General features: G+C 42.3%; 3 protein-coding genes across 16 annotated transcripts; 1 reads left to right on the plus strand and 2 right to left on the minus strand.

The window, feature by feature from the left end:
• Positions 1–3,921: 3,921 nt before the first annotated feature.
• ALKBH8 (alkB homolog 8, tRNA methyltransferase) lies at positions 3,922–53,871 on the minus strand. Of its 7 annotated transcripts, none has more exons than XM_055701563.1 (12): positions 53,618–53,871; positions 48,833–48,973; positions 45,836–46,076; positions 44,665–44,724; positions 43,155–43,250; positions 41,689–41,793; positions 38,573–38,643; positions 19,199–19,305; positions 14,924–15,078; positions 13,879–14,144; positions 5,843–5,992; positions 3,922–4,620 (listed from the first exon to the last, which is right to left on the minus strand). In XM_055701563.1, exons 1-12 carry the CDS (start codon positions 53,765–53,767, stop codon positions 4,051–4,053), a joined length of 2,112 nt encoding a protein of 703 aa, XP_055557538.1. In that variant the 5' UTR covers positions 53,768–53,871; the 3' UTR covers positions 3,922–4,050. The 7 variants fall into 7 exon arrangements, with proteins under 7 accessions (XP_055557538.1, XP_055557537.1, XP_055557539.1 ...); XM_055701562.1 differs by having other exon boundaries at positions 44,665–44,796; XM_055701564.1 differs by lacking the exon at positions 53,618–53,871 and adding an exon at positions 53,222–53,436 and having other exon boundaries at positions 44,665–44,796.
• A 215-nt stretch (positions 53,872–54,086) lies between these two features.
• ELMOD1 (ELMO domain containing 1) lies at positions 54,087–118,596 on the plus strand. 8 transcript variants are annotated; one of them, XM_055701570.1, is made up of 14 exons: positions 54,087–54,206; positions 56,245–56,292; positions 81,298–81,392; positions 92,813–92,949; positions 96,487–96,632; positions 96,785–96,813; positions 98,008–98,105; positions 102,350–102,479; positions 105,520–105,653; positions 107,451–107,519; positions 107,803–107,826; positions 109,942–109,992; positions 111,492–111,625; positions 117,215–118,596. In XM_055701570.1, the coding sequence occupies exons 5-14, from the start codon at positions 96,488–96,490 to the stop codon at positions 117,385–117,387; spliced, it is 987 nt and encodes a 328-aa protein (XP_055557545.1). In that variant the 5' UTR covers positions 54,087–54,206; positions 56,245–56,292; positions 81,298–81,392; positions 92,813–92,949; position 96,487; the 3' UTR covers positions 117,388–118,596. The 8 variants fall into 8 exon arrangements, with proteins under 8 accessions (XP_055557545.1, XP_055557542.1, XP_055557544.1 ...); XM_055701567.1 differs by lacking the exon at positions 92,813–92,949; XM_055701571.1 differs by lacking the exons at positions 54,087–54,206; positions 56,245–56,292 and adding an exon at positions 65,354–65,524.
• A 22,946-nt stretch (positions 118,597–141,542) lies between these two features.
• SLN (sarcolipin) lies at positions 141,543–143,425 on the minus strand. Its single transcript, XM_014278640.3, has 2 exons — positions 143,292–143,425; positions 141,543–142,223 (listed from the first exon to the last, which is right to left on the minus strand). Exon 2 carries the CDS (start codon positions 142,114–142,116, stop codon positions 142,021–142,023), a length of 96 nt encoding a protein of 31 aa, XP_014134115.1. The 5' UTR covers positions 142,117–142,223; positions 143,292–143,425; the 3' UTR covers positions 141,543–142,020.
• Between the last annotated feature and the right edge of the window lie 754 nt (positions 143,426–144,179).

Genomic DNA, 144,179 nt, shown 5'->3' on the forward strand with positions numbered 1-144,179 from the left:
CATCTGAAGAGACTGCCTGACTTTAATCAGAGAAATACTTCATAACATTTCCAGGCCTCAGAGGATGTCAAGGTCTGGAAATGTTATGAAATATTTCCCTGATTAAAGTCAGGCAGTCTCTTCTAATGTCTTTGAAGAGCTGATGTGCTCCTGGGACTGGCCTCCGGCTCACAGCCCTCGGGAATGCCAGGAAAACCTCTCTGGTAATGAGTTATGTACTGCATGTTCAACCCATACATCAGCGCTGTCCAAGCTGGCATTCCTCATGCCAGAACCTCCTTGCAGAACCAGGACCAGCTGAGACCCATCATCACCAGGCTGCCTGGGACAGGGAAAACAACACTTTCTGCTCTGGGTCAGGGTGAAACAGATGGGGAATGCTGCTGTGACCTAGCTAAAAGCAGTCGTCTGAAAGAAATACCTTGCAGCAGAATTACTGGTGGTATCTGAAGGCTGACAGCAAAGTCTGACTCTTCTCCCAGACAGCCCACGTGGTTCATCGTAGAAGTGGTGGAAGAGAGAATCTGACCTCAAGAAATTATGTTACGCAGCCTTGGCAGCCAAGAAATGCCTAATGCTGCTTCTGCTGGGGAAGCAAAGCGAAGCAGCAGGGCTCTGGGGGAGCCACAGGGCCTGAGAAAAACAGAACACTTCGTTAAATGATGTCCACGTTTGACTGTTCAGGTTTTAAGTCTACTTGGTGCATTCGAGCCCTAGGTTAGAACAATGCTTAACTCCATGCCCAGCTCAAAGCCAGTGGTTCATTTGAAGACAGCACCTCTGAGCTCTCTCCAGTTAGAGCAAGAGCACATCGACTAATCAAGTACTACTGCAGACCTGATTCCTAATTTGTCTCAAAATCAAGATATAGCAACACTTCAGAGTGTTTCAAGAGGGCTAGTGTTTCTTGCCAGCACATGGCATATCCTTACAGAAAATGCACCTAGGGGCAAATGTAACAGCAGCTGCTGGGTGCTCAGCAGGAATCCAGGCACCAACACACACATGGCCATGCAGATAAAGAGCATTAAGAGATGCAGCCCTCCCAACTTCTTCTACATGAATGTAATCCACAGTAATCAGAAATAATAGGCAGGCCAGTTTAGTCACTGCACAGACACACAGCAAAAGCTGTCCCTGCCCTGTGTCACCAGTGACACGATGACACTGTGTGGCACAGTGCCAGGGAGCCATCTGGGCTAGCTCCGGTCCCACAGCCCACCTGGGAACTGGGTGCACTGCTGCACCCAAACACTGCGTCCCAGTACTGAAGCCAGCTTGGGGGCCTGGATGCAAAACAGTGTCATGCATGGCCCTTCCAAACACCAGTCCCCAGGAAGAAATGCCACTTTCTAGGAAGCGTCCCAGAGGGGAACGCACGTGCCGAGGTACCCCTGCAAAACACCATGCACTCTTAACTGGTAGGCAGGTTTCTCAGCAGTACATAATAACAAGTAAAATAACAACCCAAGTCTCACAGCTGATTTGCTTCCTTGAGTTTTCTTATCTTGAAAATATATTACTCAGTGTCACCATTTACTCATAATAAATATCAGCATACACCCTCCAGCACATCTTCCCAGAGCCACCCTCCATGCTGCAGCTGTGAGCAGAAGCAAGGCCAAGCACAAGCAAGTTGCTGTCTAGGCCAAAGGAAGAGGAAGAAAATCGGAAACAGCAAGAACTATCAGTAAGAGACAAACAACGAGCAAAGGAAGAGCAAAAAGCAGAGCCAGAGAGCAGGTACCAGCCCTACCGAATATCAAACACGCGATCGCTGCCTGTGAGCTACACTTTAGTCTATGGGAACTTCCATACTGACTGCAAGACCCATGATGAGCCCCTCACCCTGACAGCATGGGGAAGCCCCATGCTGGGCAAGGGCAGGGAGAAGGCAGTTGTCTGGAGGTGGAAAATGACCGGTTTTCTACATAAATGCTTTCAGATTAGGGAGGCAGCCTGGTTCTGTAACACAGCCAGGGAATGGATGACATTTCCATCTCTGCCTATGGCATCAAGCACTTCACTCTTTGGACTCTGTTTCTGCTTCCCATCTTGGACTTCCTTGCCTAAATCAAGGCTTGGATTGACAACTGCCTTCCCCTGTGTGCCTGCACACCCAGAGCACTGTTCACTGAGCTGCTCTCCTGATAGAAACTGCACAATTCAGAACCAGTGTCAGTACTTCACTTTCCAGCACTGTCTCCCCTGACACGAGGGCCTGCTCACATCACTAGCTCTGGACAGCCATGCCTGACCAGAGATGTTATCAAGAAGGGAAGGATCCTCCTGCATAAATTCACCAGCTGCCACAAAACCAAAGAGCCAAACCACCTAAGTATGGCAAGTCCAACACTTCCCAGCTATACAGTATTTACTGAGTGTGTGCAAACCAACTCCTGAACACGCCCCAGAAGGCTCATCTGCCGTGGATATGCCTCCTTGTGGCCCAAAGAAAATAAATCAGGTAGGACAGGGCTGTCCCTACACAGACAACATGTGCAGCTGAGGAATGAGATCTTCTTCCCCCAGGGCTCTTTGGAAGCAAGTGGCAAGCAAGGCACAGGTGAACCGTGGTGGCAGTAAGCTCCTCTCTTTACCACTGTCATTCCCCTCAGATTTTCTCCAGTATATGCTGGGGAGAAAATGGCAGAGCCTAGGAGAAATGGTGATTGGGAGCAGGCTGCTGGCACAGCAGCCTTTAACCTGCAAATCTGAAGCAGGCAGGAGTAGGCCAAGGGCACACAGCTGTCTTCAAAGTCCCCACATGATTCAGGACAGGCACTTCTGTTCAGACGGCATTAGTTACAGCAGCTATCACCTGCCTATACCACAGATCTTGCTACAGCTACAGGCAGTGAGTCAATGAAAAGGGGCAACGAGGGCACAGCCTAGCAGTACCTGTTTCCAGAGGCACCAAAAGCCACTCACCCTGTAAAAGCCAGTCCATTATATTTTAATTCTGGAAACGCACTGCAGGTGGCATGCCCCTTTGATAGTACAAGAGCAGTGTTAAATAAATTGTGCTAGTCATTGGAGGCAATAGCAGCAATGGCTGCTGTGAGTCAGCCAGCCCAGCATCAGTACCCCTCCCCTCCAGTTCTTTGTTCTTCTGTAATACAATAAACAGAACCTGTTCCACCAACAACTAGGGGTTGAAACTACCCTGCAGAAAATTTGCACCACTATTGCCTTCACTTCAGTCTTTTTTTCTGTCTTTTTTCCCCAAGGGCATCTGAGCTGCTACCCCGTGCCATGAGCGCTGGTCCTACAGGCACAGAGCCCTGCGCTCACAGTAAGGCAGGCGTTTAGCACAGCTTGTCAGGGTATTCCAACTGGGCAACCTCGCACCTCAGAGGAGCTTTCTAACAACGCTACAATGAAGAGCTAAAGAAATCTGGGGAGTAACAGCACGAATTGTGGGTTCTTGAGTGTCAAGGAAGAGCAAAAGGTTGTGATATCTGTACTGGCTTTCCAGTTCACCTTGAGGAAATCATTATTACCACAACCAAGAGTGTAAATTCCAAACTGAAATATCTGTGACTGCTGACAGACACTGAAATAGGCAGGACCATACTTCTAGCAACATTTCAACTCTTCAGCTAAACTGCTTCACATACCATTGGTCCCTGCTCCCTGACCCACAGTTTTACAGAAAAACTCTGTCCTTTACAGCTCTATCCTTCCTGCCCAGAGCTCAACTACAATTGGCTGTAGAGAGGCATGAACTGGTGTAAGAGAAGGGAGAACCAGGCCCTTCGTCTTTAAAATATGAACAATGGCCTTACAGATTTCCATGGCCAGCATTTTCCCCACCGAATTCTCTACACTGTAATTCACAAAACTAAAATAAACATTCTGCAGAGGTAGTATCTGAGTTTGGCCATTATTTTGTTAACATACACACAAAGTGCTAATTACTGTTATTAACTCAATAAACAATCTTTATTCTGCTATTTTAAAAGAGGTAATAGCTGCAGCCTGCATTAAAAATACCTTTCACGCTGTAAAAAAACAAAACACCACAGATGGTGGAGGAAACATCACAAGCTACAACTTTTCTAGAACCACACACCAGTTTCCCTGATCATAGTAACTCTTTTGAACCCTCACGCAATCCAGGGTTCTGCACACTGCTTCCAGCTCCCCTTCACAGAACACATGGTAATAGCGGTGGAAAACAGGGCTGAGTTCTTGTGATTCCTTGGAGCCAGCTGGTAACAGCACTGTATCAACGCCTTCCCCTTTCTTTTTAGTGCCACCTTTCAAGTGCCAGGGAACCAGCAAATCTTGAGAGTGAAAGGAGGTTCGGTTAGTGTGAACAGGCAGTCTGGAATCCGCTACTGGCTTTGCATCACAGCCTTCATCCTTGGAGTCATTAAGGGGTTGGTCAGAACGTGCCAAGACTTGGCTGCTGCTATCAGGCATTGGATCACAAAGTGGTCTCTGGGCTGTGCCACTATCAATTTCCTCCTCTTTGTCTTCACTACCATTCTTTTCCTTAAGGTATTTAGACTTCTGGTTTTTGTATTCTTGTTCCATTGCCCAGACATAAATGAGTGCTGTTCCACCAGGTCTTAGAAGCCGCACTAGTTCACGGATAGTAGCCAGTCTCCGCTCCTGTAAAGAAAAGGCAAAAGTGGGAAGCGCTTATACATAACCAAAAAGACAGGACAATGGAATGGCAGCAATTCATCCTGTTCTTCCTGTTCTCCCCAAGATACAATAAACATCAGAGGAATTGTTTTCCACTATTCATTTTCATTTATAATATAGACCATCACTATGACAAGACATTTTCCTAAACACAATTCTCACTGAAACATGATTTTTTTCACCAAAAGGGTTGTCAAGCATTGGAACAGGTTGCCCAGGGAGGTGATCAAGCCACCACCCCTGAAGATATTTAAAAGACACGTAGCTGTGGTGCTTAGGAACATGGTTTAGTGGTGGACTTGGCAGTGCTAGATTAGTGGTCAGACTCAATCATAAAATTCTTTTCTAACATGAATGATTCTCTTTCCATTTGAAAGCAGTGCTGTGCGGTATGAGCCCAGCTGGAAATGACAAATGCCTCTTCAAGAAGGTTGTTCAGTATCTATAATCCCAAATTCAAATCTACCATACCTGATGATACACACCCTAAGTCTGAGCTGAAGGAGTCAGATTTACGGCTTAAAAACAGGTCTTCCGACACACAAACAAAGATATGTCAGCCTTCTCCAAAACAGACTTCTTCCTACTTTTTTATATTGGGTTTGGAAACATTTGCTGTATTTCTGGTATGGAGAGACCAATGGGCCTCACCTAAGATTATGGCTCCGTGGTCTAGAAGCTTGTTAGAATCACACAGTTCCTGCCAAGAGAAGCTTACACAGCCCAGAGATAAGGCAGACTAGCAAGTAATGTCCCTTTTGTCTGCAGACAAAAAAAGGCAAAAAATGAAGGCACAGACAAAAAAAAAAACAATCAATCAAGATCTGAGCCAGGAAGTAACATCCCTCTTGACTCCCAAAGCAGAGGCCCCTTCTCCAGTGTCATTAACTGTAAGCAGATGAAAATAAAACACAAACACACAAACACCTAGATCAAAGCGCCAGGAGGTGCAAGGGCACCTGACAAGCAGAGGGGGAATGTGAAGAGAAAGTCTAAGAAGCAGCAGCAGCACGACAGCTTTACTCTGCTCCTACAACTGCTTTTAGCAAATGTAAACCTTTGATTTCTCCCCATTTTGTTTTCCCCTTTTGTTTCATAAGCCCAAACCAGCAGGGTTTTTTTGTAGTTTTAGTAACTCTACACAGCAATACAACAGTACAGTGGAGCACAAACAAGAGTGACTTACTGCTGTTGAGAAATGGTGGATTACAGCAATAGAGATGCAGGCATCACAAGAACCACTGAGGATTGGCACTGACAGGGCATCACAGACAAAAGCCTGGAAATTTTTCTCTCCACAAATATCCACCAGGTTTTTGCTGCGATCACAGCCAACCTACAACAGAAAGTGCTTCATTAAGCTTTTCGTGAGAGGATAATTACAAGACTGGAAAATTATTTTCACTTGTTGCTTACAGTAATAGATCAGTCTCCTACAGAGGTAACACATTTTAGTTTAAAATACAAACAAGAGAAAGTGTGAGAAAATAGCCTTAAGTAAGAGGGATATATGGTCCTCAGTTATAGATAAAAAGAAAAAACCTGTGACGCTTAATTAAAACAAAGATGGCAGACCAGACATTAGATAGCTCATTAAAGCTGGTTCAAAGTCAGGGTGCTAAAGACAGAACAGGTTTCAACCTAACTGTTCTTCAAAACTGGCTCCTAATGTAACTTCAAACCAGCAAAACCAGAGGTGACCTAACCTCAGTACTTCCTTTTCCTTTCAAATTGGCATTTGTAACCTGACAACATCTGAAGCAGCCAAATACTGAACTCACAAAAGCTGAATCTACAAGTATAAACAGAAATCTGGTGACTTTGGTGGCATCACTGAAGTATGTCGCACAGCTTCACTAATCACCCAGGTTTCATCATTTCAGTGTAAGTAAGGAAGTGCTCAGGTACAGTCCCCTTCATCTGCAGTATCACAATCCACAAATTTAAGCACAACATAATTTTCCATGGTTCTGTACAGTCCAAATTAAGTGACCCCTATAAACCATTTCAGGACAACTCATAAAATGTTTCTGGTTTTCTACTTTGAACCTTGCTCAGTATCCAGGTCCAAGATGGTAAGAAAAAGCATCTAGAAAAGAGGTTTTATGCGTTTGCATAAAAGCAATAAATACAAACTGGTGAAGACCCTTCTGAAAGAACAAATAAAGCGAGGCAAGCACCACCCTCATTTTCATGTCTGCTGCACACATTGACTACTCAAACCAAAGCCCTGCTACCAAGTCATATATGAAACTCAGCTTGCATGAGAATATTGAATTTATTTTCTTCAATGATCAGCAACAAGTAGATACCAGAGGACTGATCCAGAATCCTTAATAATTACTGCTGACATGGTTTATTGCATTTGACACAGCAAGAATACTAAAATATCCTTGATGCGAGAATAGCAAATAACTTGCTCTGGTTAATCAACCCAGCAGAGCCAACAGTACTGCTAAAATTAAAAATCTCTTTTGCAACAATTAATGAAAATAAATGTATTTTCCATCATAACTTTTCATTATATCAGTTCAAATCACTTCAGCGTTCAGTCTGCCATCACAGTTTTGAAGAAAACAAGGATTATGTTCCAGCAGTATGTTCTGAAAGCTGCTTTCTAGTCAGGTCCCTGACTTTTGGTCCAAAGTAAATAAAACAGTTGTGAAAATGCCAACCTGACAACCCCAGATAATCCTCCACAAAACCAGTATTATGAATATGTACATATTGTCCTGCCAATTAGCTCTAAACAGACCTGAAAATACCAATCCTAGCATTGCCGTCTTCCCATTTATTCCTTGGCTTTGTTTCTGTGTTTACTAAAGCACTGAGTGAATAGTGTTATTTATGAATAAAAAAAGGAAACTCTTGCTTACTTGGAAGTAAACAAACTTCACGCTGGAAGGCAACTGAAGTGTCTTTAAATTACTCTCATCATGGAATGGATTTAGCTGACAACCTGCATGTTAGAGATTCCATGCCTCATTACCAGTGCCCTCAACTACTGTTGCAATTAAGACATTAGCATGCAGTATTTAATAAAACTCAAAGGACCAAGTTCACTGCTGGCAGAAGGAGGGAGAAGAATACTTACAACTTCCACTAACAACATGCTTTCCCCAAAAGAATTGCTTTGGCCCTGTGCATCTATAGTAAAACCAGGATGGATAAATGGATAACGGAACTCAATCCTCCCCTCCCTAAATGACCTTGAAAAGGACTGCACTGTATGTTGATGAAATCCAATGAACTGAGAACGAGAACAAAGGCATGACTGCCAGAATGTGAAGTCCTCATTTGCATCTAAATTATATCAAATAATTAAGTATGACAATATAAGTAAGCCTGACTTCATAATAAGGTGAATCTAAAACCAAGGCAAAAAGATGGTTTCACGGTAAAAATGGAGACTTTGAAAGGGATCACTTTGAATGTACAGCTGCTCTAAAATAGGTGTATTAGGCTAAAACTTATATGTGGTTTTAAATGTAAACATTCTAGTAGGTGCTATGCATAAATGCTGAACACAGGGAGTCACCATAGATATGGTTGGTGCTGAAGCTAAGCCAATTCAGCATCTTACTAGAACTACCTCTACATGATATTTTTAGAAGAATTATAATCACCACATTCCTGCATTTTGTAGCTTACAAGAAACATGCATTCATTAAAAACACATTGGTTACAGTCAGTTAGAAAACAATAAGCTAGCAAAATGCAGCTAACTTCAGTGGTGCAATGCCAGCTTACAGATGAAAAATGAGCTTATAAATGATTTTTACAAGCATAGAAAACATTTACAGCAAGGGGCAGAGACCCCAAACTCAATTTTTCCCAATACTGTTACTCACTGATTTCTACATTCTGAAGCACATAAAAGTTTTGATGTGATGAAGCTCCATTTACAGAAAACACTTCAAAGGAATGTTTTCATTTAGAACAGGTTTATTTTTCTCGAATTAAACGTGTAATCAAAACATTTTTAAAACATTCTCAAAATATAACTGTAATGCTTTAAGTTTTGCCAGTTTGTATCTCTAACTTTGATGCTCAGCACAGGCTACTGTCCTTACTGACATCTCTTCTAGAAGAATGGAGCAAGGCAGATAAATCACTACCAGTTCACTGCCCAACACAAACAGAATCTAGCACATCTCTCGGTGAGCCAAGCTGTATACACTTTTAAGGTTCCCTGCTTCTTATAATCTGCGAGTCTTCTCAATCATTTCTTACACCTGTTTTCCCAATTTTCCAAATAAAATTCCTTACTGGACCCCCAACCCCACCCCCGATTTCTCATACATTCTCAAATAGCATGGCTGACTATTCAGCTGAATCCACCTCTTAGCAAGTTGCTCTACACCTTTTAGTAGTTCTCCAAAGAAGGTCAGCTTCTCAGATTTTAATCCAGGCAGCCATTCCCACATCCTTGCCTTTTTGGCAGGTACCCCCGCCCCTCTTCTCACTGTTTTTTGTGATGTGGGCAATGTCTCACAGGAGGTCCAAAGTGGCCACTGACAATGTACTGGGGCCCAAAATCCACTGACATTTTTAACAGGGATTTCAGGCACTAATTTTATCTGGGTAAACACTGACATCTAACTCCTGTTTTAAGTCAGGAAATCTGTATTAGTACAGAGGCCTGTAACTCTAGAACTAGAACCCCAGCAAAAACGTAAGAAAGAGGCAAAAGCATGTCATCATTCTGGCATACAGCACCCTCTCTTCAGGGCACACTGGGTAACGCAAACCTTTAGACTAACGGAAATACCAACAAAGACTAAAAGAGGACAAGGGAAGGGAGAAACAAATGTAACTCCTGTGATTTGCCTGAGTTTGAAGCAGCTCTGCACTGGCTTCCTGGGAACAGGAAAACACAAGCAGGTATCCTGTCCCACTCCTTTGCATTCCTAGGCACCTTCATGTCCACTGTTTCAGCCAGGAGTAGCTGAACTAAGTTTTATAAAATACAGTTAATGCAGTGGTTTGTAACAGATTATTAGCAGCCAAAAGGCACTAAATAACTTGCTTCGTAATGATGCTGCAAATCTGCAAGAAATACATCTTCTTGCAAGCTTAAATGAAGACAGGTAAAGACAGGTCAATGTTGTCCACCATTATCTATTTTCTTTCTACGTTTTCATTATAACTAACTCTACCTGGTAGAATTAGTTCATTTAAGTATCTGGAAACCTGATTGATTCAGCACATTAGCAACTGATGAAGAAAACGACATCTAACTCTGAAATTCAGCTGCGAAATGGAATTATGTGGCTCCCCAGAGAAACATCTCAGCTATAACTAATAGCACGAGAACCTCAAGGAACCAAATTACATTCCAGCAAACACACACACACACAAAAAAAAAAAAAAAAAAAAAGACACCAGCACAGCCACAGCAAGACAGACAAATCTCCTTGGCTCCATGTGGTCTTAGTCAGGCCTTTAGCATTCCCTTCACGTAGTGTTTTGGTGTTCCACTGCATACAGCCAGGGTGTTTGTGGAAACAAAGTGCTATGTCTAAAATGTGAAGTTAATTTCTCAGTAACACAGCATCAGAACCAAGCTAAGTAATTCAGTGTTCATTCTGGTTTTGTGCTGCTGTTGCCCAGTTCCATCTGAGCTCTCTTCCCGGATCTCCCATAATTTTAATGACTCCTATTCATTGAGAGAAAAGGACAGGAAAGCTTCCTCTGCCTCACCCTCTGATCACCAAGGTACAGTGAAGTTGCTCCAGGTATACCTTTACCAATTAGTTTTACCCTTCCTGCTTTTACCTACTACTACTACAAAGTCCTTCAGATCGGAATCTGTTCTCAATCAACGTGGATCCTGTGCAACTAAAACCTACCCATTATGCAACCATACCACAGCAAAGATTCATCCTCCCTCTTTTCCACCCCCTGGCAAAATCAAACTTTTGTAGAGTTCCAGTGGATCCCAGTTTGGCACAGTAATACAGAAAACAGATGCACATCTTGCACCAAAAGGGCGCCTTACAAGGTCATGTGAAACACAAGCTATGTTATTACCTTAGAATGACATACACCGCATGAACAGGCCTATCTGTATTAAAGTAAACTATCTGGGCTTCTGCATTGCCATAATTTTTCTTTCTATCATCAGTATTCTAGCAAGGAGTCATTTCTTGATAAATAAATAAAAATATATCTACCCAATAGCATTTTCAGTTGTTTGTAACCGGATTTCCCACCAGTTTATCAGTTCAATTAAAAATGTAAACCACAAAATTCAAAGGCTTCAGTATCTTTCCCTCACACCCTAGCCCTGTGAGAATGCTGAATGTTCCTGTGGGATTTACACATCACCACACCTACCTGAACACTGGAAACTGGAAGACAGAGCTAAAGCTCATAAAAATTGATGAGATACCTTGCTATGATGTCAACTGGTTCTGGAATGAAACCCTTGTGGCGATGGGGGGAATGGGTAAGGCTGAAACGTAGCATTCTGTAATAATAAAACCCCTGCTTACAGATATGGATATTAAACTTGAAAGCACTTAAACTATTAAAATAATTCCTCCAAATGAGGTTGCATGGGGAGGGGACTGTGTTAAAAGAACCCTAAAACCATTTATCTATTTGCATTCATTCAAACAAAAAAGCTGTGTAAGACAGAAAAAGTAATCTGAAACTTTATTAAATTCAATCTTTGCCCCATCTTTGTCTTAACTACATCAGACAGGGATTCCACCTTTCACTCAAACATTCTTAATCTGAATTTGACACGGAATTGCTGCTCTTCCACCATGTCAGAATAACGCAGCTATTACTGCACTGTCATTTTCACTCAGCATAGCTGGACACATGCATTTCCTTGTCACGTGGTATTTGAGTAGATAAGACTATAAGTAATAATCCAAAGAAAATGAAACAAATACAATAGCACAGGCCACAGCGGAAACATTTTCAGACAGCGCTTGAAGATTAAAACCATCAAGAGAGCTGCCTTAGCTTTGATCTACCATTAGCACTGCTAGTTAAAGTACCCTACCTAAATACATACAGTAACCTTCACAGCACATTGCTTGCTTCATGTTTTCAGTATTTGAGTCAAAACACTCCAAGCTACATAGCTGTACTAATAGTGCTCTACCCAGCCCCTAAATAACTCCCAGTTTCACAGCAATGCTTTATTGCTTCTTTCCCAATGGGACCTAGGCTACGAGCTCTAGTGCACTGTGCATGAAAACTTATCCAGAGTCACAGCAATTGCTGTGAAGGGCAGCAACTGATTAAGTTTATGCCTGGATTTTATGCCCCCAAGTCAAAAGGAGTAAATAAGAGATGAAGCTGATGCCCTGCAATGTACTTGTAAGTGAAGCATATTCTGTAACCCCTCACCCTCAGCTCCATGCCCAACCAACAGTAAATGGAAGTAACACAGTAGTCTTTTTGAGATACCTTGTCAAAAGTTTTTTAAAAATCTGTAAACACAATATACACCAGTTTTTCTTTAACCACACTTCGGCTGACACAGAAAAAAAAATACAGTAGAAAGAAGGAGTCACATCCATCCTCCTGAGACTCTGTGTTGCCTTGCAGATGAAAATAAGCAAACTCAAAGTCTAGAGTTCTCCAACCAAGAACAACTAGTTGTCACCAATAGAAAACAAAATGTCAAGGGAGGCCTACTGAATGAAGCAACTCCCAGATTCTGTTTTTCAAGTGTTTCAACTGCTTCTTTAAAAGTTTCCTCCCTTTCACTGTTATTTTTCACATTTTGGATTTCTCCTGCAGGTACATATGAAATGAGATAACTCCCAAAGTAACAGAGGAGAGGGGCTGGCTTTCATTTGACTGCCAATAGATACGAAATCTTTCCCTTAGTCAGTTAACTGTGGGGTCCAGCAAAATGACTGGTGGTGGCAAGTTCTGAATAGTGTCTTGCAGAGGTTTTGCCTTAGAAGTCTACCACAAACATACACAACAGGCATTTACCAAATTCATTCCAGGACCAGGTGACCTTCATGGTACCCTGATAAACTATTCTCCTCTCTAGTCAGGTTTGTCAATTTTTCTTACCAGAGTCAGAAGTGAAAGACTGAAACATACAGAACATTAATAATTGTATTCAGGCTACAGCAGTCAGGCATAAAGATGTCGACTTATAAATCAGTTGATCCTGTTCTAGCTTATAAGAACAGTAATGGAAATAAATCCATTACTAATACAGACAGGGCTGTAAATAACTTTTATTTTATAGCTGAATATAAATAGCAAGACAGAAACTCCTGAAACAGACAAACAAGTCTGACTTTTATTATTAATAATGAATGCTTTGCCTTAGAAGTTTTCAAGCTGGATGGATTTCAGTGTTTCACAATACAAGTACATCAGACAACCCTAGAACAGGGAGAACAGATAGCACAATGCACACCCCTCTAAGATTTCTTCTGAGTAAAAATAACAGGAAGTTTAACCCTTTCAAAAACGTCTTTGAAATATCTGCAATAAAAACTATCTCTTGGTTCATACTTGCATGTGCTTCATGTCCCCCTGACAGGAAGGGAAAGAAGTAAAGCTGGGCTAAGTGCAGACTGTGAGACAGGAAAAGTGACGAGAACATCAGCAAGAATGATGTCAGAACTGTCTAAAAGTAAAGAAAAAGGGAGTGAGGGAAAGGCCAGAAATCTGTGCTGAAGCTGAGGCTCCCCCAAGAATTTTGTTGGCATATTTACTGAGCCTATGCACAGAGCCAGGGGTGGGACAGCCAAACGTGACATCATTCACAAATAAGTCATACCACCAGGGCAAAGGGAACTGAAGAGGATATATGAAAAGTAGTGGTGCCTGTGGAGATTTCAAGGACATGTACATTGCATTCCCCACCCACCAGCCAAATGAAAAACTTGTTGGAAGTATTCAAACTGCCCACCATTTTTCCTTTTAATAAACTTATTCAACAACAACAACGGCAAAAGCATCCATTACAATTTTTCAATCCACTGCACCCATTACTATTTTTTTATTACCATTATTTTGACTTGCAAAACACAAGTGGCTTTGGAAAAGTAAAAGGTAATACACATAGTGAACAGAGGTGGAAACCTAACACAATTGGTAATTGATCTTGGATCAGGAAGCAGCTTTCTGTTCTTTGCTCTCTTCCCACAGCTGAAGCTCTAACATGCTACAACTTCACAATGGAATAAACACTAGTGCCAATGAAAACAAATGACAGTAGCTACTACTTACCATGTACAAATCCTTGTTGATGCCTAGGTATTTCCCATTGCCACAACCAACATCAGCCACTATCGACCCTTTTGGTAGGGACCTGAGAAACTCAACAATTCGGGGCCATGGGCTGTGCCTGGTACTGCTGAAGTGGGTGGCAATCTCTTCATACACCTTGTGTACATATTCTTGCTCCAGCTTCAAGGCCTCCATCTGACTGTGGGGAAATGAAGGTTGTTCCTGCCTTTGCTGTCCTTTCTGGCTGTCACAGACAGATGGGTAAACTAGATATAGCAACAGATACACAAAAATTAAATATGTTTAAAGTAATTCCTTGTTGGTTAAATTTAGCCAAATAAAATAAAACCCGGAATATTAACATGCAGAAACTGCTTCATTCCTCCTGCTATGACCTTAAAACAAGCAACCTGCCCATGTGTACCAGAGGCTGTTCACAGTGATCATTCATCCTGCTGTGTTAAAGAGGTTTATGTTTTTAAAACTGAGACAGTACCCCTAATATCAAAGATCATGACATCACAGCAATTCAACCTCTGAAATTCTGTTCTGAGGACATAAATGGACTTCAATTACATGTAAACATTGAGCCACCTATTATTACTATCCGTACTGCCCTAAGGCACTTACACGGCTCTATCACTGCAGATCTGACTGCTTCTGCTTCTCTAATGCACTTTTTTTCCACAATGTTACATCCCCTTCAAATAAAAAAACAACCAAAACTGACAGGAACCTGACAAACAGTAGCTATTTCTATTCTATTCTATTACTTCAGCACTTGTGGTCCCAATGAAATCCAAGGTTCTAGATTACTTGCCTGGCTCTGGAGCAAGCCAAATGCCTTCCTGTACCGAGAAGCTCTAGCAACCACATGGATGCAGCCAATTCAAGCCATATAGCATGCCTGACCCAGAGTCATTCAGGGACAGTTAGCAGGACTGCCAAGACTACCCAAAAGAATAAACCAGTTTGCTCAAAAAAACCACTTATGTATTGACAATAAATAGCAACTTTAACTTATACATCACCTCAAGGAACTTACTGCAGTTGCAAGGGCTCCTCCTCACTTTCCTGAATGTAAATGAGGTCCTTGTTTCCCTTCGGTTTAGTGTTAAATCTCCAACATCAGCAGTGATTTTTCTAACTTTTTGCCCAAGCTCAGATGCTTGAATGACATCATATTTCCGGGGTGTAATCCTAAAACAAAGTAACACAAAATAGAAGAATAATTCAATTTGCATCAGAAAAAAAGCAGAAATCCATCTTTATAAGAAAGCAATTCTTCCATACTGTGACAAACATGATTACAACATGCTATTTAATGTACTGCAGCTTCTCAGTTCTCAACTTATTCAATTTCAGAGAAAAAAAAACCAGAGCTGACACAAACTAATGATGTTAATTAAAGTGTTATTTAATTGCAAGGAATTATATTTCCCTTCCATAAAGTTTGATTGTTTATTTTTCTAGGACTTATATTTTAAAATATATTTATTTTATATAAATAAATACATTTCTTAAAGATAAAATACACTACTAAAAATGGTGGCTATAGGTATAAAAGCATAGAATTGGCTGAGCTTTACATTAGCAAGTTGAAGTTTCCGGTTACAAAGGGGCCTGTCCAATGAATTCTGCTTTGCAACATAATTGCTCTTCTCTTTATTGACAACAGAATATGTAACTATGTAGCATTGAGAAAATTGCTGAAGTGCCTGAAGGGAGAAACTGCTGCACATCTTTTCTTGACAAAGATCTATCAAGTAAGGTAACTGGGAACAGAGCTTAAGATAATTCTGGATTTTGCAAGGATTTTAATTGAACACAAAAACATTTTGCAAGGAGAAAACTTCATAAAATTAGAGTGATGTGGAACTTAATTGGGGTGACAAAAGTTTCAAATAATTTTATGAAGCAGTTCACATTACAAAAAAGTACGACAACCAAGAATTTTTAAAAGCTCTACAAATGGATCTCTCTCAAAGCTGAGAAGAGGAAAATGAGAAAGTAAAATGTGAAACAACATAAGAGAAACAGCTGCACCCACATGTCGTTTCCCATCACTTGCACATGGGAAAAAGTGGATACTCTTGGAACAAACTGGAAACTCTTCAGGGAAATCGCTTAGCACTTCAAAGCTGTTACTGTCACACTGAAATGGTTCCTGAACTAAAGTCATCAAGGAGATTAATGCAAATGTTTCCACAAGAATAAAAAATTAAAATAAAATAATAAAAACCACCAACCTAACATAGAACCAACCAAAATCAAAAAATCTCTAAGGAATTGGCCACTCAAGTGAAGCCCCTTCAGAGCTGCTGACTTCAAAGTACTTGACTCCCAGCAGGACAAAGTCTCAGGATAAAACTGACTTCCATACTGGTTAGCTGAGCTTAATCATTGTAGGTTGAGCCAAAAGTGGGGGGAAAAAAAGTGTCTTACATTTTTTAATAAAGCAGAGCATTCGGTTTCACCTTAAGTTTGCTCTGGGACTTTTTTGTAGGTCACATCAAACTTCTGACTAGTGCCTGTACTTAACCACAACGAATGATCCAGATGCCAAGAAGGCAGCTTGCTGCCTAATATTTCTGTACTTTGCTATACGGCATCTTTCCTACCACAGGGAAGTTGATCTCTAACCCAGTCACAGGGAAAAAGAGTCCAGGTCTCTTCTGCCTAGAAATCAGGAAGCAGCACATTGACACTCCACCCAGATACTGCAAAAAGGAGACATCTCCTTAGGGCAGCCATGGAAAGGAGGGAATCTAATAAAGAACTGCCTTATTCACAGCAGATGGCTATGATGAAATCATCAGCTGATGATTCCGAAGACTCCCTGGACAGGAGAGCTTCAAATTCCAAGTCTGCAGATTTTCTATTTGATTATCTTTTGTATCTGTAGCAATAAGCTAAGCGTATCAGCTAATATGTTCAGAAATAAGTCTTCTTTTTCAAGTTCTAGTTTCAACCTACATAATTTCCTTTTGCTGACATTACAAGCAAAACTCTAGATAAAGGCTGGGCTAAAAACAGTGTTCCCAATGTAAAAAATAAAATGCTGCACATTCTCTTGCTTGACACAGAGTTATTTACTACTGTAGTGTCAGGAATGGTGTTTTGCCAGATTACACAACCAAAACCAAACCTCATCAGAAAAGCTGTAATTTTACTTTCACCTATGAGACAAGAAGAGCACGTATCTTTTACTATCTTTGATGACACTGTACAGTTTATTTCTTAACCATATGTTTCTCTTTCAGAGTGAACAGAACAAAAAGCCTTTTCCTGTGCACTTTCTTGACAGGGTCAAAATGAAGTCTCTTAATTCCCTTGGCATCCAAATATACACAATGAAAACACTTCCTGAATAATTCCAAAGCTGAACCTTTTGCTCTCTAATTTAACTTAGGAATAGATAAAAGGCATCACAGATGATCTTAAATACATCCTGACATTATGTATGCAAGTGAATTAACTACACTTGCTCACTGGATGATTAATCTTGACTACAATACTATGCTCCACTAACATGATGGAAAGCTTACTGCAGCTGAGTATCTTGACCCGCTAGTGCCTTTAAAAATATACAGGAAAACTATTTTTAGGAAAAGTGGACAAGCACCAGGACAGGAATAACTTACACATGAGTAGAAACATCTAGAATCTTCATTTTAGATGTAGTTTGTCATCAGTTCTTGAAAGACAACCACCATTTGAAGACACAAGTGAGTTAAGTAATAATTACATTCCATTTCTTAGTAGGCAGGTACACTACCCCAGTTTGGATGTCTGCTAGCAATTACTGCAAGTGCCCTGCATGCAACCTGCCCCCTCCTGGGAGTTTGACTACCCAGGGCCAGCTTGGGAAAAGCAGAGCTGATGGCCTCAGAAAAAGCTGTCATAAAGACAGCCAAAAGCCTCAGCAAGGGCCACCTCTCGTCCCCTGGGAGCTACTTTTAAACAGAGGCTGTCTCACAGGGCCTTGCCCCAGCTACAGCCCCACATGCATCCCCAGCTCTGTCTGCACAGCCACTGCCCCGCTGATGCGGGTGAATGCACCCCAACCTGGCCTCAGCCCAGCCCCATGGAGCTGCCTGATCCCAGCACTGGCGACTGCCCCCCAGCTCCCCTGGCCAGCAACGTCACTGACATGGAAACTGCACTATGTTCTCAGTGTTGCAGATATTCTTTCCAAATAATAACTGCCAGTGTTTGACGGGACAGAATAAGAAGCTTGTAACACTGGTATCTGTGTTCAGTCTTGTATACCAAAGGACTTAGCTGCCCTGGGCTTCTATAAACAATGCACATCAGAAGTACCAGCTGCTTTTTATAACTATTTAATTTAATGAGGGAATATACAGGTGGTGTAAGCATTCCATAACAATGAACAATGTAAAGGTCATTGGGGAGTGTATATTCACCCTTCTTCATAATACAAATTAACCAGTAAAATTAAAAGGCAAAAAATCTTGTGGCAAGAAAAGGATTTGATGTTTAATTTATACAGAATGTAATTACTGTCTCCAATTGACTATTGTAACCAGTGACGGCTTGGGTCAAAGCAAGAAATGTTTACCATGGGCATTTCTGTCCAATATGAGGGTTTCCATATTCTGCGGAAGTGCACTACTGTCACTCTCAGAGCTTGCCAAGATTTTAGCCTTCTTACCAATTTCAGTGCTCCTATTGTAAGTATCTCCCAGCAGTGCATGACTTAAAAAGCACATATTTAAACTCTGCAATAAGCAAAGCCTCAAAAGACATATTTCAAGATATCTCTTTTCCAGGATCCCAAACCTGCTCAGTACAATACAGCCTTATCACTAGTTACAGTGTCCCTAAAGCAGCTGGGAAGAGCTCAGGAAGACTCCCCTTTGCCACCCTCATGCCCTCTGTGAAGGGGAATTCAGTCTCTTAAACCAGCCCTTCGCATATGTGATCCAAAGGGAAAAGCGGCGAGTTAAAAAGAGAAAGAAAATGGTGAAGCTAATTGTACTACAATCAATTCTTCACCACCTCAGAATCATTGAGGATTTTCACACCACAGATGTAAGCAAGAACAATTTCCAAGCTAAGCTTCACTTGTGACAGCAGTAGGAAACTGCAGCTCAGGCACTGGCAATTAGCTTCCTAAAATTCCCAGTTTCTTCAGTTTTAACCTGAGCAGTATCTGACCAGAGGAGCGAATTTGTATATCAATTATAGAACTTGGTTTCTCTCAGACTAATTTTAAACACAGAATGTCATTAACAAAGCAAAAAAACAACATATATTATTCTTCTGTTATCAGCAGTTCAGGGACTCTTACACATACCCATGTGTCCACAGGTATCTGGATTCTCCAGCCATCACCAATAAACTGCATCGGGGCAGCATAACTGCCACTGTATGGCCATCAGGGTGTTTGAAATCCATTACAATCTAAAAAGAAACAAAACCAGCCACCATGAAAGAGCATGACTTACAGAGCTTCATATACATGCCAGGCATTCTCAAGTCATAGCTTTATTTGCCTTTTCAATGTGTTCATCAGAACATTGTCATGAAACACATACATTATTTCCTAGGGATGCAAAAGCCTCTAAGTCTCTGTCCTTAAGATCTCTCCTTTTCAGCACTGTATTCGAAAGTCTGAGGCAGTCACACATATATGTGTATATATAATTAAATTACTAAAAATATTTTTTTTCTTTTTACAATAATAACTTTCTTCGTGAGAACACAGTAGCACCATTTAACCTCTGTGTGTACCTGTGAGGTAGAAAAGAATTACTATCCCTCAACTAAAGGCAACTGCACAAGAGTAGAAGAGGGCTCACCTGCTGTAATTCAGGCATCCGAAAGTTAGGTATCTGGGCTATGGCAGTCAGCTACTGCCTTTTTGTGAAGTCTATGCAGAGAGAGACAAGTATCTCCACAGAGTGATTCATCCTAGTCTAAAAAAAAAGAACTAGGTGATGTGGAATGACCCTATGCCCTCTAGAAATGTCTATCCATTCACAGCAGATTGAGCAGAGCAGTTAAGTCAGAGTTAGATACATAACATTTACATAACCAGCATCAGGTGAGAGAAATAATTTCCAACCTGCCTACATTCTTGGAGGTTTGCAGCACAAGCACATGCGGTCTCCCAAGATCCTAACTAACATGCCAACTCCCAGACCATCCTTTTTATTATTTGCCACCTGGCTTCTAGCCATGGCAATATATAGAGGTAAAGCTTTCAGCTTTATTCCAATTTCACAGCCCAGATGGCAGTGCTACATTTTGCTTCTGCTTGGGCTAGGAATGTTATCCTTTTACATTTCCCAAGCGAGAGAAACTCCTGCTGTGGAAAATAAGGAGCAGGTCATTTAAACAAGCCAAATGAGTTACAGCAGGCTTACCAAAAAAGAGAAGTGGTCAAAAACTATCTAAGTCGGTGGTTCCAGCTACACTGCAGAATTAGCACGATGGAAGTGCTGCCACTTGATTTGTAATCTACTAAGTACGCAATTTAAAAGCATACTTACTACAGTATGCCAGATTGAAACAAATTAAGCAGTTTTGCTTCTGCATACAGATGCATTTAACAGAGAAAACAGTGGTGCAATGATCAGTCATTCAGCACAAAAAAACCAGCAAGACAGAGACTGAGTAAGTAAGACTTTTAAACACTAAAAGTTACCACTTACAACATTTACTATTTAATGTTGTGCACAGCAGAGCAAACTAAAATGGCATTTACGTTTTTAGGAAAATTTATTTACGCGGTAGTACCACCCACAAAGAGTGACACAGCTTTTCCTGTTGAACTAATTAAATTTAAGGCAAGAAATGATGGGTGAAACAGTAGGGCTGAAAGGGGAAGAGAGAGATGAGGGAACAGGAATAAAGCCTGATTAATGATTATGAAACATTTAAACTGCTACACAAATAGAGGAATGGCAGCTAATGTACTCCTTCCCTTGCACTTCGCAATTTCTTTTAGGTATCTTCCAAGAAGCATGGGGTGAAGAAGGAGAAAACACAGAGGCTTTATAGATCTGATGGGGAAGCTGTCCCATAAAGCATGACTAGGTGCAAGCCTCTGTAAAAAGTTGTAGCTATCTGGCAAGGCAAAGATACCAGGGGATAACTAATCAGGACCAGCAAGTAAGGAAAGGAAAAGCATGTAAAGAAGTTGGGGGGGAGGTGGGGGTGTGCAGTGTGTGTGAGAAGTGGTTGGGTGACGTGTGGAATATCTCAGCCTGTCATTTGCACCTCTGGCCTACTGCTGTTGGGGGACAGGTGTGAGAGGACAAGATAAAGTCTGGGATCTTCAGAAGTATGGCAGAAAAAACTCAACATGAGACTACGCAGATTCCTTCCTAGAGGCTCAGTTACCCCACTGCCCTCTTTCTGGGTCTATCGGAGATGATGTTCAAGAGCTGCACTTTCTCCAAGAGTCAATGAGGAGGCATCTACGGTGTTCCCTACGCTTCCAGTTCCCATCTCCCTCCAGGGCCTGAAAGAGGACCTTGCTCCCTTTTATTTCTGTGCAGCAGGCTGGGGATTCTATATGAAGCAGCAGGAAACAGTTCCTCCAGCTCTCTGCCTTCTCTGTTGCTTTACTTCATGCATCTCCAGTTCCTTTTCCCCCACCAACTGTATGGCTCCAAAGTCTCCTCACAGAAGATGCTCTTCAAATGCTGTACTGTTAACAACTGTGCATCCAAACCAGCAGCGGTTCAGAGCGATCTATAACAGATAGCACACTGGGAATGACAGGCCATGAAACTATCCTGGTAGCTGGATTTTCAGGCAAAACTAGCAGGAAAATAGACAGTAAAAGAGAAGAGCGTGTCCTCCCTGGCTGAATTTCAGCTACGCTAGGCCAACAAGCAATATGTGAAATAATTTCTGATGGTGCAGAATTTGAGACTGAAAAGCAGGACATTATCTATGTAACATCTGTCAAGTCTAGTCCTCACCAGCACAGGATCCCAGCCCTATCCCTGCTCCCTGCTTTCCTGGGGAGGAAAAGCTTCTGTACTATGATCTCACACTGTGTGGTTGCTTCCCTTCTAAATACATTTCATCCTTATGACAAGCCGTGATAATTTAGGGAGGAAAATATAAATAAAGGATTAATTTACTTGCAATGGGCAATGTCATTAAGTAATTAGCAATAATGAGAAGAGTCAAAAATCCAAATCCAAAAGTGACTTCTGCTTATGAAGCAGGGAACCCCAGCTAGAATATATTAAAATTTTGCAGTTTATCTGTTTATCTATTAACAACAAATCTGACATTGCAATTCAGACAATCAAATGTGAAGAACCCACTGTGAACACCTTAAGAAAATTAGCACAATTCCCACATTTTATTCCTTTATCTATAATAACTGCACTTGATTGCTTAAAAAAAAAAAAGCAAGCAAGAATACTTCTATCCCTTGTTTACAGTACAGTAAGAACATTTAACCCAGAAAGGTTTTTGAAGAACTCGGCTCTTATCTCTGACAAGCCTATTTCTGACTGAAGTAGATAACATTCCCACACTCCTATATGTGTCTTTATTCTGGGAGAACATTCTAAATTGTCACTGTCACACACACACACACACAAGATTAACGCATTTGGTCCTCTTTTTAATTTACTAAGGATTCACAATCAATAAAGCAACTCTGCCACTGCTGAATCTATCTGCTTCATGACAGCTTTGCTCCACAGAAGCTATTTCCAATTACTATTTTCGTTTTTACCCTTTTTCTTTTAGATGGCAGTCAATAAAGATCAAATTTCCAGCTAGCCCACAGCACATCATTCAGGGATTACATTCAAAAAATAAAGATAGCAGATGCTTTCATCTTCTACAGCTTCCACCTTCTTTATTTGTACTATGGAAAAAGTGTCTCTATACCAAAAAAACTTAAAAGAAACAAGCATCTAGTAATACCTACTTGTGGTTTTAAATAACTTGTGATGCCAGGTTATTTGAGAGCATTCATAATGAAGGAGCATATGAAGCAGTAAACAGCTTTCAAGGATGGGTAAACATCAAAGCAAAGGGACACCCACATGACAAATATTGCTCCTGTGGCATAAAACACAGCTAGATGCAAAACCCAGAAGAGAATCCAAAGAAAAGAAAAAGGGAAGACAGTATGGGGTTTTTAACTCCTCAGGAATGAGAAGTCTGCACCACCTGTCAATGCAATGGTACTGCACTTCATGAAAGAGCAGGAGGATCAAGGTGAACGACCAGTCTATCAAATAAGTAATGATCCAAAAGCAAAACAGAAATAATGCAACAGGGCTATAAGGCCAATGTCAATAAGGATTTCACTGCTACAGTATGAAACACCACCTTTCTAAGCTTTGTCTCTGATGCAATTTGTATTTGATGTTAATAGACCACCTTAGACAAAACATACTCTAAAGCTAAAAAAAACCACAGTGTGCAACGTCTCTGACATTATTTACTGAATTTACAGAGAGAAAATACACATTATCAACCTACAGTTTGCCACATGTGAAACAGATGAAAAAGAATGCCTACTTCAAAGGCAGCGGAGAGGTTTAAAGCCCACATGCAGAGCCTGAACAACAGTGGGGCTCCATCACAGGACTGAGGCAATCAATTAATAATACACAGTGCCTTTCACTGCAAAAAACATTCTACATTCCAAAATTTGGACCTCAGAAAAATGCTGGATTTTAACGGGAAAGAGAATGGGATTATCTTCTCCGAATAATCCAAGTCATAGGAAATCTATCTTATGTAACCTATGCTGATATTTACATCCTGTATCACGGTCTCTAGCCATACTTCAGAAAATGAGTGCAATGCTGACAATCATGATGATGAAATATTTCAGCACTGCCTACCTCAAAAACCTTTCAGTACATGCATAGGCCTGCCCTATATCAGATTTACTCCAAAGCATATATCACCTCTTGCTAAGCCTGTTTATCTGCTTACACAATATCGTGATGGCTAGTCAAATGCTTAATATACTTACTAGGTTTTCTTTCTTCAAAAATTGTATTCCGTTTTCTATCCATGCAATGCACTATTATCTTCCTAAATTTTCTGTGTCATTTTTAAGTATCTATATATTTCTTCCTCTTAATTGCAGTCTAGCATATGAAAGCTTAAAACCTATTTCAGTATATGGACAATACTTCCATCTTTTCTCTCTGAGGTCTCACCTTGTTGTGATTTTCTTGGTAACTCCGAAGAGGAGAGTGCATCCACTGAACACCACACCAGTATCTCTCTAGCTATTATGTATGCTAATGACTCAATTATACAAATTCTCATGTTGTGTGTACTCTGTTCACAAGAAGAAGAAAACTACTGCAATTACCAAGCTAAGTCCTCTTGGGTGAAGGAGCTTCCAATCCTTTGCAGGCCTTGTAGCTGGCTGGAATATACAGCTAGCTGCAATATACACCATTCCCCTTTTGTACCTGGGGATGCATCTCTTGAGGTTCACCAATGCTAAGTTATCAGTCACTCCACTATCTGGATGCCGGCTCCTTACAGTATCCAACAAGGCAGCTGCTCTACCCAGCTTCAGCAGAGGTTGGGATGCTGGTGACGCTTCTGGAAGCATCACACCAACTTCTGACTGCCGCTGTTCCCACTCCAAGGGCTCTTCCTGTTGCTACAAAATTTTATGGTTCACTTATACATCTTCTCAAGCTGACTGACCCTCCTTTGTTTCAAAAGCCTCTTTGTAAATCCAGGGTTACTGTTTAATCTTGCTGATTGAACAGCCAGACTAAAAGGAAGAACAGAACAAACCTAATCAATTAAAGACTACCTATCAAATATTCAAGTTTCTGCTAATTCTAAAAGTATCAAGTTTCTTTTGTACGTCAGGACATTACCTGTGGCCTTTGTACCTTCCCAGATCACTACCTGTGTAAAAACTCAATGTTGAATATCAGACTTTCGAACCCTGCAGTAAAAAGCAATAGTCACATTACCACTGCTTCCTCCTCTTGTCACCACAGGTATGAATTTTTCTTTTCCAGAAAAGGCTATCCAATCCCAGCATATGACCTTGATGTTCTTTTGTGAATCCAGAGACAAAGACTCAGTCAAGTTCTCAACAACATCCAGTTTATTCAATTTTGCTAACATTCCATTTTCATCCTTTAATAAATTGCCTCCCTAACTCTTAGCTTAAAATCTTTTCGGACACAGAATGCAAGAGGCTAATGCTGTTAGTCTTCATTTAATTTTTTTTTTTATTGACTTAGCCTCCTCTGCAATATTTTCCATTCTTTCAGTCATATTTCTTCCCTCACATCTGTGTGTACTGCTACACTGACATACAGGGAACTGCATCCACCTACACCAGGGCAGAACATGCAACATGCCCTAAATCCATGAAATCATTCATTTTCCTTTCCAAAGGAAAGGAAACTTCCAAAATTTTGCAGAACTTGCTCTCTAACAGAGTACAGTTCAGTGGAAGAACACAAGAAGACTCTTACACATCCTGATCCTAGTGGCCTCCAGAGGGCTCAATCTATTCAAGATATGAACCCCAGACATCACAAGAAAGCACTTCTGCATCCTCAAACACATCTCTTCTGACTTGCACTTAATATATTAGTCTATGTCCTGAAAGCAAATAATCCATGTTTAGATGTCTAATGCTGTATCAAACATGATCTGACATTTACAGGAATCTGGCACGCACATCTACGTACATGGTGTTGTGGCGTATCTGTAATTCTTTCACACATTAACAACTTGCAAGTTCAAGAAATTTGCAATATTTAAGTAGAAAAGGAAACACTTCAGGGTTCAAAAAAAGTGTATCACCTCTTTAAATCATTTATCATTTACAAATATCTGTGGAAACACACATGTTTATCAGTTATTTCCATGTTACCAAGATTGCAGACACCTGCACCAGGACTCTCTTCAGCCATAATTTTATTTCCGTGCCATCCTACCTGTATATTTATCATCCTGTCATTGACGACTGTAAGCTTTAATTGCAAGTTTTCTACAACAGAAGTGGTGTAAGGGACTGTGAATAAGGCCTCCACATAACACAAACAATAATTGATACAGGACAAACCAGGCCTTCGTTGAGTAACACCGCCAAACATGGAATAAAACACCTATGGTCACCACATTCGTTTACAGGAAAGACAACCTGGAACGCTGACACTCAGGGTATATACTCACACCATGTACTAGTGGGGCACAGACCCACCAGCTGTTGTATAACAGCCCAAGTCCTTACACGTTCTGGGTATTTCAAGACATAGGTAAAATATGCTGCACGTTCATTATCCTGTATGGTGGAAAACTGTCTGCCCTCACCCTCTACAAACACTGGGGTTGTTCGTCAGACCTTAATCTCCTCTGCGAGTCTCAGCTTTCTGCTTATAATGCTTATAACGCTGTACAGAAATCCAAGCTAACTCTAAGTCATAGGGTGGGAATAGTCAATTCAGTTCAAGATTAAGACATCTACATTTGGGCATGGATTTTTAAGACTCCTATTAGGGAACTGAAACCTGTGAAACCAGACACTAGATGACTAGTTCAGTGTGAGCTGAATCACCCCCTAGGCTGGACTGACTCAACCCCCATTGATTATAAAAAAGCTCAGGCATGCAGGGCACACAGACTTGTAAACACTAAAATTTCAGTATCTTAATCCTGAACTGAATGCCACTGACACCAAGTTATTTAATAAGGCACCCCAAGTATGGATTCAGCAGATGCATCAACTCTGTTTAAAACAGTCCTGCCTTAATTAAAACCTCTTCCTGCATTATCATCACTATAATCTTGCCCTCTATGTACTGAGAGAGGAGTACGGAAACAGTCCAGTGCCAAGTATCTGTAATTCAAAAGGATGAAATGTTGATTTTACTCAGTTTGAGTTTGAAACAAACCTCAACCAGCCCTTCTCACAACTCCCTGTAACAACCATCTCAGAGACCATTACAGTACCAGAGAATTGCCAGACTGTAAGACATGCAAATTGTGCCTGCCCAAACATTCTTGCATCATACCTCACAAGAGCTGACAAGACACAGTTCATAAATCTATTACTACAGAAACTACCACATGGCCTGTTTCTTAGTTCTCTACATCTTCACTGTAAAAGGAAAATCTACTGAGGAACAAAGATCTGTGCATGAATTCACAGAAATGCCTTAAATACATAAGAAAAAGTCATTCCTTAGCAGATAAAAGCATATATCTCGCTCTCAAAAAAAAAAAAAAAAGAAGGAAAAAAAAAAGGAAAACAAACACAAAAAAACCAACCAAACAAAGAAGGAACAAAAGCCATCTTCTTGGTTAATGACATCTCCTAGAGCCATGAAGTGTAATTCAAAATACAGCATGACACAAAGATCCCTTTGTAATCATTTGAAGAAAACCACTTTATCAACCCATGCAATTGCTATGCTTCACCCCACAGGAGCATCACACATCTGATGTATATGTATTATTTTAAAGAAGGTAAAACAATCAAATAGGAAAAACACATTTTGAAGTTTAAATAGGTGGTACTCCAACAATGCTTATCTTCACCACAAGCAACCTCATCTTTTTCTTCTCTCACTCCCTCAATCTGCTTCATTAGCCCAGTAAGTGTCTTCACATAATGCAGCCAAAATTTATATGAAAGGGCTCTACCAGGGCCTCAGCATCTGGCCCTGAATTTACAATGCCTTACATGAACGTGCAGTGCAGAGACGTACGCGATAAGAGGAAAACGAACAAGAACACCTTACAAGGAATTAAGTGTCCAGTTTCCACTGCTTTCAGCTGCACCATCAACCCTGGTTTGTTCCAACCACTCTTCTGTTGCCCCAGCAAACAGACCAGAGCTTCACCTGCAGTGCCCCTGCACTGTACCAAGAGGCTGCCTGCCTACTTGCTTCTCCACTAAGAAGCACCACACCTCTCCCCCTAGCCCTGAATCAGAATCTTCCTGTCAAGTGTATCAGCATCACAAGTTTGACAGCTCTGGCTCCAGCATGCTTTTAACCACTCTAAATTGCCAGTTCCTCAGTGAAAATTTCCAGAGTCAACTCTACTGGAAGAGCTCTGTGGAGAAACTCCTCCTGAAACACTCAACATAACTGGAAAGAAAAACAGAAACAGAACATTGCAGCATGCAAAATGCTCACATTCGTAAAGGTATTATAAAAGCAGACAGACTTCAAACCCCATCTGCTACACTTAGTGGTAATATAAAAGCCCCGTTTCAAAGCTGAGAGAGACAACACATCACAGCAGGAACTAAACAAGTTAAGTTTGTTTCTTTGCTTATAGGCTACTTGTGGTTATTATTATTGACTGACAACTACTCAGTTCTACATGAAATTTTCCACAGTCTTAAAATAGGCCCCTACAACAATAGAGATGACATCACTGGCTAATGAAATTAGATTTCTTTATTGAATTCCAGAACCAAAGTACAGCTGAAATACAACAGCTAAAGATAACTATTTTTTAATGCACCAGAGTTCAGTCTGTTTGCTGTTAATTTGTGACAGACACCAGGATTCTATTTCATGTATCAAGTATTGATCTTCTAAAAATAATATGGGGAACAGAAATAACTTCCACTGATAAGCATCTTGAAGAAATTAACAATTCTTTAAAAAAAAATAATGAAAGTAACTACGCAAACAATACAACTTGAAAAACCAGCTGAACTGTGTTTCAAAAGCCACAATCTAAAATATGACCTAAAAATCATTTCAGCTGTAAAAGTATTAATTGAAAAGTAAATTTAAACACTCTTGTCAGTTTTATTCTATTACAATGATCACATTTTTCACAGGAATAAACAGCAACAACTTCATATTTACCAGTTCATTCATCTCACCACCACTGAAAAATATATCACAGTGAAGGGTACAACTGGGCAGGGGGAAGTGAAGTGGAACAAGAGGAAAAAAAAATTTAGTTTTAAAAAGAGCAATTATCATAAATCATAATCTAACTTTTTCCCAAGATTTGTATCTATCTACATATTTTCTACCACATGAAAACCCGTTAGAAATCTCTAGCAATAGCAAGACACTTTTTAGAGCGTACGTTTGCTTCCACTGAAAAATTTAATATCTGTATTTGTCTGTCACAGTAAAGCTGTAACAGCCAGACATCTGAGAATTGGAAATGGAACGATGCTGCCTCAGCATACAAAATAAGCACATTACAGAAACAGCAAATAGCCTGGAGACAACAGGTCCTGTTAAAACTAAATCAATTTGGTAAAGGAATTATGCAGAAGTTTTCCTTCATTATTTAACAGCCATGACCAGAGTCAGAAAATTGTAATCGCCTGCTGCAGACTTCTAAACGAAACTAAACTTCTAAATTCTAAAATTAAACTTCTAAACTAAAAACACTTCAGAAAGTGCTTCACTCACCGTAGGATTTTGGTGTGTTTGTGAGAAAACTAATTGGAACTATATGACATTTTTCATAGCATTTCTCCATGTGATATTGAGTAGATTTAATTTTCAAATTCTTCCTAATTGCTATTTCTTTTCTCCCCCTTTCCACATTCACCTCAGACGCACTGGTGATGCAACTGCCCAGCGGAGTTCAGGAGATAAGAACATTCTTCCCACGTCCCTTTCTCAACACCAACAACTCAAAGAAAACACAGGATGCTAAAAAGAGCAACCAACTGACTAGGAAGAAAGCAGAAAGCAAAGTGGTACAAACCAGGACGAGCTGCAGCTCTGCTTCCCCCTCAGCAGCCAAAATAGTGGACCACATGCCAGAAACATAAAAGTGCTACACAGAATGGAGTAAGGCAACTTCCCACCGTAGCAGACCCAGGAGAAACGTCTCAACAAGTCACAGCATATTCTGCAGATCAGAGATCCCACAGCAATTAAACTACAGGCTGCCCTTCCTTCCTCTGCACTGAAGTAGGATTCTAGCCAATTTAAGACTTATTAGCCCTTGCATAGTGGGGAACAGCTTTATGGAAAGGCACAGAAGATAGCAAGTTTCTTTCCTCTGTGGAAAAGAAGGCAGGCTGGTATGAATCCAACAAAAAGGAGACAGGAGATAAAAGATTTCCAGAGCTATTTTCCCAGTACTGGCCCACTGGTAATAAATGCCAGACCTCTGAGACTCACCACAGGGACAACTTATGCAAAGAGGCACCTGGAAACTATAACGTCTCACCAACACAAAGGGGGAGAAGGGAAAAAAAAAGAAGTATTTTTACATACAGAACTTTAAAATGTAGACTCTGTCATAGCTTAGCTTTGATTTTGTTCCTCCCAAGTAGCTGAGGAGGTAGGGAAGAAGGTAAGTTCTCCACGCTGCTGTCTTGTTTCTCAACAAATTACTGCCACACAGCTTCTAGAGAAATAAAGTATCTTTGTTCTGAGGGCAATTCTGTCCAAAGCTCTTGTTCTAGCATCTCACTGCAAATCAAGATTCATTAGCAAATTCCTACAGCACTTGAGAAACAAATGCTTGCCTGCATTAGTTGCACACACTGAGTGACTTGCTGTTATTACCTTTGGCTAAAATAGGAGTTAGCCTATAAACAACCAAGGCTGTGAAAGGAGGCAATTAGGTATTGCAGGACAGGCTCTCTCTGAACAATTTACATGAAATCTGAGCTTTCAAGATCCTTACAAAGGTTAAAAAAACTGATCAGGTGGAATCATCAGCAGGACACACTGAAATTGTGAACAGAATCCTGTATGCAAATGGAGAAGAGACACACAGCACAGAAATAAAAGCTCAGAACAGTATGTTTACCTTTCCCAGAAAAGACAGTAAGACTATTATAAATATTCCCATGAAGGGCTGCAGGCTTTGATGTTTATCTCAGAGGGCGCAATTCAATGTTCAATCACACCAACAGAAAGTTCTCCCTTGATTCAGATGGGTCTTGTATCTGATCCAAGCTCAATGACAGTACATTATGGTATGACAAAGACAGAAACACTTAGGACATTTATACAGAGTAAATTCAAAGAGGAGAGACAGATTTATGACAACTCATGCATTTAACTTGCAGTGCTCAGGATGCCTTTTACATGGAGAAGCTCTTCAGTAGTTTTCAAAAATGAAATACCACTTCAAATGGCACAAACCAACTAAATCTGGTATACAGCTATAAATATAGTCCCTTAGGGTTCCATTTAAATGATACAGAAACCACTGCAAATCATTATTCTTCAAGAATTGATAAAATCCATGACTATTGTCCTGGTTTCAGCTGGGACAGAGTTAATTTTCTTCTTAGTAGTTAGCACAGTGCTGTGTTTTGGCTGTGATGTGAGTACATGTTGATAGCACACTGATGTTTTTAGTTGTTGCTGAGTGATGTTTATACTAAATCAAGGACTTTTCAGTTCCTTGGGCCCTGCCAGCCAGAGGGCTGGAGGGGCACGGGACATTGGGAGGGGACACAGCCAGGACAGCTGACCCAAGCTGGCCAAAGAGGTATTCCATACCATATGACGTCATGCTGAGTGTATAAACTGGGGGAAGAAGAAGGAAGGGGGGGACATGTGGCATTATGGTGTTTGTCTTCCCGAGTAACCGTTACCCATGACGGAGCCCTGCTCTCCTGGGGATGGCTGAGCACCTGCCCGCCCAGGGAAGTGGGGAATGAATTCCTTGCTTTGCTTTGCTTGCGTGCGCGGCTTTTGCTTTACCTATGAAATTGTTCTTATCTCAACCCTCGAGTTTTACATTCCTTTCCAATCCTCCTCCCCACCCCTCTGGGTGGCGAGGAGTGAGCAAGCAGCTGCGTAGCGCTTGGTTGCCAGCCGGGGTTAAACCACAACTATATAAAGGGTACAGCTCAAGAAACATGTCTTACGTACCTGAAAAGCACACTGTGGAGCTTCAGCAAACCCAGAAGGCTCACTTGAACAAAAATCTGAACTCAGCATTAGGTTGTAGTGATTAAAATTTTAATGCCTTCCACTTGGTTTAAGAGACATTTTGGTTCTACTATCCAATCTCTTTTTAAATATTGACCACTATTACTACTATTTCACCTACCACAACCATGCTACTAGTATGGACAGAGAAAGAAAAACCCACACTTTGGTATAGCCACTACCAGAGTAATTCCTTAAATAGATAAAGACACTTGCTGCCTTTCCTTAAAAGAAAAAGCAATATAAGTGTAAACAGTAAATTAAACTGAAACAGCACCTAACCAATATAATAAAAATAAGAGCAGGACCACAAAGCTCCATAAAGCTGACACAACAGTATCAAGTGCCTGCCTACCTTGTTAGAGCTCATACAAAACATGAAATAGGCGCTAGCTGTCAAAGGCTAGGTACAATCTAGACTTCCTAAAGGCTTCTGATAAAATCTCCCAAGCAGCTATTACAGAAAAAGCTGCTGCCTATAGCAGCTACAGATCTCTGTTTGTTAACCAAGACAGATTAGAAATAGATCAACAAATAAGAAGCAAAAGTGCCAGGAAAATGGTCAATTATCAGCCTAAAAAATGAGTACTAGCAGTATACCTCATTCTATCAGTTCTAGGACAACCATCAGTCATATATATATCAAAAGGACTGGTAGAGTTTTTCTTTGTAACATTGCTCTGCTTTCAAGGCTTCAGTGAGTCACGTTTTTCTTTATAGATGAAGGCACTCAATATCTGCAGGCTAAGAGATGATGAATACGTGTTCAGACGAACAGAAGTTAGGCAGAGGTCAAGGATGACCCACACAGGGTCCTGCTGTTAAACCCTGAGCCACAAATCTGACTCAAAACCTCAAAGCTTCCCTTTCGCAGACATTAGGTCAGGGGCCTAGCCAAAGCATCACAGCAGTTCAGTGTTTATACCAGCCTTCTGCCAGGCCAAGGCACGGGGACAGGAGGCAGAGTAAGGAATTCCAAGAAAAGCAGAAGCTAAGGAGAAGAGAGTGACAAGCCTGGGGCTTCCACAACAGGGCTGCATTTTAAGAAAACGGGACAGAACAATATAAATCATAGCACGGTGCCAACACAACACACCCTTTAGGAAAATTATGCCCTCTGGCATGGGGCAATGGGTATCCCACAGCAGTCTTGGACAGAACAGGGCAGAGCTGATGAGGAGACCACTGGTGATGAGGATGACAGGGTGTCACTAACTGTTTACTGGGGCAAGATCTGCAGCAAGGAAGGAGAAATTCTTTTATGAGAGAATGGTTTGGGTTGGAAGGGACCTTCAAGATCATCTAGTTCCAAGCCCCCTGCCATGGGCAGGGACACCTCCCACTAGACCAGGTTGCTCACAGCCCCATCCAGCCTGGCCTTGAGCACTGCCAGGGATGGGGCAGCCACAGCTGCTCTGGGCAGCCTGTGCCAGTGCCTCACCGCCCTCACGGTAAAGAATTTCTTCCTAATATCTCATCTAAACGTACCCTCTTTCAGTTTAAAGCCATTCCCCCTTGTCCTATCGCTACAGGCCCTACTAAAGAGTCTGTCCCTACCTTTCTTGTAAGTCCCCTTTAGATAATGGGAGGCTGCTATTAAGTCTCCCTGGAGCCTTTTCTTTAGGCTGAACAACCCCAAGTCTCTCAGCCTGGCTTCACAGGACAAGTGGATCAGAGGTGATTCAGCCCTCTTGATCGTTTTTGAGGCCCTCCTCTGGACTCGCTCCAAAAGGTCCATGTCCTTCCTGTGCTGAGCTGGATGCAGCTCTCCAGCTGGGTCTCATTAGAGCAGAGTAGAGGAGGAGAATCACCTCCCTTGACCTGCTGGTCACACTTCTTTTTGATGTGGCCCAGGATACAGTTGGCTTTCTGGGCTGTAAGTGCACATTGTCAGGCCATTTTGAGCTATAGGCTGGATATACTCATAGCACTACTTAGCTCATTATAGAAACGATACCTCTATATTTCTAAAATTCTAATTAATCAAGGCTTACATGACGGCATCTAAAACGGCAAATTAGGAAAAGCAGAAAACCAGCAATCTCAATATTGATCAAGCTCCCACTGCAAACCTGCAAAAGGAAATTTGACGCAGGCTTTAACTAAGATTTCTGAGACAGCTGCAAACTTGTCCAGGCTCCTAAGATGAAATACTGTAAAATTACATATCTTTAGAGACACCAAATGGAGGCACTGAAAATAACACCTAACTCAAAACAGAAAATTCTCAATGGAAAGGACTGTTCCCTGTTTTGCAGTACTTTGTTCAAATTCATGGACACAGGAAATATGGTTTGCCATTAAGCTTAATAAAAATCACTCTGAACTAAATTTACTCCATTGCCTTTCTTCTCCTGCTATGACAACTTCTGAATTAAATAAAGTTGTATTCAATAACACAACACTGGAACTCATATTTATTAATATTTTCAGTGTATCAGCTCCTATAAAGAAAGGGTGAACATGGTGATTTATAAAATGCCATTACAAGCCTACAGGACATTCTAAAAGTCTCACTTTATTCTGCCGTTTCCCAAGAGATGTCAAAGAAATGGGTCAAAACCAAAAGTGATTAGTCCGAGACCCTCGCTTTTCCTGGAGTATCATGGGACAAAATACATCAAATGTCTCACTGCTCTGCCTACATACTGTTCAGTGGTTTTTACAAAATAGGTAGTACAGAGTAATAGTGAGATTTTTCTCCTTCAAATGAAGTTTAACCTGTCTTGTAAACTCCCCAAAACACAACATATTGCACCAACTAGAACAAAATTGAGCCACTTGGCTTCCCTGTGCTTCTTGACAAAGCTGTTTCATGTGACTGAAATAGGAAAGAGAATCTCACACCTACATTTCTGCCTCATTTCACAGAGGTGCAAGAACTTGGATTGCTGTAGATTATCTGATGCAAGATAAATGCAGCGTTGTGAAGAATCATGCCCTTATTTTCTTCTCAAGTTTATTGATATTTAAATGACACATGCCAGTAAGTATTCCCTTTTCAACAGAAATCAAGTTTACAAAAACAAATTAGACTCATAATGATTCCTCTTAACAAAACAGTACAAAGTGTTTTGTTACTGGATAAATTCATTCACTGCTGAGGAAAAGACTGATTCTCAAAAATGCGATCTAAGTTGCAAGGTATCACTGAAGATGGCAGTGACACACAGTGCCGTTGCAGATGTGTTATTAGTGGAGTACCCCAGGGTACTGAAGATACTGAGGCCAACACTGTTTACCATCTCGTTAATGATCCGGACAATGGGGCAGAGTGCATCCTCAGCAAGTTTAGAGACAATACAAAACCAGGAGGAGCAGGTGACATACCAGATGGTTGTGCCAACATTCAGAGGGACCTCCTGGACAGACTGGAGAACTGGTGCAACAGGAACCTCATGAAATTCAAAGGGAAGTGCAAAGTCCTGCACCTGGTCAGGAATAACCACATGCATCACTATACACTAGGGGCTAATCAGCTAGAAAGCAGCTTTGCCCAAAAGGACCTTGGGGTCCTGGTAGACAAGAAGTGGAATGTGAGCCACCAAGGCACTCTTGCAGAAAAAAATGCCAACAGCCTCTTAGGTTACATTAAGAAGAGCACTGCCAGCAGGTCAAGGGAGGTGATCCTTCCTCTCTACTCAGCATTGGTGAGGATGCATCTAGAGTACTGTGTCCAGTACTGAGACTGGGCTTCCCACTACAAAAAATGTATGTACTTACTGGAGCAAGTCCAGCACAGGGCTGTGAAGATGATTAAGGAGTATCTTCATATGAAGAGATGCTGAGAGAGCTGGGACAGATCAGCTTGGAGAAAAAATAGCTCAGGCTCAGATAAGATGGCTCTTACCAATGTGTATAAATACCTGATGGGAGGGACTGAAGAAGAAGGAGCCAGACCCTTCCTAGTAGTGTCCACCAACAGGACAAGAGACAACAGGCACAATTTAAAACCCATGTGATTCCACCTGAACACAAGAAAACAGATATTTGTACTGTGACAGAGGTCAAATGCTGGAACAGGTTGCCCAGAGAGGTTCTACAGTCTCTATCTGCAGAGGTAATCAAAACACAACTGGACAGTCTTGGACAACCTGCTTCAGCTGACCCTGCTTAAGCAGGGGCATTGAACTAGATGACCTCGAGATCCCTTCCAATCTAAACAATTCTGTGAATGCAGTAACTTTGAGAACCTGCACTGATAGCTAAGGCACTACACACTAGGATGGCATTTATGTTTAAGTCCCCTGCTCTGCCACAGGCTTCTCTTTCATATGGCAAAGCATTTTAGTTACTAGAATATGCCTAACAGGTTCTGGAAAGACAAGCATACAAACAACTGAAAGAAAAGCTGTTTGCATGAGTTAGTATAAGAATAAACTACATGAGGCATCCTGCTTCTTTTCCTCCTCTGAAGCATCCTATTTTGGAAGTTGGCTACCTAGATAACAGAAACAGTTGGGTTGCAACATCTCTTTATGGCACTTGTTATTTAAACATATGCATTTAATGCTGAGAGAATAAAGAAAGGACAAGACATACGACTAGGTTTATGTACTTCCATTATGTTGCAGCCTAATTTATTTAGGTGGGGGAAAAAAAGTCACACTACAGAGAAAAGAGACAGATACCAAAGTTTGCCACTGTATATGCAACTCCAATTATTTATTATCAGAGTGTGTAAATTTTGTACATGGTAAGCTTTACTGGAAATAGAGTGGGGGGCTTCACTCCTAAAATAGCTAACTTGCATATTACTGCAACTGATACTTGTATTTTAAAATCAGATGAAGAGCTAAGCGCACAAAAACACATTAAAGAAATCGTCAAAAGTTGTAGAAGTACCAGAAAGAAAAGCCATTATATAATGCAGCATTTCATGGGCCAATGGCTTGTTTTACTACATGTGCTTTGATTGTCTGCACCTGGAAAGCGCATTAATGGCCCACTAGGAAAATGCACTGAAACCTGGGAGCCATCCTAACAGACTGCATCCAATGCCTATGCCTGAAATATCTAGAAATGGCCCAAATTTGGCTGTTTCCCTGATTGAAATGTACACATTCCAATTTTTAACAGCATCATAATGCTCCAGGCAGTCCACTTCCCAGAAAGGTTTGTATTTCTCAGGTGATTAAAATCACTCTGCTTTTGGCCATCTCTGAGACCATCACAGAGGTGTGCTGTAATATAATCTTCTAGAAATGCACTGCCTATGGTGCCTCATCAACGAAGTAACAGAGCATCTGTGCTAGAGTCAGACTTTTAATTGAAATGGAAAGGGTAAGAAAGCCTGGGGCTGCAGACTGAGGCAGAATATGTAAAATTATATCACCAATACAGTTTTTACAAAGTAAACTAAAATAACCTTCTTTTTTTTACAAGATCAAAATAGGAAGAGCTATAAGTGGGGCTATCTACTGATGCTGTACTGCTCTGAATGCCTAGCATCTATCAGAAAAATTAAAACTTAGGACAGGTAAACTGCACAGATCAATTACAGCCCTTTTGCTAGAGAAAAGACATGGAAGAAACAGACGTTCCCATGTGCTACTTAGCATGGAGGTGTTGGCACTTTTAAAGACAACACCACAGTTGAACAGGGGAGAACATGCTATCTCTGAGACAAGGCTAAGCATAAAAGCCACATGAGAAAGTAGCCCCTAGACTGGGAGATTCCAAAAGAATAGTAGGAATCCAACTGCCACTGTGCATACCACACAAACAACTAATGCCAGATGTTCCTACCCTAGAGTGGATGCCTTTGCAAATGGTGAACAAATATATCCATGGTAAGGCTGAGAGGACTGGCAATACCAGCACCCCATTTTCAAGTGACCAAGAACACAGATGCGCCGCTGCCACACATGTTGATGGAAAAATCTAACCTTCCTTAGACTCACTCCTAGTCCCAGGAGCTCCACTTCCACTACACAACTTGCAAAAGAGGAAGCTGATGCCAAAGCCCAGAGCATTGGCTCTGTCAGACATAGGAGAAGCTTCTAGGAGCTTCTCACAGAAGGACCCCTGTTGCCTTCCCTCTACCAAAACCTTGCCACGCAAATCCAATACATAAGGTCAAATCGCAAAGACTTGCCACAGTAGTGCTTCAGGCAGAGAAGATAACACTAAATTTGTAGAACATGGATGAGCACAGATGGACCAGATGAATCCAAATAGAGTAAAAGTAAACACACTAATCAGAGCACCGAGACTAGATAATATGGACTGTTTTCTTGATATGTTGCATGACTTTGTGCTAGTCCACTGTTCTTCCATTTCTCTTCCCACTCTTTGTCTACATCATCTGCGTATGTTGGAAGCTCATGAGATCAACGTCTACCTCTGCTTGCCTGACTAGCTCAGTAAGGTTCAAACACTGATTGAACCTTCTGCAGGTAATATATACACATTAGTCTACTGTAAAAGTACTGAATATAAAAATAACGGGAGGCTTATGCAGACCAGAGGGAACAGGGAATGACAGTGAAAAATGGAAGTAGAAACACAAACAGGAGTGATACACTTTCTAAGACTAATAGAAAATGAAGGAAGGTCGATGGGAGAACTGGATGCTAAGATTTAAAAATAGGATATCACTGTCACTGAAATCTTCCAGCGACAACATCTCAATGCAGTTACTTATTTAATCAGCATATCACATTACCTGACTTGCTTGATACTAAACTCAGGTAAGTATGAACAGACACCATGGAAAATCAAATTAACTTGTATTAAACAATACAAAACTGAAACTTCTCAGTAAAGCACATCAAAACACATACAAACAAGTTTACCTTGGCTCCTAAACTGAGAGAGATTATTTCATCCTCAAAAGCGGAATGTGTATCAATATGAGGAGGAATTCCTGCATAAAAAAAAAAAAAAAACAACAAAAGAGATCAGTATAGTAATAATAGAGTGCTATCTCTGTTAGCAAGCCCTGTTTCCATGGATGTCCATATAGAAAACTGGGATGTACGGTTGAACAAACAAAACATCATAAACAAGGGAGTTGCTGTCCAAAAGAATTCAGGACAGTTGTCTGATTTAACTATGCCTCTAATCTGGGCATGTAACACAAGCGTCCTTTATAATGAGTGGAAATATCTAGAAGATAGTTCAGGGCACCCAAAGGCCTCACCCTATGAAAACTCCAAATGCCTCTTTGCCGCAGAGAGCAGTAGAAATCACTATGTTCTCCTCCTAGGCAGTTTAGCACTTCATGCAAACAGTTGTGCTGCATTAGGCGATTTGAGCCTTAGTTCATCCATGATCACGTATTTATCACTCACTCTTCAGAGAGTAGTCATCCCAAATACTCCCTCTACTGCTAAGCAGATGACTGCTAAAGGTCTCTGCTTCAGAATTAGGACCTACTAGCACAAATGTTCCCAGCAGAACTCCACACACCATTGCTAGGCTAACCCCTGGGTAGTACATCTGTTGGTGCATGTATGAGTAAACACAAGGAGTTGAGAATTGCCAAAGGGACAGCAAATTTATTTTTTCTTTTAGATCTGCTAATTGGAAAGAAACTGCCATTCCCCACAGCTCGTGCCACATATTTTATCATCAAGTGCTGAAACAGCAGTGTGCATATCCCAGCAAGATCTCACTTCATGTGGGGAACTGCAGTCAACAGTGAAGCAAAGCCAGCAGACCACTTTGGAGAATGCAACCATGCCTTCCTTTGACACCACAACAGGCCCAGACAGATACAGTAAATCCTATGTGAACCAAACCAAACCATTTACAAAACTCTACCCAAGTTCATTTTGGACACTATCAAATTCCTAAGCCAAAAACATTTTTTCTTAACAGTCAGTCAGCCCTATAAAGCATCCTTATTATATGCCAGATTTTACTTTCAGATGCAAGTATTCTGAATACCATTAGTTTCAGTGAAAGCATTACAAGTGTTTTATGAGGTCAGCATTTAACCAGATAGAAAAATCCATTAGACTTGAAAACCAAGGACATGCATCTGTTTGTGCTCGCTTGTAACTTTTTGCCTCCGTATAAAGCACTGAAGCTCCGCCTTCAGATATGCACTGAAATCAGTGCAATTCAATTCCCTGTATAACAGGGTAACATCAACTACTCCCTTCAGCATCACTCAGACATTTCAGTCAAGACCACAATGACCTGCTTACCTGCTGTTTATACTCCATATATGCAGCACATAGTAAGAGTCATCTAAGCATTCAAAAGTGGATGCTAACTTTCAAGTATAAATATACAACTTTAAACATTATTAGGACCCTGAATGAAAAAAGCACCCTCAAAAAGGAATTTATTTAATGTGTCTTAAATGTGGCTTCTACAGCTTAGATACCCCAAGTCATCAGTCACTTTCTAAAATCTCAAGTGTAATTTCCAATGACAATCTGGCTTGGAACACAGATACTAAAGGTATTAATTGGACTGCACTCTGTGCTTGTTAATATCCTAACAATTTGCTCTTAAGAAAGGGTATTTTGTTTATATTTGGGTTGGTGGTTTTTTTTTTAAAACAAACTGCTTCTATTCTTGATAGAAATCTAGAATTCTAACTAATATCCTCTGATGATCCAGCCAGAAGTACAAAACTGTACCAATTTAACAGATTGTCAGATACATAAACTAATAGGATCAGCTTTTCAGACCTTTGTTTGGCAGACACTGTCAGACATTAATTCTGAAAGAAAAGCTGTTGTCCTTCTCTTCCCAAGGACGCATGAGATACCCACTCTAGAAAGCAAGCCAGATTCTTAGCCTTGATGAAAGCGCAGCACATGATTTATTCCCTAGAAGTGTGATTAGAAACAATTTTTTCTTCAAATGTCTCCAGTTTGGGAAAGATTACAGTAACAGAGTAATTTCTTATTCCTCAGATAAGGGAACACTACTTGCATCATACTTAAGAGTCACATATACTAATGTTATATCCTATGGACTAACAGCAAGCGCCATTTCCTGGAGACTGTATGCATAGTACAGGAAGAAAGAAGAATCTGGAGTGAAAAAATGCACTCTACTACAAAACCAAATATGACTATTCATTCCTATATCTTTTTATGGTTAGTTTCCATCTTACATCCTCAGACTCTGAAACACAATCAATTTCCATAACGGTAGTATCAAAAACTGTACTTGTAAACACAAGCTTCCTGGACTCAGAAACCAGTATCAAGACTTTAGTTCTGATTCAAAGCATCTCTGGTCACAGAGGAAATACACTAAGCAGGCGCTGAAATCCTGTCCCTACACGTCACACTTAAGATGCTACTCTTCTGATTTTCAGTAATGTTGTACTGGTTTGGCTGGGATAGAATTAATTTTTTTTCCTAGTAGCTCATATAGTGCTAGGTTTTGCATTTGTGATGAAAACAGTATTGGTAATACAAGGATGTTTTGGGTATTGCTGAGCAGTGCTTACACTGCATCAAGGTCCTTTCTGGTTTCTCATGTTTCCCTGCCAGCAAGTCAGCTGGGGATGCACACGGAGTTGGGAGGGGACACAGCTAGGACACCTGACTAAAGCGATATTCCATACCATATCACATTGTGCTCAGAAACAAAACTAGGGGTGAAGTTTACAAGGGATGCCATTACTCAGACTATCTGGGCATTGGTTGGCTGGTAGTGAGCAATTGCTTGGGGACTTTTTTTGCCTCACTTTTTTTTTCATTTTTTATTTTGATGGTGGGAGTTGCTTTGGTTTTTCCTTTGGTGTTTTTTTTAAAAAAAACTTATTAAACTGTCTTTATCTTAACCCATGGGTATTCTCACTTCTCTCTCTCCAATTCTCTCCCCTATCTCATTGAGGTAGAGTGATCGAGCGGCTGTGTGGTGCTTAGCTGTCTACCAGTGTTAAACCACAATGTAAGGTGTAAAGAGCTCAACATTGTTGAAGGACAAATAAACTTACCTTGTCCAGGTTCATACTGATTTACAGTCAGTTGATCAGGTTTATGTTTGATATATCCCTGCTTCAACCATTTATCCAACAATAGGTTGCAAATTTCAGGAAGACCTAGTTACAGAAACAAAAGAGTAAGCAAAACGGGATAGATTTTTGCATTTTTATCCTTTCTTTTTACAACAAATATAGTAACCGGTCAAAATACATAGAAACAACTTCACAGAAACATAAGCCCATCTTCAATAATGAACACACTGCATTTTCTGTAACACATACATCAGAACTGGCGGCCTGATCTGCAAGTCCAATATATTTACAACATCCTGCCATTCAAAAGGCCATTTCCCCAAGACCTCGACATTCAGAAGCAGATCACTCTTTACAAATGCAAACTGCATCATCTCTACACATAAATAAAAGCATATCAAATCACAGGCAATGCTTCCACCAACTACATTAAAAATGCTGCAGTTAAGAAGCAAAATTATTATGCAGAAATTCAGAAGTTGTGCAGAGGTTAAGTATCACCAAAAATATCTGCGGAAGTTAAATTGTTCTTGAAACAGGACTGAAAGTTTCAGTGCTTCACTGAATTTTTGGTTTGTTATTTTACCAGAGGACTTCTCAGGTAAAATTCTGTTGGAGGTAACACCCAGAAACATGGTAGTAATAGCTCTTCCATGATAATATTGATTTTTATTTTTCAGTTGTTCTCCCCCAATGAAGTGTTTATGCTTTTCTCACAAAAAATAGTCTATCTGTGAGACTAGAAAACAGCTGAAATGTCAATGCTTTTATGATTACATAGCTTCACTGTTAAAACCTCAATGTAACCAGAATCCTTCCATTGCAAGCTACATCTACCCCGTGACACATGCGTCACCTTAAACACCTTCAAGTTTTACAGGAATTTAGCTCCCCTATTTTACTATTTTTAAACCTAAGACTATAAGATGACTCACTTGCTTTCCTCTGAGTCACAGGTCTCAACTCCAAATAAGAGTTACACAAACCTTTTCAAAATTGCTTTCAGTCCAAAGGAATTTTTATTTTGGTGTGCATCCAACAAGTTTCAAGCTAGTCAAGATAAATATACCCAGCAATAGACATCACAACCCCCAAACAAATGAATATGTAATTTGTAACACATAATTGCTTTATGAAACAAAAACTAAAAAAGAATGGTAACTACAATCCCAAAAACCTTATTTGACTGCACCTCAATGGGCATCAATGCCTGCCTGCAAGTGACTGGAAAACAAGCTTTGAGCACTCACAGTAATTTGGAATGGATCTCATTCAAAAGAACAATTTCATTCAAATTACAGATTACAAATGTATGTGTTTAAGATACAGTTAAGGATCTTCTTTTATTAGAATCTCACATCCATATCTCAGTAAGACTTAAAGGCTTTATATAATGATTCAAACATCAGTACAAAATAAGTATGATTTAATAGGGAAGTTCTCACCTCCAGGTAAAGGTCTGTCTTTATCAACATTGTTGTTATCATAGCAAAACTCATATCCAAAATGTTTCACTCTTCTATACTTTAAAGTCTTCTGGGCTGTAAAACCACACAATTTTAAAGTAAGATTAGACTACATAAAACAACCCAAACAATTTGCTATGCTTCCCTTTTCATCTGACCTATTAAACCTAAAACATTTTTTAATTAACAGTTAAAACAATTTATGTGACCCTTGTCCTTCATGGCTCACACTTCTGCCTTATCACCTTTTGTATTTCATCAAGCATCACATTCACTGCTGTCTGAAGTCAAACTGATGGTGGTTTTGTATATGCAAAAAGTAGAGAGTACCAATTTTCTTTCGCTATACTTAATGCATCTTTATTCTTGATCAATCTCTGAAATTGCAATTGATACAGCAGGATCCTTCACTTTCACCAATCACCAAGTTCACATTAGCTAAGGTCAATAACCCTTTATGCTGTTCCAAGGAATAAAATTTACACAGAAACTTTGAAATTAATTCCAAGATGTACTGGGTCTGGCTGAGCCCCATAGCAGCCCTCACAGTGCTGTGCTTTGTATTGGCTTTTTTTTGACTGCTGCTGAGCAGAGCTCGCACAGCATCACGGCTGCCTCTCGAACATTCCCTCCTCTCACCAGTAGGCTGGGGGTGAGCAACATTCTGGGAGGGGACATAGCCAGGACAGCTGACCCACACTGACCAACAGGATATTCCTTATCATATGATGTCTGTTGAGATATAAAAGCTAAGAGAAAAGAGAAGGAAGGGAGGGCATTCATTATTTATGTTTGTCTTCCAGAGCAACCACTACATGTACTGAAGCCCTTATTCCTCTGAAGCAGCCAAACATTCTCTACTTCCCATCAGCAGGTGATAACATCTTTTGTTTTACTATGCTTCCACACACACAACTTCTGCTATTGCTTCATTAAACTGCCTTTACCTTAACCCACAATTATATATTTTTTGCATCTTATCTTCTCCCGCCCAACCTCATTCTGCTGAGAAGGGGAATGATAGAGCAGCTAGGTGAGCACCTGACACCCAACCAAGGTCAACCCACCACACAAGAACAATTCATTTATTAAAAGATCTAAATCCACAGAGCTCAAGTGAAAGCACAAAAGCATCCAGAATGTCTCAGTGACTTCTTTTTGATTTAAAAGAAGACACAGCTCCTCAGCTGTACATCAGATGGGAAGGGTAACCTTCACTGAACATTTTTATGCTTGGCGTAAGACACCTAAAGAAGACTTTAGTTGGTTTTGGATGCAGGAATATTATTCAAGCAAACCCATACCAGAATATCAATTCAGACCACTTGCCACCACTTGCAATATAAGACCAATTCCTAAAATACTAAAACCGAATACACAATGATTTCAAACAATACATTTACCAAGATGTAGACATCTTGTAAACTGAAACCGTAGGAAAAAACAGCACAGAAGTATGGAAGGTCTGGATTTCTATCATTTTGCCCACCATTTCGAGTATCTTCATCTCCTGTCCAGTCAATACTTTCCAACATCCTCCTTTCTTCCTCTGGAGAAATAATCTTTTCAATGATCATTAGGCCTGGAGGCAAGCTTGTAGGAACAACATTCTGCCACAAAACTAGGGTGTATGGAAAAAGAGAATATTATCACTGTTTAGAGAAAATAAAACCATGTGTTCCCTACAGGAATACCAACTATATATGAGAATATAATATAGCTGCAGATATTTAATGATACAACAGAACCCTCATTGTGATCTTATTTGGTTTTGGCATGACAAAACAAGGCAAGGCCCAAGTTTTTCATGATGCAAAGCACTCTTTAAACATTCTACTGCATAAGACCAGCAAGATTACACACTATTCAAAGGCAAAACTACTTTTCATTTTCCTGTCAAAACAATGGTAAAGAGAATTTCCCAATCATGTCAGGATTCTACCTGCATATCATTTTAGTTTTCTAGAATTTTGGTGATTTGGTAAATCACCAGACTACTCTCTGTCCAGAGAAGCAACCTGTAATCAAATATGAAGGAATATAATGCAATAGCTAGGTGAACACAAAATGTTGGTGATGTAGAGACATTCAGTTTGCTATCCTAACAGTTTATAAAAAACTATTCACTTGCAGAATGTACAGACCAACACCAGGAACACTTTTCAGCAGACAATATAAAAGCTCATAGAAAGAGCAACAGTTACTGTGCTAAACAGCTTATAGTCAGCCATAAAAAAGCCTGGAGAGAAGAGGAGGAAAAGCCAGAAATCTTATTGTGACTGTTTTCCTTCTTGGAATTGAGATAAAGACTGCAAGACTAAGGTCACGCAAGTAATCCAATGACCTGTCCAGAGATCTCCTGGGTCCCAGTTTAGCTCCTTAATCACAAAACCTTCATGAGAAGTACAGAAAGGTCTGGAAACTACCCAAACCCTTTTCCCTTTTGCCTCCAAGTAAAGGAGTTAAAATTAGAGTATCCTATCATGTAATAGAAGGAGCAAAGATTGGTTTATGTCCTGAATCTCAGATTCTGGCTTTCATTCTCTGTATCTACTTACAAAGACTAGTGTGCTTTTAGCTATATTTACAAACTAGGAAGTGAAAGCAAAGCAAAACAGGATGCAGGAAGTTTGATATCTAGGAGAGCAGAAAAATCATACCTTTTTCCACAAAATTAACGTATAGAATGATATTTTGGTCAAAGTCTTCCAGTGTTACTTCTTTTCCATTAAGGGCATCAAAAGCTTTCTTGGCTTCTTCTGTTGTCCCATATTTCACAAATGAATATGGTTTATTTGGTGGCATTAAGAGCGTTTCCACCAATCCATATTCTTCTACTATCCTGAGCAGTTGGTGTCTACTCATCCCATTACCAAGACCAGCATTGGCAATAACCAGGCTCTAATCAAAGAGGAATTACAAAAATTGAGAATTAGTGATTACCGCTGGTTACTTTAAAACCAACACTCTACTAAGAGAGCAGCTCTATAAAGAAAAAAAGTAAGCCCATGAGTACACTTTTGTGTATTCCACACAAGATATTTACATTTCAATGAGCTTGGTATATATATGAGGCTAAGGCAACCTTTGTTTGCCCAGCACCTATTCTGGCAGAAGGGCCTGCATCCTCTGTCAGAGGTACCTCCTCAATTAATGCATGTAGTTACTATTACAAGAGCACTTAATCTTCAAACCAGCATGTGTGCATCAAGTGTACTGCAAGCAAACAGTGACACTGACACACATAATTTTGAAGGCTTCTAAAATGGATTTTTTCTGCAGACTAACAAAAAAAAAAAGAGAAAAACCTTTCAAGACAGTGATTTTTTTCCAAGAAAGGTTTTCTCATCTTTGCCAAGAAGTCTCTCCAAGCAGAGAGATTAATATTCCCAGTTCCACCTCATGTCCCCTACATATCAGATTCACCAAAAAAAAAGTAGCATAATCTAGAAACAAGAACATCTAGTTCTGCTCCAGCACTCTTATCTGAAAAGTCTCCCTCTTGCTTTTATAAACAAAAGGGATTTATGTCCCATCCTTAGTTAACACAGACTACTTCATGCACAATGCCTAATTGCTTAACTCTATACTTTCATACTGATTTATGTCCAAAATTATTAAGTATGCAGTTTGTGAGGACTGTTGCTGGTTTGCCAAATATTAGAAAAAACCAACAAAATAGAACTTTTCAAATTACTATTATTCAAGAAATATCCTTTGAAAAACACAGGCCTTTTCAAAATAAGTTCTTTTGACATCTAAATAGCTATATGCCTTAACAAGATGTTAAATCTAATCATGGTGGTCAAAAGAAGTTTAAGTCCCTTTTTAAGGCCAAATGAGCATGCAATCTTGAAATTTTGATTGAGCTCCAGTGAATCCAAAAAGCTAGCAACAATTTACTCAGACTGACTCCATGTAATACCTTTCCAGAAAGCTTTCAGACAGTCTTTCTCTTAGAAGTCTGTAACTGTTCTATGACCTTTTCTGAAGGCAGTTGGGAAAGCGTTCAATTGTTTCAAATGACAGCATGTCACTCCTCAAAAAAACAGAAAGTTAGGTTTAAAGCTGAAGGGAAAGATTATGAAAAGAAAATAAATTATATAGTGAGTACTGCTGTGACTACGCCTATTGCGACAGCTCTTAACGCTTGTTCTTAGCACTGCATCAGGCTGTCTTATTACTGATCCCATTTTTCAAAGGTGACCGTATTATTAATTACTGTTATTTTCTAGAATGTTATTAATGGAGAGGCCCATATGTGTGGAGGAAATGCAGAGACTCAAACCAGCACTTTCACTGGTTATACGCACTTCATCAACAAAGACAATCACTACATAACAGCAGCAGGTACAGCAATTGACCACGTTCTCCTGAGCAATTTCAATATAACCAGACTCTCACAGAAAGCCTGAAAGCATTTTCTGTATTCTTGACACAAGTTTCTCACCAGTACTATGATTTTGTTTCATGCATCACTTATTCAAATGTTCTGTCATTGATGAGGATCTGGCTGGACGCCAAAACTACTCTCTGGGTGGATCAGATGGACAATTTGGTATCTGGGGCAGTATCGAGAGGAACAAGTCCCAGATTATGGACCCATTTTCAAGCAACACTAGATAGACACAGTGCCTGCTCCAGGAAGCTTACAAGATATACAAGACTCCTGGGTCATTTTAGTGTATGTCCACGTGGAGTGAGATGTGAGTGAAGACTAAGCCCAATTTTGTTACAAAAAGGCAGAAAGGTCTAACTGATGCTTCCATATCCGAGCAGGAAGAATTTGCAGGATCAAAATGAATAAGGCTAGAGTAAATGATACTGCTCTACAGTGTTTCAAGGCATTAGCATCTCCCCACAACTGATGGGGGGAAATGATAAACTAGTTCTTCCCTGTCTGCAAGTTCCTGTCACTCACTTTTTGCTATACCAGTATCTGCGAGGTCATTCTCTGATCTGCTGTAACTCTAGGACAGCAAAAAAATGCAAATTAAAAAGCCGAGTAGTTTTCTGTTAGGTTACGAATAAAGTGGTTTATGGTAAAGTTCATTGAGCATCACAAGAAAGCAGAACTCCCTCCTATCTTGTCCCCTTTTGTGCAAGGGACAGGAAAGTAGCCACCTTTTCAACAGCTGCAAGTCAGTCAATCAGTTCAACTCCCCAAGAAACACAGCTTAAATCAATTTAGGTGAAGAAAACAATGTGGAAAAGACTTCTAAGATAAACATGTTTTTAACTGGGAGTTTAGATGAGACAAATTAATTTGATAAAGCAGTACAGAGGAAAGAAAGATACAAAAGCTAAAAGCCAGAGAAGAAAGGAAATCACATAGAAAAAGAGAAGAAAAGTTTATCTACTTAAACAAGGTAACATTTCCCATGCTTCCTTACTACCTCCACCTCCCCAACCCAAAGAACTACTGTTTCAGATATTAAAAAAACAAAAACCAAACAACCTTATCCAAAGGCCATAGAAGTCTCTCCACAGACATTAAACTGTTGAAGTACAGTTCTTCAAAACCAAACGGGCACAGAAAACACTCCATCTCAGGAAGTGTATTTTGGAGAACTGCATTTTAGACAAAACAGAAGTGAGAATAGAACACAGATAAGAAAGATTTTCACACTACCATCAAAATCAGAACTACCAGTCACCTGTGTGGCATGGGAGATGCACTCAATGCCTTCATGTCTCATCAATGTATGCTGAGCTCTGATCTGCTTCCTCAATACCTTCTTCTTCATTTTACGGACTTTCAAATGATCTTCACTGGTTTTAACTTCCATGCCGGTGATCTGGGAAGCAGAAGTAATAACACATAGTAACTATCCTCCTTGAAAAATTAGATACTTCAGTCTGCCCTAGAGATAGCCTCCCCATCTCCTACATCATCTCTATGATAGTGATAGGCCATCAGATAATACCAGATTTTATGAATTATCTGAGGATGACAAAACAGAGCCTGCAAAGTACATTCTTCCTCACTCGGTAGCATGGCTTTCCCCATCTCTGAAGTTGTTATTCAACTCTCTTTTATCCTCCCAAAAATAGAGCTTTATAAAGATTTAATTTTCCAGGGTTTTTTTCTTGTTCTTCACTCTTATCCACAATATCATTACACTAGCTTCCAGTTTTTAACCTGCCTGCCCCTCCGATTTTCACATAGCAGTTGCAATTAATTTCCTTCTCTCTGCAGTCTCTCTAGAGCAGAACAACAAAAAAACGTATGTGAAACTGCCATGAGATTTGTATCATCTTAGCTTCTAAGTTATTCATGCCTCACCAAATACTTGAGTTGGAGATCAACCGTGCTTATTTCGCTCCTTTTTCCTAATTGCCACTTCCAATTGAATATGACATTTGGCAAAAATTGCTTTTTTGAGAGTAGAAAAATGTGTTGAACATTTGGATATCCAAGCACTAGTAATCAGGATGCTCCACATCTCACTTAGCACATCTCCCAAGGCCAACTTCAGAAAAATCACATTCCTGTCATGCAACAAACAGAAAACTGTGTACGTACATTAACTATTGAATTTAGCGGCAACACAGCATTTACCTACCAGTGAGTTAATTGAGTCACTGGCTTCCTCCAGGTTTTCTTTTCATCTTTTGCCACTTCTGGTCTACTGCTACATTGCAACCATCCAGTACCTTCCTACATGCCTCTGAGCCTACTTTATTTTCCTCCCTTCAAACCCAAGGGAAGAGTTCAGACCTCATGTAGGACTATAACAAAGCAGATATTGATATGGCTAGCTTTGCTCTTCTCTTTTTCTCTCTCTATAACATAAGCCCTTACCCATATTTTGGGGGCTTCTTCTCTTCTTTTCCAAAAATCCTCCTAACAGTACAGCTGGACAATCCAACTGCAGCTGTCTGTCCTTTTCCATTCTTTTATTATTGGTCTGATAACAATCCTCCCACCTCATGTTCTCTTCACCTCAAAAAATGTTTTTGTTTAAAAAAAAAACAAAACAAAACACACAACAAAACCAATGACAATCACCACTATATGTACTTATTTAAAAGTGTCAACTGCTCTAATAGTCAGCCATCCACTTTCATTCCTTCTGGCTTGCAAAGACTGCATAGCTGCTTCCCAATACCTACTGCAGACACAATAACAGTAAGATGACAATGAACAACAGGAAAATTGTAAAAGTAAAAAAAAAAGTTAATATTAGTATTTGATGCAACTTTGTACTGAATGACTTAGCAAATATTTTCTTTTAAACAAATGTAAATATGCTAGTAAAATTGTTTAAGTAGTATTAAGAGAGTTGCATAGGAGCTATAAATATGTATTCCCTGTGACAGCTGCAGCATTACTATCATCAACATGAAAAACTACGAACTGCACCAAAAGAGAAAAATCTTTTAAGGAAATCAGAATGGCAAAAGCACTCTGTGGAAATAACAGATTCTAACCCTCAAAAAAGGAGCAGAATAAATACTGCCAAAGACAACTCAGTCTTTTGCCACTACTTACCATGTGTTGGTTCTTCATCCTACCCTTACTCTTCCACTCCCAAACCCAATTTCAAAGCAGTCTCGAATTAGAGCACTTGTCAAAGAAAATGAATTGGCAACAACAATTTCAAGCAATCCCACCAAGTTATTAGCATGGCAGACTCCAACAATTCTATCCTGAAACAGTTTCAGATGCCTGCTATCAAGTTGGAGATGGCACACGCATAGCTGTAAGTTTGAACCCTGACCCCCAGCCAAACAGCCTTATTCAGGTTTTTATACATATCCTGGCCATATAAAAGATCACATTTACATCTGAGCCTGACCAAAAAAAAAGTAATAAACGACTAAGCACTAAGATCCAGTTTACTGCCATCAGACTCTTGCAAGTTCCTAGCATCTCTTACTCTGAGCTAATTCAATCATAACCATGATAACATGCAATGGAGGCAAAATGTATGAGAAGGAAATCTTGCAAGTGGCAAAACCCTGACAGGGCACAGTTTCGGAAAAAGGAGACTACTGAAATAATTATTTCACATGACTTTAGAAACAAAGTGTAGAGGCTGAAAAGGTCAATGAGTTATACAGCCAATCTTCATTTCTGTAAAATTATTTTTATTACAGATTTGTTAGCAACTGTCTCCCATTTTCCTTCAAAGCAACAGTGCTCACTAAGGTCTTTTTGCATATCTTATATTCTAATTTTCTCCCTTCCCTCCCTGAATCTCTTGGCACTTTCTTAAAAAATCATTTTCCCGTTCTCACTTCTTGATGGCAGACTTGCATACAGGCCATGGTTCATTCTCTGACAAAATCTCATTTGCATCTAAAGACAAATAGTTCAAAATAGTTTTCTTATTGAGGATTCTTCATTTAATCTCCAAATATGGTTAAACACACAGTGAGCAACAGTCCTCTTAACCTTCATTAGTTAAATAATGATCAAGAAATCTCAAACTTGCCTAGACAAAAAAACATACAGCGAGACACAAAACAACAACACAAGATAAATGGAAGCAAAAGGTACCAGGGCAGCGGAGGAGGAAGCCTCACAAGAGGCACAAAAAGGTACATTAAGTACATTCCCCCAAGTGCATCTAATAGGTTACCCTTACTAGGATTCATCCTGTTTGCAGACTTGCTCAGCAAGCTTACCACGACCAAGCTGTCCAATTAACAAATGTGATCTAAAAAGCTTGGCATGCCCAACTTTATTTACCATATACAGGTGAAGAGAGACCAATAGCTTTACCGATGGCCCACACGCAGGTTCTTATCTTCTGGGGAGGGGCACAAACAGTCTCAAACTACTTCACAGGAAAGTACCAGAAAGACCCACCCTTGATTTAATGAGATGGGGTTACAGAAAGAGTAAAAACACACGCTGGGGTGTTTGAAAACATAAAAATCTGGTTCAGATGGAGAAGCACGGAGACTATGTAGACATCACCCATACCAGTCAGACCACTGGCACACAACCTCTGCAGAACAAACCCAGCCATAAAAAAAGGATATCAAACTGAAAGGCTCAGGCATCCCATAACATCTACACCTCTGCACCCTCAAAGACTCCATCTGATCTCAGGGGAAAGCAGCTCCAAGTTTAGTTAGGCCTTTAGGCAGGTCCTCACAAACTCCCACACCCTCCATGCAAAAGCCAAGAAGTTGTGGCCCAGTATTTGGCCAGCTAGCACAGAAACTGAAGACCAAAGACTACTTCCATCCTTTTAAAACCCCTGAACTAAACAACAGAACACAGGACAGATGAGGTGCGAGACTACTGCCTAAACAACGACATTTAAAACCGGCAGAGACGCCTGTCTGGCCTTTCGCTGGCTGCTCAAGAAGCTGCAGCCCCTCCCCACGTGCTGTGCCTCCCAGCTCCAGCCCCTGAAGGCCTCTCGAACAGCACTGCCTGCGCTGAAATTACTGCAAAGGTTAACGTAAAGCTTTGATGTCACGGTTGAACCTTATTTGCAGTAGAAGCCACTTGAGAAAATGGAAGCGCGTGGTTCCCGGAGCAGCGCTAACCGGCAGCTGCCAGCAGAGGGAGCACCACGCTCAGCGATGGAGGCTCGCAGCCTGCTCCTCAGTTTTGCCTTGGCTGTGTGCCGCAGGCACGTAAACATAAACGTGCTGACGCCGTATACACAGACACCGAAACTCGTAGCAAAAACCCCAAAATTCAGGAGCCCTGATGGGGCGATTTAAGAGATCCGGAACTGGCCAAACACGTCCTGCGGCTACCCCCAGCCCATCTCTGCCAGTGCCTTCCAGCTCTTGACACCTCAAATTCATGAGCTTCGGGCACTCGTTACAAACACGGACAACGGGAGTAACAACAGGACCGTGCGCTCACCTTCCTGCCCCGAGCAGCCGCGGGGTACAATAAAGGCAGTGGGGCGGGGGCCGACCCGGCCTTGTCCCCCCCTCACAGCACCCTGCCCCGACAGGCCCCGGCCCCGCGGGCAGGGCAGCCCGCGCTCCCGCCGCCCCCGCCCGCTCCCCCTGGCCCAGCCGGGAGCCGCGGGCGCTGCAGCCCCGCTCCGGGCGGCGCGGCACGTTACCTGGCTGGGGGCAGCCATGTTGGGGCAGGCGCGCAGCCCGCCCGCCTCTGCCGCGCCGTCATGGCGGCGCCCCGCCTCCGCGGGGGGGGCCGCGCTGCGGAGTGGGCGGCATGGCCCGGAGGGGCCCTGCCGGGACAGAGCCCCTGCGCCGTTATCACACGGCGAAGGAAGCCCGGCACCAGCTTGTGCTCTGGGCCAAGTTTTCCTGATGACCAGGGCGGGGTTTTCCCGGAGCTGCACGGAGGAGGGACGGCCGTGCCCGGGTGGGTGCGGGGCCTCTGCTCCCGGCGCCGAGGGAAACCGCCGGTGCGACGAGAGGAAGGCGGTGGGTGCCCCCGGCCCTCTTCTGCCTCGGCACACGCTTACTGTAACGGTGCCATCTCTGTTTCTGCTCACCCTATGCTGCCCAGCTTCCTCTGGGCTCCTCCACTTGCCGCCTTTTCTCTCCAAGTAGAGCCAGCTCCCTGCCATCCTCCAGCCCATCAATGCCGCCTTCCTCCGAGTCAGCAACAGGAAAAAAAGCAATGCTGGAACGTGGGGCGCCATCCCTCGGACCCACACCGGGCTCTGCTGCTTCACTGAGAGCGATTTGCAGCAGAGCCTCCTCCAGCACGGGGAATCCAAAACCAGCCGGTGGGAGCCATGTCCACACCGTGGATTAAGGACAGCACTGTCCAGGCCTCACCTGACAAGGCTATCGCCTAGACAGGCTGCCATCGCAGCCATCGCTGACCAGGCCACCTTTGGCATGCCCCACACTAGGGGCAGAGGAGGACAAACCATGCCAATTCAGCCAAGGCCGTGTGAAGACCGAGTCCCTGGTTGTAGGTGCATATTTCCCTATGCCACTCTTCAGCACGCTAGCAACCCCACTAAGGCTGCCTAGTAAACCCAGGCTACTGAGCGACCTGCCTCACTGAAACATCTCTACAGTTCACTGGTTCCCTGTGCAAGAAAGGGATCCCTTAAATCAGAGATGGAGCATGTAAGTCTTCCCTTTGTTTTTCTCTGTCATCATAGACTAACCAAGCTTCATATTATGCCCCTAAAATAGTCCTTTCCCCCTTTTTTATCCAAAATACTGAAGTTCATTATTATCTACCTTTTACTGGCTTTAACCTGACAAATATTTTACTTCTCACTGTAGCTTATTACATAAAGACTTCCCCCCCTATTTAAATACTGAGCTGATTTTTTTCCCTCTTCTCCTTCAGACTCTTGTGGGTAGTTAACATTTCTTAAGATCAGTTAGGTGTGGGACTCCCAGTTGGTAGATATGTAAGGTGACTGATGAGCCTGTAAACCTATAGTCTGAAGTCAGCTCCTCAACTTTGTCCCAGATCCACACTCCGGAGGAGTCTACCCATCTACTGATGCTGTTAGGTAGGGCTGTGCTTACCCAGAGGAGAGAAAAAAAAAAAAGAAATCTTTCCCTTGAAGCATATACAATACCCTGTGCCAGGGACGTAGCTGCCTCATGTGCAGGAGGTACAAACACACTAAGAATCGTGAGCTCTGGGCACACAACTCATTACAACAGCTGATGGGGCACATCTACCAGCCTGTGAAGGCAGTGTTTGGTCAGAAGGGTGATCCTACTTCTGTCCTTCCACCACAGGCTGTGGCATTTTATCACTCTTCATCTTTGATCCATGCAATGGGTAGCAAGGTACTGTGATAGCACAGATCTTTTGCTTAAGTTTTCTTATATGTAAAGTGTGAATATTAACTGCCTACTTAGTAGGAGTATAGCACGGAGCTTGTTAACCTCTGCAATGCAAAGCTTTAATATCATCTGGTCTTTCTGTAAGCCAGAATGAATGGAGGAAAAGAACAAACAGGCAATATCAACAGCTGCTGTCTCTATTAAAATGTTATCTGAGGTCTGCAACCCTGGAAACCACAAAACCTGAAAGCTACTGAAAGGATGATCCTAATGAAACCAGTTTGTAATTCATTACCATTTTTTTTCTGACAACTGGAAAATACTTGCCCAAAGGTGTCTGTGTTCTGCACGTGTTGCAGTTCAAAGCCCTGATTCCTTGGACTCTCCATTCTTTGACTTGGCTGTCCATGGTTGATTTATTTCACTGGGATGCAATTGTTGGTAGGTAACAAGTAAAACATAGGCCTACTGGAACATTACTTCTCGGAGCACAAACCACAAGGTTCTGGCAGCTGTCTGACCCTGTGTTCACCAGTCATCTTTTGGGTTTATTCTGGTTTATTATTTTGAAAATTGCTTTCTGGGGGAGAAGAGACTCACCATGCATTTGCTCCTTGAAATATCTCTGTATGATTGGCATTGGTAAAGAATTTGTGATGCATATTGTAATATCATTTCCTCTGTAAATGCATCAAGATTTTACTTCAATAAACAGCATCCTCACCTGGGAAAATTCCACCAATTAAAAGGAAAACATTTAAAGGCTGGTTATAGGGGGGTTAATACAAATTTATTTTGGTCAAACTAGAACAGTTATTCCCATTATAATTTAAGCCCTGAAGCACTGCACAATCCATTCTCATGCTAGATAACACAGGTAGAGGCTCCTACAGATACCACAGTGATTATCAACCACAAGTGAAAATAAATCTCCATATGGTTAACAACAATATCACTGACTAACCCACAAAATATTTCACAGAAGTAGGGATTCAAATACATTTGCATTTGATGCTAGTATATTCCCTGATTAAAAGTGCTTTGGCAGAAATCTCAATATTTCTTTTTTAAAAAATCCCATTTTTGTAATGATAATATTTTGGGTTTGAAAGTCAGAAAATATTCTACTCTGAAATTAAGTTTTCATAGTTTTCTTAAGCAAAAAAAAATGTTTATATAAGAAAATCTTGGTTCTGGCTCTATTTTTTTTTTTAATTGATAACCAGGAAACGCCTTCTAAAGCAGACTGTCATGCTCCCATTTACTCATGGGTGAGAAATAAAATGCTGCTGACTTCTCCCAGGAGCAATTTACAATAATCACTATGCTGCTACCTTTCTGTCTGCCACATTTTCAGGGGGAGTCAAGGCATTCGTCAATCCCTGGGAATCAACTTCATATGATAGTAAGTAAACACTTGCATTTCCTTCAACAAACTAGAGGTTACTGGTCCTTTTACTTCCTTTTATACCAAAGCAAGCCAAGCTATGCTTTAGCCTAATGTGATACTCTGGTTTTCCACCACTTTCAAACCCAATTAAAAGAAAATTGCAGGAAGACAGTAGGATTTGCTGTATCAAATCTCTTGACTTAAGAAACTGCAGTTTAAGAATCATGACAAATTGGATATGTTTCAGGATGGCAATTTGTTACAGAAATAAGAAAGCTCATAGCACAAAATCCACCTCAAAATCACCCATGACTAGTACTGTAGAGGAGTACCGTAGTAAATGATGAGACACAAGATGAATTGTTTTAGGATAGCATTTGTGTAATAGTTAAGGACTTTGACAAATATCTGATGACCTAAATTCAAAACTGTGCTGCTGCTGTTGCTAGCGATAGAAAAATTCTCCATAACAAACCTCTGCAATGCCAAAGGCTTATATTTTTCAGGAAGATAGCAAGGATGGCTCTGTGCTGCATGTCATTTTGATTCTGCATTTGTGCTGTTCAATGCAAGATTTCATATTTCTGCCTAAAAAAGAAAACCAGCCAAAAAAAAAAAAAAAAAACCACTTAAGAAATTTTTAGCAACAGCATTAGATCAAAAAGGGATATGAGAAATCTAGGCCCTGGTAAAATCAGTGGGATTTTCAAACACTAGCAAACAAAAATCTTTTATTCTCAAGAGTCTTAAAACATCAAGTAATATTGGTATGCTTTCTGGTTCCTGAGCTTTAGGCTACACTCCATTCATACCACCGAGCTCTTTCCCACAAACACAGGACTTTGGAGTACATATTTATCCACTTTCCTTTAATAAAAGCTGAAATTCCTGAAAATTCTAGACTCAGGGTACTGGAACTTTAAGAAATACATTAAGTAGCGTAAATCTTATGATAAAATTGTAAGATTTGGCAGCAGTGGTTTGTGGCACAAAGGCACAATTATTGGCAGGTTCACTTCCATCATTACAAGGTACGATCCTCTTGCGGAGCAAGTTTCTTTAGCATGATGACACAACTTTTTCTGAGCAGGGAGATTTCAGTTCTCTATAGGGGCAGCTACAGATCTTGTCATCCAGAGTACAACCCAGTCCGTGAATGTTTAGGACTGGGCAGAGGTTAGCTAAATTGAGCACTTCTGCTATGCTGTGAGATTGTATTGATGAAGTACAAGCCTGTGTTGTCAGCGCAGCGAGGAACAGCTTTAACTTCTGTTGTCAGAGATGCTGCAAAAGTGTGCCTACATTGCTGGTTCACCATTAATATCACACTAGAACTAGGAGCACAGTTCTGTAGGCTTCAATAAACAGAAAATCTTTGATCCCTTCCTGGAGAGTCCTCAGAAAATTCCTGTGAGCTTTCAGGCACAAGACAGAAATTACTGTAATTATGATGTGCATGCTGCGACTCTGAAGACCTTTCATTATCAGTACTGCCAGTCCAAATCTCCAGCTCTTGTGAGGTTCCTGCAACATGTGCACACAGATGTCAACAGAGAATTTCCTACTTTGATGAAGGAAGAAGGGATGTAAATTCCCTAGGAGCAATTACTGGAATGTATAATCTCCATGAAGATCAACTAAAAGCTCCCAGTGCAGTTTCTGACAGTGTTTTCTGCTCGCATAAAACCTGTCAGTGAATGGTCCCCAGCCTTCAATGTCCCACATGCACCAATACTAAACAAACCATACGCTGCCGGCGGTTGTTTTGCCCTCAGTTTTAATTTTCTAAGTTTTCTCTGGCCGTAAGCAATCTTTGAGACGTAGGACTTTAAATCTTTCCAAAACCATGCAGGCTTTAAAAAGGAGATAATTCTCTGCTGAAGAGGAACTGCTGCTTTCACTGCCCAAGTGACTCTTTCTGTGCAATTCAGGCAGAGTGTAGGGAAGATCTTCTTGTCCCAGTCTAGTACACTTTCCAGGGTGTCAGAAAGTAGTATGAAGTGCTGAAAGAACCGTGCAAATTGTTGATTTCCCTCCAAATCACTGAACCCATCAACACATGGTTTAGTTTAGCCTTGAAAGCAACATTGTTAGAAAGATTCAGACAAAATATTTCTGTTTTCTCTGGCACAAAGGTGGAAAATTATCATCTCTTCTTCAATATTATTTTTTTTTTTAATTACTGATGGACTTATTTTATTCTGGCCCTACAAGTCAAAATCTTTAACTTGGAAAAACTTGAGTTCTGTCACAAGCAATTAAGAGTTTGGTAGGCATTCAGAAAGCAATGCACACCTACACAGGGATCCTCCCTGATATCTACACCAGGCAGGCAGTCTGCTTTCCTGCAAATTCTCAGAAACCATAATTTCTCACAGTTACAATTTCAGGGCATAAATATAAGGACAATCATGGAATATCAGACCGTGAATTTGTCTACTTCATCGATCAATACATTTTTAAGAATACAGGCCTTGCAGTCCAGACACAATCTGCGAAGTTAATTTTTAAAGGCACAGTATTCTTTACATACAGAGAACTAAAGATTACATTTCCATTGTAAATGAGATCCTCCATGCCTCCAGTGAGGCTGGAGAGAATATTGCTATGTATTCCTTAGACTGGGACTCTATCCTTTTACCCCTTTCAGGCATCATCTTCAGGATGTCTCATTAGTTGTTGCTCATGCAATAGGTTCACCTTCTTTGAAAGAAGAATAGCTGTGTAACCGTAAGTTAAAATTTTCCACACAAAAGCATGGGTCACCTCACTTGCTTCTCTTGCAATTCAGTTTTCATTGACTTCTTTAGACCTGTATGTACCCTCAATACATCTGAAAAATGGAAGTGGTAAGTTTTTCAACTGAATAGGCAAAAAAAAAAAAAAAAAAAAAAAAGCATCCAAACTTAGTGGATTTTTTTATACAAACACCATTTCTCTGTGACTCAGTTTGCCAATCTGTATGACATTTACATAAATATTTACCCAACTCACCAAGGGTTGTGAATCTTTGTGAATCATTGTTTGTGTAACACTTTTGTAATCTTTGAATGACATGTAGCATATGCATTCAGAGTATGGATCTGATTAATGGCAGAGGATAAATGAAGACTAGATAAAAAGTGATCGCATCACTTTTTTTTCCCCTTGTTCAAAATCAGTTTCAAAGAAATTATTAAAAATGCAAATCTTTTTTTTTTTCATGCAGACATGATATGGTTGGTACACATCTTAGTGAAGAAGATTAGGACACAGCCTGATGTTAATCAGCATATTCAATTTTTTTCACTTATTAAGATTAAAAAGCAGGCATTGTTAACATACAATATTTGAAATTCATGTCTACATCACTTTATTTTACTTTTTATATAGAAATATCAAACAGAACATTGTAAATTAAAACATTGTAACATAAAATGCTCTTAATTCATACCCAGACAAAGTCCTTTCTGGCAAAATTCTTTGCTTCAAGAGACAGGTAAACTAAGTGAGCATACTGGCTGCTTCACTTAGCTGTCATTTCTCCAAGGCTATATGAGTAAGCCTGACATCCTTCATCTCTTGCGTTGCCATCATCTACATGCTTTTGTTATGGTCTCCCATGTTAAACTTTACAGCATCTTCAGTCAAAGGAATACGAGTGTAATGAAGTGTGGCACTGTAAATGAACAAAATAACCAGGAGAGAGGTTTAAGAAATGATCATACAGCTTGTGTGCAGACTGCTTTAGTTGTTCTAATATCAGTGCATGAGAGCCATGTAATACATCATCTCAGGACAATTCTGTATTCGATGCTTGTCCTGAGCTAGGCATAAGGAACTGCCAGCTGTTCAATGTTTTGAAGTAGACTGTTGACACAGATTTGAAGCATCACAATGGTTATGAAATCATTGTGCTGCTTGAAAGGGATACTCAGACATAGCAAGAAAGTAGGTTTTAATTTGGGGAACCAGATTTCTTAAGCAAACAAATTATAGAAGTTAGAGGCTGGAAATGGAAGGCCTGATCCTTCTCTCCACCACACTTCTATAGTGTTCAGCAGCTCAATTGTAGGAATGAATGCATTTTGGGGGAAGGATAGCTGCAGGGAAGTCCCCATACACCTGTCAGTTAGTCAGGACTCTGTCCTAGGAATGGAATCAGCACCTACTTGAATAAGTATGGAGACCAAATAGAGGAATCCATGACTGAATCACATAATTGAGGATCATGCTCACTTCCTGAGCTCTGCTTGGAATGGGGAGGAATGAACTATAAACCCTAGATCCCACGCATTGAATTCCAGTGTGGATGTGCATGATGGTATAGAGTAAAAACAAATGGCTCCTACATGTGTTGTGCAGTATCAAACATGAAACAGAGGTATTAACTCATGCTAGTGCATGAGTATCCTCAGACGAATGACTCCAAAAGTGCAATAATTCTTACATATAAGCAAATCTGTAGATGTTTATTACTCTTTTTCTGGATTATCGTGGATCCCCAAAAGGGCCTGTTTCTGAATCTTTTATGTCTTTTTTTATCTATTAGAAGTAAACTATAAAGCTCCAGGCATATACATAAAAGTTTGTGGCTGTGCTGACATAGAACTAAGAACTATATTGGGAGCACCTGTCTAGCTGCATACATAGTACTGTCCAAGAACTGTGAATCAGTTTACTATATACACCTTTCACTACAGAGCTTGCTATTGTTAGTATACCTCTCATGTGATTCCTGCTCCCACTGGCAGCCTCTAAGACTGGATTCCTCCCCTGCAATGATCCTTACTGATTTTTTTTTTTTTCAGCAAGTAACTTACACCCTAAATGCACAGAATCATAGAATAATTTGGGTTGGAAGGGACCTTCAAGATCATCTAGTTCCAACCCCCCTGCCATGGGCAGGGACACCTCCCACTAGACCAGGTTGCTCACAGCCCCATCCAGCCTGGCCTTGAGCACTGCCAGGGATGGGGCAGCCACAGCTGCTCTGGGCAGCCTGTGCCAGTGCCTCACCGCCCTCACAGTAAAGAATTGCTTCCTAATATCTCATCAAAATGTACCCTCTTTTAGTTCAAAGTCATTCCCCCTTGTCCGATCAACTACTTGCCCTTGTAAAAAGTCCCTCTCCAGCTTTTTTGTAGGCCCCCTTTAGGTACTGGGAGGTTCCTACAAGGTCTCCCCAGAGACCGTCTCTTCTCCAGGCTGAACAACCCCAACTCTTTCAGCCTCCCTCATATGGGAGGTGCTCCATGTGTGCAGAATGGTGACAAGCTGTGCTCTGACAAACACGGTCCTCACATCTGCACCTTTACCTGAGCATCCCATTCACCTGGACTGTGTAACACCTCCCAAAAGACATAGCTGGATGTTTGCTTGGTGACATCCTACACCTATGGTAATCTGAGCTTGATTCTTCTGTGAACAAAAGCTGTAGTTACCATCAGACTCACTAATCACAGCATTCTTTTGTCATCTGCTTGCTACTGGCTTTGGAAAGGCTCTATTTCACCACATACCAGTGTTTGGTCATTTCTTACAGAGGTCTAACACCAAGATCCCATACAGTTTCATATAAACATATGGGTTTCCAAATGACAGGAGGTGAGATGCCATTTCCTGTGGAGTGAGTGCAAATAGCTGTTTAAAATGAAATCAGACTTCATGTGTTCCAGTAGGAGAGAGTACCAGGAGAAAGGTATAGCATTTTTTATGCAAAACTTGTCCCCACAAGCAAAGATGTTTGATCAGCTCGGTCAAAGTAATAAAGAAACATAGCAGCTGGTCTTGCAGTACTTAATCCACTATTGTTCCTTTGATATCACAAGTATCATTATACTTAGTAGTATGCTTCCATTACAGCAATTTTCTTTTAAATGCATGGCACTGTCACTCATTGCTTAATGTATTATGGTCTCTTCAATCACACTTGGACTAATAGAGCCAGAAGATCAAACACTAAGAAATAAAAAATAAAAAATCTTAGCCAATCCACAGGTTTCAGGAAAACTGCTAGTTGAATTAAGGCAAGGGTGTGGTTTGTCACACCCTGATAATGTCCAGCTGACAAAAGGGTCCCCGGATACCCAGGGCAGGTGAAGAAGATTGATAGCAGCCTGAGAAGGTTTTAATTTATGCTGAGAGTAGCCTGCCTCATCTTGAGTAAAACCTAAGCAGGTTGATAATGTAGAACATAGATTTTGAAAACTCAGGTAAGAAAGTTCTGTATGTAAATAGGGGGGATTGTTTTTATTCCTTCCTTATCATTCCTTATTACAGCTTTTAAGATTGTTCTAGGAGTCCTAGGATTGTTAGGTAAAATATATTCTTTCTGATGTTTGTTTTAAGTAAAGGAATACAAGCATAGGTAAAGTATTTCTGCTACCATCTGTATTGTCACAAAATGAAAGATGTTGTTTGTTAAAAATAAAACAAAAAACCCACTATAAAAGCATTAACTAAAATGTAACTCCTTGTGATTCAATTAATAATGCTTGGGTGGCATGTCTTCTGAGGAAAGTACTGGGTGGTGTCAAAGCACATTAGGTTCTTTACAAGGACATAGCATGTGTACTCTTCATCGGTCTTGTCTTCATCAGTAAATTATGCAACAACAAGAGCTTCTATCCAAAATAATGAGGGGCTTGAGCTTTTGATTTTTTCACCATTATCTGAGCTAGGTATGTTGCTATCTGTTTTTTGGCTGCTTCTGTCACCTTCTTTCCAATGCTAAATTAATCATGCAGGTGACCTTGCTGGTTTTTATTACGCACAGCAGGCTTTATGAGCTATTGCTGGAAAAGTGTGACATTGCTCAACTAGTGGGGTCTTGTACCTATTTTTTCTAATGTGTTTTTCACTGCCACTTCTAAGTACAGGCTATATTTCTGCTGTCATACACAGTTTCTTTCATTTGCCATAAATTAAAAATAATTATGCTGTTAGAAGGAAAGTACAGCATAGTAAAATGTTTAGCAACTGCTTATAATCAAAAGTGCTGGGGGCTTTTTAAACCAGGCTCCTGTTAGTTTTAAAATGCTGTTTTGCCTCAACTTTCCATGAGAACAATGATGCTGAACATTGGAGGCATAGTAATCCAGATAACTTCCATCCCAAGATATTGAGTGAATGGGTACATCAAACTGCAATCTGATAACAAACGTCTTGTGAAAATCAGTCGAGTCTGAAATGGCACTGCATGACTACAGTATAGCTGTATACTGCTACATGATGCTAAAGAACGGGCAGGAGGCCATCTGGAAACTCCTACCCCATTGGTCTGAATTTGCTGTAACAGTAAGGGACTAGAGTCACAGAGTCTTTCCAGCTTATGTTTTAAATTCCTCCACATTCATGGACGAGAGTATGGCATCTGGGAAGGTAAGGCTGCTTCTGTAGCATGGATTTGGCTTTTCTTGCTCGTGATGCATGTTATATAATTATAAATGAACTGTTTCATAAAGTTCTGTTCCCAAACTTATTTTGGGAAGCATAACTGAACTATGCTCCCAAAGCCCCTGAAAAGTTCCCCAATACTGGATTTACTCTGTTCAGAGTTGTAGCGACTTGTGGTGGCTCCTCCAGCCTTGTGCTAGAGCAGTTCCTGACAGGCTCAGGAATTGAGCATAGATCAGTGTTTTGGAGTATAAATCATTGGGATATAGTATTAAGAAACACTGCTGTAATGCAGGAGAAAACTGCTTTTCTAGTTGCATTGATGCAAGGAATTAAGCTTGAAAGCTTACTGCAATGTGCAAAACATGGCACAAATAGTAAGACATGAAGTAGTAAAGCTGTAGTCTGATACCCATCATTTAGTGGGTTCTTTTGAGCATTGGACCTTGTTTGCTGATGGACAGCACAGCCGTAGTGGAGGCTGCTGAGACCCGTCCCTGCCGCTCAGTCAGCTCTGCAGATCACAGCATCTGCCAGCCAGGTGTGTTGGGCATAGTGATGTCAAAAAGTGGATGAGGAGCTACATAGCTCTAGCTAGGGGGAGGGTCAAGTACTGGTCTGCTTTGCCTTGGGTGTAAAACAGGAATAGCATTTCCTAGTCATTAAATGTTTAACTTGGTGACCCTAGTGTTTTCACCATACTTCTTGAATGTGACACTTAGTTATGCGATCAAAATGACAGCAAAAGGAGATTTAGGAGAAATTAAACCATGTCCCTGTAACGGGCATGCAGAAAGCTATTTTCAGGTTAGACGTAGAATTCACTTTGGAAAAGAGGTTAATTGGCTTTTTCAAAGGATGTCTGAAACCCCAAGACTAGGGGACAATGTGAGGATGCCAGTGCAGCCTGACAGCTGGCTTACAGCTTCAGAGGAACATCTGGACAGATGCGTGCAGCAGTAAGGAAGAGCAGAAGTGCAGACTGCCTACAGGCAGTACTAGCACTGGGCAACTGTAAATGATTCTGTAGCTGCTTCAGACAGGTTATTATCCTCCTGGAGGGGAGAGCCATATAAATAGACTGGCGTGCCTGCGATCCTGATCAGCAAATTTTAAACTTTGGAGATCAAAAGCCTTCGGGATATACCGCTGGGGTAGGAAGGACGCTGATCTCCTTGACGGGTTGGTGGGATGGATACAGAGGCAGAACGCTACCCTAGCTAAGCGGGACCTTAACACCTCGGAGACGTGCCCCGCTCTCCTGTAGGACCTGAACCGTACCGCTGTGGCCGGGCTCCGCTTGGCGCAGGCGGGTATCGCCTTTCCGCGGCAGGTGGGGAGGACGGGCCGTTATGCCTCCGGAGCCCGCCCGGCTTCGCTCTGGGACGGGGGAAGGTCGGAGAGCGGGGAGAGGTGCTGCTGCGGCGGGGACCGCTGGCAGCCGGCGCGCAGGGAGCCAGCGCTCCCCGGCCCCTTCCCCTCCCCGCGGGGCGGGCTCGGGCCCCGCCGCAGCCTCCCCCCGCGCTCGCCGGTAGGCGGCACCGCCGCCCGCCTGCCTCCGCCGCCTCCTCACCTTCGCCGGGTGCCGCGCCGGGTGACCCACATCGCGGCGGCAGCGCCGCACCCGCCCCCGAGGAAGGACGGCCCGGGACGGCGGCTGCGCCGCGCCACGGGGATGTAGCGGCGCGGAGCGGTGAGTGCGCGGCGGCGGGCCCTGCCGGTGGCCCCGCGGGTCGCCTAGCGACGGGAGGCGGCTCCGGGAGTCGCACCGCAGCCCCCTGCGCTGCCCGCCGCAGCCCCCCCCGCCCGGCCGCGGGTGCGAAGTTTTGCCCCCTTGAATGAGGGGCTCTCCCTGGGAAGACCTTGCGGCGTAAGGAAACTGCGGGGTCGGTGGGTGGTTTGCGCATTTGGGTTGGGTTTTTTTGCTGGTCTTTAATGTTTGTGGGTTTGTGTTGGTTTTTTTTTTTTAACGCCCCCACCTTTTGTAATTCTCGAGGGGGTGGCTGGAGGAGGCTGGCGCTGGGCGGCAGCCAGGGGCACGGTTCTGCGGCTCCGCAGTGGGCTCCGCGCCCTGCCCCGGCAGCCCGCCCTGCGCTGGGGGCCGCCGCCTGCCCCGCCGCCGCGGCGCGCAGCTGCCCGCAGGTCTGCACCTCGCGTACACCGGCGTATGGACGTGATAATGATGGTTTCTGGGGGGGTTGGTGGTTTTTTTTTTTTCTTCTATGGTACTCTCTTCCCTACCTCCCCTTCATACCCCGCATGGTCATTGTGTATTGAAGTTGCACTTATTCCTCAGTTAACTCTAGGACTGGTGTGTGTAGTCTTTTATGTTTCTCCCTGTCCTCACTGTTTCTGCTTTTCTTACCATTCCCATGAAAATGGCCAAAAGAGAGTAGCTAAAGTGTATGTCAGAGTGTGTGGGTGGGTGGGGAGAACAACACCTTTGTCCCAATTCAGTCAACTCACCAGTCAGATCACAAGAAGCTGGTTTTTGTGACAAAGGCGTTTGAAACAAAGGAGCCATTTTAGAAACTGAAATAAATGTATTTTGTGGCTTGCATGCTTTAGTAAATCCGGTAAATTCTCATTTTTCTCTCTCCTACCCGCTGCACACACCCCCATCCTATTTTATCCTGAAATGAGGTAGAATAGAAGAAATAGCATCTCTTAAACCCTGCATCATCTCTATGCACTACAGCAAGCTTACTGGTTGTCTTCTGTTTTAAACATTTCATTATGCATTTTTAAAGAACATTATTTTTTACTGGTAGATCCATGAATAGTTGAAGCAGTTGAGTGTGCCTGTTTTTAAGAACAGCTCATCTCCCTAAGATGAGAACAGCAAAAGACTTATGTGCAGTAATTTGGTAGGTGTTTCGTACTTAAGTCTATTTAACCTATTTAGCAAAGTGGAAGCACAGAGGAGACTTACTGATTCTTAAGAGAGCCTGCTTTTCTCTGACTTTCTTAAAGTGGACCATTGCATTTTCCAAACTGAACAGGTGGAGTTAGAAATACCTTTTGACTTGTTAAGTTCCTATAATATGTATATCATTTTAAGCAGTATTTCAACTAAAACTAATGCAAACCCACATTGCTGTAGCAATTGATCTATTGCCAAGCCTAATAGGCTTCCTGTCTCTGAGCATCTATGAATTCAGGAGTGAAATCATGTGACATTATCAGATGCTGTATGGATCACTCTAGAGAGAAAACTGGCAGAAAATACTTCCAGGAAAGCCCTAAACAATAGAAAAATAATGTAACAGAATACATTTGTGAACTTTCCTGCTGGTTCGCTGATATACAGTAAAAAATGTTCTGCTACTGTAAAAACCTGGTAGGACTAAGTGTGTAACCAGTGTCTACGAATCTTTTGCCTGCTCGGCTCTTGAGACAGGGCTTTATTAGCCGTGGGACAGGATCACATTAGCTGCAGTGACACTTGAACCCAAGAACTTCCTCTGGTCAAACATCTTTCTGTTACTCTTTCTGGGGAATTACAGCTCCTTGAGCCAAGTTATACTTAAGCAGAGAAACTTCGGGGCTATGTTGCATTAGGTGGTTATTTTGTTATCCATCATCTCCCATGCACAAACTGAGCTTTGCTGCTGTTTGCTGTGATGGAAGCAGAGAAAATGCTGTTGCAAAAATGCTAGCGTGTGTATGGCTCCAGACTGACGATAGTATTTAAATCATCTTATATTTAAAACTGTCCAGAGAACTTGGGCTTTTAAGCTGTGATCAGCTGTAACCAATGTTAACAAAAATTCTGTTTAGTTGTACAGACAGGGCATAAGTGATATACAGAGCCAGGCAAGCTTTATTTTTCCCAAGGGGTCATTTGAAGTGTTAGTAGAAAATTGCATGAAGAGCGAGCCTGGGCTGCCTGGAGATCAAATCTTGTTGGGCTTAATGCCCTATGGCTCATAAGACTACTTTTTTTTTTTTTTTTGTGAACATCTGCTCAGCCTTCTTGATTGGAAAGCTTGTTTTATTTGACGTTCCTTTGAAATCTTTTGCTCAGTGATGTAGGCCAAAAGACAACATGAAATGTGTTACCCTTCTTGAATGCAAGCTTTGGGAAGGAGGCAAGAAGAGTAACCTCCAGGGTGTGGTTTGCTGGAATACTGCAAAGGAAGCCAGGTGGTGAGATGCCAATCAAGAAAGAAGCACAAAGTAAGGAAAAATAAAATTAAAACTTAGACTGATCTAAAGAAAGTGAAGAGTGGTTGTGGTAGTGCAGGACTGAGGCTATGGTTCGGGCTTAGCATGCTCAGCATCCATGTAACATGATGTGAGCTCAGCCACATAACTGAGTTTGAGTGCTGAGCTGTGTGGCACCACAGAATTTGCCAAGCCTGAGCCAGAGGTGGAAATGCTGCTTGTACCTGCCAGGTAGTGGGAAGAGTTGCCTGACAGCAGAGACTGCGGGAATAGCTTCCTGAGTCAAGTGTCAGTGGTATATGGGACTGCATGAGCTCCCCTTTTCAAGGCAAAGAAAGCATTTTAGTGCTAAACTGACCTGTTTGACTTTGCCTTGAAACAAATTATGGATATGTTTACACAAGCGATTTGGCTCACATCCAGCTTAAGTATCTGACACATCCTCTGGAGACCTTCTCTAGCTGCTTTGCAGTGGTCAGGTCTCAGACCAGTCTTGCTACAACAGACCTGAACTCTCTTGATGAAATTAAACCAGGAGTGCTCTGGGAGCACTCCCAGTCAATTGCTAAGTCTTGTATGAAAGATACGGGTTTCTTAGAAGTACCTCTGAGGTGTAATTGAGTGAGCAGTTCTCATCCGCTTTAGCATCAAACCAATGAAGAGCCCTATATAAAGTTTGTTAGCTTCAAACATTTCTGGCAGTTTGCTCTGGAGTGCCAGGTCCTACTCTGCTGCAAAATGTGAGCAAACACGTCTTAGCTTTCTGCTACAGCTGAGAGGCTCTTCAAGAAGATAGTTTCCAGCACCTATAGTAGGTGTAGTACCTGAGCAGAACCAAGTGGTTGGCTGTGGTGTTTTTAACGTGTCCTAATCTGTCTGCGCATCCTCAGGCTGAGCACTGCTTTCTGGTTCAGCCAGCTTACAGTCACAGATGTACAAAGGAGCCTGGAGATCAGGAGAAATACAGGAGGTACTAAGACTGGAATTGAAAACAATTGGCAGATCAAGCAGGTAAAATTGTGACTTGTTAGAGCAGAGTTAGGAGGCACAGGTTGCTGTGGTCCTCATGACTGTGTCTGTAGGAAACTGTGTGTACTTGGGAGCTCTCCCCTCTCTGGTGGTATTGTACCTAGAATGACTTCGCAGGCATTCATAGTCTTAATATACATGCCTGCGCTAATGTTTTAACTGAGATCGTGTGTTTTCAAAGTAAATCCCCCAGTTGTCCCTGCCTTTTTGTTTTTTGCCTCACTTGTGGGCTAGTCTTGGAGTACCTGACAATAAAAAGGAGGAACTGTTTTGGGAGCATACCAACTGTGGCCTGACATTCAGTCCCAGGGATCACGTTGGAGCCACTCCAGCATCCTTATTGGGTGTTTTGTTTAAAAAAACCTTTCTCCCATCTATGTAGTTTCAATTTCAGATGCTTGGCACTATTTTGTTGGGGTTTTTTTCCTCGGCAAAACCACTTCTAGTGGTCTGTGCTATGCATTGATGTAGCTGTGGCTCCTATGGTAGGGATGTATTTTGCTTCTCCATGGAAGAATGCTCAGGCAGAGAGATTAACGGACAGGACCAAAACCAAGAAAAGCAGTTATACAAGGTACTGTCTCCCAGCTCCCTATATCACGTTGCTAACCCACTCACAGTTAACTGATGTCTTCAGAAGGTGCATAAGGAAGAAAGGCTGTTTCTGTAACAAATGGTTATTTAGGACTGTGTACAACTGGCTATCAATTTCACAAACATAGGCGTTATTCCTTAGTGTATACACCATCTGTCACATAAGCCCATATTGTGTACTTGCGTCTGAGTCTGCCAAAAGTGAACTGAGAAGTTTCCTAGAACCCCAAAATTTTGATGCTGCTGGGATCAGCAAGAGCTCCTGTGGCCAGTTCGGGTTTGTACTGAAGACAAACAGAGTTTTTGTCACTGACTTTTTTTTTTTTTCCTTTTTTCAGTAGTCTTATTTGTATATTTAAAACCAAAAATAAACCCCTACCTTTCATTGTCCTCCAGGATGCTTCAGGTATTGAGACTTGTCTATGGTGTAGCAACAATTTGTTACTGCACTCATAAGATTTGCATGATCAGGTGGCGTGCAGGTGGTAGGAATTGGGCACCTTACTATAAAGCAGTCCTGTGGTCCTGGAAAATGTAGTTCTCTTCCATAACTCTGGTAGGCAGTTATAAGAGCAAGTCTCATACTCCCTCTCCCACTCTGCTTTCACAAAGCCACATCCATATCAACATTGGCTTGGTTGTGTGCCAGCAAACAGGTTGTACCTCTGAAACACTAAGATCAATGTGGGGTTTGTTAAATTTGGGCTTGCTAGGCCTTCATGCTGTCAGTGTTAAGGCAGCGTGAGGAGAACAGATGGATTGAAGGAGGAAAAGAGGAGTTCTTGCTGAACCATTTGAGGAAGGGAGCAGAGAAAGGAAGCTCCCAGAAGAAGATACGGAAAACAGGACATACCCTATGCACAAATTAAGAAAAGGCCATGCAATCTACCACAACTATTTGGTGGGGGACCACAACAATATCTCCAAGGATCTGAGATAGTCTTGTTCTTCCTTGAGTCTTGTCTGACCTGACAACCTATGGTGTTTTGGGTCAGGGCTTGTTGGTTTTATACATAATCTTTGGAGTCTTTAGGCACCTATGTGAACAAGATGCCCTAGAACTGCTGGATTGAGGTTTCCTTTTGGAAGGGAAAAGTGTTTCAGCAGTGTTGTTTGTTTTTTTAATACTATAGACTGTTTTAGCTGGAGTGGCTTTTATTCCTAACTCTCCTTTATTTATTCTGTTGTAGGGATTATTTGAAATTCTGGGGGGTACTTTTTCTTCCAGCGGTGGAAATTGAGTGGTGCAGCATGAGCAAGGGAGTGCTCTTGTGCATCTTGAGCATCAGCTAACATCATACACAAACCAAGCAATTCAGGACTAGATCTAAAGTGTGAAAGATGGGAGAAAGATTGTGGTCACCATTCAGTTCAAGAAACAACCAACCAACCAAATAAAAAAAAAAATCGCCAAAAAAAACCAAAGCCAAAAATCCACCACTGAAAACAGCCAGCCCACTGAACCTGGAGAAAGTTTTGGTCTGCACATCAGGTTACTATCTCAAGGATGAGAACAGTTCATATTAGTGATTTATTATGGGTGTATCTGATGCAAGTGTTCTGGAAACTTGTTTTATTTATCTTCTTTTATAAATATTTTTTTTAACTATCACTTTACACTTATGAGGTAAAGGGTAGGACCATAAAAAATGTATGCCCCACTATTCTAAGCAGAAAGAGAAGCTGAAGGAAGACTTTCAGTGTTGCATTACATTAGGAATAAGTGTGTTACGGCAATGCTGTCAATCATCCTGTCCTAGTTTGTATTCTTTCTTGCTTTGCTTTGTTCTTCTCCCTGCTTGGTAATGGTGTGTCAGGAACAGTTTCTAATGGTCTTCATGTCTCTTCTTTCTCATCTCTTCCCATATTGTCTTTTCCCCTCTTTCCAGTTTTCTGCTATCAAATCTTTGCCAGCATGCTTTTTTTGTCTGAAACTGGGCACCTAAAAGAAAGCAAACACCTGGTAGGACTGAGCAGGAAGTGGCAGAGGGAAGGAGAGCACCATGGCACCTCACATTTCCCTTGCCACTGACTTCTCCTACTTGGTTGAGAAAGGGCATCTTGTGCAATCACCCCATAAGGATGGTTCCTGGACCATGCCTGAAAGTGTATTTCATAAGTCTTGCTTACTAGCTGGTATAACTTGATTGCCCTTCAAAACATTCTTTCCTTTTTTACCTTTTGTAGATCTTCATCACCTTCTCCTTTCGCTTCATCCTGTTAGAGGGGTGTTTGTGTTGCTGCATCCCTCCTTGCTATGGATGTCCCTGTCACCAAGCTCTATCCTAGCTTGCTTTCTCGACTACTTACAGAAGCAGTGCTAGATTTTGGTGCTGCTTGGAGTTAGCTTAAGCTACAAAAGTGTGAAGTGAATCTTAATACAGTCACTTTTACAGTTGTTCACAACTCTTCTTAATGGAAGCTAAAATTTGATAAGATGCCTGTGACTTCCAAGTTGAAGAGTCTACTGGTAGCTGCTGGTGTATAGGCCTGTCTGAACAACAGCTTTGGGAAGATACCCCTAAAGTGATATTTATTTTTTTAACCATCTTGCTGTTCAAAACATTTCCCTAAAGAAGGGCTTAAACCTGTTTCAACCAAAGCATGGAGTTTGCAATATTTATTGCAGAAACTTAAGGAAACTTTTGCTTCCATGAGCAAATAGATTATTTCTTCCACTTCTCCTCACCCCAGACATTGGTAAAATCAGAGCAACCTACCCTGTGCAGATTCTTCTGGGAAGCAAGTGCATAACCAGAGCTTCCAGCAAGGTCATGTACTTGGAGCTGTCCTGGTTTCCTGCCTCTTGGGATGCAGAGCATCTCGCTGAGCAGCAAGCAGGAGATAAAATAGTAGGCCATGAGGTTTGCAAAAAATCTGCAGTGGGATTTTTAGTCCTCTTCTCTGCAGATTAAGTATGTTGCTCATTTATTGTGGTCCCTCAGCAGACTGCAGGACTGCAGGCAGCTAACAGCTGGTGCATAACGCTTTCTATAGGATGCTTACAGTTTCTCAAATGTGGAACTTCACGACACTATCTGACTGGCTTACTGCATGGGAGGCCCTTGTCCTTGAGTCCTGTCTTAGGGGAAGAGCATGTCTGTAAAATTACAGAAGGACATACAGAAGCTCTCATGTATCCCACTCTTGCTTGTCTAGCTCAGAGAGCTCTGTGGAAAAGTTGTTGATTGCATGCCAAAGTAATCTGGATGCAGTGACAGGAAAACTAGGCAACACATGGAGCAATTTTCTGTTAGATCAGTATGAATGGTGTCTAATCTTCACCAAGTTCCTGGGTAAATAAATTGTTTTATGCTCCTCTAGCTTGAAAGCTTTGTTTGGCCTTTGTCTTGACACCTCTAGTGTCCTTAATTATTTTTTTTTTGTCAGTTAACAAAAAAAATATGAAAGTCTTTAGTTCTACATGCTTTCAGGCTGTTGCTCAGCGTGAGGTTGTATTGATCTGACAGCTGAATTAACTCTGTGTGGTCCAAGCAAATATAAAAGATGTTGGAAAGGCAGTGGAAAAGAAAGAGCAAGCATCTCTGTTGTAATTCTATTGAGACTGCAGGTCTCTGTGACCCATTGTTAGGATGATGTTCCTCCCTTGCAAACTGCTGCATGTCAGGAATTGGTAGGGCTCTAAAGCAAATCTAGACTTCAGTTAATTTTGGTGACAAGTTAATACTTCATCTTTGCCTTTTCTCTTATAACCTCCTATCATCTAGGTGATGAGATGGAAACTAAGAAGGGAAGACAAAACAAACAGTTTCAGTCGTTCACTTTTGGAAAGAGTAATTTTGGGGTTTTTTCTATGGAGCTTCTGTGGAGCATTAAGTCTGGGAGCTAACCAGGCAGTATCTTTGGATTTTATGCATCCAGTCTTATAGGATTTATTCTAAACCTGAAGGAATGTTGCTACCAAGTGTGATGTTTCATTTAGAACAGACTTCCTTGCGCTACAAGCTGTTGTGTAGTGTATCTGGAAACAGGTCAAGTAGGCCAGAAACATTGCACCACAAACCATGTAGAACACATGAGCTGCCCAGATGGTGATGCTGTTCTCTTGGGTGTATTCATCAGTGGTCAAGCGAAAGTTCATGAGAAGTGGCTAAAAATTACGCTTTTTTATAATGCATCAAGTGGTTGGAGGGAAGCTGCTGTGGGTTGAAGGCTTTTTTCAAAAATGAGACTTCAGTTTCAGCTGAGGTATCATCTACTTGGGTCTTTTCTGGATAAAATACACTTTCCTCAATAAGAAAAGTAAGCTTATTAAGGATGGAAACATAGACAGAGACAGTACTTGAATAGTTTAATTCCTGTTCAAGTTAAGCATCTGATTACATTTCTAGAAGTTCACAGTACTCTGGGGTGTGGAGAGCTTCCTCTTCTTTTTAACTTTGTATTTAGTATTAGAAATAGAATGTACCCAGTGAAGTCTTCACCAGTGACCTGACGTGACTTCATATAATTTTGTCCTCAACATCTTTCAACATTGTAGTAGAGCAGAGCTGATAGAAATTGGTAAAAGTAGATTATAGCTACAGTTCTACATGCAAAATATGCCTGTATGTGTTACGTACGTATACATTTCCTTTGTTGAATTTCTGGGATTTATCTTGCTTCAAACACAGGTACATAACCATAGCCTTTTTCTTTTAAAGGGCAGAGATCAGGAATAAACCGTGGAAATGTTTCTACAATGCTGAGTTTTGGTTTGATGTTTTCTTCATCAAACTGGGTTACGGCTCAACAAAAATCTACTGAGGAGTTGCAGCGTGTAGGCTGAACTGGATGGTGTTAGAGGTAATTTGGCATGTGAGACTTAATGAGTTAAGTTCTCTTAAACCCAAATGCAGTCCTATGTGACTGTCTTACAGGTTTTGTAAGATCCTCTTGATGCTTGCTTGTTTCTGTCTTGTCTGTGATGCTGTTTACCACTTTAAAGGGGCAGTAATGGACTGAAGTGAAGCGCTAAGTTAGGACTACAGAATTAGACACTTTCAAAGCACTGTTCTGTGGCTTGGAAGAAAGGGGTTTTTTGTGCTTTCCCACTCCCCCAGCTCTGTTGTGATTTTAAACTTTTATTCAGGGCTCTTTCTCTGTATTGCTTAATTGTGTTGTATGTGCTCATGCTCACAGGCTTTTTTAGACAGGACTAAAATTCGATGATTTTTGACTTCATACCTAGCCATTCCCTCACTCCCCTAGTGAGACAGAGAAACCTAAAATGTCAATGTGATGGAGATTAGGAGAGGGGAGAAAAATCTTATTACCTGTGACAGTGTGACTGAAGTCAGGTCTTGCTTATTAGCTTCATCAATCAAGTGTGACATTTTGTTCCAAGACTTTCTTCTAAAGAATGCTTAAAATTTAATATAGCCTTGTCTTGGGCACATGGAAACGAAAATACCTTTCTGTACTGAGACAGGAAACTGAGCTCACAAAAACAAGCACCCGCTGTTGATCTTTGAGGTGGGTCCTTCCAGGGGCTGTACCTGTTGGTGTCAGGCACAACTGCTTCTGAGCCATGCAGAGTGCTTTTGAACTCCATGGAACTGAGGTTTGAAGCAATCTGTTCCTGAGAGCCTTTTCCCAAGGATGTGTTCTGAGTTGGAGAGGTCTATGCACTGTTCTTCCTATAACATTCAAAGAACTTAAGCAACTATGTTGTAATTGAGATGGTCAAAGATTCTCTGTTTTTACTGTGTTTTTCAATATGTTTTGAAGTTACTTTTATTCCAGCTTTGAGCATGAATGCAAGTTGGAAGGTGCAAGTAAGTATATGTCTGTTCTGTGGGATAGCTTGATAAACAAGACTTGCTGAGAATGTGTGGCTTCACCAAACTGAGGTCCTGGAGTTGTTGGGGTTTTATGTGTATTTGGGGGTTTTGTGTGTTATATTGATACTGGCAGGACTCTTGTGCACTCTTATTCTTGATTTTTAGGTCGCTTAAAATTACTTGTTTATGGTCAAATGGAGTGGTCAGGAGAGATGAGGTAGAGGGAGTAATCTTGTTCCATCCTCAGGCTAAGCTTGTTTCATGGAAAATATTACAAATTAGAGAGGATCATAGTGAGAGGTTGGTAGCTCTTAAACTAATAAAATAGCAAGGACTTGAGCTCCCTGTATGTTATATAGAGTACTCTGAGTATTACTCGGGGTATCTGAGATTGCTTCCCCCACAGTCACTCTTATGGGGAAGAGAATCAAAGGCTGGAAGGGACCTCAGAAGGTCTTCACCCCAACCTCACAGCAGGGTCAGATCTGAGGTCAGGTTTCTCAGGGCTTCATTCATTTGGGGCTTGAAACCTCAAAGGATGGAGTCTGCATAATCTGTCTGGACAACCTGTGCCACTGCCTGACTTTCCTCTTGGGGGGGAAAAATTTTTCCCCATCTAGGCTGAACCTCTTCTGTTTAAGTTTATGCATGTTGTTTTTCACCTTCCTGCCCTGTACCGCTATGAAGAGTCCATCAAAGACTTCTCAATGTCCTCCCTCTAGGCTCTGGAAGTGCTGCTAGGTCTCCCAAAGCTGTCTCTGCCCTGAGCTGAACAAGCCTGTCTCCCCTAGCCTCTCCCTCATCACCTGTGGCCTTTGATTAACTCTCTACGGTTTATTGGTGTCTTTTGTGTATTGCTTGGGCCCAAACTAAAGAGTGTGTAAATGTGGTCCAAAGAGTGCTGGGCAGAGGAAGATAATCCCTTCCTTCAATCTACTTATTGGCTCTGCTTGTGTTCACACAGCCTGGGGTGCTGTTGTCTGTCTTTGCATACCACCAGCTTGCAGCCAGCTTGCTATCCACCAGGACCTCAAGGGACATTTCATAATGTGTATCAGCTATTCTTCCCCCTTCTAATTCTAGTTATTGCAGATTAGTGTTCAGGATAGAGAAGCATCAATATTCCCATCAGCAAAAAAAAAAAAATAAAATAAAAGAACGCAGGGTAGCAAAACACTTCTGATGATATAAGGCTCAGATTTTTGTCCCTCACAAATAAGTACACGTAGGCTTTTGAGGTGAATGAGGGATAAGAAGTGGCAACCCAGGATGCTACTGAAAAGTTGCAATCTGAAATCAATTTTATCGTGGTAGTGGCATTCAGCTCAAAAGCACCTACTCTGAAAGTAAAACAACTAAACGTAAAAATAAATGAATTATCCCCCCCCGCACTCATGATGACTGTTGCAATTACTGCCTGCTATTTCAAACATACGTCCTTTTTTTATTTTTTTGTGAGGAGGAAAGTTTGGATGAACTGTCATCTAATGATCCACCTAAACAAAGTCTTATATTCAGCCTGCTCATCTTAATGGTTCTGAATTTGCCTCTTCAGCATAGCTACTTTTTCTTTATAATTAGAATACAAACCTTCTAAAATGTTTACAACATGCCAGGTGAGCCATTAGCTTACAAGACAAACATTGGGAAGAAAACTAGTTTGGTTTTATATTTTACTCTGCAAATATCGTGATTTCTATTAAATAACACAACTTTTTCACTCAGGTGTATCTGCAGGTCTCTTGAAGACAAACAAAGCAAACCCTCTGTTTCAGATAGAGGCGACTTTTAAGGCTTACTCTTGACTTCTTTTAGCCTCCAGCAATTGTTCACCTTTCACATTGATGCATGTTTTGCTATACTATGTAAAGGATCATAGAGTCACAGGAATTGAAATAGTTAACATTTGTTTATTTAGGGAAAGCTTCATTTCTGTTTTGAGACAGATCTTGCATGGTTTTGCTGTTCTATGTGATAATAGTAGTACTGCTTCTCTTCCAAGAAAAGCTGGAGCTAGTTTTAGGAAGGGAAACTCCTGTCTAGTTGAAGATAAACTGGATGAAACAATTGGCAGTGAATGGGTATGTGGGTGTGGTGTTGGAGGGAGGAGGAGGTTGATTTGTGGAAGTGGTGTGGTGTAGGATAAAATCCTGCAAGCTGAGAAACTTGAGTGTATGGGAGATCCAAATCTCATCCTTGCTCTGTCACCCTCAGTCTTGGAGCCTTAGAACATGAGTTGTTTCATGCCAAAGAGCAAACTTTTTACATAAGGCCAAGGGGTTTTCAGTAGTGGAACTGTGTTGTTGGCTTAAGCTACTTCTAGGGAATTAATGAAGGATGGCTAACAAGGTCAAACCTACTTGTCTTTAGGCTTGCTCCAACTGCATGACTTAAAATCAGAAAGGGCTGAAAAGCTGCTGACAAAAGGAGAAGAGGGGAAGTTTTCTTGCAGGTTTCTTGTTGAGAAAACGTGAATGTGTATAGCTTAAAGCTGAAGCATTTTCTTAGTCTGCAGAAAAACACAGCTGCAAGTTCACATTAGTGAAACTATGTAAAAGCACAAACTCGGGCTCCTCAGTGGTGGGTGGGTGCTGTGGCCAACAGGCTGGTCCCCACTGGATACCTGCTGGCTCTGAGTGTCCTGCTAAGAGTCTAGTATTTTCCGACAGAAGCGCAGGAAGTTGAGTCTTCAGAAACTTGTATTTCAGTCTCCCCAAGTCCATAACTGCTGTCAGCTTCTCAGCTAAATTGTGTACTTGTTGTGCTCGCTCTTTCAAAAAGCTTACAAACATTCGTTACCCTGATTATCTATCACTTGTAGAAAACTCACATATGTGTGTTCTTTTCCTGCAAGTGGACCTTAAAGCCTTCCTGATCTGCAGATGTCCAACTTGCTAAGGAAACTCTTTCCTTAAGAAGACAAGCGGTCAAGTCCCTCTCCCTAGCCACAAATGCTTTTTTTTTTTCTTTTTCTCAGCACATGTAATGGCAATTGACTGAAACGTTTTGGGCAAACTCTGAAGTGGTGTTCATGCAATCCAAAGCTATATAGCTGCTCTTGTTCACTGAGATGCTGTAACAACTTTACTGGAAGATAGAGTACTCATTTATTTTGTATGGAATTTTATTTCTTTTTTTCATTTAAATCTATTTTGAGAGCAAAAGAGATTGGCAGAAATTAGGTCTTGTGGCTCTACAGGTTTATGCATAGTTGAATTTAGCTGTGAATTGTGGTAACAGTCTTTTTGAAGAGTTTAAAGGCTGTTTTCTTCACAGAAAATCTTTACTGATTTCCCCTGGAGGAATTCAGTAGAGGTATATGGAAATGGGGGAATGCTGCCTGCCAGTCCTACTTGTTTGAAGATGACCGTAAACTCTCACCTTCTGATTTGGCTTCCCAATCTAGCCTAGATGTCAATAACTTTGTCGTGTGTGTGTCCTCGTAAGTGAATTATTGCAAGAATTGCAGAGCATGGCATCAGTTTCTATCCCTGTACTTAGCAGATGACAGCGTTTACAAAGCCTGTCTGCCAGACATTAAACTTTTTACCTTACGAACGAAGACAGCAGCATAGGCTTTCTGTGCTTTTGTTTGTGCTGGAAGTCTTGCCTCTAGGCCTTGAAATCTTCTTGGTAGAGTCAGGTGGAATTTGATTGTTTTGTGTTCCAGTGGAGGAAACTGCTTTTGAGGCCATAGACTTTCTGTGGACCTGGTTATTGTCTGGGCCTGTGCTTCGGGACTCGCTGTTGAAGCCTGCAGGGTGAACTGTTCCTCTCTAAGCTGGAGAACTTTGATGTTGCCTTCTGTGGCATCAGGACTTCAGCTGTAAAGTTTCTTTGGTGACTTCCCCACCCTGCCCCCTTTCAATTAAAAGGGAGAAAGCAAGGAGAATTATTCTTGTAATTCCAAGGGTGTGCTCATAAAGAGATTCAAAATTGGCACTTTTAACCACTTGTCAAGCTTGTGGTGTCACTTAGTTATGTTTTTTTCTGTGTAACCAATGACGTTCCTTTGAGTTTATCTTTCTGGGTAGAAGGCAAGGGTTTATGAACAGCAATGTTGACTTCTTAAAATACAGGGGTTTAAACAGTCTAATTTTTAATGAGTATTCAAAACATATTTATAATTGGCTATAGCTGGTAGCTGTTCTTGAAGGGCAAGTATCTTGAAGCTCCTACCATGCCACATTTGGGTAAGCCGGTTCTGGAGTTCAGGCAAGTGGAATTTCTCTTCTCTTTAAAGCAGTAGTAAAAAAGCAGCATCATTTTCAGCAAAAGCCTTGATCAGAATCAAGGAGCTGACCTCAGAGGCTGGGGCTGGCACATACTTTCAGAGGAGGTTGATTTGACAGCTCCTGGCACTTCTGGTGTATTCTTTACACTGTTGCCCTTACAGGTCAAATACTGTGGTGAAGCTTCCTTTGCTCACATTGATGCTAAAAAGCTGAGACTCGGCTGTGAGAATCTTTCACAAACTGTATCTTTAGAACAGCAAATTATTAGACTGGAGAAATGGGAGCAGGTTACATCCCCTCCAGTTTTTGCCTATCTCCTATGTTTGCTGTCACTGAAGACCTATCAAAGGCTGCAGCAGGAAGCGTTAGGAGCCTGCCTACTCCAGTTCATTAATGAACCGGAGTTGGATATTAGCATCTCTCTGCCCTTGCAAGCAGGCGTCACTGCAGTCAGCACCAATTACAGCTGTATTCAGGGGACAGTAACATGATTCAGCCAGTCAAAAACAATATAAATGAATGAAGCTTCCACTGTTCGGGGATTATGTATTTTTAGCAAGATGTATGTGATGTAATCCAACAAGATAGCTGCATTTTTCTAAACTTGTTCTGTTCCTGTCAGCAGGCAACAGCATGATATAAAACTCACAAGTTACAAAAGGGAAAGAATATGAGAACACGGTAGGGTGAGAAGGTTTTTATCTCTTCAGTGTTGATAGGCCCTGTGAAAGAAAATAGATTTGAGGTTCTCTAGATCTATAACTTTGTGACCAAAGAGGCTAGTTATTTAAGGCCTTCAGGTGCTTTTCAGCATGCTGCATGCAATGCTAATAATAAAAAAAAAAAACAACCCGGGCTCTTAAATGGTCTCTTAACAGCATAGCTTTCACTCAGGCCTGTGTGTGTTTGTACTAGTATAGAGCTTGAAAGTGTGATCTTGTTGCCTTTGTCTTGGATTAAGCTGTCCCACTAGCAGGTGTGTAGTGGTATCCTGTTTTCTGGCAGCAAGTAAAGATGTTTTGTTGCCTTTTGCAGCAAATGAAGTACAGTAATCTGAGAAGTCTACATCTCTTAGTCAAATATCACTTGTTTGTGAATACTCCATCTTAGAAACCTGAAGTAAGGGGGTGGTGACTGGGGAGAGTCTGCAGTGCCTGGGCAGGGTTATATTTATGATGTTTCTTCCTGTTCCTCTCCTCTACTGGAGCTAGATGGTAATCATAATGAATATTAACTGTAGGACACCAGATGTCAGGACAGATGGGCAACCTGGTCAACTGTATCTATTTTAGGACCTCATGTGTCATTTAATAAAGCTGGTCACCAGGAAAATTGATTACCTGACATCTACTGTAGTGAATTAAATCAGAACCCACTAGTAGCTCTTTGCTTAGGTACTACTTTTACCCAAGGTCTCTAAGCACTGTTGCAAATTCTGGGGGACAGAGGGCTTCTAACAGTAGTGAGCCTAGTGTCTCTTCAAACTGCTGCTTGGAAGCTGCTGTGAACCAGACATGTGTTTGAAGAACACAAGAAGTATTTGAAACTGTCTAGATTTTTCTTCAAGTTTTCTCACTTATTTCTGTACTCTTATTCAAATTTTTACTTCTCAGAAAAGAGACAAGGGTAGTACAGTCTGGTCAAAGTATATGCTCAGGCTGAGGAGTGCGGACAAATTATGTTGGTTTTTTTCAGTCTGTTTTTATTGACATAAGATTCCTTAACATCTTTGCTATGAATTTCCATAGATGTTTGTTTCAAAAATAATTTAGAAAACTGAAGTAACTTTTCTTTTTTCCCCTGTTAGTAAATACATCTCAATTCTATTTTTACAGCACTGATATCACCTGGAAAGAAGACGTCATCGGTGATCAACAGGGTACGACTCCAGCAACATAAACCAAACCATCACCATGAAACACTTCCTGAGGTAACTGTTCTGTATTTTTTTCAAAAGTGTTACATTATTCTAATTACTTCTGTGCGGCAGTCAGTTAAGTGATTCAGTGGTTACCGGTAGTACAGAACGTGGTGTAAACTAGTTTGCTTTCTGTTCACCTAGATTTTGCTATTTAATTAAAACTTTTATTTTAACATTTCCTTTCCAGTTCTTTATAGAAGTAGAGAATGTGGGAATTGTCTTGTGGGATTGGAGTAGTGATGTATCAAATCACTTGTGCCTGATAAATCAGGGGAAAAATAGCAGAAATAGTAACATACAATAGCACTTGAAAAATGTTGGGTGGTTTTTTTCCCCATTCTTGTCTGCTGTCTGGATTTTTGGAGTGTTATTTGTGAAAGTGCAAAAGGGGACATGCTTGGTGAAAATGTGAAAATGTTTTTGAAGCTGATCGTACTCAATTTGGGGAGAAAAGCCTATTCCTTGCTCCTATGTATGACTTGCAGCTCTTTCTGTATAAACTAGGGATAGAATGAGGGATTTGCAGACAACAGCTGTAGGTGCAGAGAGCTCATGTTGTCTTGGTTCTATAGTCAGTGGAGAGAGTTGAGCACTCCTAGAATAACAATACAGATCAAGAGCTTAATTTGTCTATAAACCAAAGAAATCATATTCTGTCTGGATGGGAAAAACCTTTCAAGAGGGATGAAACATATGTTTCTGTATAGAGCATCTGTCACTATATTTTTCTTTTTAGACTGTTTATAGCAAAAAATCTTATACATTATGGTTATCAGGATCATTATCTCTAGGCTGATCATCTGTAATGATTTTGCTGCCAAGCTAGCCTTGGCTTAAGCATTTCTGTGGAGTGTTTGGGTCAGTTTCCTCAGGTATCTTGAGCCAGCTGCAAAAGGACACTGTAAGCAGAACATATGCAGGTTAAAAGCATAAAGCAATTACTTATTTGCTAACACCCACAAAAGACAGCTGAGATTTAATGAGCCATTAGGCAAAGCATTAGTATGCTCACCACCATGATAGGCACCAGTCAGGAGGGAAAGGATTGGCCCCTGCAGCTCTGTAGATCCTGGATGGGCCCCAGTCTTCCACAAACTCTATCGATACTGGTCTGGTGACCTTATGGTTTGCAACTAGCCAGGCTAATCCCTGCAGTGCTTTTTCCTTTCACAATTTTATAACATTCCCATTTTGGAGCCTTCCTTCTTGGATCCTGCTAGTAATTGCCATCTCAACAGTCTTGCCTCCTACAATTTTTACCTTCGTTTCTTTGTGCAGACTTGCTCAGCAGCCTGACCCAAGGTCACAGATTGGTGCCATAAGGGATGTGGGTCATGAATCCTGCACAAATGGGACTTTAGCATACTGTGGGTGGGGTGAGAGCCTCCAGGTGGGGTCACGGAGTGTGTTACAGCTTGCTCCCATAATGACCTGGTATCTTTTGAGCCTAATGAAATTTTGTTTCCTCATGATGGAGAAACTGAGCTGCTGACAATTCTAAGCTGCCAGCTTTTCCAGACTACAGTAAACATTTTGCTTTTACCTTGAAACTGCTTGTTTCTGCCCTCCTTTAGCTGTCCTTGGTGTTTTTCCATGTTGGAGAAAGAGTGCTGTTCTGAATAGTTGGATTCCTGAGGCTGTCTTGAAGGAACTATCTCCTACTTTTTTTGCCATAGTATTTCTAAAGTCAGTGAATCCTAAAAGATTTGAGAGATCTTGATGGTAGTAGCTTCTTTTAAGTAGCCAAGGTAGATCAATTTATCAATAAGCAATTGCTTATCTAAATAGTACAATCTAAAACTTTGTCATGGTAAATCCAGTATTCTAAATGCTGAACAGAAAGTCAGATGGCTGGGAGGTGGGGAATACAGAGCACCTCAAATGGGAAAGCACTGTTGAAACAGTAAAGCTGTTGTGTTACTTAGAGGCATTTTATTTTACGTCAGTCCTTTGACATGAATTAATATGAGTACTGTACTGCTCATATTTTGTGAGTATAGAAGACGTGGGGATATGAAATAAACTGGGGTCATCCTCCAAGAAAAGCACTTCACTGGGGATACTGAGTTCTGTTGTATGTGTTGTGGTTGCAGGTTTATATGATAGGAAATAAGGCAGTGAAGTTTGGAGCTGCGTGGAGATAATACATGTGAGACAAAGATATTAAGCCTTCCAACTTGGAAATAGCTGGAAACAAGTTAATGTATGCTGTGTCCGCTAGCATTTGTCCATTACTAGTAGCAGCAGCCGCCCCAGAGCTTACTAAAAGCATGATTAACTGTTTGTGAAGATCAGATGCAGGGCTGAACATGCTGTACTGATGGCAAGGACTGGTCAGTGGCACAGTGTTTTTGCTGTTGCACAACATGGAGGAGACGCTGGAGCAGCAGATGCTAATGGCATAGATCTCTCTGTGTTTAAAACCAATGAGTTAAGTCTACACAAACTGCAAGTCATCTTGTTGACTGTGTCATAGAAAATGCCATAAAATGTATATAGAGAGGAGCAGGGTTTTCATCTGTAAAGTTAAGATAACCTTAACTGCTCTCTGAGTTATGATGGTAGTTTACCTGCAGTAACTTCACACAACAGGTATTCACTTGGAGACTCAAGAAGGACTTTCAACAGCTTTAAAATCCAGGTTGTAAGGGAAGACTCTCACATGTAGGCAGACTTGCCACTCAGCTGTGAGTCAGGTTTGTGCATTGGAGGCATGCTGCAGTCTCTGCTGCTACTATCAAAGTGCATGCTGCATTAGGGAGCTCTGCTACTACAATTTGTCTTCTAAACAAAATACTGCAGATGTGAGTGCAGGTAATGAGGAATTGGTGTAACTTGTGTGCTACTTCTGCTGTGCTTACTATTTATCTGTTGGACCATTAACATGACTTTTTACCAGCTTGATATCTCCTGTCCAACTTTTTAAAAAGTCTGTTTTGTATTTAATATCGCTGAATTCTCTTTTTTCATCCAGACCTTTCCATTTGAGAGTATGTTTATCCTTCAACCATTCTGTGATCCTGTGGTTAGTGAGGCTGAAAGGCAGCTATGGAAATCATCAAGTCCAATCCCCTTGCTCAAAACAGGATCAGCCACAACAGATTGCTCAGGGCTGTGTCCAGTCATGTTTTAAGAATTGCCAGGGATTGAGACTCTGCAGCTTCTCTGAATAACCTCTTATGATTGTTTAGAATCATAGAATCATTTAGGTTGGGAAAGAGCTTTAAGATCATCGAATCCAACCATGAGCCTAGCACTGCCAATTTCACCACTAAAGCATGTCCTTAAACACCACCTCTACACATCTTTTAAATATCTCCAGGGATGGTGACTCAACCACTTCCCTGGACCACCTGTTCAAATCCTTTCGTTGAAGAGATTCTTTCCTAATAGCCAACCTAAACCTCCCCTGGCACAACTGGAGGCCATCTCCTCTTGTCCTATCACTTTTTACTTGGGAAAAGAGACCAACCCCCACCTTGCTAAAACTTCCCCTCAGGTAGTTGTAGACAGCGATAAGGTCTCCCCTCAGCCTCCTGTTCTCCAGGCTAAGCAACCCCAGTTTCCTTAGAAGACTTGTGCCCCAGCCCCTTCCCCAGCCCCGTTGCCCTTCCCTGGACACGCTCCAGCCCCTTGACGTCCCTCCTGCAGCGAGGGGCCCAACACCGAACCCAGGGTTCGAGGTGCGGCCTCACCAGTGCCCGGTACAGGGGGCGGTCACTGCCCTGGCCCTGCTGGCCACACTGTTTCTGACACCAGCCAGGACGCTGCTGGCCCCCTGGCCACCTGGGCACACTGGGGGCTCATGCCCAGCTGGCTGTCAGCCAGCACCCCCAGGCCCTTTCCCACGGGGCAGTTCCCAGCCCCCTGCCCCAGCCTGTAGCGCTGCCTGGGGCTGGTGTGACCCACGGGCAGGGCCCGGCACTGAGCCTGGTTGAACCTCACACCACTGGCCTCGGCCCATCATCCATCCAGCCTGTCCAGATTCTTCTGCAGAGCCTTTCTACCCTCAAGGAGATCAACACTCCCGCCCAACTTGGGGTCCTCTGCAGACTCAGGGAGGGTGCACTCAAGCCCCTTGTCCAGATCATGGATAAGGATATTAAACAGAACTGGCCCCGGTACTGAGCCCTGGGGAACACCACGTGTGACCAGCCGCCAGCTGCATTGAACCCCGTTCACCACCGCTCTCCGGGCCTGGCCGTCCAACCAGCTGGTTACCCAGAACAGACTGCTCCCACCCAAGCCACAGGCAGCCAGGTTCTCCAGGAGACTGCGTGGGGAAACCTGTCAAAGGCTTTACTAAGGCCCAGGCAGACAACATCCACGGCCCTTCCCTCATCCACAAAGCCCGTTACCTTGCCGTAGAAGGAGATCAGGTCTGTCAAGCAGGACCTGCCTTTCATAACCCCCTGCTGGCTGGGCCTGATCCCCCGGTGGTCCTGTACATGCTGCATAAAGGCACTTGAGATGACCTGCTCCACACCCTTCCTCTGCACCGAGGTCAGGCTGGCAGCCTCTAGCTCCCCAGATCCTCCTTCTGGCCTTTCTTGCAGGTGGATGTCACGTTTGCTGACTTCCAGTCACCTGGTTAGCCAGGACTAATGATAACTGATGGGAAGTGGCGGGTCAGCACTTCTGCCAGCTCTGCCAGCGCCCTTGGGTGGATCCCATCTGGCCCCATAGACTTGTGTGTACCAAAGTGTTGTAGCGGGTGCCTGACCCTTTCCCCTTGGATTCTGGGGGCTTCATTCTGCCCCCTGCCCCTGTCCTTCCGCTCAGGGGGCTGGGTACCCTGAGCACAACTGGTCTTGCTATTAAAGACTGAGACAAAGGTGGCATCGAGTACCTCAGCCTCTTCCTCGCCCTTTGTCACTGTGGTTTCCCCCACATGCCATAGAAGACAGAGATTCTCCTTAGCCCTTCTCAAGTATTTACAGAAACATTTTCTGTTGTCTATTATGGCAGTAGCCAGATTAAGTTCTCACTGGCCTTGGTCCTTCTCATTTTCTCCCTGCATAACCTCACAGCTTCCTTGCAGTCCTCCTGAGTTGCCTGCCCCTCCTTCCCAGGGTCATCAACTCTCCTTTTTTTTCCCCCCTGAGTTCCAGCCAAAGCTCTCTGTTCAGCCCGGCTGGTCTTCTACCCCACGGGCTTGTCTTCCAGCATATGGGGACAGCCAGCTCCGGCGCCTTTAAGATTTCTTTCCTGAAGAAGGACTGGCCTTCCTGGACCCCTTTGCCCTTCAGGGGTGCCTCCCAAGGGACTCTGCCAACCAGGCTCCTAATCAGACCAACATCTGCCCTCCGGAAGTCCAAGGTGGCAGCTCTGCTGATCCCCCTCCTTACTTCTCCGAGAATGAAAAACCCTGTCATTTTGTGATCGCTATGCCCAAGACAGGCTCCAGTCATCACATTCCCTGCCAGTCCTCCTCTGTTCACAATCAACAGATCCAGCGAGGTGTCTTCCCTAGTTGGCTGGCTCACCAGCTGTGCCCGGAGGTTATCTTCCACACACTCCAGGAACCTCCTAGACTGTGTTTCCAGTAGACACCTGGTAAGGTGAAGTTCCCCACAGGAATAAGGGCTAACGATTGTGAGATCTACCAGCTGCTCTAAAGAATATTTCTTCTACCTCTTCATCATGGTTGGGCAGTCTGTAACAGACTCCCACCATATCTGCCCTGTTCGCCATCCCCCTGATTCTTACCGATAAACACTCAACCTTGTTGTCACCACTCTTAAGCTCTAGACAATCAAAACATCAAACCTGGAGTTTAGGTAGTGACTCTTACAATTTAAAACCAGTAACAAGAAAAATTAAAAGAACACCTTTATGTTTAGATGTAATTCCTGCATTTGTCTGTGCCCATGGCTGCTTGTCCTGTCAGTGGGCACCACAGGGAGGAGTTTGTTGTCTTTGCTACTCCCAACAGGTATTTATGCACATAGGTAAGATCCCCCTGAGCCCCTAGCTCTCAGTATGTCCTCCAACAAATGCTCCCAGTCCCTTTATCACCTTTGTGGCCCTTTGTTGGACCTCTTCTGTATGCCTATGTCTCTAGTACTGGGGAGCTCTGAACACAGTACTCCAGATGTGTCTCACTGAGGCTGAGTATAGACTACAATCTGTATTATCATCCACAAACATATGGAGCTTTAAGGGCCTTACATAAAAAGCAATGGGAAAGGTAAAACTTTGAGCATTGACTAGTCTTCTGCAATTGAAGCAATTGCTTAGTTTTATCAAAGTAACACTTGTACATCCTCATATTTAAAGGAAGTAAAAATATTTGCTTCATGCTATTGACAATACTGGCTAAACTATGTTTTACATGAAGGTGATAAATTTGTTCCTACTGATATTTAGGACAATAGACAAGTATTTAATATCCCTTTTAAAACTTATGACGTAGTGTTTTATTGCTTTTGATGTGTATTTACTTGACCCATGGGGCAGGTGGCTTAGTTTTGGCGCTGGGGATGTGTTTGTATGTGTGTTTTCTCTTTAAGGCTTACTCTGAAAGGCACCCTTTATCTCTTGCAAAATGGCTCAGCTCTGAAGTTACCTACCTTTGCTGACAGTCACCGTCTCTACTTTAACTGGGAAGTGAAATTGTTGTTGTAAAAGTAATTTAAAATGTGTCTCAATACATTTCTAACACAAAGTTCAGCCATTGAATGAGACAATTAAAAAGATAAGAGAAGGTACATGTTGCGGTGCCATGCAGTAAGACTGCTTTTAATAAACTGAAGTCCTACAGTATCTGAACCATTTCAAAACTTCAGAATAAGTCCTAAATTGAATCAGTTGCTTGTGCAGTCTCATTTCTCAGTCTCAATTGCTTTCTTTATTCCTGCCTTTCCCAGGATTGTACTACACATCTGAATAGTGAAGAAAGGGGCTGTGCTTCCACAAACAGCAGCTACTTTGATATCTAGATCTTTTATAAGAATATAATTTTAGACTGGAGGATCCTTAATTAACAGAAGTTCATCTACGGGTTTTCATCTACTTGTTTTAAACAGCTGCTGCTTTCCAGGGGAATGAGAAGCTTTTTTTTTTTTTAAAAAACAGTCCAGTACTTGGAATAACTCTAAACTGCTAAATTCAGGGGAGTGCTGTTGGCCAGTGAACTGCAGGACTCTTTGTTCCAAGGCAATGTCTAAATAAAATCAGCTGTTCTAGGTTTCTTTTCTTTCTCAGCTTGCTCTGATATGAATTATAACTAAAGTCTGAAATAAATCTTATTTCATAAAAACTGTTTCTCAGTAAAATATTTAATCTTTCAGTGCTTTCATCTTTGTATGGGGGTTTTGAGGAGTCTGTTAGTGACACTTTCATTTTGACTATAACTTATCTTAAACATCTGAAATAATAACAACTTGGAGAACCAACTGTAGCAGACACCTAGGTTTTTTCCATTCATTCTAGAAACCTGACACCTTCTCTTGATCGACTGCAAAACAGTCTGTAAGCACTAGCAGATTTTAAGCATAAGATTTGTCTTACTGGAGTCACATCAGATGAAATGAAAATCAAGCAAGCAAAAAGCGAGAGTAGGGAATGTGTGGAAAGCTGCTGTTAAAAACTACTCTTATGTCTTCCTTCGTTGCCACGGTGACTTGCTTTCATGTCTAAATGAAGAGATAAGATGGATTTCAGTTGTCAAGTCTGCAAAGGCAAAGAATGAAAAAAAATTCTTGTTTTGTAAAGGAGCTAATAGCAGATTTGCCTGTGGCAGATTGGTGTGTTTGTATGTTACTTCTTGTTTGACCTTGTATATACACTGTAAGTTATACAAATAAACTAAAGATAGCTAGGTTAATTAGCTCCTAGCAGGGTAGTGCCACTTGCTCACTCACCTATGTTGATAGCTTGTCATCCATAACTGATGCATCCTTGATTTCTCAAGCTATAATCAGAATTCTAAGGAGGGAAATATTTGTGTACAATACTTCCTTCTCTGAGCTGAGTCTGTCCATCAGGAAAGATAGTTGTGTAAGAATCTTTCCTATCCATAGGACCTAAAAGAGTACATACAGGAAAGAAAACAATGTGTAAGTAGATTGTGACTTTTATTTCATTATTTTAAAGTATTTAAAATTTTTTGTTGGGCTTTGCTTCTTTCACGCCCCACCCCACCCCAATTGTAGGTGTAGTCACTAGCACTGAGTATTTAGTTGAAGTTTTCATTTTACCCAAAGTATTTGTTCTGTTTTTTACTAGCTTTGAAAATACTAAGGTTCTGAAATTAGTGAGGGGATGAAACACTTTTTATTAGTTTCAAAAATGTTGCACAGTAATCAATCTTTAATTTTTTTCACATCAGGAATGAGCTTCACAACTTTGGAAACCTTTTGCTCAGTTTTGCTTCTGCCTGTTTATCATGGAAAAGGCTGTCTAGAGCCAGTGACCTTTAAATAAAAAGCCAGCTTTCATGAAAATGTGATGTCATACTGTCACTGGGAAGAGTTGTAAATTCTAATAACCATCATGTATGCCATTCCCATCACACTGGCCCAACATCAGTTGGGTTAGACAAGGGCAAACCATGAGACTCCATGCTGAGAACCACTTCTGTCCTTCCATTTGCAATGTCAGGGTGTGAAACAACATGCTCAGTTCTCTCTGCTTCTTGTTGCAGTGTGCTTTTTACCCCAGGCAAAGCAACACGTGCTGTGGAGAATAGAAGTGGTGTGACTGCAGCAGTGATACTCTTAATTTGTTTTCTATTTGGCTCTAAATTTCTCTGTGTCTTGCAAGGATCCCAGCAATTGTAGAACCACCTTTGTTCATCCGCTCCCTCATGGAAACCAACACTCCAGAACCTCTGCTGTGCCCCGTTATTGCTGATAAAGATCAATTGCTTCTTTGGTTTTGCAGCATTCCTGACAGTCCTTGCCAGGGTACTGACTACCTAATTTTTCTGTTGTTGTTGGGTTTTTTTTTGTTTCATTTCTTTTTATTTGTTAAAGCTGTTCTTAGCAAAAAATTAGAGCTCAGAAACAGTGTGACACACAGCAGGGAAGATATGAAGGAGTTAAAGGTAGAAGAGCAGGGAAGAAGGAGAGGTGAAATAAGTGCATATCCCAGCCCTAAAGTGATGTTTTCTAATTACACAGAAGAAACCTTTACATTTCCTGGCACTTCAGGCTATTGTTGTGGTAGCTTTAAGTGCTGGGTGGTATTCTATAAGTCTCTTCAAGACATGCAAGTGAATTCTACAGAATATTTTGCATTTCTGATCATTTTTTCTGCTTTTTTCTTCTTGGAACCCAAGTAACAAGTATATTTTTCTCAGAGCTCAGTGACTTTCTGTGAGCCACAGTTGGGAGAACTATACTGAGTTGCATTGGTTACTGCTCAGGAGCTAATAGGCAGCTTCTGATGTCTAAGTGACTGCTGGCATCAATGACTGGGAATGTGTAACCCTGACTTATGGGAGGATGGCTGCATGTGTTTCTACTCATACAGCATCCTTGGCAATTGAACTGCTTGTTGATTGGGCCTGTGTGCATCACAGAATGTTCAGGGTTGGAGGGGATGTCTAGAGATCATCTAGTCCACCCCCCTGCTAAAGCAGGTTCATCTGGATCAGGTTTCACAGAATCACATCCAGGCAGATTTTGAATGCCTCCAGAGAAGGAGACTCCACAACCTCTCTGGGCAGCCTGTCCCAGTGCTCTGTAACCTTCAAGGTGAAGCAGCTCTTCCTCATATTCAGGTGGAACTGCCTGTGTTGCAGTTTGTGCCTGTTGCCCCTTGACCTGTTGCTGGGCACTACTGAGAAGAGCCTGGACCCATTTTCTTGACACTTGCTCTTAAGATATTTGTAGACATGGATAAGATCCCTCTCATTCTTCTCTTCCCCAGGCTAACCAGGCCCAGCTCTCTCAGCCTTTCCCCATAAGGGAGATGCTCCGGTCCCCTCATCAGCTTTGCAGCCCTCTGCTGGGCCCTCTCCAGTAGTTCCCTGTCTCTCTTGAACTGGGGAGCCCAGCGCTGGGCACAGCACTCCAGATGTGGCCTCACCAGGGCAGAGCAGAGGGGAGGATCACCTCCCTCCACCTGCTGGCCACTCTTCTCCTGATGCACCCCAGGGTCCCATTGGCCACCTTGGCCACCAGGGCACACTGCTGGCTCATGGGCAACTTGCTGCCCACCAGAACTCCCAGGTCCTTCTCTGCAGAGGTGCCCTCACCTGCCCTGTTGCACGGAGTTGTTCCTCCTGAGGTGCAGGACCCTACACTTGCCTTTGTTGAACTCCATGAGGTCCCTCCCTGCCCAGCTCTCCAGCCTGTCCAGGTCTCGCTGAATGGCAGCACAGCCTTCTGGTGCATCAGCCACTCTTCCCAGTGTTTCATCAGCAGCAACTTTGCTGGGGGCACACTCTGTCCCCTCATCCAGGTCATTGATGAGTAAGTTGAACAGGGCTGGACCCAGCACTGACCCCTGGGGCTGGCTACATTCAGTGAAGACTGAAGCAAAGAAGACGTGCAGTAGCTCTGCCTTCTCTGTGTCCTTCGTCACCAGGGCACCCCCCTCATTCAGCAATGGGCCCACATTTTCCCTAGTCATCCTTTTCCTGATGATGTACTTGAAGATGCTGCTCTTGTTGTCCTTGACCTCCCCCACCAGATTTAATTCCAAATGGACCGTAGCCTTCCTTGTTGCCTTCCTGTGTGCTCTGACAACATCCCTATGTTCCTCCCAAGTGGCCTGTCCTTTTTTCCACATCCCGTAAACTTCATTCTGTTTGAGTTTTACCAGAAGCTCCTTGTTCGTCCATGCAGGCCTCCTGCCCCCTTTCATAGATTTTATTTTTTTTTTTTTACTCATAGGGGTGCACCTATTCTGAACATCTTATTATACAGGTTTTTTCTTTGGTTTACCTGAATAGGTGTTTGTATGAATTCTTGTAATGCACTTTGCCTGTATAGGCAGAAATCTATAGGTCTGTACAGCAGCATGTAATACAGGAGGAGAAGGAGCTTGTATCAGGACGAGGAAGAGGAAAGTGCAAGTCTCTGAGGAACACCTTCATTTCTGTAATACTTCAGTTCTTAAAGGTCACCTTGGGATCTTAAGTATCACTGTACGTGATTACACAAACTGCTGGTGAAGCACACTATTTTCTGTACTGAGAAAACCTGTGAAGGCAAGCAGAAAAAAAACAACCCAAAAACACAGAAGAGGTTGAGCAGAGAGAAGGTTTGGAACTGTCTCCTAAACCAAACCAGAAATGAATGCCACAGTGTTGTGGTCAGACACATGGCTCAAGCTATGCTTCATGTGGGCTCTTGTTGACAATAAGCTATGTTTTATTTTATAGCTGCCACTGTCTCTACTTTGCTTACATGAACTGAAGTGTGTAGTGGCTAACATAGAACTTGACTTACATAATCACTAGTATGCTTTTATTACAGGACTTCTGCAAGCAAGTATTCCTTTTTATAAAGAACAACCCTTTGAAAACCAAACTTGTGTTACTTTTTGTCATTCATGTTACTAATGGAAGATTTCAACTGTAAGCTTGAGATGGATGAGTAGTAGAAAACTGAAGGTATCCACTAAGGCTAATTTTCTTCTATCAGTTACTTAGTCAAAACTAGTGTGTGTTTGCTTTATTAGTAATAGCTGCTAAGTATATTTTAGTGTATCACAGATGTAGTGTTTGTGTGCTGTAGTGATGCGTTATTAGTAGATGCATTTTTATTAATCTTTGTGAAACCGCAGCCAAAGCAAAACTTTAGTGGGGAAGGTGGTTGCAACCATGTGGTCACAGCTCTATTCCATTTAGAGTTTTTCCTTTCATTTGCAAATCTGCCATTGAGCCTAAAGGCAACATATAATTCAAAGGTACCCAGCTTCTTCGCCCCACTCTGCAACTTTACCCACATCACACAATGCAGTAAGAAACAAGGCTTTAAGTAATGAAATGGGTTGTGATGCTTCAGCCCTGGAGGCAATTTAGTGTAGGCATGAACTTTCTCAAAGGGCTTGTGGTTTTTATGGGAGCTATCTTGCTCATAAGAAGAAAATCTTCTTACATAGGCTGTTAACACGAAGTTGAGTATTTCCTCCCTTCTTTCATATAAATGAGCTCTTTGGGTAGTGAGTTGCTCTAATAGAGACCTAACCTTTGGAAAACAAAGGAAGCCAAAAGAAAGCACCATACATTTCTACTATAAATGTATGGTGAAAACCCAGAATTTTGTTTTACTGCACTCTACCTGCCTGTTTGTCATTAACCTCTTGTATTAATTTCTCTGGGCCTTCAGCCTGACTACAGAGTTGGGATGTTCTGAGGAGGCTGAGGAATAGGCTGTGTTTGGATTCTTCAGGGATGATGGACTAGTAAAATCTGTGAAGGCTGATATCAAATGTTTACTGGAAAGCCAAGATGCCTGATGTTAGCCTGTGGGTTTTTCAAGCTGCTACTAAAGGTTGCAGTTGCAGGCATTAGTTGACTTTATATGAGACTGACTTACACTTCTGACTGTTAAGAACTTAAAAGAATAGCAGCTTGGTTGAGGACGGACTTGCCTCTTGGTAACTGGTCTTGTTCTTAGTGCTGAAGATGATAACCTGCTTTGAAGCACATAAGAACTCCTCACAGTAGTGTGTTCTGGCCCACCTTGGGATGGGGGTGGGAACACAGGACAGACAGATGATGACAATAATGCCCAAATATTTTAGTGTCAGTAGCTGAAACTTTTGCTTGTCTAAAACTTGGTTCCAGCGTGGGAGTGATTCCTCATTCTTTAGGTTTCACTTTGTCTAAAATAGAGGCTTCCTGTTGCATAAAGACAAGGGGGGTTGCCTGCATGCAGGCGTTTTAGAGTGTTAAGTGAATTAACTGAAAGTGTGAAGATAAAGTGGATGCTTTTAAAGCACGTTAAATAGTTGTGTGGATGCTCTCCACTTAAACATAAAATGGCTTTAGTTCCCTTAGCTTAATCTCCCTTCAAAGGCGATTAGACTAAAGTGAACATAAAGCAGATTAAACTCCCGTGTGGACATATTAACATGAGTTAACTTATCTTCCCTTCCTTGAATGTCCTTCTACACCATGCCCTTCAGAATGTTCTTAGGAAGTGAAGGAGCTCTTCAAGCTTTATTAAAGCTGTAACTGAACTGAGTATCTGGAATTCAGTATTTCAGAATAACCACTGCACTCCATTGAAAAAGATAATACAGAGCCTCCTAACAAATGACTTGCTTTTGAAAGCAACAACAGCACGTGGAGGAAGTAACGAGCTAATGATATATGCATACACAGAGGCTTAGAACATAATGGACCAAATTATTTTTGACCATTTGATGGCAAGCTAACATATCGAAGCTGTGTTGATGTTCTCCCATAATATAATCCTAGAGAGGCTGAAGTTGAAAGGGAGCTCTGGAGGTCGTCTAGTCCCCTCTCCCTGCTCTAGCATGGCCACCTAAAGCCAGTTGCCTAGGATCATACCCAGGTGTCAATGTTCCCATTGTCAGGTCTTTGCAATTTGCCTTTTCTGAGATGTGCTTCTGAATCCAAGGACCCTTGGTGGATCCTCTTCCCCACCTGAAGACCTGGTGCACCCTGTGGAGGTTGGCAATTGAGTAACATGGCAGGATTTGTGCCTTTATAGCTGTAAAAACAAGAAAGCTAAATTGTGTCCAAATAAATTATAGCCCGTGAAATCTGTTTTTGGGGTGTGTTATGTAATTGTGGTAGCAGTATGTGGGCTTTGGTAGCAGCTGCAATGCTAACAGACTTTAAAATAGAGCATTTCTAATGTATGCAGCCTTTTTCAGGCTTTCATAGGACCACAGGATAGTTCAGACTGGGAGGGATCTCAGCAGGTCTCTGATCCAAACTTCTGCTCACAGCAGGTCAACTCTGAGGTCAGACTGGGCTGTTCAGGGCTTCTGAACATAAGGGTTTCACCTTATGTCTAGGCTGAACTTCTTATGTTTCAGTTTATGACTGTTGCCCCTTGCCTTCCTGCCCTGCACCACTGTGAAGAGCCCAGCTCTGTGTCCTGCACGGTCTTAACACAGGCACTGGGGGCTGCCGTTAGGTCCCCCTGAAGTTATCTCTGCTCTAGGCTTAACAGCCCAGCTTTCCCAGCCTGTCCTCACAGGGTCTGTGCTCCACAGTCTTGGGGACCTTCCACTGAAATCCATCCAGTTTGTCAAAGTCTGTCTTGTATTGCTGGGGCTCAGAACTAGATACAGTATCTAAATAAGGGCTGGCTTGGCTTACTGTCAGCTCTGTACTCTGAGAAATTGCGCAGCATCAGTGCTGTATAACAGCTGATCTTGGGAGAACTGGCAGTCCTCAGGACAGTTCTCAAACACCTTCCTTCTTGAAAGAGGGGAAGCTCTGGTTTCCTTAGTTGTCACTCTTCACTCGGGGGACCTGGCATGATTGCCGATTCATGTTTGTTGGGATAACCAGCCACTCTGCTTGCAGCAGCTGGATGCAGAGGCCAAGCTAAGCCAGGGTGTAGTGCAGGGGTCCTCAAACTACGGCCTGCGGGCTGGATACGGCCCCCCAGGGTCCTCGATCCGGCCCCTGGTATTTACAGAACCCGCCTGCCACCCGCCCCTGCCACCCCCCGGGGTTGGGGGGGGGAACCAAGCAGCCGCAGATGACTGCCTGCCACTTCATCCGCGTGCTGGCCCCCTGTTTAAAAAGTTTGAGGACCCCTGGTGTAGTGGCTCCCTGGATCCTCAGCAGCCAAGGTAACAGGGTGGACTATGCTCCCTTTTCATGTGGTCCTGTTTCCCCAAAGCATTAGTGGAAACTATATGGCCTTTTATTTCAAGGGAACAAAATTTTTTTAGAAATAATCTTATAAGAACTCGGGAGTTGACTTACTCTGTGCTTTCAGTTCTGGTGCTTTGTGTGTGGTTTTTCATGTTGGCTAAGACTAAAAAGCATGATTTAACACTTACCAGAGTAAGAGTTGCAGTGTGAATGCTGCTTTGCTTTAAAGGTGCCCTTAGGCAATGGGAATTTCCGGTGAGGAAGTGCCTTCTATTTGGGTACTGACCTTGTTGAAGTGAACTCCGCTCAAGATGCTTATTTTCAGGCTTCTTCTTTTGCCAGGATGTTTCTCCAGGTATGCCTGTACTTCTACTGCAAATGCTTGTGGCGCTGCCTGAAATTTGTGGTCAGGAAACTAACAGGTCAATGTGAATTGCAAAGGATCTGTTACAATACCAAACCTGGAGCTGCCCGAACTATGAAAATAGGTAACCGCAAAATAGTTAGTTCTGCATGCCTTTGTACCTTTCTGCATGTGCTAAAAATAGTATGACTTCATTCTTATAAATAAATTGTTCAATGAATCCAATATAAATTTAGCTTGTCTGATACGGTGCTTTCAAACACTGTTCTCTTTCAGAGGCGTCACTGAAAGGTTCAAAAAGTAAGGTGAGTGAAAGATTTAATCGTTTACCTTTTCTGTTGTCCTGTGCAGTTGGTTTGTTCAGTTTGCTATTTTCTCACCCCCCAAAATCACTTCAAGATTTGATATGATTTTACATTAAAATTATCTTCTACTGAAGAGAAGTGTTTTCACAATAGCAGGTGATCTAGCAATGTCAGAGAGTGTCCTGTGCTCCAGGGACAGGCATGCCATGGCACTGATAGAGTCAAGGGGGCAACAGGACACGGTGGAGATGAGGGTGATGTGTTGTAATTAGGGGTTTCTTGGCTTGATTCCTCATCCTGTCTTAAATTTTCTGTAATCTGCAGTCAGTCGCTTTACCCATTTTACACATCAGTGGGTTTTTTTGTCTGGAAAGCAGGGATAAAAGAGGCTGAAGGCAACAGTACCTAGATAGCCAAGACAACTTTGTTCTCTGCTTTCCTTTTAAATATATTAATGGAGAAGAGCCTCTGTAGTTTCATCCTTTCACTGTGGCACTGGTTCTGCTAACCTAAATTCTTCTCACAAAGCATTTGTGTATATGTTAAATAGCATCATTTAGTCATCCATTTCTCTTTGGCATGAGAATCAGTGATGTTGAAAAGCTTACCCTGGCATTAGCAAAAACAATGTCCTCTAGCTCAGTATAGTACTTCTAGCACAAACAGAAAGGCAGAATGTTACTTAAAAGCTTGCCTTTAAGCAATTGTGTAGTTCTGAGATTAAGCACCAGAAAGTTCAAACTCTTAATTTTTGGAAGACATGTCGATTTTTGAATACTGAACTTCCGGGGCACATCTACAAAGTGCAATGATATACAAGAGAAAGGAAAGATATTGTGCTGCGAGAGGAAACATCAAATGAAGGCTATCAATTCCAGGGTAATTGGGTGAATGGTCTGAAGCTGCTTGGTGATCAAACACCTTAGTGCAGATCATCTTTACTGGCAGCTGCTACAGAACTGTGATAGACAGACTACAAGGGCATGGTAAAGCAATTGAAGTTCTTATGGGGCTAGTACTCTGAAACTAGTCAGTAGGGTTGAATAGACTGGAAAGGGGGGGGATATAGAGAGAGAGTTGGGTCTTCTGGGCTCTTAATCTTAGAAGCTTTGGGGTATCAAATTTACTGTTGTTTAACTTGCATTGGTTAATAGCTTCCATAAGAATTAATATGTGTTTAAAACCTCTTTTTAGCGGCTGCAAACTTCAGTAAGTGTTCACCCTGATGCTATTGAGAAAACGATAGATGACATCATGGAACTGAAAAGGATTAATCCAGATATAAATCCACAGTAAGTTCATGGTTTCCCTACATAACAAACAGGAATTATTAATTTTCTTAGTGCCTAGGTCTATGGAGTACTGATGCTCTATACTTACTGTGGCACAAAATTTGAAGATGAACTCTGTCTTTCAGCATAAAACTCCAACTTAAGCTTTGCTGTCGAAAAGCCGATGGAAAAATGAATGCTCTTGTATGGTGACTGTAATAGGCAAGTCCTGAGTCTCTTATATTTTGCTGTTTCCTGAATCATTCTTAGTATATTGTTGATGCATTGATTTTTATGGGGGCCACTTCCCCAGGGCACCCATACCTCCAAGGCAGGTGGGTCCTGGCAGCGGCAACGGTGGCTTCTTGGCAAGGCTGTATGTGGCTTTTTGAGTAGGGAAGAAGTCATCTGGTTGTAACTGATATAAACTGTATACTGTTTTATGTTTGAAAACTGCCTTTAATTATCCAAACACAAGTTTTAATAATACAATACAGCTGGTATTTTTTTAATGGCACAAGATGTTAGTGGTAAGAAGAAACTGACACAAACCTTTGTAATTACAAGCATATATTTCAAAAGTAGGTGATACCACTTTTGTGGTGGCCTTACCTCTCAGCCCCTAGCTTAAGGCACAAAACTTTCTAGGTCAGGAATCTGTGTGAGAAATGTTGAGGGTTGTGTTATTCAGCTGATCAGTCTGAAGTTCACTCCTCTTCCCAAACCTGAAATAGATATACATAATCCAGCATAGGCATCCATAAATTGATAGCTGCTTTTCTTTAAGTGGTCAGCAGCATCAACAGTTAAGGTGGTCCTAAGGCAACAACAAAACCCAAAATCTCAGTTGGAAAAATATAATAGTTTTTTGTTGTTTCATTACAGAAATGACCCCCCAGCACTGCCCCCCAGTGAAAAAGACAGTAACTCTGTATTCCTAAAATGAGGCTTTACTGATCATAAAGGAAACAGAGTACACTGAGTGTCTCTCTGACTTGAGAGACAACTGTTGTGGACATCACCACTGTCTACCTGGATGGAAAAAATAGCAGCCCAACCATTAAAGAAGGGAAGAAAGTAAGAGAAACAAAACAAAGAGAGCACCTCATTTTCATAGATGAGAAGCCCTGTGAGGTTTTCCTGGGAGTGGGCGCAGAGCTTTTCCAGGGGTGTCTCCTCACAGGACCTTGCCCACACAACTTTCAAAGGGAGGGCAATGAAAAAGCAACTGCTTCAAGTAGGTGCAAGGCCCTGCTGCAAGGCTGGCCATCTGAGGAGGGTATCGCAGTTCTGGTACTCTTGTATTGCACAGGATGCAGATAGCTGAAATTCAGAAAAAAAAATCAGTGACGGCAAAATTAGCAAAGATGACATACAAGGAAAAACTATAGGATGTAAACGTGCACAGTTCAGAGCCTGGCCTGTGGATATCAGTAACTGCAGCATTAGCAATCAGGCTGATTCAAGTACTCACTTCTCAGTGTTGGACCCCTGGGTAACTGGGTGGAATAATTCAAGGAAAAACAAGGAATTCATTAAAATGGTATTTTGTATGACACTGGAGATCACCACCTGATTCTTCTCATGGCATTGCCTTTGGTGTCTGAAGAAATGCTGTCTTCCAGAAGAGACAGTGCAAGGGTGCAAATGATTTATGCTTGCTTGAATCAGTCCCTTAAACCTGAAGTTATGTTTTGAGTGATCTGGTCCTAATATTAGAAAACAACAACAAAAAAACCCCCACGACTGAACTATCTTTTTTGTTTAATGCTAGTGGTGTTCATGTGCTTAGCTCAGAACAAATGCCTAATTGCTCTGGGGCTAGAACCCTTGCATTCAACATTTTGCAGGACTGAAGCTTTCATCCCCATTCCCCCTCATACACTCCATGCAGTCTGGTGAAATATTTTCTCAAAACAGTGAGGAATGGGGGCCTGTGAAAAGTAGTGCAGCATACAGAGAAGCACACCCTGTCACTAAATTGCTCCTTGTATTAAATTTATTACAGTTCTGTTAAAACTTCAGTGCAGATGCTTAAAGTTTACATGTAAAAGCCATTTATCTTTTACTAAAGTTTTTTGGAGAAGTTTCAGCCGGTCAGCTATTTCTTTAGCCAGGATTAAGGGAAATTCATTGGCTTTCCTACTCTTGAACATAAAAAAACCCTGCATCCACACTGTCTTGTTCTGAAGCTCTGGCCTTCCCTTGCATAGTAGAGAACTGAAATCTCCTGGGGTAAGGACAAGGGGACATATGTCATGCTGTATGTGTTTCTGCAAATCTGTATGCAGTCATTTTTGTTAATGTAGCATCTTTGCAGCGCTGAACTAGCATCCCAGGGGTGTTTGCACTGAGCTGTTCCTAAAGGCTGGGGATTGCTGTGACCTGAAGAGGAGGCAGCCCGCAGTTATTTCCCTTTATCAATGCCTCTGAGATAAATGTGTATATTTAGTGGTGGGAACAAGTAGGCTGAGTAACCAGGTGGTGACACGTGCACTAACTATGGAAGCAGTCTGTGAAATACTCCCAGTTTTGGACTCTCCTCCATCTGGTGGAGCACCTGGAGCAGAGTGTGATGGCTGTGCAAGTCCAAGCAGGTTGCTCCTGTGCTTCGAGAACTGCTGCCACCAGCACAGGGATGTCAATGAGGAGGTGTGGGGCATCAGCAGCTCACGCATATCCTCTGTTTGGCAGGAAGGAGAGTAAAAGCTTAACTGATAGGAGAGTGGGGAAGCTAATTCCACACCCACCACCCACCCACCACCCATGAATAACATTGCATGGAGCATTTCACTGGCTTTAGATAAAGTGCAAATATGGCCTGCTTTGTATATGTTGTGCAACTTGGAACTTAGTTATACTTACTTTTTAAATATTAATCTGATCTGTTTTGCTACTGCCTGTGGTGTTGTGCTCTAAACTACTCTGAGGTCATGGAATAGTTAAAAACATTACAAGCTGTGGTTTAGTGATGCACTACAGTAATTGACATGCAGTCTTGTCAGGCTTTTCAGCCTTCTTTGAAATGCAGCCTTTCTGTAAAACTGTAGGGTACAGCGAGTGATGCGTGGGGGGGGAACCAACAACCAAAGGGAGGGAAGACACTGCATAGGTTATTCTTAAAGGATTATAACCCTAAATAGCATAAAATTGCCACAAGAGAAATGGCCTAATGATGACATCTCTGATTCTGTAGATTAATATAAAAAGATAAGTAGTGAAAATCCTTCTGCTTAGAAAATCTAACAGTATTACAGAATAAACAAAATGTTTCTGTATATGAAACAGGACAGATGAGGAACTTGTGCAGCTTAGTATCAGTGCAGTGCTTTGTGTTCCACAGAGCAACAAGGGTATAGATTTAGCTGTGCCCTACAAATTAATATTAGGCATTCATATAATTTCAGAAATTAGTAAAAATGAAAGGATTTATTCCCATATACAATTAAATATTCTTATGAGCGTGGCAACTGTGTACTGCATGACTTCTATTGAATATTATAAAAGCTTAACCTAAAACTGAGTAAGCTGTTGTAATTTAGAGCCTTGGGAGCTACATCAAATATGAGGGTTTTGTGTTGTTTTTTCAGAGTTGTTTTTTTTGGTGTGTTTGGTGGATTTTTTTAATGATGCATCAGGAAACGTAAAAAGGAAACATAAAATCTGCATTACAATGGAAAGAGAGCCATTATAGTGATTCTTAACAGGAGACCAGAAAAAAATGCTGCCTAGAGGCAGATCTTTCAACTATGTTACTTTGGGGTTTTGGCTTTTTTATGCTAGCTTTTGTGGCATGCTAGGAAAATGAATTTTTTTAGCTTTCTGCAGAGTTTCCTCACTCCTCCCCCGCTTTTAAGTTTGTGTCTCTGGTCTTGGGGCATTGTTTGAGAACCTGCCGTTTGAATAGGGGAAAGGATTCGGTGATTTGCTTGACGCAGGCATTCAGTGCTGCTGTGTGTAGTTATAATGAGACTTCAATGTGAAAATTCACTGTTCAAAGTTTAAAAAAAAATCTACATTTTATCATCTGAGGAAGGCACTAAATAACACTGTGCATTTCACAAGGCCTTGTTTAATTTAATATTGATCTTTTGGGGATTCTCCCATTGTAATGAAATTGTTAGAGTACCAACTCATTGATGTAACATATATTATATGTATATGTATAATGTATGTAACATATATTAAATAGGTATGTACATGGTTGTGCTGTTTCATGGCTACATGTGATTGAGTTAGATTGTGTTGCTGCTTTTCCCCCTGAGGTTGGCAGTATCTCTTCAGGCATGCCTGCTGCAGATTGTGGGGTACAGAAATCTGATTGCAGAGGTTGAAAAGCTGCGCAGAGAGCCATATGATTCAGAGAATCCGCAACATGAGGAAATGCTTGTGAAGGTAGGCACTTAAGGGCATCCTTTATTCATGTTGGCTCCAAACAGCCTGGTTTATAAAGGTCTGTAAAACATCAAGAGGTATTGTCACCTTCCTCCATCGCGTACCTGTTTTAAGATAAGGCTATACAGCATATTAATCTGGTCTGGGTGTAACACCTGACAAGCAAGCAGCTTACTCCCTGGTTGATGAATGTGTGTCCCTTGTCTTGACTGTATCTAGGCACTGGATACCAAGCTCTTACTGCAGATAATAGCTCTGTACTGTAAGCTCTGGAAAAATAGCCCTATGTTCTACTTCAGTACACCTTTCTTCAGTGTGAGGACAGTATTTTTCTTTCTTAACTGGAATAAACTTGTCTTTTTTCTTTTTTTTTTTTTTTCCCTCCCCCCCTTTCAATCTCTTTTATTTTTTGAAGATACCGTCTATGTATCCCAATGGCAAACCTCTAGCTTTCATTGTGTGGGATGGAAGGGTGACTTAATGCTTTTACTTACCTCATGCTTTCAGGAAAGCCTTGCACTGGAGCAGATGATAAAATTATTTTTTTCAGGAAGATGATCTTGAAGTCATAAGCAGAGTGAGAGCTAGAGAGCTCTTATATGGGAAAGGAACTGAGAAAAGAATAAAGGGGGTGGAAAATAGTCTTAATAGCAAGTCCCAGTATTTCTTCTTATCCTGTTTCTGACCATAGCTAGTGCAAGATGCTTCAGAGAAATGGCAAGAAACATAAAATAGTGATAATGAGCTTAGCTACAAGTAAAATTTCATCTTGCAGAATTTTCAGAGGTTTTAATAAAAACATAACACCTTTTTGGGTTTTCTAAAATATTTTCAAAAAAAGTATTGAAAACTCAAACACTTCTTATCTTTTGTCCCCATCTGACCTTGGCTGGGATTTTTAGAGCACATGATGATGAAGCTGTCTTCCACGCTCTGGCTTGCAGTGTAGTTCTTTGCACAAGTTACAGTGGGAGATTCTAGAAATTTACCTTAGTTCCTTGGGCTTTTGGGTACTTTAAAAAAAATCCCAGTAGGCATCATACATAAGCACTTATGGATGCAAATGACTATATCTGAAAAATGCTTCAAATGGTCAAAGAGTTCCTGTAGGTGTCTGGAAAGCTGTCTTTAAAGTTGACTCCTTGCTGGGAGGTGGGGGTCTTGCTGAGGAGTCAAAATCCAGAGCTATCCCTGAAGGACTGCTCTAGTCACCAGGTAGGATGGAGCAGATGGACTCCTCCGGGCGTGGAGTGGGCTTTAACTAAAAGGACACACAGATTTACTCAGTAAGCCTGTATCTTGGAGGTGGGACCTCCAAGGTTCCAGGATACAATATTGGTTCCTGAAAATACCAGGTACCTGGCTGCAGGTTTAATGATCGCCTTTGGCTCCAGGAAAACATTCCTAAATACACTGGGCATCTGGACTGCCCAGAGAACAAAAGTTGGGCCTGAGGATGGGATCACAGGTGAGAAGCAAGGAGCTGGCTGTGGTCTCCTTCCTGGCCACTCAGCCTGAGGGCCAGGTCCTGGTTCTTAGATGCTCCTGAGAGTCATGTCAGAAATTGTGTGGTCATGTGAGTGCTTTAAAAACATAACTGTGTGAGAATAAAAGCAGAATGGAAACTGAGCATTTCTCAAGAGGGAAGATTAAACAGTGCAGCTTATGCTGTAAAATTCATAATGTTGAAGAAAGTATCAGTTCACCATCTGCCTCCAGTGTAACCTGTGTATTAGCACTTCTTTACAGCAGGCATTTTGCTTTTGTGAATTCTCATGTCAAATAGAAATATGTCCAAAGGTTTCATTTGGTTTTCAACCCAGGCTGGGGAAGAATAGGTCAGTTGGTTTTCATTCCTTCTAGGCATTCTGCTAAGTGATTCCTGCAATGGGTAATTCAAGTTCCTAGTGTCTATCATTTATTCATGTTTATCAGGAGGGCACTTTATGAATGAGAGAAAGATTAATTTAATGTGTTTCAACTAATGAATAATACTGTATTTACTATTGATGGATGAACAAGATGCAAACAGGATTTAAACAACGATGCTTTATGCAGTCATTACAAAGAGAACCATTAAAATTTTAGCCTTCCTAAGGCACTTCATTTTAAATGCAGTTAGAATTGCTAAAATTAATAAAATTTATGGGGGTTTTATTTGGAAAATAGGCATACAGCTCTTTCCCTTGGGTAGGTTTTGTCGAAGTGCATTTCTTGAGACTCACCAACTCATGTTTTACAGAGAACACCTGATTTCTTAACACACTTTGGAAAGGATGAGTGTGTGATATGGCACATGAGATGTACAGAAAGGTATTGATTTGTCAGATGTGTCAATTTAGGCTGCTTCTAGGTGCCTAGCAACATGATATTTAGGCGCTAAAGTTGCTGGACCGGTGCAACTAAGTGGATTTATTCCAGCTGAGCATCTGGCTTATTAAATCACTTTGTCCTTTTTTTTTTTGTCCTTTTTTTTAATGCAAGATCAATGAATGATTTACCCCTTAGTTAAATATGAAGGTGGCACATACTATTCTTGTATGGATATTTATTTTTTTTTTTACATGCTCAGATTTGCTTTTCAGCACTGTGGTAGCCAAGTCAGCACTCTCGATTTATAACCTTTCCAGAGACTTGCAAAAGATGCTGGAGAAAAGATTGCTGCAGAGCCTCAGGGACTGAGAGATGATTGCCTGCTTCTGTCAGTGATTTATAACCAAATTCCAGTCCATTCCTGTCTCTGCTTATGGAGGCAGAGGCTAGTTTGATGCACAAAGCATGAGCAAAACAAGTCCTTGTGTGAGATGTTCCAGCAGCTGCTGATAAGGTTGGAAGAGCCTTGTATGGCTGAAACATCTGCAATACTTCAGAGTGGTCTGGGATTCCCCCCACCCTCTCACCCCCAAGAATTTAATTTGATTTTGTTTGGGTTGCTGGCATAGCAGTGCAGTGATGTAACATCTTAGCTTGGTTTAAAAAGAAGAAAAAGATGTACTAACATGTGGATGTTTAATTATGTTTTTACCTGTAATCTTCCTAGTTGTGGAAATGCTTGAAGCCCAATTCCCCACTGAAAGCTCGGATTTCAAAGCAGTGGTGTGAAATTGGTTTCCAAGGTGATGATCCTAAAACAGACTTTAGAGGGATGGGTCTCCTGGGATTATATAACTTGGTGTAAGTATGTTCCTCTGTGAATGGGTTTATGTGTGTCTGAAGTCGTGAAAAGCAGCATTACTTGCAGATTTTTAGCAAGTCTGTGGGAATAACTTAAAAAATGTTAGGGTCTTCATAGAAAAAAATTATTTGCTAGCCCAGTTTTTGGAGGGTTTCTCTTCTTGAAGGGGTCTCTTTTCTTTCAGTATTCCTAATTCAACTTGAAAATACTGCACTTTTTTTTTTTAGTTTCTCTGTGACACAGTTAAATTGGCACTTTTCCCACAAGAAAGAAACTGTAAAGTATATTTTCACCAATATCTAGATCTCATTAAACAAAATGTCCTGGAATTGGGTAGGTGGGAGGATTATGTTACTGCTCAGTTGGGAATTTCATGCTGAATTCTTAAGCAAATGTTGTGGTTTGACCCCAGCTGGCAAACAAGTACCACGCAGCTGCTCACTCATACACACACGCACACACATGCCCCCAGTGGGATGGGGAGGAGAATCAGAAAAAGGTGAAACCTGTGGGTAGAGGTAAGAACAGTTTAATAATTAAAATAAAATATTAGTAATTGTCATGAGAGAGGAAAAGAGGAATAGTACCCAAGAAAACCAAGCGATGCACAGTACAAGTGTTCACCACCCACTGACTAATACCCAGCCAGTCCCCAGGCAGCAATCAGCCCCTCCCGGCCAACTCCCCCCAGTTTATATACTGAGCATGACGTTCTGTGGTATGGAATATCCCTTTGGCTAGTTCAGGTCAGCTGCCCTGACTGTGCTCCCTCCCGGCTTCTTGTGCACCTGCTCCATGGCAGAGCACGGGGAACTGAAAGTCCTGGATTCGGAGTGAGCGCTGCCTAGCAGCAACCAAAGCATCAGTGTCTTACCAACACTATTCTCATACTAAGTCCAAAACACAGCACTGTACCAGTTACTGGGAATGAAATTAACTCTGTCCCAGCTGAAACCAGGACAGAAAGACACTTGAAAATCAGCCACTGATGGCAGGTTTCTGTAGTTGGACTACTACTTCAGTTTCTGTTGACATTCAGAATGAAGCACTGAGTTTACGTCACTTTTCAGCCTGATGCATGCCAGGTGTTGGTACCTGTGTTGGTATCTGTGGTTGGTAATTTGGGAATCTGTCAATGTTTGTTACTTCCTCCAGCCCTTGTATCTGCTGCTGGTAGTTACATAACTTAGAATCATTTGGTAAAATAACATCTCCCAATGAGGGGGAAAAAGAATACTTTTCTGCTTTTACAGACTTTAAGGATATAAATCATCTACTGTCCGTATGTTGTTCTCTAGTAAAGCTCAGCTGAAGGTCTGAACTCTTGACTCTGGCTTTGAACTTCTATTGGAGATGAATCCCTATCATGTATTTCATTCTCAGTCTCCTGTGATAACTCTTATCTTGCTTAATAAATCTGCCAGGTCAAGAAGCCTCAACTGCTTTCTCTTGAGCTCATGAGCAAGATGAGAAAGAGCTTTCTCTTTCTCATAAGCAGCGAACATGTTCTGGTAATAAGCAACTGATTTTCTGTAGGGTGGGTAGAAAGGGAACTTCAGTAATGCGCATTCACTAAGCACTTACAGGATTGCACTTGCAATTTGAGGCTGCTTCTAACTTTCATCTTGGGGTCAGAGTGGTAGCTCAGTGAATTTAACTGGTTAAATGCTCCTCATACTGCATAACGCAGGTAGTGACTATTTAGAAGGGTGTGCATAGACAGCTTGGTATGACTTAAAATGATTTTTTTAAAAATTGTTTCTTTAACAATTTATTCTAACCATATATATCTACAGGTATTTTGCAGAATGGGACACTGAGGTAGCTCAGGAAGTTCTCTGTGATTCTCTTCAGCCTAAATACAGGTAATGCTGGCAACAAGAAAAAATAACTTGAGTGCAGTGTGCTGGCTGGTGTTTGGGGAAGGGGGCTGGGGTTTTTATCTTCTAGTTGGGTTATGTTTGGGTATTGCCACATGATCTCTGTTTTCAAGTACTGATCCAGAAAACTGATCAAGTTCAAGAAGCAAACTTGTATATCAAATCTTAGAAATAAAGTGTTAAATGTTTTCACTTAGTCTTCTAATTTCAAGTGATTTTGTGTTTTTATTTACCTTTCTTTTAATTCTTTTGTCTTTTCATAATGAAGGGAAGTCACTAAGAAGGAACTAAGGTATTTTTTTTCTTTTTTCTTAGTTTTATGATACCATACATGTAAATAAAGTTCAAACCATACTGCAATTTGGCATGTTAAACTGAAAAGTCTCTGTCGCAACACAGAGATCCACATTCCTTTCTCTAAAGTTAACTCAAACGTAGCTGATGGTGCAGCACTGGCTGCCTGTGAGGACGCTTGTATACAAGCTTGCTTGACGTAGCTAAAGCACTGTATTTTAGACCTATTTAGTACCAGGCTTAACGAACAAAATTTGTGTGACTTTTACATGTAGGAAAAAACTAAGCAGTGCCACTATGATCACAACAGCTGTGACTAATTTGATAATCAAAAGTAGTTGAGGCCAAGGACTTAGCACAGCTGAAGAGCCCCTTTATTTCTAGTCACATACTCTGTATGCCTTGACTAATGATGGGTCTAATCTGGCTAGTCCGTTGTCCTAACTGTTGAGAGATCAGGTACCTTCAAGAAGCAGGAATTTTGTGTTGTGAATGATCTGTGGGTAGAAGATTTATTCCATAATTGTTGGGGGAGTGGGGAGGAAATAACTCTTAGCCAGTTACATAGTGATCAGTTGCTTTAAAAGACACATTTTTTCTGCCAGTAATGTTGGATATCTATATAGCAGGTGCACATCTGAATCCTGTGAAGCTTTTGATCTCCTCAGTATTTTGTGGTTCAGTTTACAATGGTAATTCTGTGGCAAAAAGCACTTGGAACACGTTAGTGTTCTTCATTAACATGTTTGATTACCAGACTGTCTTGGAGTGTGAGCATGTGCAATTTCTATCTCTTGAAGGAGCATTCAGTAGAAGGTAGATGTTGCTGGTGGTGCCCATGGTGTTCCTCCTGGTATGGTTGCTTAGCAGCCGTGCTGGTTTCTGATGTGTTCATGATCAATGTAATTTCTGTTTTGTTGAACTTGTACACATCCTACATGTGTACATGTGCCACCTTTATTATTCAGCGTTTGCTTGGGGTTTTGTAACTGATGTTATGCCACAGCCTTCAAAGATGGTTAAGATTTTAGAGAATGAGTGAAGACTGATGTATTCCTGTATGCTAAGCTTTGTCCTCGCGTATGCCACCTGGTAACACTCAGCTCAGGATGGGTGTGAACCTATTGGCACTTTAAATACTTAATGGCAGCTGTTTCTAAATACAATACTTAGATGAAGCTCAGGGGATTGTTTTTAGTGTAATATATACTTATTGTAGTTTCAGTATAGTCCAAGAACAGCGCTTTCACGCATAACTATAATTTGGGATCTCGAGCTTGCAAACTCTGATCTGCCTTACCAAGGCAAAACTCCCACAGGAATGTTTAAGTTGTAGCCCACTGGTTAGGGTCAGTTCTGTGCCTGCTTTTAGCTGATGGTAAATGCAGGCAGTGGTTTCTGCTAAACTTGCTCCATTTGAGCATGTTAAAATCTGTTTAGTGGGATGTCGGCTGGTTGCAGCAACTCTTTTAAATAAAAATGTTGTTGAACAGCAGAAATTTAGTCTGAAATCAATCTGTTCCCAACTAATTTTATTTTAAGGGAGGGACCTTCTGTGTCCTTGAAACATTCTGCATTATTGTGCCAAACAGGAAATACTGTTCCTTATTTTTTTGGCTGTTGAATGGTTTCTAATTTGGCTGGACATAACAAGGGAGCACTGTTAATTTTTGATGCCTCAGGTGAATCATGCCTCCAGTGATGAGTGTCATGTATATCTTTGAAAAGACAAACTGAACCTATCTTTGGTTAGTGAAAAGAAATGTAGTATTTTCAATTTTTTGAATAGCTCAGACTTAATTGAAGTGGATCATCTTTGCGATCAATATAGAAAATAACTGGCTTCTACTGAGAGCATTGTTGTAGGCACATACTTTGCGATGATGGGACAAGTTTATCAGCAATATTGTAAAGCCAGTTAACAATTTCAAGTCTTTTTATACTAAAATGCATTCAGTCAGAAGCAGAGTTAAATCTGATTAGCAGTCTCAATTGAGTTAAAATACCATGTTCAGTCAATATCATAATATCAAAGAAATGGAAAGAAAATATTTGTCACTTAGTAATGCATGGCAATATCTGGATTTAATTTTTCTTTTTTTTCCCTACTCAGCCAATACAGCAAAGCTGAATGGGAGAAGAAAAAGTTTGATAAGGCAATTGGGTAAGTTGAAAAATCTTCTTAAAGTTGCCAAAACCACAACAGTTAACAATGATGCTGTATATTTGAGGGGGGAGAAAGATATTTCCTGGTTACTTTTTAAAGGAAATTTCAGTGTATGTACTAACATGTATTGTCTTAACCACACCTTGATTTTGATCAAAGATTACTGGAAAAAAGAGTTTGAAGTATGTATTAGAGAAAAGTAACCCAAAAAAGTCGTAGCAAGGAGAAGCTTTCTCTCTATGCTATGAATAGTGCAGTGATGAATAACTGTTTAATCTTCTTAACACATAATGTGATAGAGTCTTACTTTTTACTGTCACAGCCAGGTTCTGATCTGCTTTCAGGAAGGTATAATACAGAAGAAATTGTAGTGAGGGTTTTTTTATTCTTTAGTAGGTTTGGTACAGTTGCAGTATTCATGAGTATAGAACTGCATGTTCCTTCTCGGTGTATCAGAAAATCTGTAATACAACATTTTAATGCCCAGCTTTCACTTTTCTGTGAAACTTGCCAGTGGGCCTCATGATGCAGTTAACTTCTGGACCTTTTATTATTTTTTCCTCCTATAATATATGAAAGATTAAAGAAAATGAAAGTATTTGGGTTTGCGTGATAGATACAGTTGAAAAAATATCCAGGACAATCTATAGAACTAGACAGCTGTGTCTAGAGGAGGGGGGAAAAAATGCTGAACAACTAAACAAGTTTGCTTCTATCTCTAAATGTCAGTGTGGGATATTATATGTTTTCTTGGGAAATAGTCACTGCCAGAAATGTCAAGTTCTTTATGCAACAGGCTCACAAATTAAGAAATAACTTCAGATTTCTGAGTTCTGATTTGCCTTAATATACGTTTCTTGTTGATATCTCTTAGCAGGAGTTTGCTTCATGAGTCTCGTTTTCTTATTTCTGTTTCCAGTGTGCTCTGATTTAGGTTTTTGCCTGTTTTCTGGCCTGAGTGTCTAGTTCTCTGTTAGGAAGAAATTGGAGGTGACTCAGCTGGATCTTTTTCACAGGCTTTTTAGCTGTATGAATGCCTGTATAGGACTCGTTGAAACCTGATGCTCCTAACTGTAGGTAATGAATTCCAGTGGGGCAGGTGGATTAAAATAGCAAATGATGGGTCACCCTGCAGACACAGCCACCGTGTGGAGTGCTTGCCCTGTGTCAGAGGCAAGTGCAGGAGTACAGGGATGTCTGGGCTTGTTCTTATTCCATAGGAATTAATCTGTGCGGCTCCACTGAAAATCCTATCCTGGCATAGTGATAAAACTCCCGTTTTCGCTGCAACCATATGTTTCACAAGGGAAACACTGCCATTAGAGCATACAAAGCTAGCAGGATGTTTTTCTTGTTTTTCACACCCTCCACCTTGGAAACCTACAAAGGAGAGAATTAATACACCTTAGTAGCAGGCAAAAACTGCAATGTCAGTGTCAACAGTGTATTTTGTAGTTCACTTCTTTCTTATATGTTGCTGCTTCTTTTTCTTACAGCTATTCCTTTGCTATTGTGGGCATTAACATAACAGACCTGGCATACAACCTGCTTGTGAGTGGAGCTCTGAAGACCCATTTCTACAATGTTGCTCCAGAAGCACCAACACTAACTCACTTTCAGCAGACATTCTGTAAGTGGCAGGGGGGCAGGGGGTGGAAAATAGGTAATTTTTATTCCTGCTAACACTTTTTTTACTACCCATGCTTTTTACAAAATAATAATAATCTGCTGACACAGCACAGACTGTCATGCTAGTCTTGCTCTCATGTATTTATGATAATTGGATTCAGTTCTTAGTTGTGATGGATGCCACTACTAAATGAAGGGGTGAAACAAAACAACCAAACACCACTGCCACCACCCAAAAAAACCCCGCAAACAAAAAAAAACCCACCAAGTGCCTGAACAAATGACCTTCCTGTCTTCATAGAGTGGTTTTAAATAATAATAATAAACTAAATGTACTTTAAAGAGCTTCTGGACATTGCTTCCCCATGAATTCAACTGTCTTTAAGGTATTTGTATCTACATTCAAGAGTTAGCCTCCACCCTTCAGTAGAGTTGCCCCCTCCTCAAAATAATGCTTTCTTAGTCCTTTCCCCTGTATTAAGTACCCCTTCTACAGCACAGGCTAGCTGTGTATCCTTGCAAACTGAGAGCAAAACTTCTAATATTTTTCAATGTATAGGCAAGAAACTGATAATAAGATGTCAAGACATGCTTTCTTCCACACGACAACTGCAGAGGTTTTGTTGTTTTTGGGGTTTTGTTTGGTGTGGGTGTTCTTTTTTTAAGTCTGGCTACTTGGATAACAGATTTTTGTTTGCAGCTATAATATTTTCTTATTGCTTAACTGGATAAATAGCAAATGTTAGTGTCTTGTGCATCTCTTCCATTAAAACAGTACTGAATTTTCAGAATAAGGATGCTATTAATAAGACTCATTCACCCAAAATCTTATGTGGGCAGATACCATACTGTAGCAGAGCTCACACTTTTGCAGTTGTTTCTGGGTTGCTTCCCTAGGTAGGCTGGTGGTATGAACTCTGGGCAGTTCAGCTGCTAATCTTTTGTCATTGGTGGTGCTTGGCTTGAAAAATAAGAAAAGACAGGTAAGTACCTACCTAAATCTGCACTTACACGTCTTCAGGTCATCTTTTGATAGGAAAGTTTATTGTCTTTTCACCATGTACCTGACATGCCTGTGGCCTTATGAATTGATGTATATAGTATGATTGGTTTGGCTCCCATATCTCCTAGTTCCTAGCCTTTGTTCTGCAGGAAACTTCACCTTACCTGGAAATACAGTACAGTAGAGAGAAAAACAGTCTAGGAGGTTCCTGGAGTGTGTGGAAGATAACCTCCGGGCACAGCTGGTGAGCCAGCCAACTAGGGAAGACACCTCGCTGGATCTGTTGATTGCGAACAGAGGAGGACTGGCGGGGAATGTGATGACTGGAGCCTGTCTTGGGCATAGCGATCACAAAATGACAGGGTTTTTCATTCTCGGAGAAGTAAGGAGGGGGATCAGCAGAGCTGCCACCTTGGACTTCCGGAGGGCAGATGTTGGTCTGATTAGGAGCCTGGTTGGCAGAGTCCCTTGGGAGGCACCCCTGAAGGGCAAAGGAGTCCAGGAAGGCCAGTCCTTCTTCAGGAAAGAAATCTTAAAGGCGCCGGAGCTGGCTGTCCCCATATGCTGGAAGACAAGCCCGTGGGGTAGAAGACCAGCCGGGCTGAACAGAGAGCTTTGGCTGGAACTCAGGGGGGAAAAAAAAGGAGAGTTGATGACCCTGGGAAGGAGGGGCAGGCAACTCAGGAGGACTGCAAGGAAGCTGTGAGGTTATGCAGGGAGAAAATGAGAAGGACCAAGGCCAGTGAGAACTTAATCTGGCTACTGCCATAATAGACAACAGAAAATGTTTCTGTAAATACTTGAGAAGGGCTAAGGAGAATCTCTGTCTTCTATGGCATGTGGGGGAAACCACAGTGACAAAGGGCGAGGAAGAGGCTGAGGTACTCGATGCCACCTTTGTCTCAGTCTTTAATAGCAAGACCAGTTGTGCTCAGGGTACCCAGCCCCCTGAGCTGAAGGACAGGGGCAGGGGGCAGAATGAAGCCCCCAGAATCCAAGGGGAAAGGGTCAGGCACCCGCTACAACACTTTGGTACACACAAGTCTATGGGGCCAGATGGGATCCACCCAAGGGCGCTGGCAGAGCTGGCAGAAGTGCTGACCCGCCACTTCCCATCAGTTATCATTAGTCCTGGCTAACCAGGTGACTGGAAGTCAGCAAACGTGACATCCACCTGCAAGAAAGGCCAGAAGGAGGATCTGGGGAGCTAGAGGCTGCCAGCCTGACCTCGGTGCAGAGGAAGGGTGTGGAGCAGGTCATCTCAAGTGCCTTTATGCAGCATGTACAGGACCACCGGGGGATCAGGCCCAGCCAGCAGGGGGTTATGAAAGGCAGGTCCTGCTTGACAGACCTGATCTCCTTCTACGGCAAGGTAACGGGCTTTGTGGATGAGGGAAGGGCCGTGGATGTTGTCTGCCTGGGCCTTAGTAAAGCCTTTGACAGGTTTCCCCACGCAGTCTCCTGGAGAACCTGGCTGCCTGTGGCTTGGGTGGGAGCAGTCTGTTCTGGGTAACCAGCTGGTTGGACGGCCAGGCCCGGAGAGCGGTGGTGAACGGGGTTCAATGCAGCTGGCGGCTGGTCACACGTGGTGTTCCCCAGGGCTCAGTACCGGGGCCAGTTCTGTTTAATATCCTTATCCATGATCTGGACAAGGGGCTTGAGTGCACCCTCCCTGAGTCTGCAGAGGACCCCAAGTTGGGCGGGAGTGTTGATCTCCTTGAGGGTAGAAAGGCTCTGCAGAAGAATCTGGACAGGCTGGATGGATGATGGGCCGAGGCCAGTGGTGTGAGGTTCAACCAGGCTCAGTGCCGGGCCCTGCCCGTGGGTCACACCAGCCCCAGGCAGCGCTACAGGCTGGGGCAGGGGGCTGGGAACTGCCCGGTGGGAAAGGGCCTGGGGGTGCTGGCTGACAGCCGGCTGGGCATGAGCCCCCAGTGTGCCCAGGTGGCCAAGGGGCCAGCAGCGTCCTGGCTGGTGTCAGAAACAGTGTGGCCAGCAGGGCCAGGGCAGTGACCGTCCCCTGTACTGGGCACTGGTGAGGCCGCACCTCGAACCCTGGGTTCAGTGTTGGGCCCCTCGCTGCAGGAGGGACGTCGAGGGGCTGGAGCGTGTCCAGGGAAGGGCAGCGGGGCTGGGGAAGGGGCTGGGGCACAAGTCTTCTAAGGAAACTGGGGTTGCTTAGCCTGGAGAACAGGAGGCTGAGGGGAGACCTTATCGCTGTCTACAACTACCTGAGGGGAAGTTTTAGCAAGGTGGGGGTTGGTCTCTTTTCCCAAGTAAAAAGTGAGAGGACAAGAGGAGATGGCCTCCAGTTGTGCCAGGGGAGGTTTAGGTTGGCTATTAGGAAAGAATCTCTTCAACGAAAGGATTTGAACAGGTGGTCCAGGGAAGTGGTTGAGTCACCATCCCTGGAGATATTTAAAAGATGTGTAGAGGTGGTGTTTAAGGACATGCTTTAGTGGTGAAATTGGCAGTGCTGGGTTAACAATTGAACTCAAAGATCTTAAGTGTCTTTTCCAGCTTAAACAATTCTGTGATTCTGTATCTTCCTCTTGTTTCTGGTTTCTTGACATATCTCATATCCCCCACCACTAAATTTGGGGGAGTAAGAGACATGTTTTAGTATCTTGACTGTGTCTTGTTGCTACTGCCAAAGTCTTGGCTGCAGGAGGGACTCTTCTGCTGGCTGAGCCTGAACTGTGCCCTAGGACCTGTGTGTCTGTGTACCAGTATGGCCAGTCCTTCGTAATGACTGGAGGGACAGCTGATTTTGACAGCTCTTCCCTCTACAGCCTATGCATGTATGAGTTTCATGAAATGGGATAAAACTTGCCTGGGTCTCTGGTGTAGTAATGGGCCAGTGAAGGTGGTGGATGTTCCTACGCACCCTGCCTGCCATCCTAGGAAAAAATTGAGGTTATCCTGGGAAAAACTTGGTAATCAAATGGACTTTATTGTGGAGAAAATATTAACATACAAACTTTCCTGGAACAAGGATGATTCATCCAGAGATTATTTATTTGAGTCTGACAAATCCCTGTTCTTATGCTCTTCCAGTTTCTGTCCTCTCCCTACTGCAGACATCCTAGGTTTCCTTCAAATTTCCTTCAAACCCAGACATCATTAGGTGACATTAAATGCCTACAGGCTGCCAGACTGAACTGGAAAGTCAAAATTATGTTGCCTAGCCAACTGGTAGAGGAACACAATGGTTGTACTACATGGACCTCCTAAATACTGATCCACCACGTCACCTCATCTACACCCTTCTGCCCTCTCGGCCATGAGGACATAACATGAAGCTGAGAACTGCAGCTGGCTCACTGCTCTTAGGCTCTGTTGCCTTCTCTTATTGTACGAGCAGTGTGTGAAACTGTATTGCTCAATGGCATGCTCAACACAGTCATTCCTGAAGTACAGAAGATACATCTTGGAAATCTAGATTTTTGGTGGTGAAGATCTAAAATATTTCGTATTTTATATAGTGATACATTATTTTGTAAAGGGGTTTTATTGTGCTTTTCTTTGAAAGTAAAATCTCTTGAATTGAAACAGCCTGTGGCTGTTGGAATGTATGGAAGAGATTTGAAGAGGTACTTAAAGTACCTCTTAAGTGACATCTATCAAATTGATGATGGAGGAAAAATAAGACTATGCAAATATACCTTGAAATTTAAGTTAGATATGTGTGTTGTAATTGTTATACAATAGAAATAAATGTGTAAAAGCAATCAAGCCTTTTCTACAATAAATGCCCTCACTTTTGGGGGTACTTGCACATTTTGCTGTGTTGGGATGAAAAATTATACTGCTTCAGTGCTTCATCTGCTGTGGAAGTTGGGATTAAGCAATTGGGTTCAGTTCACTGAAGTCTTAGTTCTGAATGTAATGTTTTCGCCGTCAAAGTCTTTGAGTCCAAGGACAGCACAGAACTGAGAGGGTAGAGGACTGAATCAGAGCCTGTATATTAAAATCACTTTGGAATCAAGTTTGTTCCTATAACAGGGATGTCTTACCAAAGCTAGTGGTTCTGTATATCACCATATCATTCATCTTTTCAGGATCATAGGCATAACTATTAAACAACGTTTCCAGCAAGGTCACTCACACGTAAGGTAAAATTGTGCATGAGGAGGAAGTGTTAATAAAGGCAGACATGGTGATAACTTTACCAATGAATACCTTCTTTTTTTTTTTTTTTAATGGAGAGTAAGCAATGTTCCCATGAGGAAATACCTGTGAGGCAGAACTTGAATATAACTAAAAGGCTGGTGGAGCAGTGTCAGCAGCATCTTCCCCTGCTTTTATACGCATTAGTTTAATGTTTTAGTATATGTACCTATATGCCAAGACTGGTGACTCCTTGTATTTATTGTGAAAAATTCTGCCGATGTATAACAGTCAGATTTGGAGGCTGCCAAAATGGGTTTAGTCTTGTCCCTGTATAGTGTTGTAAGGTGTCAGACCTCAGTGACCAGGATTCTTTGTGGAAATCATAATTGTTAATTGCAGTTTTCTCTCCAATTTTTGTATGTGGTCATTATCTGCTGTATTTATCTCTTCTACTTCTCCTTTATTATTTTGTAGGCTACCTAATGCATGAATTCCACAAATTCTGGATTGAAGAGGATCCGCTGGATATAATGGAGTTCAATCGTGTCAGAGAGAAATTTCACAAGCGAATCTTGAAACAGCTCCAGAACCCAGAGATGGCTCTGTGCCCTCATTTTGCTGCATCAGAAAGTTTAATCAATATGTAGTTACTCACTGGATTTTATTTGGAAACACTGTCTCACTCTTGTGTTAGATCACTGTTTAGACCATTGCTAGCATACTGAATGACCATGATGATTGTATGCATGTTTCCGGTGCGGTATTCATCTATCTTTGTCACACGTACTAGGTCCCCTTCTGCTTCTCTTGTTGGGGATTTGTCATTTTAAATGGGTGCTCATATTGCCTCATTATTGCAGTGTTACATTCTGAATCGATGTCCAGCTATCGGAGGTTTTTCTATTTTTTTTTAGACTTTCCTCATAATTCAGCATTGACAGTTGAATTGTATTTCTCTAGCTGTGTTTTTGTATATGTGGAAAAAGTAGCTGGATCTTGTATTGTGAAAGCTTTTTAACTTCTTGGTATGTTTTAAGATAACTACTGGCATTTCAAGTGAAATACATGTTTGGACCTCATCTAGAAGATAATGTGTGTAATTTAATCTGATGCAGGCGAACACATTAAAGTCCAATTTTCTCCATGCAGCCATTATATGCTTAATGCAGAATTAATGAGGCTTATGAGATACAAGTTTCAGTGAGAAGAGTTTATGCAGAATTACAATCAGACTCCACAGCTGCATGAATACCAAATGGTCTGGTGATGCTAATACATTCACAGTGAACTACAGACAGAGTCACAACTACTGCATCCTGGCAGCGGCCAAAAATTGTATCATGAGACTGTTGTCACCACCACGCTGAAGCATGGTCTAAATTCCTGCACATTCCTTTGAATATACAGGGTTTACTATTTTGTTGCATGTTGGAAGGCAACATGATTTGGTCACATTCTGCTTAGTGAATTCAGGGGGGAAAAAATCTGTATATTTTTTTGAACTACTGAAAATGTTGCTTTGGTTGTCAATTCAGCTCCTAAGAACTGGGAGGAATAATTAATTAGAAGGTTTAAAGCAAAACCATGTGAGTTTCCCAGACTACTTATAAAAAAAAATTTAAAATGGCAGACTGGCTTTTTTCTAAAAACATAAATGAGTATAAGTGTCTGACACTGAGATTGTGTGGTATATTGAACAGCATCTACCATGGCATTTCATACCCATGGTATTTTTTACCTTCTAAGCAATCAATTTTAGTATTATATGTTTGTGTAAATCACTTGCATATGGAGATTAAATTGAGTAGTGTCCAACTACTTGTGAATTATATGAATAAATTATATGTCATTCTAAATTGAAGCACTGTGGGTTTTATTTTTGAGATATGCAGGAATACAGATGAAAGCTATTTTACTCTAATGGGTCAGGTAAAAGGGGATGTAACAGTTTTGTGGTACTTCCCTAGTCTGAGGAGTGATCTGAACTTCCTTGGGTCAGGTTCTTTATATCTTTTCTAGTTGCAGTTTGGACTATTGCTTTATAAGTTAAAAAATAAAGCAATGGGAGTGGTTGAAGTTCTTGGAGAAACTCCTCCTTGGATTTAAGAAAAAGAATGAGAGGACAGAAATCTAATATGGGGATCAGGACTTCTCTGCAGTACTGAAAATTCACACTCGTGGAGTTAATCAGGAAAGCTCTGTGGGTGTTGTGACAATTAGTTTTCTCCAATGAACTTGGAAGTATGGAACTGGAAATATTAACTCTTGCATATTTTGCATGGAAATGGAAGGAATAAAAACTGCCTGTTTAACTTCCTACCATTAATTTTTGGAAGGTGGTTATTTATAATCATTAGATATTGAGGACTTCTTTGCATCACGACACTTTAAATAAATTTCTAGCAACAGTTTTCATTGTTTCAAACCTTAGACTATTGCTTCCTTTCCCTGCCCCATTCTGACTTAAATACCTTTTGCAATTTGTTAGGCTACGCTGGTTTATTTTTAATACTCTGCACTGCAGTTGCAGGGGAAGGAGGCATGAGGGTCCCTGCTACCTTCTTACTGGTGTGATCCTCTCAGTTGTTATGCCTTGTCTCAAGGTGTCAACTTCAAATAAAGTTGGAAAAAGTCATCTGGCTCCGTGTCAGATTGTGTCATTATAATCTAGCTGGTTTGGGTGATTGTTTTTCCTGTCTTGCAGGGAGATGGATTTAATGAAGCTAAGTGTGAAATTCCTCCTCCTGTGGAGCCCTTGCATGCCGATGCCTACGGATCTTACCATCCTGCCCGCTTGTGCTTCAGCTTTGGTCTGTTACATCCTTGCCCTCAAAATCCTTGTCAAACCTGGGGCAGAGGATGTCCCTGGTGACTGCCAAAGTGGCTGTGTGCTGCTTAGGGAGGCAGTGTGTCTGACACTGCCTTCCCTTCAGGAATGGCCTCTTACCATGATGCAAACCTAAATTTCTCTTTGAAAAATTAAAATTTACACTGTTACTGATAAATCTCCAAACTGACCTGTGAGGAACTGGATGCTGCTTTCCCTAGGGAGGAGAAAATGAAAGAAACAGGAAAAAAAAGTATAAAAAGTTGTTTCAAGAAAGTAGAATAAATATTTGCACTCACTGCAAGGTACAGATTTTGGTTTATTTAAGGGCAGAGAAAATTTAGGTTGGATCTTTTCAAAAAAACTTTCCACAGCCTTACGGTTGCTGCACTTTAGCTGACATCTCTCCCAGAGGCTCCCATGAAGCCCACTGGACTCCCGCTGCTGGGAAAACATCATCCCTGGCCCTGTGTGGCTCTGGCAGCAAGTGCTGCCTGCCCGGCTTGTAAAGCTCTTAGGCACCTTAGTTTTTTAACAGGTATTTTTCTCAGGCAATGAACTTACATGGGCGTGCCATGCAATGCAGGTGTTTTAAAAAGGCACAGCCACGTTGTAAATCTAAGCTGCTAATTTACTTCATAAAATACAAGATAACATACTGATGTTGTACAGAATATGTCTTGCTTTGGGCAGACAGATGAAAATATAATTGATGAAAGTATAATATTGGCAGGTATTTCTCTCTGTTACGGATTCAGCCACTTCCCATAGCACAGCACTTCCTTATCTCAGCCAGCGTGCATTTAAATTGTTGCCATGGCTCCTTCAACAGCATAAGTGGGCACTGATTTGTCTTCAGCAACCCTGGTGCTCCGCCAGCATCCGCACCCGCTGTGAGCATCCGCAGGATCTGCGCCTGGGGTGTTGCTTACAGCTGGGAGGAGAGCAAGTGCTGCTCCAGCTTCCCATCGCTTTTGGGCTTGAAGCTTTTTTCTTCCTTTGGGGAAGAGAGAATTATTTTTGTCGAGGTTCTTACTGGCTCTTTTGGAAGCTACTTTTTCAAATGCTGGTGCTGGTGGTATTTCTATGCACTATTTTTAGAAGCAAAGTCCATGTTATCTATGCGGTTTGTCTTGGAGAATTGCATCTCCTGGCTGTTTCCTGGAGCAGCACTGAAGCTGGACTGGAAAATTTCCTGTCGTGTAGAGGGTAAAGGGAATTAATCCATTGTCATTGTTAATGGAAAAGCAATTTTTAAAAGCACTGTACCCGCTGTGTGCCCTGTGCTGTGTGTCCTGTGGGGCACAGATGGGTGACAATGGCTTAGAGGTGCTGGCTGAAGCACGTCACTGCAAACAGCAGATTTTCAGCATGTTCCCAGCTGAGTAAGTGCCGTTAGGTGGAGCAGGATGTATGTGAACACGGTGCTGATGCTCAGGTTAATGCACCCAGATATGCTGCTACTGAATCAGAGAATCACTGGTAGCATCATACACACATTGGTTTCCTTTATGCAGTTGGTATCACCATTTCCTTCTTAATCCTGCCCTTCATGGGCTGTGGTGAGCTTTTAACATTTCATTTGCTGACCTGTCTATTTTTGTCATAATGTGACGTGAAGTTTTTGACCCTTCCACAGGGGTGACCAGCTTTGCAGGGTTGTCCACTAGTGGGATTTTTCAGGTTGGAGTCATTCTTGCACGAGCTCTAGAGGAAACCTGGACCTGCAGCTCTGCCACTTGGAGGGACTGACCAAGGTAGGAATTGGTTACAGCCTGAAATGGTAACTGTATGCAATTCTACAAATGCTACATTTATGTGTTTGGCAAGTACTGTTGGGAAATAAGGAAACTTTGTATATACTGTTGAGAAATATGGGAACTCTGTATACGCTTCCCTCTGTCCCCCCGCTGGCTTTTGACAAGCTTGACATCATCAACATATGAACATTCTGGCATCATAGGAAGACTCCTCTGTGGGTGGCTCTCATAATCTCTGATACTTGGAGAACTGTTCTGCTTCAAATCTTGCTAACCCCCCTGATTTTCACCTTTCACTCCTCACTTCAATTTGGTCCAATGTGACCTGGAATTTTGCACTAATGAATCCTCCAGGCTGCACTGGGAAGAACAGTATGGCTCTCCTCTGTACTCTTGTACTTGCAGCGTGGTGCAGCTAAAAATCACATGAATTATTAAAATAGATGTTTTGCAGAAAACAATCCTGAAACAGATAAGAAAATTAATTATTCATTGTTTTCCTTGGTTTGCGGCACTGCAGGTTTTCTGTAAGACTTGCCAAAAATTAGACAAGAGTCTTCCTACAAGATCATGTAGGAATATAGCAGGACTGGCTTTGTGCTTTCCCCTGTGAGCAGCACACAGAAATGAGGTCATTACTTATTCTCGTAAAGCAAACTGTTCTTCTTTATATAGAACTATAATTAGAAAAGGAGACGTGGCTCTAAAACCTCCAAGCAAGAACTGGGTACAGCAACTTAGATCAAAGTGAACTGTGGGGAAGGGCAGAGGGTTTGTTGCTTTGTGTTACCGTGCTCCGACACCTGGGCTCCACTGTACTGAAGGACTGTGAAAACATGGAACTAGAGGTGGTGGATTCCCCAAAGAGCTTACAGCCTGACACAGGGGAGGTAAGCAAGACAGGGGAGCACGAGGTCAACACCTGTCAGCACAGCCGGCAGCTCAACAAAGCAGAGCAGCACTAGAGGAGCTGGAGAAAGGGACATGAGAAGCTTGTTGTAAGTTCATGGGCAGTTTTTCCCAATGACAAAGGCAACCAAGGAAGGCACATGGAGATGTCCTAACCAATCGACAACAGGGCATGTCACTGTGACATACTGGAAATGAGGACAGACAAATCCCTGGTGGATACAATGTGGCTGAGAAGGTCCTTGAAAGCAAAACATAGTTTGAAGCGAAAGAGTGCGTGCTGAAGGGGGAATTCACAGAGATCTTGGTGTGATTAACGTGGGGCTGGTGCTGCTGGCACAGAGAGCTCAGCAGGGTCTGCGTGCCAGGGCCCTGAATGGGTCTGAGGATGGCAACATGGCATGGTTCAGGACCTGAGAAGATAAGGACAACTTTGGGGGCGAATTTTACTTCTGGGGACAGATAAGGAAGGCTGTGCTCCTCAGGAGAGGCCAGTCAGGAAATATCAACAAGATACAGACATAGCCTAGATATACAGCCCTGAAGACAGGTTAGGGGCAAAAGTGGAGCCCTTTGTCATGGTCCAGAGACAAGATGGGAGTGTTCTCCACAGGTGGAAAGAGCTTTGTAGGCACATCAGGCTTAAGCTGGGAAGGGTCATTAGGAATTAGTGAACAACTTGGGACTGTAATGCAGACATTAGGATAAAAGTCTAGAGCAGAGAGAGCCCTGTGACTAGTCAGTGGGGCGAGAACAGCCAAGACTGTGCTTGCAAACCAGATTAACCAAGGAGAAAATGTTGACACAGGAATAAAAAACAGACCAATGGCAGAACCCCATGGACAGGCTCATGGATAGAAAGAACCCTCCACAGGACTTGTGGCAGTAATGACCAGAAAGGTGGGAGGCAGGAGAGGAAAGTCACAGAAAGTAAAGGAGACCAAATTTGAGAAAACAGCCATGGTCACCTGTGTCAAAGGCATTTGACAGCTGAGTGCTCTGTCTTTTCCCTGGTGATGTGCTCTGTTCTGAGCAGATTCCTTTTAATCCACCCAGCAAAGCCCTTGCGCAGTGCCCATCTCACCGCAGGCCAACCAGCAGTGTGCACACCCAGGAAAACCAGTACCAAAACCCTCAAAAGCAGTAAGTCAGCTCGGCCCCTTAGCTTTTGTCATCTGCCCTTGTTCAACCAAGGCACCCTTCTGGCAAGACTCACTGAGCACAGACGCAGAGCTCTCAGGCTGATCCAGCCTGGGAAACCTGCCTGCTCACCCTGCTGAAGCCGCCCCTGCTTGATGTGCGGGGTTTGAGGAATGCCAGAGGGCGGGATGCAGAAGACATGAGGATGCAGCTTACCACCTCTCTTTGGTAGGGGCATTTGTGATGCTGATTTGGCTCCGGATGGTCTCACATGTTCCTTTAAGCTGTTGTGACTAAGCTGTCATCTGCCTCTTCACTTTCTCCCAGTTTTCCATTCACGTTGGTTTGAATTTAAGCCAACTGACACACACTTTGCCTTGAGTTTCCATGTCTCTGTCACCACTGCCTCTTCAGCTTTTGTTGCACACAGCTGGCAGAGGACTGTTTTGCAGAGATTGTGGGTGTCACCTCTCCGTAGCTCTGCAGCCAAAAAAGAGCAGAAAAATAACAGTGGGAGCAGAGGTCAGAGCAGGTGCCAGCCGATGTGGTGAGCCCCCTCCTCCCACCCTGTCCTGGCCCAGCTTGCAGGGGACCGCTGTGACTCCAGGGGTAGGAGGGTTGCTCTAAGCTTGGCCATCTCAAGGCTGCTGCCTGCAGGTGCTTTGTGCCTTTTCTGAGGGCAGTGGGAAAGGGACATGAGATTGTGGCTGTGTGGGGAACGCAGAGCTTCTCTAGCTAATTTAGAGCATGGGGTTGTTCTGTCCCTAAAGCACCCCCTAACTCCCACCAGGCTTTCTCCCTGTCTCACAGAATAGTTTGGGGGTTTTTTCCATGCCTGAGATGGGCTTTAGTTAGTGTAAGTCATGCCTGTCTGCTGGGAAGCTGTGCAAATTTACACTGGCTTCAAATCTGGCCAGAAGAGATGACTCCAGCAGCAGCAAAGGCTGGGGGACCCTAAGCCCCAGGAAGGAGCTCTAATCCCAGCACAGTGCTCTCCTTCATTTTCTGGATAAAAAGGCAGGTATGAGTGAGATGTGAACATCAACTGTCTACTGAGGTTCAAAAAGTCTTCCTTGATCAGTGGTACGAGTGCCCTGATATTAAAAGCTAGACTAAGCAATCATGTCCTCTGAGACTCTTTGAAAAGCCAGACAGTGACTTTCTTGTTATGTAGAAATATGAGTGCTTTTGGAGCACTACGCTAATTTCTAATTCCAATAGAGATCCAAAAGCTATAGAGAGGTTGTGTGGTGCATTTGGGAACCTGCAGCAGTTCATGTAATTCTGGAGCTGTCTGAACTGCAATTCAGAGAGAGAGATGCTGGCACTTCAATGCTTTATTCTATATTCTTAATTTGGACCTATAAATGCAAATTAAACATCGCTGTCTAGCATCAGTATCTTTTGTGATCCTCTTAAATTTATTATGGATGTCTATAATCACTGCCTATGAATCTCATACATAATGGCAATTAACTTCTATGCCAGAGCTCTCTTTTGTTATTTTTCAGGCACGGCAATGACAGCTCCTAAACATTTGATTGATGGGAGTTGGAGACTCTCTTCCTCCCAGAGAGAGAAATGCCTTTGGGGTAGAGCATTGTGGGAGCCAGTGCAGCCTATGCCATTTGGGTTAGGTCATCTGTGATGCTACTGAAAATTTAATCAGTAATATGAGCCAAATATCAAATGCCTGAACTTCAGACAGGAAAATAAGCACAAGCAAAAATGTTTATAAGGCTGTGTCCACCTGTCGGAGAAGGGGAAGAGCATCTTCAGTCATAGGTTTGCCAGGCTGGTGAAGAGGGCTTTAAAACTAAAGTTGCCAAGGGAGGGAGGGAAGCCTCAATCCATCCCACTCCTGCCAGTTTGATGCCAGTGCCAGCAAAACATGTCTGGAGCCTGGAGAGGGATCACAGATCAGCAACAGAGCACCTGAAGAGCAGCACAAAGGAATTCCAGCCACTCCAGCCAGTAAGTCAACTTCATCGGGCAGGTGACTTAAATGCCGCTATGCAAATGTGTGTAGCATGGGGAATAAACAAGAGGAGTTAAGAGACACGTGCATGCCTGCAGGGCTGTGATCTTATTGGCATCACAGAGTTGTGATGGGATGGCTCCTGTGACAGGGTGTTGGAATGGAAGGGTACGGGTTCTTTAGGAAAGACAGGCAGGGGAGATGATGAGAGGGTGTCGCTCTCTATGTCAGTGACCAGCTGGAGTTTGGGGAGCCCTGCCTGGGGATGGATGAGGAGCTGATGGGTCAGGATTAAAGGGAGGGCAGGGGCAGGTGACATTATAGTGGGGGTCTGCTACATACCACGTGACCAGGAAGACTGAGCAGATGAGGCCCTCTATAGACAGATAGGAGCAGCCTCATGCTCACAAGCCCTAGTCCTCATGGGGGACTTCAACCACCCCAGTATCTGTGGGAGGGACCACACAGCAGGGCACAAGCAATCCAGGAGGTTCCTGGAATGTGTGGATGATAACTTCCTTCTCCATATGATAAAGGAACCAACAAGGAGAGGTGCTGTGCTGGACCTTGTTCTCATCACCAAGGCAAGGCTTGTGGGGAATGTGAAGCTCAAGGGCAGCCTTGGCTGCAGTGACCATGAAACGGTGCAGTTCAAGATCCTTAGGGCAGCAAGAAGGATGTACAGCAAGCTCACTACCCTTGGCTTCAGGAGAGCACACTTTGGCCTCTTCAGGGACCTGCTTGGTACAGTACCATGGGATAAAGCCCTGGAGGGAAGAGAGGCTAGTATTCAAGGACACCTCAGGAATGATGTGTCCCAACAAAGAGCAAGTTAGGCAGAAGCACCAGGAGGCCTGCATGGATGAACAAGTTGCTCCTGGAGAAACTCACACAAAAAGAAAACCTACAGAGGGTGGAAGCAAGGACAGGTAGCCTGGGAGGAATACAGAGAAATTGTCTGAGCATCCAGGGATCAGGTAAGGAAAGCTAAAGCCCTGGTAAAGTTAAATCTGGCCAGGGACATCAATGGCAAGAAGAAAAGCTTCTGTAGGTATGTCAGTGATAAAAGAAAGACTAGGGAAAATGTGGGGCCTCACTGGAAGGAAATGGGAGACCTGGTTACCTGGGATATGGAGAAGGCTGAGGTACTCAATGACTTTTTTGCCTCAGTCTTCACTGGCAAGTGCTCCAGCCAACAACCTAAGCTGCAGAAGGCAAAGGCAGCGACTGGGAGAATGAAGAACCACCCAGTGTAGAAGATCAGGTTTGAGACCATCTATGGAATCTGAAGGTGCACAAGTCCATGGGACCTGACAAGATGCATCCATGAGTCCTGGGGTAGTTGGCAGATGAAGTTTCTAAGCCACTGTCCATCATATTTGAGAAGTCGTGCCAGTCTGGTGAAGTTCCCACTGCCTAGAAAAGAGGAAAAACATAACCCAAATTTTTAAAAAGGGAAAGAAGGAAAACCTGTGGAATTACAGGCCAGTCAGTCTCACCTCTTTGCCTGACAGATCATGGAGCAGATCCTCCCGGAGACTATGTGCTAAGGGACATGGAACATAAGGATTGATCAGTGACAGCCAACATGGCTTCACTAAGGGCAAATCGTGCCTGACAAAGTTGGTGGCTTTCTGTGACAGGGTTACAGCTTTGGTGGATAAGGAAAGAGCAACTGATGCCATCTACTTAGACTTGTGCAAAGTATTTGGCACTGTCCCACATGACATCCTTGTCTCAAAACTGGAAACACATGGATTGGATGGATGGATCACTTGGTGGGTAAGGAATTGGCTGGATGGTCAAACTCAAAGAGCTGTGGTCAATGGCTCAATGTCCAAGAGGAAACTGGTGATGAGCGGCATTCCTCAGGGGTCAGTGTTGGTACAGGTGCTGTTTAACATCTTTGTTGGGGACATGGACAGTGGGATTGAGTGCACCCTCAGCAAGTTTGACGATAACACCAAGCTCTGTGGTGCAGTCGACATACTGGAGGGAAGGGATGCAATCCATGCACAGTGGGCCCATGCAGGCCTCAAGGAGTTTAATAAGGCCAAGTGCAATGTCCTGCACATGGGTCGGGGCAATCCCAAGCACAAATACAGGCTAGGGAGAGAATGGATTGAAAGCAGCCCTGAAGAGAAGAACTTGGGGGTCTTGGTGGATGAGAAACTACACATGACCCAGCAGTCTGCACCTGCAGACCAGAAAACCAACCGTGTCCTGGGCTGTATCAAAAGAAGCATGGCCAGCAGGTCAAGGGAGAGGATTCTGCCCCTCTACTCTGCTCTCCTGAGACCCCACCTGGAGTACTGTGTTCAGCTCTGGGGACCCCAGCATAAGAAGGACACGGACCTGTCGGAATGAGTCCAGAGGAGGACCATGAAGATGATCAGAGGGCTGGAGCACCTCTCCTATGAAGCCGGGCTGAGAGAGTTGGGGTTGTTCAGCCTGGAGAAGAGGAGGCTCCAGGGAGACCTTCTTAGATCAGCCTACCAGCAGCTAAAGGGGGCCTACACAAGAGCTGGAGAGGGACTTTTTACAAGGACATGTAGGGATGGGACAAGGGGGAATGGCTTTAAACTGAAAGAGGGTACATTTAGATTAGATATTAGGCAGAAGTTCTTCCCTGTGAGGGCGGTGAGGCACTGGCACAGGCTGCCCAGAGCAGCTGTGGCTGCCCCATCCCTGGCAGTGCTCAAGGCCAGGCTGGATGGGGCTGTGAGCAACCTGGTCTAGTGGGAGGTGTCCCTGCCCATGGCAGGGGGCTTGGAACTAGATGATCTTGAGGATCCATTCCAACCCAAACCATTCTATGATTCTATGTACTTATCTGAAAAAAAGATGAGCCTGAAATACCCAGGCAGCTGGGAACTGCAGAGTCATGCATTACCTGCATGAGCAGTGGGACTTCTAAATCTGTCTTGTGTTCTCCCAGGAGTTAATTGCAGGATACCTCAGCTCACTGCTCTTAGGATCAAAGCAGTTGTAATAAATTGATTTTCTTCATATTAAATAGTCTGTAACAAACACTGCAATGGAAAAAAATACTGTGTTTTACAGAAAGCAAATTTTTGTTAACAAACCCACATAATAGCAATGAATCTCAGCAAGCTGCTGTTATATGACCGATTCCCAATAGCCATGGTCCAACCAGGACAAGTAATGCTTTGCACATCAGTATGAATTCAGCTTCACAAAATCCCTATACATGGAGAAATAGCACCTACTTTTCACATTTCAGGAAAATGAGGTGCAATGGAGAATAATCTAGGTTTTCATTATGCTAGTGCATGGGAGAGGCCCAAATTGCCAAGCCCTCCTTTCTTGCTTCAGCCACGAAGAAGCTTTCTCCAAAAAAACAAGTGGGATACCCTTTGAGAATGAAATATCTTGGTTTATAATTGGTGAGTAAAACTTTTGTGCAGGATCTCACTCTCTTAACTTAGCTACTGTAGCAGCCACTTCTCTGTCATGTCTGAAGTTTGTATTACTTGATACATATACTCAGCATAGAAGACATTATCTTGTGTTGTTTAAAGCTATCCCATCATCATTCTGCAACACTTGACATCTGACCCTTAAGTGACATCTGTGCTGGTTTTGGCATGGGTAGAGTTAATTTTTTTTTCATAGTAGCTAGCATGGGGCTATGTTTTGGATTTGTGCTGAAAACAATGTTAATACAGGGATGTTTTAGATACTGCTGAGCAGGGCTTGCACAGAACCAAGGCCTTTCCTGCTTCTCACACCATACCACCAGCAAGTTGGCTGCAGGCACACAAGGCATTGAGAGGGGACACAGCTGGAACAGCTGACCCCAGCTGACCAAAGGGATATTCCATATGATGTCATGCTCAATATATAAAGCAAGGGGAAGAAGAAGGAAGGGGAAAGGGAGTTTGGAGGTACAGTGTTTGTCTTCCCAAGTAACCGTTTTGCATGATGGAGCCCTGTTTTCCTGGGGATGGCTGAACACTTGCTTGCTAATGGGAAGTGGTGAATGAATTCCTTGTTTTGCTTTGCTCCACATGCACAACTTTTGCTTTACCTATTGAACTGTCTTTGTCTCAATCCACGAGTTTTCTCACTTCTACCCTTCTGATTCTCTCCTCCATCCCACCGGTGGGGAGTGAGAGAGCTGCTGTGTGGGGCTTAGTTGCCAGCTGGGGTTAAACCATGACTACATCTAACAGTAGAAAGTCACATTCCCCAGGCTGAGGAAGCATCTTCCTTTATTTAATGCCTAGTACATTTTCTGGTTTCTAGCACTAATGAGTTAATCTTTGGGCCATTGTCTCTGGATTTTGTATCCTCACCTATTTCTTTCACCTGCATTCTTACTGATGCCAAAATGGCACAGAGTAACTGCTCAGAGACCAATTTTGTCTTTAAGCAGCAAAGGTGTTTATTTCTTATTTTGGTGGAGAACTAGCCGGTTCGCACCGGACAAACTAGCTCTGAAGTTTTAAGTGAAAAGTCAGGTAATTTATACATTTTTCGTGAGAGGTTACAACATCTTTACATACATATTCATTTGATTTTGACACCTAATCATTTTATTCATAACAGGTGGGATCTAGGTGGAGTAAACCTTTCAACTTTCTTTGTTCAACGATTTCCTGACTCATGGTTTCCTTATCTCCTTCAGGTGCCCACCTTATCTTTTCTAATTATTCAGAGTACGTTCCTTTACTTTAACATCGTCACTGGAACCTTTTCTTATTCAGAGTACTTTTCAGAGTACATTCCTTTAACATCGTCAGTGGAACCTTTTCTAATTGAGTACATTCCTGTCTCAACACAAACAGAGCATCACCCAGAGCACTGTACCAAACTCATCCTGACTAATCTTTTTAAGACCTTACTCTGTTTCATTACCTGCTCAAACCGAAGTCTCAGTCCCCCTTCAAAACTTTTCTTCTTGCAAGGCCCCCATAACCTAGTCTTCAGCATTGGTGTCTGACTATACAATGATGCTGAGGTTATAAGAGAAAAACAAAAACAAAAACAAAAACAAACCACGAAAAGACAACTTCAAAGCCATAAGCTCCAATATATTTAAGAACAGCCTCACATTAATTGCCTTCCGATTAACCCACCTGAGTTATAAATAAGGGAAGTTCTGGGGTAAAAGGAAGAGCTTTCTGATCTTGTGTTAAAAAAAAAAAAAAAAACACAAAAAAACAACAAAACAAAACAAATCAAAAAAACACACACCAAAACCAGGGCTTTTGGAGGACCCCACTCCCCCCGTGCCAGGGTCCCCGCCACGCCAGGCGCCGCCGTTCAGCACCCTGGAGAGCGCCGGCAGCGGGGGGGGCGGCCGGGGCGGGGGCCGGGCGGGGGGGCAGCGGGTCCGTCGGGCAAACCCCAGCACTGCTGGCTCCTCGGCATGGCCGCATCTGCCCCCGTGCTTCAGCCCCTTGCTGCTAGGTGACTGCTGGAACAGTGGTAGAGGGGATGCTTCTTCACCACCTCCAAGAAAACTCTGTTAATCAAATCAGTTGACTTGAGCTTCTGGTGGAATTCAGAGTTTGGTGGTCACTTTGAGGATGTGCCGCTTCAGGGGGTCAGAATTGCACTGGGAAGTTTTCACGCAGTTTGCCTGTCAAAGTTCAAGGAGTGTCTGGAGGATGCTCTTAGTCATATGCCTTGGATTTAGGCAATAGTCCTGCAAGGAGCAGGGAGTTGGACTCATTGATCCTTATGGGTCCCCTTCCAACTTGAGATGTTCTGCGATTCTATTCTATGATGTGTTGCCTAGATAGAAGTCAGCTGTGGTGAATGTCCTCACTTTGGAGAAAGACTGCCAGGGATCTTGTGCTCCAAGGCCTGAGAGATCCCAAAGAGGCTGCAGCAGCCTGGAGGGAATAAAATTTCTGTACAATTTGTCTTCCCCAAAGCAAGCATTTTCCATGCTGGAAAACACTGCTGTAGGTCACCTAAATGCTTTCTAAATTCTACCAGAAGTGCAGATTGGCCTAGTCACATACTCGTTGTCAGTTTCTGTAAGCAAATTGCAGCCCCTTTCTGTTAGCATTTTTCTCCGTTGTAAAATATCTTCCTTTTCATTGAGCTGGGCTGGGGAAGCTGAGACCTCTCAAGCACTGAAAGAGGGGTGGCCTTTGATAATTGCTTTCTGGAAGCTCCCCAGGAGATAGTATCCATCTCCAGTCTAGGACAGCTGTTATAAACTATTTCAAATGGATGTGTGAACCCATTCTTAAAAACCACTGACAGTATCTCTAGGTATTGGTAGCCCCACATCTCTCAACCATGTAGCATAGTACCCGACTGTACCCTCTATTAGTTAGACTAAGAAAACTGCTCCGAAATATCTTTTGCTAACATTCAAGCCCGTTACTTTGTGTGCAAGGAAAATAGTTTAGTGCTTTCTTCGTTGCTGCTATGTTGTATGTATTTGAAGGCTGTTAACAATCTCCTTTCTCTCATTTGGCCCACCCTCATTCCCAGTGAGGTGCCTGGTGGCTGCTGCTGGGGCTGCCACCGGCTGCCTGCTCTGCCCCATGACTGGGGTGGTGGGACAGGCCCTGGGCAGCCCCTGGCCCCTGACAATAGCTAAAACAAGGAGCAATAACTCTTCAGAATATCTTCTGAGTTTTAGCAATCTGTGTGTTAAGCTTCCTATGAAGCCAGCAGTCTATCCTCATATTTAACAGGTCTTGCTGTCTATTTTTTTCCTTCCACATATTTGTCTAAACATTTTCAAACATACCTGTCCTGTTTTCTTTCAGAACACCTTGTATTTCTGAGTTTACAGTTCAGTTTTTCTCTGCGAAATGCCTTTCTTCATTCTATATGTCCCTATTATGTTTGCTATTTATTTGACGGAGTGAGAAAGCATAAATAGCCAGTCCGTGTGCCCTAATTTGCTACTACTCATGTCCTTTCTTCAGACACCTTTTTTTCAAGTTAAAGAGATCTAGTCTGCATAATTTCTTCTCAAGCTGAAGCTGTCACAATTATTTTTATCATTTTATTGCCTCTCTCTGCAATTTTTCCAACACTGACCATGGAGCTGATGTGTTCAGCGAACTCCCTGCAATGATTCCTGCATCTCTCCTGTGTGCCAGTGTCTGGTGTGCTCATTATTTTGTGTATTGGAGTGATTTTTCTCTCTTGGTTCACATCTGTCAACCTTTAATGTCATCTACCATGTTATTACCTACTATTTGGCATTGAGGTGATATTCTGCAATTCTTCATCTGTGACATTTGTACCACCAGAAAATTTAGAAATCCTCTTGCTTTTCTTGTAAATATGTTAAACAATGCAGTCTCTCATGGACATCCTTTTATTACGCAATTTCACTACCACCTTCTTTCTGTCTTTCCACCACTTAAAGGGAGAACTTCTCTTTATATCCCATAACAGTTTAGGGTTTTCTAAATGTATCGAGCAGCTTACTTTTACCGACATGTTCAGTGACTCTTTCAGAGTTGTAGTAGATATCAAAAGCAGGATTACCCTTTGCAGAAGCTTTGCTGATTGTTTTCTACGTCTGTGATTTTGAATTCTATCTGCTTGGTTTTCTGCAGTTTGGGTGTTTTTTTCTGATATGGAAATGAAACTTCCTGGTCGGTAACTGCCCAGAAGTCCTCTGCAGCCCCCTTAAAAACTGATACTGCATCTGCCACTTCTGTTCCTCTGGTAGCAGTCTGACATGAGCAGTAAATTACACTCCACAGTAACTAGGTAGGCATTTCATATCTGAGCTCCTTTAAAATCACTGGGTGAACATCATCTGGTCCTGCTGATATATCATTGTTCATTCTATTGGCTTCTGGCCCTTTAGCTGGGACCATTCCTCCAACTCATCACCTGCAGATAAAAGTTCTAGTGTGGAAACCCTCCTAAGCCCTTCTACTGTGAGCACTGCTGCAGGTAATTAATATATCTTTCCTGTACCAAACTTGTATTCTCTGAGCACTCCTGTTCTGCATCTATCATCTGCAGACCCTGCAATCTCTGTGGCAGGTTTCCTGTTTCTGATGTGGCTTATTATTAGCTTTTAATGCATCTGGCCTGGTGTTACTCAACATTTTTTTTCTTGCCCTCTATATGATTTTTTAAGTTTTCTGAGTTCTTTTCAGTTTTTCTAGTTTCAATGCATGTTCTGGGTTTTGAACAGTAGTATTTTATTTATAATTACCTCCTGTGCTTTGCTGGTTCTTCTTCTGGCCTTTCCATTCCCATAAGGATAATATTCATGCATATCGTGGTCACTATCATACCATCATTTTTCAAGGGTAACATTTAATCCTGATCTTGTGAGCTGTTAATGGCTGCATGGCTTCTACTTCTGTGGCGTTTGTCTCCCCAGTAAACAATAATTTATGTTGTTAAAAAATGTAGCATGAATTAGAGCCCACTCTGACACTTCCCCACTTTACGGAAATGGTGTGTAACTGAAATTTTCCATGACCGCTGTGCTTTCTGCCTGACAACCTTGCTGGTGTCCTGTAGCATGTCATATTTTGATTAACAGTTTAGTCCTAATTGCACTTTTCCTATTTTCAAAATGAAAAACTAGAGGGGTACTATATTATTTTTTTGAACAGTTAGTTTATTTTTTTAAAGCTTTCTGTAATTTATGCTGTACCTTCCTTACTGATATCATTGTCTTTGTCTCTCTGATACTTTCATTATCACCATGTCCTACTGGTTGTCTCCCAGTCACCACCTCTCTTATATGCCAATTCTGATTAACAACTAGATGTTCCAGTCTACCCCAGTTCATTTTGTAATTAGTAGTATTACAAAAAAAGTAAAACTATGTTTAACTTTGGGCTTGGCCTGATTCTGGCTTAATAAGCCTTTATTTGTTGAAATTGTTGTTTGTTGTGTTTCCCATCTGAATTACATTGACTTCCACCTCATTCTTTTTCAGAGGACGCAGTATGATATGATTTGACATCTAGAAGATGGGCACTATAGCTTTGGGGCTGGCTGTTTATGTTCATGTTTCCACAAGCCTGTAAAGGAGTTTTCAGTACTTTCTGGGCTCAGGTAAGTACAGCCTCAGCAGAGAAAGAGCCAAAATTCAAAACCAAGACTGCAAAGGGAGTGTGACTCTGATGTGACAGGTAGGAGTTCCCACACATTATTCTCACAGGACACTTTATTTAGCCTCATTACATCATGGAATTGATTGCATCTTATTTAATAGTTTCAGTTTGTTTTGCTGATACACAAATAAAAATGCAGCTGAAGTACCCAGAGGTATAGTTAACTAGGGAAGTACCATAGGCTGAAAAAAAACAACTAAGGCTTAGTGTTTTCGATGTTTATTAGCTTCTGAGTTCACTTAGTTTTAAATCATTAAAAAGAAACAAACAGCAAAACCATTCAAAAAAAGTGGACTAGATATAAAGTTCTACTGGGACTGTAAAAATAAATTTGTTGCAAAAAACCCTATTAAACTCCATTAATTGTTATTACTTATTTTGGTCATAACCCAGTAAGTTTTAGACCCTAGCAATTCAAAGGTATAGGTTAAAATATAGCTAGGGATTTGAAGTGTGAGACTTAGTGTTTCAAATCATATGTTCATTAAAGTGTTAGTTAATAAAGCTTAATAAATACAGGATGTAAGATTTCTTATAGTGAGATATTTCTATTCAAAACTGGATTTAAGTGAAAGATCTAAACCTACTTTGGGCACATCTTTTCCAGGTGATGCTGAAATAGACTTTTGAAGACAGCAGAACAGAGACAGGGAAACAAAGGGGCTGATGCCTGTCTCATACAACCAGGCCCAGCTCCTCTGAATTCCACTGGGGAAATGGTTTGCAGCACGCAGAAGCAGATCTTTCCTAACCTAGTTACAAGGCTTAGGTTAATCCTACTGAAACTAGCAGTCATCAGTAAAACCGCACTGCAGGTGTTCACAAAATTATGTCCCTGCTTTCAGATATGCCAACAGATGTCTGTGGACAAGAAGCTGAACAGCAAAATGGTTGAATACTGCAGGAAAAAGAGGTACATGCAAAATCCATTCTGGGTTATCTATTGCTTACTGTGTTCCATAGTTTTGATTGAGGAATTGGGTCACTGCCGCTATATGTTTTGGAGGATGCATCTAGGCCAGGCTGTCGCAGTAACGTGGCAAGGGCAAAGTTACGCCAAGTGCATGTAGAAATGTGCAGGTTTCTATGAGCACAAGGTAGGATCTTCTCCAGGAGCCTTTCTCCCAAGGCACATCTCTACAAGGGATGAAGTCCCACGTAAGAAACTGTTAGATACAGTGTGAATACCCTGACCCCATCAATTTGATCTTCAGGCCACCTGAGCCACACTCATTCCGGGGTTTCACACACACAGGCAGGGGCAGTAGCACAGAGCAGACATGAACAGGGCACAATGTTGTGGTGGGCCGTGTACCAATGGCCATGAGGCTGAGAGATAAAAGCCACCACCTGCCCCCCAGGAGAAGAGAGATGAAACGTGAATTAAATGGCCATTTGGAAGAGAGCCACAGCTCTGGCTGCTCTTCTGGGTACACAAAGAAGCATGTACACAAAGCAAATAGATCAAGGCACATCCATGCACCATACAAATGCCCTTCTGGAGCCTGCTGTACAGGCTGTCGTGTAAGGAAGCACAGGTCTACATTTAGCTAACAACTGCTGCCAAAACCAAATCATAACACATCTCCCTCATTCACCCACCACAGTGAAGAACTGGCAAGTACAAGTGCAGTACAGCACACACCCCGGCACAAACTGACCATCTCCATTCGTTTTGCACGAATTTATGCTTCTTTACACTCCCTCGCATATCAGCCCAGTGTGAGAGATTAGCATTAGCTTGTAAGCATAACGGAGCCTGCTTGAAAATGCTGTCATCCCTCTTTAGAAGCTGACAGCTGAACTGTTAAGCTAAGAGGTCAGAGATGACTGGCTTGAGCACCAGCTGTATACGGCCCTGGGAAAGGTGCCAAAGGCTTTTCCAGCTCAGACCTGCAAGACGCTAATCCGCGGGTAGACCCTGAGCACAAGGGGCAAACCAGCTCAGCTGTGTAGGTGAAGAATGATTTAGGAGCCCTCGCGATGGCAACCCCAGGTGTCAGCAGATGTCAGTCTTCTTGATCCCTTCTAGCTCACTGCACCAGCAAAATATAGATAATTACTGTGCAAAGTTCTTCTTGAATTGCAAGGGCATCTATCGCCTTTGGGACACTTCCAAATGCAGTTGTATAAATAGAACTGTGCTGGACTTGCTACGTAGCAAGGAAGTTATTTATGCTTCACATTTTCTTGGTTTGATCCAGAGACAACTTCTATGCATACACAGGAATGCTGTCTGGATAAGGCTGAGAACCTTGTTTTCTGCCTTGGCTGCTTCTTCTATGTAATCTACTGAGCACTCACGGAGAGACAGCTTACACAGTATGCAGATTTTTCCACAGAAAACTGAATTTTGAGTGAATCTTTGCAAACTAAAAAAGTCAGCAAGAAATGGTTCATAATCAACCCACTCAGAAATACAGCACATACGGTTCCTCGGTGTCAATCACTTTTTCTCCATTCTCATCTCTCTCATTGCATGGCAGTTTCCTACCCTGTGACTTGGAGGTAACACATCACAAGAGAGGTTTGTTATGTCATGCAGCATAGGGAATCTGCCTGGCCTGGAGCCTGGGCAGTAAAGGAGAAAGAGGGCACAAGTCACACAGGCTACAGCAGCCACAACATCATTCAAAAGCAAAATGGATACAGCAGGTTTTCAAGCATGGCATTCACCTTTTACAAGTTTTAGTTTTCCTTGATAAAAAGAATTTTCTTGAAAAAAATATAGAAACTGGCTTTAACTGAAAACACTTTTGATTCATAAAATCATTTGGGTAAACCCCACTGAAAAAATGTCTGATGTTTAGCCAGTTTCAAGTCTCTGTGCCTAATGTTCAGTTTCTATGTTGGTATCCAGACACACAAACTCGTGGTCTGATTTTTCCCAAAAGCATGTTGAATACCCTAGTTTCTGTTGAGTGAAGTGCTGAGTGCTTAGCAATTGCAAATTACCAGGACTCGAGTCAAACTTTTGAAACCTGAACATCTAAAATTAGGTAGCTATGGTCTTATCCAAAGCCCAGTAAAGTGAATGGAAAGTCCACCGCTGAACATCTGGTTCTGGGTGAGACTGATTCATCTATACTTCAATGCCAAAGTGAAAATTACCTTGTTCAGGTCAGGTCAAAGGGATGAGCAACCATTGCTTTATTTGTCATTGGCAGTTCCTGATGTGCTACACAGAGAGCCTTTAACAAAGTAGGTGGGATGGGAAACAGGGCAAGCATAATGTCACCTGGGTGATCCTCTCCCTGAGCAGGTACTGTGCTGTGTTCGTGTCCTGTGCACACTATGCATAAAGCTTATAGCAGGTCAAATGTTGATAAACATACATATATACCTATTAAAAAAAACCATATAAATACATAAATCCAAAAAAGCTTGCAGATATAAAAAGAGAGCTTACATAATACATGCTTTTCATGGTACATCATTCATAATGTGTTAGGGGACACAAAGAAGGGATAGACATCTGCAACTTTAAACATTTATGTGTTCATTAAAATAATGTAAAGTACGTAAATGCATGTAAGGAAGGATGTGAAGTAAAGATACAGAACTGAAAGGAGTGGCTGATACACCAATGTTGTCCTGCTCAACAGGCTGGAGAAATGAACCGACAGGAACCTCATGAAGTTCAACAGAAGGAAATGCCAAGTTCTGCCCTTGGGGAGAGACACCAGGACAGGCCGGGGCCAACCAGCCAGAAAGCAGCTCTGCAGAGGACGTGGGGCTCAGTGTGGACACCAAACTGACCATGAGCCATCGATGGGCCCCTTGCAGCAAGCCAAACAACCTTCTGGGATTCATCAGGCAGAGCATTACAAGTAGATCAACAGAGGAGATCCTTCCCCTCTGCTTGGCACTGGTGAGACACACCTGGAGTGGTGTGTCCAGTGCTGGTGTCCCCAGTACAAGAGAGATGTGGACATACTGGAGAGGCTCCAGCAAAGGACCATGAAGATGATAAAGGGACATAAGCATGTGACATATGAGAAAAGGCTAAGGGACCTGGGACTGTTCAGCCTGGAGGAGAGAAAGCTCAGGAGGATCTTATCAATCTATGTATGTACCTATGTATGTGGGAGGGAATGAAAACACAGCCAGACTCTTCCAGTGGTGCCCAGCAACGAGACGAGAGGCAACAGGCACAAACTGAAATGCAGGAATTACATTGAAACATAAGAAAAAGCTTTTTCACTGTGAGGGTGGTCAAGCACTGGAAGGAGGCTGGAGGAGTTAGAGCCGCTATTTACTCTAAGGTATAGTTTCAATACAATTTTTGCCTCAAATAATTTTACTGATAAACTAAAGACAAATCACTGTTAGTCCAGAAGTCCTCTGCTGTTCTTGATCTCCCTCACACTGCAAAGGGCTGGAAAACACTGGTAACATACATTACTGGAGAGCCACTTCTCCTCCAGGGCCCCTTTGGCAAGCAGGAAGATAATGGAGAGAGTTTGAGACTCAAGGGTCACACCGAACATCTACATTAAGATCCTTCAAACTGGGAAATTACGTATGTGTATTTGGCTGATGTTCTTTGACACTAATGTGCCTGTGCACCTGCACAGTGCTGGCTCTTCACGCCATCTGGCACTAACAACTGAATTGCCTTTTCTTCAGCTTTAGGCAAATGACCTAGGCAAATAATTTCTCTCATTCAAAATCTGCTTAAAAATTAGAAAAGCCTGAGAAAAGAACTTAGTCTGGTATTCTCACTTCTAGCAACATGTTTGGGATGCTTTACCTTAATCATGTTGTCAAAGTTAGATGCACCACTACTCTCAAAAAGACTGATGGCTAAAAGTTATGGATGGCTCAAATTCTACAGAATATTTTCTCAGCATTTTTCCCAAGCACAAATACAGGCTAGGGAGAGAATGGATTGAAAGCAGCCCTGAAGAGAAGAACTTGGGGGTCTTGGTGGATGAGCCAGCAATGTGCACCTGCAGACCAGAAAACCAACCGTGTCCTGGGCTGTATCAAAAGAAGCATGGCCAGCAGGTCAAGGGAGAGGATTCTGCCCCTCTACTCTGCTCTCCTGAGACCCCTCCTGGAGTACTGTGTTCAGCTCTGGGGACCCCAGCATAAGAAGGACATGGTCCTGCTGGAATGAGTCCAGAGGAGGACCATGAAGATGATCAGAGGGCTGGAGCACCTCTCCTATGAAGCCAGGCTGAGAGAGTTGGGGTTGTTCAGCCTGGAGAAGAGGAGGCTCCAGGGAGACCTTCTTAGATCAGCCTACCAGCAGCTAAAGGGGGCCTACACAAGAGCTGGAGAGGGACTTTTTACAAGGACATGTAGGGATGGGACAAGGGGGAATGGCTTTAAACTGAAAGAGGGTACATTTAGATGAGATATTAGGCAGAAGTTCTTCCCTGTGAGGGCGGTGAGGCACCGGCACAGGCTGCCCAGAGCAGCTGTGGCTGCCCCATCCCTGGCAGTGCTCAAGGCCAGGCTGGATGGGGCTGTGAGCAACCTGGTCTAGTGGGAGGTGTCCCTGCCCATGGCAGGGGGTTTGGGACTAGGTGATCTTGAAGGTCCCTTCCAACCCAAACCATTCTATGATTCTATGATTATTCCTACCTGAAAATTCCTAGGATCACCTTGAGCTGTTGCTGAACCACTTTGGGTTCCGAGAATGAAGCCTACACCTCTATTTTTCCTATTGCTAGCCTGAGATGTGCCCAAACACATCAGTTTTCTCATGACATTGCTCTCTCCTGGGAGTCACAGCCAGTGAAAGATGAGAATCTTTCATGCAAAATTATCAAGTATTCACTGTATTTAAAAATGGGGTTTTGTCCTTGTCTTTCTCCAGCCACTGCTGAGTGTCTCAGCCAAGCTTATGGACAAAAATCAACTGTGTAATTCAGTGAAAATACAACAGTATCTGGTGCAAGGTGGGCTGCAGAGAAAGGCTGTGTCCACCACTGGCAGAACTTCATTTCAATGTCTCTGTTTTCATGCAGAACAGTTGCCATCCCTAGAAATGCTGGAAGGTTTGCTCAGTTACAGCCAAAAGCAAACAAGAGGTGATTTTGATCATTTGCACTGTGGGGATTTCTGGACTGGGAGGACGAGTGGCACCAGCTTGCAGTGGAGGTGACTGCCAACCCAGATGGACAGTACAAATGACACAGGGCAATGGGTCGTTATTAGCAGCCTTTAAGCAACACACACACGTAACGAGTGGCGCTACCACAATGTATGCTGTCTTTCCTTAAATCCCAGGCCTGTGTCCCAGCTGTCACTGTCAGCACCGCTCCACCCAACCATGCCAGAGACCGGCCGTCGGTAACCTGGCACAACCCTGCAGCGTTGCCCGCTCCCTGCAGGCTTCTGGAGAGGAAGAAGACCTGTATGGGCAACATGGCACACATCTAACTGCCTTCCTACAGAAAGCTGGATTTTGTAGAAGATACCGGTTCCCTGAAGCCATTAAAATAACAGATGGGGAATGCCTAGGAGGACTCTGATTAGCGATTTCACAAACCCAGGGACTGTGGGCTTTTTCAAGCTGGCTCAAGATTTTTTAGCAGGCGATGACACCATCACAGCAACCCAGACACACTCACACCTCATCCTACGGCGGCTGAGCGCAGCCGTGCTGCGGCGCTGGCATGTGGCAGCAGACCCCGAGGGAGTGCTGCCCCGGGCAAGGCTCGCAGCAGGCGTGGGGTGCCAGCGGGCACCTACAACTGCAATTGGCCCGGATTTGTCCCTCAAGGCACTGCTCCAAGCATGGCTTGGCCAAAAGTAGCATCCTGGGAATCCCTGCCCAAAATCCAGCTTCAGAAAATAAAATTCTTGACAATGCCTCAGTAGGACAGAAGTTCTCTTTGAAGCCTGTGTCCACAGGCACCCGTGTGTATGCCACCCTGGACAGAAAAGTGATGTGAACAGCTCATTCACGTAGCTATGCACCTGTTAAGCTGCAGGATTTCCACTCTACAGCAGTTTTTTAAAAAGTACAAATAAAAATACAGGTGGGAGGAACAAGCAAACGACCAAGCTCACACAGCACACCATACCGCAGTTATCAGCAGCTCTCTCAGTGAATAGCGGTCAGGCCAGGAGATGGATAAGGAATGCTACAAAAAATGATTTTACATGTTCTTTATTTCAGTGAAATGAGCAAGCAGAAGTAGAGGTTTCACATTCCTTTCGGCTAAGCAAGTTTGTGCGTCTTTAGGCTGGTTAAGGCAGACGGTTACATTGCACACTGCAGTTTCATACCCTCGAGAACCCAACCCCGACGCCAAACAAGCCGGCACGGCAGGCAGGGGGCCACGGCATTCACAGTAGCTACCGGAGGAGACAGCCATGTCAAACAGTTCCTAAGGATCTTGCATTTTACATTTTACAGCTGCATCACTTCAGAACAAAATAATTACACCGTCACAGACCTGTCACAAACATTAGCACAGGCAACAGATATGAGAGAGTAAAAAAGATTCACAACATCCTGAATTGACTGAAAGCTGATCACAGCGGTGCGCTGCGGGTGTTACTGATGTCTGCAGAGACGCATGCTGGAATCACCTCCCAGAGCTTCTGGTTGTCTTTTACTGCTGGTAAGACTTCACAAGGAGCCACATAAGCAGTACAGTGATCAGGACAATCATGAAATTGAGGAAGAGTTCTTGCGTGGATCGCTGCATTTTTCAGGAGTAATCAGGGGAAAGCAGAGGTCAGCAGGTAGAGCGAAGGGAAAACTGCAGGGATTTGCCTGGGAGCGTCCTTGAGCTCAACCTTCAGGGTACAGGCTCTTTCAAGGAAAAAGAAAAATATGTGAAGAACAAAGGCATGAAGGTGGCAGGTTCAGCAGAACTATTTATATTGGTGTAAATAAATGTTGTTTCAGTGGCTAGAAGCTAGTGAGCACTGGGACGCTAAAAAGTAAAAGCTATCTCTGGCAGCTTATCACCTTCTTTGATTTCCAGCATTTGACAAGCAGCATTTCCAGTGTCACCCCAAAATACACTGCGCAGGGGCGAGCAGTCTGTGGAAATCAGTGTTGCTTTGTACAAGCACTTTCAAATACACAAGGCACAAGCCCCATTTATTACTTTCAACAGATGTAGATTGTAAATATACAACTGTTTAGATTTCCTTAAATTCCTATATTTGTTTGCATACTCTCATTTTTTAAAAGAAACTAGGTGCAAGCTACTATTTTATAAATACTAATAGACCTGAATTATTTATGTTACCACTAAAAGTACAAGGAGAACTTGTTAGACATTTTATTTTCTGAAGAATTTAATAAATCTTGTGAGTTAATGAACTCATGTAAGAGATGAAGTAGTACTTTCTCAAGAACCTTCTCACTTCCCTGCACTTTCAAGCTGCTATAGATCTCTTACTTCAGAAATCCCGCTCAAGTTGTATTCTGAAACTTTTCTGTTGGTTGTTTTTATTTACTTTATCACAGCAAGTTTTGAATTTTGTATGTTTTTGGAGTTCACATAGAGAAATGAGAATTCTTTAGCATGACTATCATGCACTAATCCCATGCATGCCATGTAAATAAAATAAAAACCTTGAAACAAATAAGATATAAACTCTAAACAAAGAATTACAGCCACACAACCAAAATCCCAGCAGAAAAGCCAGACTAGGCTGTAACATCTATGGTGCAAACAAGAGAAGCCCTGGGACCATACCAGCATGAAGGCAGAGAGTTTAAACAGAAACTGCTTTAGTTTGCAGATTAAACATTAAAAGCACAGTGCATGCAGTTAACAAATTCCTACATTCCCAAGTTGTTTTGCCAGCCTCCTATGTCCTTGGACAAGAGAAAATCTGACCTAATAAATAACCCAAGTTTTTCTACCTTGAGCAGGTAAATGGACCCCAGTGGTTCTGCCTCCAGACTTCGAGTCACTGCAGTTATTTCCCTCCAAACTTCTGCCTGTCTCCCACTGGGTCTGGATGCCTCGTCCCTGTGTGGGAACTAAAGTAGGCTGAGGGAGGAGAGCAACAAGTGCATTGGCAACCCGGGTGCTGACATCACCCCCAAAATATTTTAAAAGGGCTAAGCTGGGCTGCAGGATTTGGTTGAGGCTGTTTATGCAGTGGACTCTGTAGGCTGATTTGCCTCTTTTAGTTCTTCTGACGTGGTGCTGTGCTAAGAGCAGAGCTGTGTGCATCCCTTGGGAGTCAATGGGATCAGATAGAGAATTTGTTTTGGCCCATTGGTGTCTTCCACGAAGCAGGGAAAAGAAAAGGAAAGAAAGAGCCACTTGCAGAAGTCTGTGTGCAGAATTCAGCATCTCTCAAGATCATTTTCAGGGTATGGACACTGTCTACATACTTACCTTCTTAAGTACAGTGCAGCTGTTGCTGCCCTATATACCTACGGTTCCCACAGTTTCTCAAGTCCATATGCATTTAAAAGAAAGTGAATAGGAGCAAAATATTCTTTACATTTGATTACAGTCCTCTGAAATCCAGGATCATTTGCTGGATAGAAAAGTTTGGGACTAGGAGGTCTGAAAAGCACCATCCACTGCGTTAAAGTCACTGACTCACCTCCATGCTCTTCCCTCATCTCTTCCCTCATTGATTTCCAATGCTGATGTTAATGCTCCAGCTGCCTGAGCACACCGAGAAGCATTTCTGCCACCCTGCAGCACTTCTTCCCAGAAAGGGCACTGCTGCTCTGTGACCTGGATAGCTGTAATCCCCCCATCACCTTATCTTTGCCCAAGGCACTGCTAGA

Source organism: Falco cherrug, chromosome 2 (assembly GCF_023634085.1).
Source record: "Falco cherrug isolate bFalChe1 chromosome 2, bFalChe1.pri, whole genome shotgun sequence".
Classification (NCBI taxonomy): domain Eukaryota; kingdom Metazoa; phylum Chordata; class Aves; order Falconiformes; family Falconidae; genus Falco; species Falco cherrug.

What these genes read in the sequence shown, in the direction of transcription:
- ALKBH8 (XM_055701562.1), bottom strand. Translation starts at nt 53,767, where the DNA reads ATGGCGCCCCACGTTCCAGCATTGCTTTTTTTCCTGTTGCTGACTCGG. An exon ending in CGTTAATTTTGTGGAAAAAG is followed by an intron (nt 44,797 to 45,835) that starts GTATGATTTTTC and finishes CATACACCCTAG; the next exon opens with TTTTGTGGCAGAATGTTGTT. An exon ending in TCCACCATTTCTCAACAGCA is followed by an intron (nt 4,621 to 5,842) that starts GTAAGTCACTCT and finishes TTTTCTTTACAG; the next exon opens with GAGCGGAGACTGGCTACTAT.
- ELMOD1 (XM_055701567.1), top strand. An exon ending in TGCCCGAACTATGAAAATAG is followed by an intron (nt 96,633 to 96,784) that starts GTAACCGCAAAA and finishes GTTCTCTTTCAG; the next exon opens with AGGCGTCACTGAAAGGTTCA. An exon ending in TCACTTTCAGCAGACATTCT is followed by an intron (nt 111,626 to 117,214) that starts GTAAGTGGCAGG and finishes ATTATTTTGTAG; the next exon opens with GCTACCTAATGCATGAATTC.
- SLN (XM_014278640.3), bottom strand. Translation starts at nt 142,116, where the DNA reads ATGCAGCGATCCACGCAAGAACTCTTCCTCAATTTCATGATTGTCCTG.